At 32.1% G+C, this 144,179-nt stretch overlaps 17 protein-coding genes and 1 pseudogene across 28 annotated transcripts in view; 9 read left to right on the forward strand and 9 right to left on the reverse strand.

Moving 5' to 3' along the window:
• The first annotated feature begins 15,729 nt into the window (after positions 1-15,729).
• LOC114189801 (E3 ubiquitin-protein ligase PUB23-like) lies at positions 15,730-17,501 on the forward strand. Its single transcript, XM_028078499.1, has one exon. It carries the CDS (start codon positions 15,783-15,785, stop codon positions 17,016-17,018), a length of 1,236 nt encoding a protein of 411 aa, XP_027934300.1. The 5' UTR covers positions 15,730-15,782; the 3' UTR covers positions 17,019-17,501.
• A 6,902-nt stretch (positions 17,502-24,403) lies between these two features.
• Positions 24,404-25,593, reverse strand: LOC114189471 (dof zinc finger protein DOF3.5-like). Its single transcript, XM_028078034.1, has one exon. It carries the CDS (start codon positions 25,349-25,351, stop codon positions 24,431-24,433), a length of 921 nt encoding a protein of 306 aa, XP_027933835.1. The 5' UTR covers positions 25,352-25,593; the 3' UTR covers positions 24,404-24,430.
• A 5,874-nt stretch (positions 25,594-31,467) lies between these two features.
• LOC114191975 (protein virilizer homolog) lies at positions 31,468-50,919 on the reverse strand. Of its 2 annotated transcripts, XM_028081456.1 has the most exons (28): positions 50,688-50,919; positions 50,359-50,447; positions 48,604-48,727; positions 47,317-47,973; positions 46,793-47,161; positions 46,597-46,701; positions 46,252-46,434; positions 45,919-46,060; positions 45,649-45,830; positions 45,428-45,513; positions 45,297-45,345; positions 44,662-44,728; positions 44,082-44,560; positions 43,909-44,008; positions 43,508-43,641; positions 38,979-39,046; positions 38,683-38,899; positions 38,284-38,499; positions 38,022-38,177; positions 37,878-37,931; positions 37,571-37,779; positions 37,420-37,489; positions 36,938-37,263; positions 35,026-35,209; positions 33,577-34,938; positions 32,668-33,438; positions 32,466-32,537; positions 31,468-31,823 (listed from the first exon to the last, which is right to left on the reverse strand). In XM_028081456.1, the coding sequence occupies exons 1-28, from the start codon at positions 50,760-50,762 to the stop codon at positions 31,803-31,805; spliced, it is 6,567 nt and encodes a 2,188-aa protein (XP_027937257.1). In that variant the 5' UTR covers positions 50,763-50,919; the 3' UTR covers positions 31,468-31,802. The 2 variants fall into 2 exon arrangements, with proteins under 2 accessions (XP_027937257.1, XP_027937258.1); XM_028081457.1 differs by lacking the exons at positions 47,317-47,973; positions 48,604-48,727; positions 50,359-50,447; positions 50,688-50,919 and having other exon boundaries at positions 46,597-46,694; positions 46,793-46,993.
• A 2,544-nt stretch (positions 50,920-53,463) lies between these two features.
• On the reverse strand, positions 53,464-63,833 carry LOC114191075 (DExH-box ATP-dependent RNA helicase DExH1). 4 transcript variants are annotated; one of them, XM_028080234.1, is made up of 16 exons: positions 63,467-63,833; positions 62,698-62,843; positions 60,116-60,215; positions 59,830-60,042; positions 59,598-59,693; positions 59,027-59,302; positions 58,155-58,358; positions 57,898-58,053; positions 57,514-57,606; positions 56,670-56,884; positions 55,721-55,880; positions 55,248-55,521; positions 54,964-55,156; positions 54,666-54,852; positions 54,147-54,515; positions 53,464-53,896 (listed from the first exon to the last, which is right to left on the reverse strand). In XM_028080234.1, exons 1-16 carry the CDS (start codon positions 63,746-63,748, stop codon positions 53,768-53,770), a joined length of 3,093 nt encoding a protein of 1,030 aa, XP_027936035.1. In that variant the 5' UTR covers positions 63,749-63,833; the 3' UTR covers positions 53,464-53,767. The 4 variants fall into 4 exon arrangements, with proteins under 4 accessions (XP_027936035.1, XP_027936036.1, XP_027936037.1 ...); XM_028080235.1 differs by lacking the exon at positions 63,467-63,833 and having other exon boundaries at positions 53,560-53,896; positions 59,830-60,037; XM_028080236.1 differs by lacking the exon at positions 63,467-63,833 and having other exon boundaries at positions 53,560-53,896; positions 59,830-60,037; positions 60,116-60,219; positions 62,698-62,806.
• A 5,863-nt stretch (positions 63,834-69,696) lies between these two features.
• Positions 69,697-72,588, forward strand: LOC114189854 (syntaxin-121-like). Its single transcript, XM_028078571.1, has 2 exons — positions 69,697-70,407; positions 71,800-72,588. The coding sequence occupies exons 1-2, from the start codon at positions 69,843-69,845 to the stop codon at positions 72,225-72,227; spliced, it is 993 nt and encodes a 330-aa protein (XP_027934372.1). The 5' UTR covers positions 69,697-69,842; the 3' UTR covers positions 72,228-72,588.
• A 1,070-nt stretch (positions 72,589-73,658) lies between these two features.
• LOC114189855 (syntaxin-121-like) lies at positions 73,659-75,226 on the forward strand. Its single transcript, XM_028078572.1, has 2 exons — positions 73,659-74,331; positions 74,508-75,226. Exons 1-2 carry the CDS (start codon positions 73,779-73,781, stop codon positions 74,861-74,863), a joined length of 909 nt encoding a protein of 302 aa, XP_027934373.1. The 5' UTR covers positions 73,659-73,778; the 3' UTR covers positions 74,864-75,226.
• A 1,531-nt stretch (positions 75,227-76,757) lies between these two features.
• On the reverse strand, positions 76,758-79,711 carry LOC114190150 (33 kDa ribonucleoprotein, chloroplastic-like). Of its 4 annotated transcripts, none has more exons than XM_028078937.1 (6): positions 79,308-79,711; positions 79,047-79,148; positions 78,082-78,378; positions 77,850-77,977; positions 77,456-77,534; positions 76,758-77,360 (listed from the first exon to the last, which is right to left on the reverse strand). In XM_028078937.1, the coding sequence occupies exons 1-4, from the start codon at positions 79,689-79,691 to the stop codon at positions 77,933-77,935; spliced, it is 828 nt and encodes a 275-aa protein (XP_027934738.1). In that variant the 5' UTR covers positions 79,692-79,711; the 3' UTR covers positions 76,758-77,360; positions 77,456-77,534; positions 77,850-77,932. The 4 variants fall into 4 exon arrangements, with proteins under 4 accessions (XP_027934738.1, XP_027934736.1, XP_027934737.1 ...); XM_028078935.1 differs by having other exon boundaries at positions 76,758-77,379; XM_028078936.1 differs by having other exon boundaries at positions 76,758-77,387.
• A 2,664-nt stretch (positions 79,712-82,375) lies between these two features.
• Positions 82,376-83,001, forward strand: LOC114190173 (indole-3-acetic acid-induced protein ARG7-like). The gene has a single exon (XM_028078965.1). The coding sequence runs from the start codon at positions 82,594-82,596 to the stop codon at positions 82,870-82,872; it is 279 nt and encodes a 92-aa protein (XP_027934766.1). The 5' UTR covers positions 82,376-82,593; the 3' UTR covers positions 82,873-83,001.
• Positions 83,002-84,999: 1,998 nt separating this feature from the next.
• LOC114189929 (auxin-induced protein 6B-like) lies at positions 85,000-85,296 on the forward strand. Its single transcript, XM_028078657.1, has one exon. The coding sequence runs from the start codon at positions 85,000-85,002 to the stop codon at positions 85,294-85,296; it is 297 nt and encodes a 98-aa protein (XP_027934458.1).
• A 2,752-nt stretch (positions 85,297-88,048) lies between these two features.
• LOC114190174 (indole-3-acetic acid-induced protein ARG7-like) lies at positions 88,049-88,621 on the forward strand. Its single transcript, XM_028078966.1, has one exon. The coding sequence runs from the start codon at positions 88,178-88,180 to the stop codon at positions 88,451-88,453; it is 276 nt and encodes a 91-aa protein (XP_027934767.1). The 5' UTR covers positions 88,049-88,177; the 3' UTR covers positions 88,454-88,621.
• Positions 88,622-91,381: 2,760 nt separating this feature from the next.
• Positions 91,382-92,028, forward strand: LOC114190696 (indole-3-acetic acid-induced protein ARG7-like). The gene has a single exon (XM_028079678.1). It carries the CDS (start codon positions 91,563-91,565, stop codon positions 91,839-91,841), a length of 279 nt encoding a protein of 92 aa, XP_027935479.1. The 5' UTR covers positions 91,382-91,562; the 3' UTR covers positions 91,842-92,028.
• Positions 92,029-95,517: 3,489 nt separating this feature from the next.
• LOC114190695 (indole-3-acetic acid-induced protein ARG7) lies at positions 95,518-96,148 on the forward strand. Its single transcript, XM_028079677.1, has one exon. It carries the CDS (start codon positions 95,691-95,693, stop codon positions 95,967-95,969), a length of 279 nt encoding a protein of 92 aa, XP_027935478.1. The 5' UTR covers positions 95,518-95,690; the 3' UTR covers positions 95,970-96,148.
• A 4,125-nt stretch (positions 96,149-100,273) lies between these two features.
• Positions 100,274-100,836, forward strand: LOC114192526 (indole-3-acetic acid-induced protein ARG7-like). Its single transcript, XM_028082273.1, has one exon. The coding sequence runs from the start codon at positions 100,405-100,407 to the stop codon at positions 100,681-100,683; it is 279 nt and encodes a 92-aa protein (XP_027938074.1). The 5' UTR covers positions 100,274-100,404; the 3' UTR covers positions 100,684-100,836.
• Positions 100,837-110,450: 9,614 nt separating this feature from the next.
• LOC114190443 (indole-3-acetic acid-induced protein ARG7-like) lies at positions 110,451-111,096 on the reverse strand. The gene has a single exon (XM_028079328.1). It carries the CDS (start codon positions 110,914-110,916, stop codon positions 110,638-110,640), a length of 279 nt encoding a protein of 92 aa, XP_027935129.1. The 5' UTR covers positions 110,917-111,096; the 3' UTR covers positions 110,451-110,637.
• Positions 111,097-113,857: 2,761 nt separating this feature from the next.
• Positions 113,858-114,451, reverse strand: LOC114190442 (annotated as a pseudogene).
• A 2,731-nt stretch (positions 114,452-117,182) lies between these two features.
• On the reverse strand, positions 117,183-117,479 carry LOC114189956 (auxin-induced protein 6B-like). Its single transcript, XM_028078686.1, has one exon. The coding sequence runs from the start codon at positions 117,477-117,479 to the stop codon at positions 117,183-117,185; it is 297 nt and encodes a 98-aa protein (XP_027934487.1).
• An 8,366-nt stretch (positions 117,480-125,845) lies between these two features.
• Positions 125,846-130,220, reverse strand: LOC114190800 (nuclear transcription factor Y subunit A-10-like). Of its 5 annotated transcripts, none has more exons than XM_028079839.1 (7): positions 130,125-130,220; positions 129,572-129,674; positions 129,137-129,437; positions 127,480-127,592; positions 127,317-127,385; positions 126,763-126,903; positions 125,846-126,630 (listed from the first exon to the last, which is right to left on the reverse strand). In XM_028079839.1, the coding sequence occupies exons 3-7, from the start codon at positions 129,399-129,401 to the stop codon at positions 126,229-126,231; spliced, it is 990 nt and encodes a 329-aa protein (XP_027935640.1). In that variant the 5' UTR covers positions 129,402-129,437; positions 129,572-129,674; positions 130,125-130,220; the 3' UTR covers positions 125,846-126,228. The 5 variants fall into 5 exon arrangements, with proteins under 5 accessions (XP_027935640.1, XP_027935645.1, XP_027935644.1 ...); XM_028079844.1 differs by having other exon boundaries at positions 130,156-130,173; XM_028079843.1 differs by lacking the exon at positions 130,125-130,220 and adding an exon at positions 130,057-130,075.
• Positions 130,221-143,912: 13,692 nt separating this feature from the next.
• LOC114192197 overlaps positions 143,913-144,179 on the reverse strand; it is a 2,682-nt gene continuing 2,415 nt past the window's right edge. Inside the window, exon 3 of the mRNA XM_028081836.1 lies at positions 143,913-144,179. This exon is cut by the window's right edge and continues 405 nt beyond it. The gene's annotated coding sequence lies outside the window, so the exon portion shown is untranslated.

Below are 144,179 nucleotides of genomic sequence, written 5' to 3' on the forward strand. Positions count from 1 at the left end.
TTATTTCTATTCAAGATTGGGACTTTCAATGAATACTTAAATTCCTAACATTCTTGTCTATTTTGAACATTGGACTAGGTATTGAATTAATTAGAAATAGAGTTTAAAAGAGAATTCAAAAAAATAAATAAACTATAACATTTGTAAGAATTCTTAATTATAATTTATAGTCAAAAACCACATATGAAAAGTTTTAAATATGGAATGTTTTATTATCTCCTTATAGCTATTTCTTTATTCTAAAATTTGATACATACAATTAAGATGATACGTGCCTATAATTTAATGGTGTTATACATTCTATAAAAAAATTATTCATGATTATTGGTAGTATAGGGAATACAATTTTCTTTAATTTATTTAATTAAATAGATTTATCTTTTACAAAATTAAATTAATTTTATTATGTGTAAAATAGTAATCATACAATATTTTACTTATAACCCCTCAATTTAAAAATATTTAAGTAACCTATTAACCTTTATCTTAAAAAAATATTTTCTATATAATTTTAATTTATATTATTATAAAAGTATAGAACTCTTAAACAATTATTTTCAAAATTACTCTTAACTATATACCTTTTCTTATTCTTATATAAGATATATAATCGCTAATATTCCTGAATTTAACTTTCTTTTAAATTTTATGTATGTTAACTTCTTTGTATTTTTATTCAATTTTATTTTCTAGTGTGCTATATATTCAATCAATAGACGCTTTGAAATATATTTTATTGATTGATAAAGTCATGAAATTTTATGGGTCAAAATATCCTAATTATTAGTGTTTATCTTAATTTATATTTTTAATAGGAATGTATGAAACAGAATAAGAACTTCTGAAAAATTAATAATGAATTCTTTCGTAGAAACTACATTGCCTTATGTTAAAAGTTATTATCTTCCTTTACTTAGTACGAATATTTTATAAAATTTTCACTTTCAGCTTTTTAAGTAATGTTTAATACTATTATAAATTCTCATATTATATTACATAAGATTTTCTTTTACAAATTTATTAAAAAAATATAAAATAAAAGTTTTTTCTGTCATTTTTCTAAAAATTTTAATTAATTTTTTGGTGATTAATTATTTTCTATAAAATTATAAAATTTGTAAGTAATTTTTATAAAATTTATTGTAAAAAAGATTTTATATAAAATATTTTACACAAAAATTTGACAGCAATTTCTTGTAAACTTTTTTTAACAACAAAATTTATAAGTATTTTCTATAAAAAAAATTCAAAACAAAATTAACAAAAAATATAATTTTTTTTTAGTAGTACAAGAGTATTGGTCGATCTTCAAATAAAAGTGTTCCAAAATCACTGTATTCTAGTTCTTAAACATACTTTTCAACAAATATTTTAAATAAATAAAATACAATAAATGAATAGCATAAAATAAATTAAAGTCTTTACTGAGTTAACGTTATTTTATATTCTTTAGAAGTTTTCACATTTAAATTCTTCACAAATCAAACATAACCATTAACTTTAACTTGCATGATGAATTTAATTTTGTTGTACAAATAAAGTATGTAGATTAGATAGTAGGTACTACTTAAAGAATTCAGAGTTAATTGTATTTTTTCAGTATATATAATTTTAATTGTCTGGTTAATTATTTAATATTTACATAATACTAAGATCTATGCTTGGTTATCATCATTTTGATTACCATTTAAATTTGACTAAATCAATCTTCATACAGTTTTTAAAACCTTAATTTTGTTTGTTCTAATATTTTAGAACATAACTTTTTTTTATCTTAAGTTTTATATATATATATATATATATATATATATATATATATTCCTTGTCATTAGAGAGTCATAATAAATCCAACGATTTTTCATACATCAATCACAGAGATTTTTTTTTTCTTTCTAAAACAATTGTATCAATTAGCAGACTAAAATTTTCGAAGTCTCGTCAACAACGGTTTGCACAACAGGCTAAAAAAAATGAGAAAGCCCATTTCAATTTTATAGGCCCATCTGTAATTTGGGCCATCTTGATCCTGTTAAACTTGACGGATCCATTGAACCATATAAATTGGTTTTGGACTTCACTAATAGTTTTCTTTAGTGACTGTACTACATATAATGCAACTTCAATTTTTAATTTGTGTAATTTATCACATATAATATTTACTGTATATCACTTAACCATGCATCTATATTTCTTTTTGGTTATAAAATATAGTATTTCTTTTAGCATGAAATGTTTAATATACGCAAAAAACTATTGAATTATACCAAAAACCCTATGTTAACAGTTTAGTTTAATGGTAATATATTTCATCAATTAACTATCATTATTTTTTTTTATAAATTATTATTAATATTATTATTATTATTATTTAGTAGAACTGTCAAAACGGGTAATCCGGTCCGGCATGATTTGACCCACCACGGATTGATAACTTAGTGAGCCAATCCAACCTGGCTCACTTATTAGCGAGCCAAAAAAATTTGAACCCGATCTGATCACCACAGATTAGTAGGTTAATAATAGGGTTAAGTATGTTTTTAGTTCCTGAACTTTGACCCAAAATTGGAATTCGTCCCTGGTCGAAACTTTAATAAATTTTGGTCCTTAAACTTTAAAAATGAATGAATATAGTCCTTTTAACCCAATTTTATTTACTTTTTTCAACATGTGGAATGTGTTTCATGTTAATATTGGAGTTGTTTATACCGTTTGACACATTCTCGACTCAATATTTATTGAGAAATGCATTCGAAACCTAAACAAAAGTTAACAAAATTAGGTTAAAAGGACTATATTCATTCATTTTTAAAGTGTAGGGACCAAAATTTATCAAAGTTTCGACCAGGGACGAATTCCAATTTTGAGTCAAAGTTCAGGGACTAAAAACATACTTAACCCTTAATAATAATAATAACAATATTAAAAGTATTGCATCAAGTTATATGGAGAATACCAAGTCATTATATTTTATTATACGCTTCATTTGATTCTTTAATTAGTTCATAGATAACATCATAATTTAAACTTAATAAATAAAATTTAAGGCATGTGATTCTTTTACGCATTTAAAAGTTCACTGTCTTTTTGGGAAGAATTCACTCTAATGTTTTGTTATAACCAATGATGAAAATAAACTATAATAAAAATAGTCTAAACTGTAATAATCGAGCTACGCATATCATTTATAAAGGAGGCAAGATATTCATTTATCCAATATTTTCTTTAACTTATTCTCTACTATTAGGAAAAATCCATCATACAATTTATCCAAAAGTTTACAATTTACAATTGTGTTAAAAAGTAATAAAAATTATATCCAAAAGAAATATAATAAAATATTACTATAATTTCTATTGTATCAATGAAATGTTGGGACAAATTATTATTTATTTTGGATAAGGTGTGTTTGATATTTGATTAAGTGTAACTACCCTATATTGAGTATATATATATAATCATGTAAGTGACTCATTTATTTTGGTGCGTCGACGACTTTTAAAGCAAGTCAATGAAAAGAACAACCCATTAATGAAAACTTCAATTCGGCACGTGAATTTAATTTGGTAATGTTGAGATTTGGATGAGACGGTTGACCTGTTAAAACAATTTGTATTTGTGGGTCAACAAGTTGTATTCACAAAGCCTAGAGTTGGACAACGTATATTCATATTCATAATATAATATTATATGTTAGTTGGATTGTGGAACATTAACGGTAAAATAAAATAAAATATATAATATAGAATATAGAATACATTATATATAATGTTAGTTAATTATAAAAATGTTTCGTATATGACTTTATTTTGTCTATACTTTTTTAAGATTTATCTCCGAACAAATTAAAATATAACAAAAACGAGTTAAAATGATCAATCATGAATTTTAATAAAAAAATATTATGTGTTAGAAGTAAGCTTTAAGTTTAACTCAACCCCATAAAACCAACTTATAAGATAATGTTTGCACCTCAGTTATATATTATGAAATTGTCTTATTTCTGATCGATGTGGAACTTTCAACACTCTCATCACGTCGAGGTATATACATCTTGTGCGTAAATCTAAAAATATATGATCTATTATTAGCTCGCTAACGGATGGTACAGAATATTCAAAAAATTTCACTAAAATAAGTTTTTTAATCAAAGAATATGACGAGAGAAAAAATATAATATGACGAGAGAAAACGATGGTCAAATAATGGCCCTCGGCCGAATGATATGTTATGGGTGGCTGCACGTGGTGGATTATTACTTTTATGTATGTTCTTTTTTCTCTATTAAACCTAATTTTGCCTGCATAATTATGTGTTGTTTATAATTTTAGTTTAATCCAATTTATTGAGTCCACTCCTAGCATAAAGAAATAAAATGAAAAAAAAAGTTTCTGCTACTAAAAATAATTATATGAAATATGAAAAAATGTACCACATTACACATGCACGTTGAAAGAAAAAAAAAATTAAAACCTTCACTTAATGTTATCATATATAAATAAATAATAATTTTAAATTTTAGAAATTTAAACTACAAAATAAAATAGTTATTTATAATTTTCATATTGATTTGAATTTGTTTCATAGATATAAATATTAATGTATAAAGAATGAAAATATTTATAAAAGGACTATACTATTTTATTTCTTTATTTGTTAATAATTTCATCTCTAATATTTATGAAAATAAATTGGCTTTAATCATACGAAATAAGAAACATGGGTACACATACAAAAATTTAAAATAGTTCAGGATATAACCATAAGGAAAGGGAAGTAGGAATATATATGGTTAGAGAAAGGATTAATAAGACAATTAACTCAACAATGTTTAAGTGGTGGTAAGGTGAGGGTGATATCTTGTGATGGCTAAACAAATGCTTTGCAACACATATATAGCTCATTAGAAGGTGTAAAATGTTTTGTGACAATGAAATTCTCTCTAGTACAGTCATACATTAGGGCAGACAGTAGGAGATATTGTTATGTATTGGGATGAGGAGAGTTGGAGAGAGCAATTCTTTGTTTTCTGCAGGAATGAAGCATGCAAATGAGTGTTCTTTTTCTTTTTGCAGAGAGTTAAACAACAAGGATGTATTGTTCTTCACGTTTGCATGGACTAGGGGTAGCAGAACATTCATAATAGAATATATCGAATATACCAAATTGTTGTTTGGAATACACACGGAGATGAGATGAAGATGTGGCTGATATGTTTATTGCATCGGAGGAGTGTAGAGCAGTGTGAATGAGGGATTATTGCAGCTAAATCAAGGAGTTACACGGAACGCTGGAGTCTTTAAAATTAAGATGCTGCTAATGGTATGAAGCAAAAGGATTTTGGACTTGTGCTGATCATGCAGGAATATGTTAAACGTATACTTAGGGAGTCATACATACCGCTTTTACTCTTTGTCGGTGAATCACAATGATGGTTCATGTGGTTTTGATTTAGGTGGAATCTTTTGTTTTGGTAGAGTTAGGATGCTAAACTAGAACATCAATGTGTATAACAATGCTTTTGTATAAGAGTTAGAATACCTGTCAAATGCTCTTTTTAATTAAATTTATTCTTTGCTGATAAAGAAAAAATGTTCTTGCTACTCTTTTATCAATTCAGATTTCAAAGTTGTTTGTTCCTTTAAAGCGATTATCACTTAAAAGAAGGTGACAATGGATAAATTAAGATGTAAGCCAGTAGGGGACGAGGGCGTTGATAATATTGCTGCAACTATAGCAGTAGCACAAAGCGTGCAAGAAAATCTTGAATTCTAAACTCTAAAATTTCATGTAATGGAATTATGATTTCAATTATGTTGGATAATTAGTAAAATATAGAATCTGTAAAATCGAAATATGTGTAATTAATCCAAAAATAATACAAAACATCGGAAAGAATTAAATCTTTGTAAATGATAGATATAGATTTTCAGATATCTACATAGGTGAAATGTTAAAAGTTTACAGTGATGATTAATATTAAAAAGAATTAAATCTTACAAATATAAATATATCTTAAAAACCTTATTTTATGGGGTCAATAAAATTCAAAATATTTTGGCAGCCTTCACATTGAGAAAAATTATGGTATCTGGTTTGGCCCTTCTCTAGGGTGGTGGCTTTCACATGTGTCTCTTTCAGCATTGACTCCATCTGGGTCTTCACGAACACGTGATTCAGCATTTTCAGAGCCGACATTCATAAACTTGCATCACCATCATCATCATTATTACTTTTTCTATCGCTGGTTTTCTTCATGCTCAACGTAATATGAAATCTGTGTAAATGTTCAGAGTGTAACCCTGATGATCCACTGTGTCAGAATATTGGTATTCATTTTTCTTGTGCTTGTCTGCACATATAAACGTACGCGGAGAAAATAGATCGGAAGAAAAAATCAAGTTAAAAGAAAAAAAAAATGACAACATGTGAAGATAATATGTATTTTAAGGAGGAATACTAATACATCCCGTAAAATATTGTTAATTTATAACTTTTGAAATTGATTCAGAGTTGATGTTCACATTTTTTTATATAAGATTTGTCAGAAGTTTCAAACTCAGTATTCTTGGCCAGTTTGGCTTGTTATTTAAATAATTTGTTCCAGCTTGCATATGCTTAGGGTTTGATTGATTCTATTTAGTCATATAAAAAGAGTTTGAATGAAGAAACAAAATGATTCTTTTGTGCTTTAAATATGTATTTTAAAGGAATTTAACTTTTAGGCGTATACCAATAAAATGATAAATAGGGAGGTATGAATTTTAATTATAGAAATAATAAAGTTATCATAATGACAATTTCTATTTCAATTATAGTATAACGTTATTTATATTTTTGGTATATTTCTATTTAAATGATAGTATAAATAATATTAAAATTGTTCGCTTATAAAATATGCCTTCTCATTTTAAAAACTCAAAAACCCCTTTATCATCATTTTTGTCTTTCAATGTGTAAATGAATTACAATTTTGTTCTCGAAAAAACTTATTTAGTATGCATACGTGAAACTATTATAAATATTAAAATTATTTTTAAAGTATTAGGATATCATTTATTATTGAGATATCATTTTTAAAGATTAATTTGATACTAAATTATATTTGCGGATATTCACATATATCTACATGTTTTAAGAAACTCACAAATATCTTTTAAATGGGTATCTAACAAAATGAGTAATAGGTGAATATTTTTATTGCAAGTCGAGTAACGAATATGCACTATTTATGTCCGACTCGACCCGACCCATTATCATTTTTAAAGAAGAACATTCTAACTTATCAAATGCATCCCTAATTACTATACTCATTCCATTTTTATTTCACACTCGTTTACTCAAACTAAAAGTAACTAACCAATGAAATCCATATTCTATAAGATAAATCTATTTTTTACAAACCCATTACACAAAAATTATAATTTCGTACATTTTATGTATAAAATAGACAATTGAAATAACTTAATTCTTTCGCTAGCAAGAAAAAAAATATATAAAAATTGGAACAATTAGGGTACCTTAATTCATATAGAGCACTATTTACATTTACATAAGAGAAGACAAATTTTGTCCAAAACATGTAGCCTTGTTGTTTGATATTATTACAAGAAGTTCCGTATTTAATGACAAATTTTATTTAACAAAAATAAATTGGACGATAAATCCAATTTATCACCAGATTTTATTGATAAATTTTAGAATTTAAATTACCGATTGATACTTTTGTCAATAACGAATCTATCGATAAATTAGAATTTGTGTTGCTGATGAATATTTTTGTAGATAATATATCCAACGTTTAATTATATCGGTAAATTTTGTCTTAATTTGTGATTCTTGTTATCAACATATAATTTTGTCAATAAATTTATCGATAAAATGAGCAACAAAATGACAAGTCTTATGAAAATTTTTTGTATCTTAAAAAGAGATGGGTAAGAAGAATAAGAGAATGAGGAGAAAGAGGAAAAAGGAAAAGAAGAGAGGAGGAGACACAACACCAAGTTAGAAATAAAGGAAAACAAAGAAGAAAATGAGCCAAAGATAATAATAACTAACGACACAATAACGATAAAGAGGGAGTAGAAAGACAGAAAAAGGAGAAAAAAAAACAAAAAAAAAAAATAAAATCATAACATTTATAATTAGAATTTAGTTATAATTAAATTTTGTCGATAATTACATAAGAATATATATATCAAATAACTTGAAATTATCCATGATTTATTATAATTTTTTTATTATCGATAATTTATCAATGAACCAAAATTACTGAGGTTTTTTTTTATCATCAACAAATTATATCATAATTCGGGTGATATCTCATATAACAAAACCAACAATATGTCACATTAACTTTGGTGGCAATAAAAAAGAAAGTGAATCAAAGTTTAAATTCATAAAATAGGACTAAATTCTTAAAACTAAAAACGTAACAAAATGGAAAAAATTGGGACAATATGGGATGAAATGTAAAATGAATGAAATGTAAATTGAAGCCAAAGTAATTCGATGATAACCAATAAATATGATTTAACTAAATTTATAATGTGATAAAATATATTAGTATAATTTAATTTAATTAGAAAGTTACAAAATGATAAGATGACTAGCTTCTAATAAATATTTTAAACATACAAAATATTTTTTTAATTTATAGTTGAATTCCCAGTTAATTTTAATAATTGATAGTTAAAAATATATATTCAATTTTAATTTAGAAATAAAAATAAAAAGGTAAATTAAAAAAAATATTTTGAGTGATTAAAAAATATATGGATTAAAATAAAAGGGAGTAGTTTAAGATGGTTGGAAAATATATTTTTAAATGAATTGGGAAATAAAATTAAAATTAAAAAATACATTGAAAAACAATAAAACTAAATTAAATGTTTAATAAAAGATAATGATGGAACATGATGTGACAAGAGTGAGATCCACTCCCAGAAGCACCTTATTTAAGATTATCTTCTAAAACACGTTCATTAAAGAATAATTCATAAATGTACTTTCATTTAATAATAGTTTCTATACTTGTACTCGTTCAAAATCAAGTGATAGAAATCCAACCAACCTAAAGATTTTGTTTGATATCTCAGAATCTCGTAATTAATCAGATCAAAAACTAAAATAATTAAATCTGAGTGTTTTTCTTTGTTACATTTTTTTTTCTTTGTATTTATGTTTTCGTTAAATAATTTTGGTTCTATATAGACAACTTGCGAGTTTTTGTGCTTTAAACTTTGGGTTATAAGTATATTATAAAAAACAAGTTATCTTCATTTCCACTTGTTTTGAAGATAATCAAGCATATAATAATTAGACCATGAAAATTGAATTTAATATATATAATATCAAATGCTTGGTTATTAGGATGAGAGTTACTCCCAAGCCAAAAAATAGAAAATAAAAAAGTGAAAAATATATAAAAGAACGAACTAGTATATTCAATCACACTCAGTACCAACATATAATATGTAAAACATTGTGTGATTAAATTGAAAATGTTATACAATGGAAAAATTCAATTTAAACTTAATTTAAAATATATCATTATTAAAATACTAAATAATTTTTTCCAAAGCAAAAGATAAGATGCGGCTATTAAAAAAGAAAGTGAGTAAAAATTGACTTTTTGTTATATATCATTTATATTAATTGTTGAAGAAACAAATTATAGAGAAAATAGGTTTAGTTTTAGACATTTTCTTGCTCGTTTTTTTTTTTTGGGACTAAGTCAAAAACTGAGATTGCTTGCAATATACACACACCACACACGTAATATAGCCATAGTATATTTTATTTTTTAAGAAGACGTGCAGTGTTATTTCTTCCCTTATTTTGAAAAATACCTTATAAAAATAAGTTGGCTTAAATACTTTTTTGTCCTCATTTTTGTAGTGTTTGTTGCGGATGGTCCTCATTTTGACAAAATGTTTAAAATGGTCATCATTTTTACCAAATGTTTAAAATGGTCCTCATTTTCGCAATTCGTGTTTTATTTGGTCATTTTCTGTAATGTCGTTTAAATCAATAACAGAACAATGTACAGGTGGTACTGTTTGTATTACATTGCATTGGGGTGTGTTACGTGTACCTATACAATGTTCCGTTAATGATTTAAACGGCGTTACAAAAAAGGACCAAATAAAACACGATTTGTGAAATTGAGACTCATTTTAAACATTCGGTAAAAATGAGGACCATTTTAAACATTCTGTCAAAATGAGGATCATCCGCGACAAACACTACAAAAATGAGAATCAAAAAGGTATTTAAGCTAAATAAAAATAAGTTTATCATAAAATTAAACAGTGACATATCAACACCCAAGCATTGCTTGATTATTAAAGTATAACAATGAAATGTCTAACAACTAAAAGTCTGATTTTGTGTGCTTGATTCCAGCCTTGTACTATTTGTTATAATCTATGTACTTTTATAATGTGGTGTTTCTTTAAAAAATATTACCCAACAATATAATCATGTATCCATCTAAGTATGAACTATGCATGTTTGAATATGTTTAAAGAATAAATCTTATTTATGTATGTATATGTGTGTATTTTTGGATTTGCAATAAATTGAATTCATTCGAGGAAAAATGTCTCAAGATATTAGTTTTCAAGGAAACTAAGGAAAAATCTGTCGACGGGAAAAATATTTTTTCTTCATTAGCAATGGAATTAATAAAATTTTAATAATTTAAAAATTATATGTAAATTATTGTCAAAAACAATTTATATATATATATATATATATATATGAATTGTTTTGTCATTATTTTTTTTCTTGTAATTTCTTTATTACAGAAATGTATATTGTGATTTTTACTTATTTTCATTGTTAAATTTAAAACGTGGATTACTTAGATACAGTGGGATTAGTCTCTCTTGAATTTCTGTGTGCTAGATTCCACATTCACACCCATGAACATATTAATTAAATAGGTCAACTAATGTATTATATATATTTTTTAATTATATATATATATATATATATATATATATATATATATATATATATATATATAAAAGAATATATAAAGAGATTCTCTCTTTTGGGTCTACATCTTAAAATCTCAATTTAACCCTTTAAAATAAAATTATTTATTAAATTTTTAAAAATCGATCGTTATTTTTACAAGTTTTCTATAGAACGGTCTATCTCTGCTTTTTCTCTTTTTCTTTATTTATCTATGATTATTTTCTTATATTTTCTTATATATTTCACTTTATTTTTAATAAATATATTTCTATTTTATATATTAACTTAATAATATTATAATATCATCACCTACTAATATAATATCACACATGTTAAAAAATACGTACACACAAGCGCGATAGCGCCTGTGTTTAATTTAGTGTATGTAAATTAAATTCTAATTTTTGTTATATACGGTATACACACGTTGTTTATTAAATGCAAGGTGTCAACTAACAACATCTAACTATAGTGATAGTTATCATTATTAACAAAAACAAATAATTCAATCTTGTGTGAATGTGGAAAATAGGAGGACTGAGAATAATATAATTAGGTGGTGTGAATTGAGTAATTTTATCTGTATCAGACAGATGTTCAAGAAGAGGAAAATAGTGCTGAGAATCACATATTAATAAGAGATAATTGTTACAGTGAAAGTCTATTCACAAAAAAAAAAAAAAAATCAAATTTAATGACATTTCAAATTTTACATCTATCAACATTTACCAAAAGTATTTTATTATCGATATAATTTTTGTATAAGAAGAAAATGTTAAATCTTCTACTTAATTATCAAATTCTAATTTTATTATTTCATAGATTTATTATTTACCATAATTTTATTATTACTAACATAAATTTATTATTTCTACTTTTATTATTTTATAAATTTATTATTATTATATTATATAGTATAATTAATTATATTGTGTTACATAACTTAACATAATCATGTTATATATGTCTTGTAATTAAAAGTTTAAATATGTAATTTAATATACTCAAGAATATGTAAAATAGTATTTTAAAATTAATAGTGTTCTCAGAATAGTGTTTGAGACTTGATTATTTTAAAATTAAAACGTTTAAGTATAAATAAAAAGTTAATAAACAAATTTTATTATTTTAAAACATATTATTCTTCTATAAATCTATTTTTCTAGAGTTCTTTGTGTTCACTTGTTTGAAGATTATATGATTTTAAAAGCAAGCATGTAATATCTTTAATATAATTTATTATTTTAGTGAGTATTAATATCTTTATTCATTACTAAAAAATTCATATTTTATGTCAATTTTATTTTAATTTTTTTTTGTAGAAAATACTAATAAATTTTGTTGTGAAAAAAAAATTTGTCAGAAATTGCTACCAATTTTTTTATAAAATATTTTGTATAAAACACTTTTCGCAACAAATTTTGTAGAAAATATTTACAAATTTTATAATTTTGTAAGAAATAATTACCCACGAAAGAATTACCTACCAATTAAGATTTTTAGAAAAAATAACAGAAAAAAGTCTTTTTTTTGCAATTTTTTTTAACAAATTTGAAAGAAAAATCCCATGTAATATAAGAACTTTTAGTAGTGATTATCATTTATTACTCTAACGAGACAATTAGGTAAGATATTTGTCATAAAACATATTTTGATATTTTTTAATCAATATTTAAAAGTGATTTTATTTTATTTTATTTTAAAAGAAAGTGAATTGGAATAGATAACCAACTATTGGATAAAGAAACCATCATATTTTTTTGTTTTTTTATGATTGTTTGTATCCAAAACATGAATGTTATCTGTTGTGGCTAAAAAGGGACTTAGACTTTGGAAGGAACTTAATAGAAGATTTTTCCTTAGGACAAGGTTATTGTGTGAGTTGGTTATTTGGGGTAGGTTTAATTCATAGGAAGTAGCAACCAAATTCTATGATGTTCTATGTTGTTGTCATATACATAATGACTTAAGCATCAAGGTTCAAGTCATACCCTCTATTTAATCTCATTTAGGATAACATATTCATCACTATTTCATATTGTTTTATATGAATATCAATTCCTGCAACTTTAAAATATCATCAATTTACCTAGTAAAAAGATAACAAAAATACCTTAGTGACTGAATTGAAATATGACAGTAAAAAAAATTAAAAATCCGGAGGAATCATAGAGACAATAGCAATCTAGAAAAGTAACAGAAGATGGTTAATTCATGCTTTTTGTAAAATATTTTAGATTTTAGATTTAATCATATAAGTGATTTCCCTCTACTTTTCTTTTTTAAATAAAACTATTATTTTAAATATTTATATGGATGAGAGGAAAAAATAAAAAGAAAAATCAACACGTTCCTAGGTCAAAGAACTGTGACAACTGTAACTGTGTAAGTAAGAATGTGCTGAGTAATGGAAATTGAGTTTTAACAACGTGGATCAGTGTCCCACCATGTTTTCTTCGTTCCTAGTGTATGCACAAAGTCAAACCCCAACTTTTAATACTATTTCCAAAGCCTGCATGAGTTAGACCATGGAAAAAGTAACCAATGAACACAACCTTAAAAGAAAGTCAAAGGTGTAAATCATAAATGCTACAATAAACTCTAATGTCAATTTGTATGTATGTGCATATGACTTACTAATTTCATTCAACCCAACTCTTTTTTCCTATCTATTCCTTTAATTTGAAATTAGAAAATGTTTAAGGGTTTTCTCCCAATGTAATCTTCTTAATTAATGTAGTAATAGTAGTTAAGAAAAGTTCTTACAAGTAAATTTGGTTTAAAAGAACTACAATAACAAAGTCATTGAAATACCGATTCAGAATAATTTACAAAATTAAAAATTAACCGTTAGAATCGCTCTTAGAATAAGGTCTATTGAAAGCTTTTGTCTCTCATGGTTTTTTGAAAATACGTTTACTTGTTCCTAATGTTTATTTTTTTTTTTTTATAAAAAATAGAAGTTTAACTAATGTTTGATAAATAATATTAATCTATGAGAAGCAGTCAAATATATATATATATATATATATATATATATATATATATATATATATATATATATATATATATTTCTAAAATAAGCTTCTATCATTTTCTATTATAAAATGTACTTTTATCATTTTAATTTTTTCAATGATTAATAATATTTTTTTTTAAAACTATCAAATAATATTTGTCAAAGAAGGTATATCCTGGAATCAAGAATAATTTTGTTACTTAATTCCATTCATACAAAAATTTAATACATCTTGAACTTAGGTTAGAATACTTCAATAAAATAATAAAGTGTTCAAAGTGATTTAAAGATTAATATTGATACAGAAAAATATTAAAAATTATAAATAAGTAAATATATTAAAATACAAGCTGTGCTGTGTATTTACAATCACATTTATATTTTCATAAGATTGAGGTTAGATTGTTTTTGAAATGTTTACACTCTAGTGTAGTTTATGCATAATAGGTACTTTGTGACATACAAGAGAGATATATCTCATCATCGTAAATAATACATTTAAAAATATTAGGAAGAACATAAGTTAGGGATATGGTGAGTAAGATAAAATTCTTATTCTTATTTGAAGGAATTTAAAACTAAGAAAAGAAGTGTAATTATCAAGTTAAAGATAAACTTGATAAAACATCAATGTAGATTTTATCCAAAGTTAATTAAGATATCTTCAACTTTTTCTTTCTTTTTTTTAACCGAAGATATCTTTCTTTCCAAAAATTCATCAATGGCTAATTTATAGTATTTTCTCTCTAATTTTTTTGTTTTGTTTACGGTTGACATCAATGTTTCGATCCCAAATTTATCAAGTGATATCGTTAGGGTCAACTAACATGCATCCGATGTATTGTTCACTTTAAAGGTTATATTCGTCGTCTTTTTGTTCTTAAAAGAAGTTTCGGAGATGAAAGGAGAAAAGAATATTTAAATTACCTTATATTACACTCCTAAACAATGTGAAACTATTGTTGCTGGAGAAACATAACATGTATACAAATAAATTTTTCTATGAAAGAAATGATACATAATATATATATATATATATATATATATATATATATATATATATATATATATATATATATATATATATATATATATATATATATATATATATATATATATATATATATATAAAGAGTATACAGTGTACAAGTTAACCTTGTAAAGCTGGTTCGATATCTATAAGTACCGTAATGTTTAATATATAGAAATATGTTCAAACCAAATTTGATTATTTATACTAATAATCTATATCATCATCGTTTATGTATGCTATTAATTTATATTATTAGTAAAGGTAATTCCCCCTTTTGGTATACATTTTTTTAAACTTTTTTTTTCTAAATACAAATAATTATTCAAAAAAAAAACTTATCTATAAAAAAAACTATTTATTTTGTTTTTATTTTTTTTGTTTAATGGGACATTAAACCTTGAGTCAAATGGAGAGAAGACATAACGCAAAACCGCCAATAAAACGGCTGTAAATTTCCTTTTCTTAAATGCTTTAGGAGGTAGGACAACGTTAACATAAAAGCTTACTTGGTTGCTTGCAACTTGAACCTGAACCTAGTCTTTCTTGAGTTGCTCAAGTTGACGTTGGTGTTGGTGCAACCGTTGAGTTGAGCCCCATCCCAGAGTAATTGGAAAAGTCAGAAGCTGGCACATTTTTCCGTGTTTGACTTTCCCCAATTTGAACGCTATAAATATCCACCACCTCCTCTCTCTCATCTTCAACAACACAACACAAAACCATTCATTCATTCAGATTCAATCGGAAATGGACGAAATCGACGTGCCTCCCTTCTTCCTCTGCCCCATCTCCCTCGAACTCATGAAGGACCCCGTAACAGTCTCCACCGGAATCACCTACGACCGCCACAGCATCGAGAAATGGCTCTTCGCCTCCAACAACGACACGTGTCCCGTCACCAAGCAGCCTCTCCTCCCAGACCTCACTCCCAACCACACCCTCCGCCGTCTAATCCAGGCCTGGTGCACCGTCAACGCCTCCCACGGCATCCAACGAATCCCAACGCCCAAGCCCCCCGTCGACAAAACCATCATCCAAAACCTCCTCAAAGACGCTTCCGGCTCCCCCAACCTCCAGCTCCAGTGCCTCCGCACCCTCAAATCCATCGCTTCCGAGTCCCAAACCAACAAACGCTCCATCGAATCCGCAGGCGCGGTTAAATTCCTAGCTTCGGTTATAACCAACACTGTAAACTCCTGTTTAGACGATGACGTGGAGCTGGAGTTGAAAGCAAGCGTCGCGGATGAAGCATTGAGCTTGTTACACAACCTTCACTTATCCCAACCGGGTTTGAAGACTCTACTCAGTCACCCCGAGTTTGTAAACTCGCTAACCAAGGTTATGCAGAGAGGTATCTACGAGTCACGCGCTTACGCTGTTTTTCTACTGAAGTCGTTGTCAGAAGTGGCGGAACCTGTGCAGTTGAACAACCTGAAACCGGAACTGTTTGTCGAACTGGTTCAAGTCCTGAAGGACCAGATTTCGCAGAAGGGTTCCAAGGCCACGCTTCAGACGCTGATTCAGGTGTGTCCGTGGGGGAGGAACAGGGTGAAAGCGGTGGAGGCCGGGGCGGTGCCGGTCATCGTGGAGCTTCTTCTTGAATACAGGGAGAGGAAGCCCTGCGAGATGATGCTGGTTGTGTTGGAGATTCTGTGTCAGAGCGCGGACGGGCGCGCGGAGTTGCTGGCGCACGCGGCGGGGGTGGCGATCGTGGCCAAGAAGATTCTGAGGGTGTCGACGATGGCCAACGACAGGGCGGCGAAGATTCTGTTGGCCGTGTGTAGATTCTCGGCGACGCCCGGCGTGTTGCAGGACATGGTGCAGCTAGGGGTGGTTGCGAAGCTCTGCTTGGTGCTGCAGGTTGATAGTGGGAACAAGGCGAAGGAAAAAGCCAGGGAGATTCTCAAACTGCACGCTAAAGCATGGAAGAACTCACCTTGCATACCTGGGCACTTGCTTGCTTCGTATCCAACCAGTGCCTGAATTCAAGAAACGAATCATATACCAAGTTTCTTTTCTTTCACCGCTGATCAATCATATCATTCAAACAGTGTATCCATTGGTTTGAGATCAGAACAAGTCACACGACAAAGTTGTTTGATATCAGATCAAGTGAAAACCAGGCTCATGATTTATCCACCACAAACACAAGCCCCTTCAAGTCATTTCTGCATTATCTCATTTCAAAACGTGTTCAAAGACTGATCCTTTCTGCGATACCGGTGAAAGAAAACTGAAATGAAATCACAGTTTTGAGTTTTCCATTCCCTGCCTTCGGTCGATTCTTGTTTCTTGATTTTGGTGTCGTTTTTCGTTTTTTCGTGTACAGAATTGTTTGGAAACAAAGGATAGGTGTGGGCGTCAAATGTTGCCCGGAAGAAATTTAGAATTTATTTGAATTTCATTTAGTTGAAAATACTGAGACAGACTATTTCATCGTACTGATATATTTGTGATCTTCTTTTCCCTCCCTTTATCGTCCTCGGTTGTTTTTTAACATTTTGTGAGTATAGTTTTTTAACTTGGTTGTTTTAGAATTCTAAATTGGTATTTATGTATCTTTTTTCTCAAATATGTATACTTTTTAAATAGTATTTTAAAGTATACTGATGATTTTTTTTAAAGGCCAATTAGCAATATAATTTAGGTTGAATTTAATTTGCAATGAAAATAACTATTTTATAATTTTGTTTTATGAAACACTAATTAAAAATCGTATTGATTGTTTTATTTATAAGACTTTATTGTAATGTTTTATAGTATTAATTATATCAATTTTAGAGTAGAATGTTTATAATTCAAAGATAAACCTTGTAAAAGTAATAAATTAGAAGAGATGAGAATATTAAAAAGTAAGGTAAGGTAATTTTTCTTAATGTTAATTTAAAATAAGCTTATCACTATCAACTGAGTTAATCATAATAAATTAATTAAATATTATGAATAAGAACGACAAATTCGTATTATCTTATCAAGGTTGCATAAAAAGATCAAATGGAGGTTTATAGATTAATACAAACCAAAAAGTCTTATTGACTAAAAATAAATAAAAGGTTCTTATTTGAATAATGAAAATTGATAATCATGACAGAGGACATTATTATACCTTGCAATAAAAAAAATAAAAGTTTACTTTTGATTTTATTGTAATTTGCTACCTCTTTCTAATGCGATGGATGTGAATCCATTACAGATCATCAACGTGATTCCACCAAAAAATAAGCTCACAGTTCCGTTATTTATTTTTTCCACGTTTTGGATGCAACTACTTTGAAAACCAAAGACAAATATTTGAATAAGGAAGTGTTTTTCAAATAATTTTTTTTATATATTAAAATGTAAATTTTCTATTATTTATAATATATGTATTACATTTTCTGATACCAAAAATACCAATTGCTATTAATAAAATTGAAAATATAATAATACTTTAAGGCAATCGAAGATGTCAATTAGAGTGTCTTTGGAGTCACAAATATAGCTTATGAGAGAGAAATTAATTGAGTATCATTACACCGATTTAAATACTATAACACATTTTTATTTTTACATATTAATTACATTTCATAATTACATACAAATTAATAGTATGTTATTAAGTCATAAATGAGTATCGTTAATTTCATTACTAATTCAAACAAATATTAAAATTTTTAATCACTCTTCTTAAAAACTGATCCAAATGGGTTGGTGTATGTTTAGATATAAAATTAAAAGTGTTTTAAAAAGTTTCATATCAATAAACTATACTTTTAATAAAGAAGTTTTCAAAAGCACTTTTACTTTAACTTATATCCGATAGAAGATTAAAGTAAACTCATTCATGATCCTCCCACTGACTTTTTTTTTATTTATTTTTTTCATTGAAGATGATCGGATCTTACTTAAAGATAAATAAATTCCTACCAGTGAGCTAAAGTATCCATCAAACACATATTTTTCAACTATGTTAACTATTTTTTTTTAATTACACAAGGTTTATTCAAAGGCAATATAATGGATAATTCAGCAGATTCAAATTCCGGAAAAAAAGAAAAGTAAAACGAAGGTAACATCTGAAATCACAAGAAACTGAAATTATTCCAAATATCGGTGACCATTGGATAACATATTAATAAAAACCCTAGAGAGCCACAAAAAATTATTCGAATGATGCGACATACTAGTTGACTCTTCCATAAGTTAATACTTTACTTGTAACTTATTTCACACAATAACTATTCTTAAATTTTGCGAAAAGTCTAACTTATTTTTTTAAAGCTTTACATATATTATCATGTTTTGAAGTTTTTGGAATGAAAAGTAACGTAAGTTTAGAATAATAAGAAAATTAAGTCACCTATATATATATGCACATGGACCATGATCCTTTAATATGGTTTCTACCCTTAATTTGAAATGAAATCTTACCCTAGATTTTTTTTTCCATTTTGGTATGCGTGGAATACCTAGTTTCTGTATCGGAATGGGGAAAAAAAGTACACCCTAGAGGGAAAATAGAAAGTGTCAAAATCTGTGAATGGTAGTTGAACTTGAAGATGAAATCGTTGTATCTAGGGCACATATATTTTACTATATGTGAATGCCCTTTAATGGAGGACAGGTCCAACTTTATGGCTCCAACTACAAAAGTGAAAACAAAGTAGAATTCTTAAACAAAATAATGATTCCTTTGATTGCGGTTTAAACTTGATGAATTAGTCATTCTCATTTGCCCTATATATAGATTTTTTTATTTGTTGTATTTGACCTCACAAAACACACACATGTAAGTGTAATTATGATGTCTGTGCAAGTGATGTATATAAATAGCTTAATTTATGCACTATAAAGCAAAAAATACTTTTTTTTCTAATAATAATGGGAACGTGTCATTATTGGGAATGATTATAAGTTTGAGACTTGTTTAGAAAAAAATTGCAAAGATTTGTTCTGCTTGAAATTTTCACGGGATCTTGGTAATGTACAAAATTCTTGAATGAACGAAAAATTCAACACCTATAGAGCCCTTAGTTTAATTCTTCTTCTAAATGAATGTGTCTACATATTTTTCTTACACCTCATTTGAACTCACACTTGAAGAAAAGAAATATACTCATGTCTAGGACGTAAATGCCAACAATCATGTTTTTAAGGTTTTAGTCTCGAAGATGGATATTGTGGAAGCTTTGATGTAAAAGTCCTTGTTATTTTATCGAAAAATTCGTTTTGGTTGAATTTGCGATTGTTAATTTTTTGTTGAGTGTGGACCTTTATCCTTTCTTGTGTCTGTTGTTGTATTTTATTAGCATCTTCTTCTTTTTTCTTTTCCTTTTCTTTTTTTTTGTATAAGGGTTGGGGCAACCCTATTGTCCCCTTTTTTAATTCATATTTTTTATTGCTGATAAAAAAAATATAAATTCCTCAAAGTTGTAGATTTTGAGTGGCATAATATATAAAACGATACTTCTACGTACCAACATACACTTATATTTTTATAAATATATAGATAGAAAAAGAAAAGAAAGAATGAGATGATACTATATATAAGAAAACATATTTGAAAATAGCCAAACTTGGTTATTTGTTAATAAAGGTAATATTAGTGCTTAGAGAACAATTCATATAAAAATATTATCTATTTTATTTATATTTGTTGTTCTTGAAAAATCTTTTCCAACACAATGTTTTTTAGATACAAAAGGAATAAATATGTAATTGTCAAGGTGAATTTGAAAAAGTCTCCTACTTGATATGATGGATTCTTTTGGATACTAGATATATCATGTTTTTTTAGTGCATGGATTATGGGATGCTTAATATAATTTACAATTTCAATTTCAGTTATCGGTAGTTTAACTTGAAGTTCAATCAACCAAAAGGATTTAAACAAAGTAGCTTATTAGTTTAATTCTTATGTTTAATATCCAACTCCGAAGTTCAAGCCAACAACTTCATTTCAATTTTTAATAATTGTAGAAGGTGAATTTTGTTGAACGTTTCTCGTACACATCGAAGAAATATAACAGCTTTCTTTGTTAAGGAAATGTTCAATTTTTCGTCGCATTTCACAATTATATGTTTATATCAAACATATCAAGAGCATTCTTAAAGTTGATCCACACAAATAAACTTTTTGAAAAGGTGAAATGTCTAACCAACAATGTCTAAGAAGCTTTGTTTATGTTCTGGAAGCTGAGAATTGCACATGGAAATTCACCAAAATTCACACTTCATTGAGATTTGCGAGTTGTTATAGACTTTACGCATATCCAATATGTTTATCACGTCTATGTAACTCGTATGCAGAATTCTTTAATGCATCTATTTAAACAATAATTTTGTCAATTTAGATTTATAGAAGATATATTGTTCTATTAAATAAAAGCACTACCACGGGCTTAAAATTCAATCTACCGAGAGATCTTAAATTAAATAAAGGCTTATTATGTTTTGGTATCTTGATATTAAGATTAATATTATTTTGGTCTCACAAATTCAAACGATTATGATTTACTAATCCCCAAAATTACTATTTAGAGATTAAAGTGTTTAAAAAACGTTTTAGTTTCCCATTTAGGGACCACTTTTTTTTTTAATGTTAATAAATAAAATATTTTTTTAAAACTTCAGAAACCTTATATATAATTAAACTGATCTTTATATCATATGAATTAAAAGAAAGGGCCTTTGGGACTTTAGAATTGAAAAATAAAGTGGATATTTTCAAAATTATAACCCTTTTGCTTTTCGATAGTCCTAACGTAAAAAAAAAAACACTTCAAGAAAATTTTTAAATAATAATTAATTTTAATAATAAAAATTTATTAATCACTATAATAACCAATTTAGATACCAATTTATAAAATAAAAAATTATTAATTATTAAAATAGTCATTATTGAAAAAAGTAAAATTGATCACTAATTAATTAGAGACTAATTTATATATTAATTCTTTTGGTAGCTAAAATCTGGATAACTAATGTTTAGTGACCAATTTATTTGATAGTCAAGACCTTGGTAGTTAAATTTTAGAGATCAATTTAGAGATCAATTTTAATTTTTTATTTATAATAGTAATTATTTTAGCAACTAATAATTTTTATTTTGTAAATTGGTATCTAAATTGGTCACTACAATGACTAACAAATTTTATTCACTAAAACTAGTTGTTAATGGAGGATTTTCTTGTAGTGATATGAATCAAAAGTTGCATTGTTCTCGTTATTTTTTTATCAATAAAGGATGGAATTAAATTAAAGAGAACACTTAAGGGGTGTTCTAACCTTTATACAAAACAATCATGAACAGAAGGATGCTATGGCTTAGTTTCACGTTCCAACAAACAGAATTTTTAGTCAGAACCGAACTTACACGTAACAACTTTGTAATTGACACTTAAGGGGTGTTCTCGTAATTGATCTAAATCATTTGAATGTTGGTGCTTCCAAATCATTAGTCTAAATTTTAGCCTACATTTTTTATGGTTTAACTCACAATTATGTGTTGTTGCCTAAAACAAAAGTTGTAGTATTAAAGATCTTGTATCGACTATTATAACCGTCAAACTATGGTTTATACAATTTGATAAAATTTATCTCGTACAATGATTTCATTAGATTAAATTAGATTTAATCTTTTTAAGAAAAAAACTATAACTATTGTACAATAGAGTAAATATCTATTATTAATGGTAAGATTAATTACAACATATTCCGAATCAGTAATTTTGTGGAGCATGTTGTAAAATTAACGTTCATACAGAAAGCAACAGCTTGCACACGGTAAGGCCACCCGGCGGCGCCACCACCACTTCTCCACGACCATTTTAGGGCATCAACAAAAGTTAGCACTCTCATAATCAAAAGGAATGAGATATGAGAAAGGATCAAACCCTAAAAACGGAAAAACGACGATTGTTGAAGAAAATCTACAGTGAAATGTCGCAAATATGGTCCATGGAAGAATGGATCTTATGAATCGTGTAAATAAATTATTCATTATTTTTTTTATCAAATCGAAGTCGATTGTGGGGCCCACTTTATTGGATCATGGGCTTTTCTGGGATCGTGTGATTTGCACACAGTTTAAGGTCGGTGTACCCTATGGTCAAAATATTCAAGCTTTGAATATTTCTTATATACAACAAAAATAAAGGAAAAAACATAGTGGTTAAGTGTGTGGTTCATGAATTTCCCAATGAACCATGTTATCTCACCACAAAAATATGTCCAATTTGCCAATTTGTGCTCATTTAATGATGAAAGTCAAATTAAACACACACACACACACAAACATGGAAAAAAAAATCTATATTTAGGCATAATTTTTTGACCTAATTATGGGGAATGAGTGGCTCATGTTGAACTAGGTTAGGCCCAATCAGTTTATTCCGGTGATTTGGAGTTAATTGTGAACTGCATTAATTATTATATATGCCCTAGTGCTGACTTAGTACTTGTCAAAGTTGGTGATTCAATTCAACACAAGTTGTTGTTTAAACCCTAAAATGCTTTCGAGTAAAACCACGTTGGTCGACAACCAAGTTGTGAGTCAAAACTTAAAGTTCAAAACAGCAAAATTTTAAGGTTCAATTCAAGTGAATATACCTAATTAATTGGAGATACTTCTACCTAATGCAATTCATTATAAAACAAAATTGGAACCCTAAAGGGATCGATGTAGTTTATAGAAAGCACTTTGAGATGGATGGTGAATTATGTGAGTTACGAGAATGTTAAAGTTCCTAAGGGATTGTTTTCTTTATTACAAATGTAGTAGCAACCATTGCAAAGAATAAGAGAAAAAAAGTCTATGGTAATGAATTATCAGGATCAAATCTTTTACTTATCAATAAATAAAAATTAAAATTGATGTAAAATTTAATGTAATTTTTTTACAAAATACTGTGTTGTTTGTGATTATTAAATAATGACAATAATAGAAAATAATTCTACTTCATATATCAAATGCCATATTGACTTCACTTTATGAAAACTCTCATAAATAAGAGTATTTGTAAGATAATTTAAATTTATAAAAAAAATTCACTTGGTTTTATCTTTTTATTTATTTAAAAAAAATTAAAAGGTGGGCACAACAGTATCACTTTTTTTTCTCTTTTTGAACAGTATGACTCTGCCATGCAAGTTATGGAACATGAATTGTTTCTTCCGAGAAACTGTAACAGGAAGAAGAATTCAATTTTCTGACAACCAAATTGAAAACCACAAAACTGAACAACCAGATTGACGTCATCACAGAGGAGTGAGAGTTCATCAGTATATAAATTTAGTGTATATGTAGTGTTATGTTTAGACTAAATAGAGACTTAATTTGTGTTTACATTTATAGATTTTATTAAACATAACAAGCAAGCAATGAAAAATGAACAGAATAATTTTTCTTAAACATCTCAAGGCAAATCAAAGGGGCTCCAATTACCTATTAACAAGTCTGCATCATGAACTTCAGGTCCAAGAACTGGTTGCGTGGCTTCAAATGTCATCATCTCAGAATTTGACCACATCATATGATGATGATGATGATGATCATGTGAGGCTTCCACTTCACCCGGTAATGGTGGCAGCTCAAAATTCACAGCACCACCATGACTACTACACTGCTCAATCCCTTGTTTTTGAATAGTCTGCATAGTGTTGAACTCACCATAGCATATTTGGCCACAATTATTAGCCTCAGCAGAATGTGTGGATGGTTGTTCTGGAAGATTCAAACACCCAGTAACATCTGTGTTTGATAGCCTTGAATTATTCTCAAGAGAAGGATCAAAAGCTGTTGGAACTTGATCTGGGTTACTCCTGCTCTCAATCCCAGATTCAGAGCTGGGTTTTTGGTTGAGGAAATTTGCATAAACCAGTGCAAGATCAATATTTGGACCATCACTGAGCACTGAGGAGGAACCAGAAGCTGCAGAAGTTCTTATTCTGGGATCATAAGAATGCTCAACAGGGTTGTTGTTGTTGTTATTATGATCTGTGGCATTGGCAGAAGGTGGTGGTGATGATGAAGTTTTGAAAGTGAAACCATCAATGGATTGTCTCAACAAATTCTTGTTACCTCTTCTGTTCTTCCTGCAGCCACCACCAACAGGAACATTCCGCAGAGACCCTCCTTTGGTCCAGTATCTTCTGCAACCTTTGCAAAAGTACCTCGGTTGAGTTAAGCTGTAGTTATTGTAGTAGCAGAACTTGGTGTTGGAAGAACCACACCTTGGACAATTTGGTGATATCTCAACCTCACCCTTCAATCCACTCTCCATCGTCACAAAAACCTTGATGTTACTACTAAGGTTGTACTGTGGTCGCAGACACATAAAAAAAAACCTTGATATTACTGTCAAAATCACAACAAAAAACCTTGGTATTACTACTAAAGTTGTACTATGGTCGCAGACACATAAAAAAAACCCTTCATATTAGTCAAAATCATAATTGCAGACTTTTTCTGAAACCTTGTTTCATACAAAAACATGTATATATAGAAATTCAAGAGAAGGTGGTGATGGTAATTTGGTACAGAGAAGAGTTATATGAGGTTCTCAGTGAGGCTTGAACTCCCAAAGCACATTGAGAGTTGGGGTGAAGTTTGTTTTGATGCACATGATATGATGGATATTATGATCTTGGGAATGTGTATGCACCATGCATTCACATGAGGATGCATGGGGTAGGTAGGCCTGGTGGTGTAGCACAATCCCGTAGGATAGTAAAAAGTGTCGGTGGTGAGTACACGTGGCATGATGGGAGTGGTGGTGATGAGGGTGAGTGGGGAAGCAAAGGCATCGATAGCATGATTTCAGGTTTCTTTCGACAGCAGACAGAAACACATTTCCACAAAAGGGTAAGCATCCCAACCACTCACACTCGTTCAAAGCAGAAAGTAGAAGGAAAATGATATTTGAATTATTAAATTTTTGTAATTTTTTTTTTATAATATGAGATGTTAAGTGATTTTAAAATATTAAAAGTAAAAAAATAAAAAAATAAAAAATCACTTAAAAAATGATACGTAAGATTATAAAATAAACTTGTCAAAATGTAGTAATGAAAAAAATCATTTTTCAAAGTGAAAACTCACAATTTCACACCAATCCAAGAGTTGTGAAATGAAGAATTTACAACACAACTCCTTCATAAATCGTGCTTCGTGATGCTTAGGAATTGAGGCTGTGAATGAGTTACAAACTTTTTTTTCAATAGTGATGTTATTAGATTCCTTACATGAAGAATTATATTCTTGACTTTACATATTGTTAAGTACAATGAATTAGTTAGTTTATATTTAATTATGATATCTTTAATTTCTTTGTTTTAATTCTTTTTTGTGTTTCATTACAATTTAACTGTTCATATTCAATATTGGTTTATTGATTACAATTTAATTGTGATGTCTTTAATTACAATTTATTCATAATATTTTATTCCCACATTTCTATTGGGTCCGATTCAAATTCATTATTCATTTTTGTAAAAGCTTTTATTAATTTATTAATGTATTACATCTATTTCAATCGTGTAATATCAGAATTCGTGAAAGTAAATGGAGTAAAGAGAATTAATCACCGTATAGAAGTAATTTTTAATAATTCATGACATACTTAAAAAATGATTAAATATGTTTTTCTGTCCTTCAACTATAGTAAAAATTATAATTATTTTCTCTGAGAAATCTTGAATCAATCTAGTCCCTTATATTTAGAGAAGTATAGATTTAGTCCTTTAAACCATTTTTTTTAAGTTTATTTGACATTTTAAACACGTTTCTTAGCTAACATTGAAGCAAAATGTGTCAAACGGTGTAAAAAAATTAAAATACTATAATGAAATATGTTTAAAACGTCAAATAAACTTAATAAAATTTGGTTAGAAGAACTAAATCCACGCATTTATAAAGTTGAAAGACTAAATTTGCTCAAAATTTTTAAGAATGATTAATTCCAATATTCACTGAAAGTTGAAGGATAAAAAATATATTTTAACCCTTAATTTAATTTATAGATATGATTTTTCATTAAATTTATTATATAATTAAAATTAACAGTGTTTAATAAAATTCTATATAAATAAAACATAAAAGAAGAATAATATATATATATATATATATATAATACTTTCTATTTACTTAATAAAATAAAGGTTTAATTACTCATTTGGTGTCTGTTTTTGTCCAAAAATTTCAAGTTGGTCTTCCAATTTTTTTTGTTACAATTAGGTCCTAATTTGTTAAAATGAATGCAATTTGGTCATTATTTGTGAAAATTTGATGTAATTTGATCATTTTTGTTAAATTTCTTGAAAGGAATCAAGAATTTTTCATTAAAATTTGAGTTGTTAATAAATATAATTTGTTTTGTTAGTATAATTAATATAATCCTAGTATTAAATTTGATGAAAAATCATTGATTTGATTCAAAAAATTTCGAGACCAAATTTAGAATAAGAAAAGTTGAAGAACCGACTTAACATTTTTAACCTAACACATGGATCAAATGAATAATTAAACCTAAAATAAACAACTAATTTTTTTATTGTAATATTTTAATTTTTATCAACTACCTTACATAATTTTTTAATGTTATTTTAAATGAATAAATACATTTTATAGTATTAGAAAGTAAAATTTAAATTTAATTTATTAAATAATATATACTACTTTATAATATGAAAATATCAAAATTATTTTCATACAATAAAATAAGAATATTTTAGAGAATAATTAGTCAAAATATTTTTTTATTTAATTGTTATATGTTAATATATATATATATATATATATATATATATATATATATATATATATATATATTAATGTTCATTAAGTGAAGGTCTATTAGGATTGAGTGTAACATCTGCACATTCATTATGTGTATTTGTTCTTTGCTCTCTTTTGAATTGTATTTATGTTCATTGTTGATTCACTCTGTAAGTGAAGGTCTAGGTGCAATTGTGTAGAGACATTGCATCTAGGGTGAGTTCTTCATTTGTAGATTAAGCTCCTTAATTAGTCTTTAGGGTCTTGAATTATATAGATGTTCTTATAATTCTTGTAACTCTATTGATTTAGTAGAATCATCCTAAGCTCGGGTTGCCTAGGAGAAGATTGGACATAGATTCATTTTGAGTCAAACTAGTATAAAAATTGTTGTATTCTTTTGTTTCTTTCATCTACTATGCCTTCCTAATTTCCTAAATCAGACCATTAACTACAGATTTTGAAAACTGGTGATTGAGATTTTAAAAATTAAAGATAATGATCAAGATTCCCTTAAATTCATTGAAAAACTAAAATAACCAATTCATCCCTCTTGGTTGGGTTATATTAGACACATCCATTTTAACAATTTTTTTTTTTTTGGTAAAGCTCAATTTATGATAAAAGTAATATGATGAAAGAAGTAGAGAACCTGTAGGATTAGTATGACTATAAATAATAAACTTAAAATTGCAGAATTAGAAAATGGATATTATAATCTATAGCACCCAACTACAAAGAAAAATAATACAAAGATTACAAACAATTTTATTTAATATACCTTAAAAATAACCACAAGAAATAAATAAATAAATAAATACATATATATATATATATATATATATAAATAAATAAAAGATCATAATTATAAACCTTAAAATAGTGATGGTACTTGTGTTTTATACATAAATTATGTTCTCAACAATTTGGAGATCTAGCTGTGAGTTATGCAAAAAAAGGCACATGGAAGCTAAGTATATTACCATTTTCTGAACAAAGAATGTCTCTTTCAAGATGGAATGAATTTATAGTTGACTCTAATGTCTTGGATCATGGGCTTCTCGGATCATGGAACTCAAGATCTTCATCAATTTTCCCATAATACTATTTTTTATTTTTATTTTTAAAAATGTTAAATAATTTACTTGTTTTTGTTTATTTATTAAATTTTCCCACATATAAAGCGTATGACAAGAAATGTTTAGTCAGACAGTGAACAACAGCTTCCAAGAAGCATTTTCCACGTAAGAATGTAAAATTCTCAAATATATGTTGAAAATTTAGAAAATAATATTTTAATTACCACAACATATCATGATGTTTAAAGAGCATTTTATGACTTAAAATATAGAATTTCAAATGTCATATACTTAAATGAGATTATAAAATTTCAAATGATAAAGGGCTTAAAGGGGAAAAAAATTAGAGAGAAATTGGTGAGTTACTCCAGTGAGGATTTTACCTAAATGAACCAACAATTCAAATGAATAATTTTGCTTTTAACAATTTAGTGTTTCACATCTAAATTTCTTCAAACAAAAGTTGTTTGAAGAATGAAAATGAGTAGTTTCTCTATATATCTTATATTTTTAAAAATTTCATCGGTAGTCAAATTATTCGTTTACAAGTTACCAACTAAAAGTATATTTTAAAGATAAAATAAATAAAAATTTAGTCTTAAAATATAAGTCAGATTAAGTTGCTCTAAAAAATAATAGTACTAATAATCTTTCAAAAAACACCAAAGTATAAGTTGCCCTTCAAAATATAAGATTAAATATTTCTATAAAATAATATTACTTGCATAAATCTAAATACAGTCAAACTCTAATATAATTTTTCAGTTATTGATGATTTTCTCGTCACGATTTAAATTTTCATATTGTAACTCAATAAAAGGTATTATTTTGACTTAAAGATATTATTATCCAAATTGAAATGAACATTTAAAACTAAAATTTTATAAATTAATGTAGAAAATAATTTATATATTTACTTCATTAATAAGTAGATAATTAAAATGTTTACACTAACTTAAAAAGTATAAGGATAAAATCAAAGTGTATTTTTTCTTCAAAAATAATAGTTTGAAAATTGTTAAAATATAACTCAAAAAAACATTTATTCTAAGATGTACATGTGGAGATCAAATTTTTTATAAGAAACAAACAAATTATTCTATTCGTCATAATTTTTTTACAAAAGGGGTGGTGTCTTAATTTATATTTTATAAATTTTATTGTACTAATTAAGTTTTAGGCCTTATAACTTTAACTTCAATACAACAGTTTTTTGGACCTTGATCAACTTTTTTATTCTATTGTTACCAGAAAAGTATGCATTTAAAATAAAATCAAAAATTAATCTTATGACTCGGTTTTTAATTTAATCTCATGCATAATTCGATGGAAAAAATCTTATAACCTTGGATATGATTCCTATAATGAAAATGCCCTAAGAGTAATTGACACTCATGAACTCAAGCCAAACCATGAATCTTATTCATCACAAACCTATTAATTAGATTTTTTTTAACAAGTCTTCACTTGTTGCTTGTCCTATATGGCTTAAAACAGTTATCTTGAGCATGGTACAGTTGCAGTGAAAGATATTTTCCAAGTAATGGATTTGCAAAAGGTGAGGGGAATGATGATTCGATTTATACAAGGAATGATGATGGAGTTCAAGAAATCAATGAAGTTGAAATTTGGTATGAATGACAGAAAAAACAAAGTTCTTTCTCGATCTCAAAACAAGACAAAAAATTGATGGCATTTTTGTGTTCAAAAGATGTATATGATAGATCTTCTAGATATATTTGGAAATGAGCAATTCAAGATTTCTTCACAATTTGATGGTTTCTCAGAAGAAAATTAGACAAAAATGAAGATGGAAAGGGAGTTGACAAAACTTTACAAAATAGTTTGGAATTCAATGTATGCAACTTCAACATAAGCAAATATCAAGTTATGTCTAGTGGAGTAATAAAGTGACTTGATTCATGAAAAATAAGGAAATTCATTTAGAGACACTAAAGCGAATCTTACACTATCTCAATGGTGTTAGAAAAAATTCACACACATTAAAAGAATATGCAACATAATTTAATGTGATGTTTTTTATTAATGGAGAAAAGACTATTATAAAATCACTTACAAACCAAATATTAATAAACTAAACTAAATTAAATCTTAATTTAATCTAATCTTATCTAATATATATATATATATTATCAAACTAAATCTTAGATACTTCAACTAATTAAAATAACAACTAACTTAAGTTTAATTCACCGTATAAAATACCCTATCACTTTGCTAAATAAAAATAACTCTTAATCTAAAACGTAATCTAAATATTATTAAAAAAAATTGATGATTATCCAATAAAAGGTACTTGTGAATTAAGATGGTTCCATTAGAAAAATATGGAAGAAAACATTTTACTGGTTATACATATAATGATTATGATTATGCTTATGATGTTCAAGATAGAAAAAGTACACCAGACTAAGTATTTATGATGAATAAGGTTGTTAGAGTTTTAAAAAGCAACTAGTATCAGTTTATCAACAACTGAAGCAAAATTTATATCAAAAAACTCAAATTACAGTATAATATTTGTTGATTCCTATGGGAAATCAATGCAAGTATTAACCTAGATTTTGAAGCTTAAGAATTAATAGTACATGTTAGTGATCATCTTATTTACTGAATGTGAACTTGGCACCGAAGAGAAGACCTGTACATTACATACAACATGGCATGATAATACATCAGTGTATGTAAGCATCTCCTTAGCTCACCATGAGCCACATTCCAACCATTATATTGGGAATTGATAATGTGCTCATTTAAATGAATTAAAAACAAATCCATACAAGTACATATTAACAAAATTTCAGTGCCTGAGGCATATGCTTCAGCGCAACTCGTCATATAGATAACGAATGTACATTTACAGACACATTTGGTAAGTCATGATTCTACAGTTTTACTTGGTCATCAATGAGGCTATAGTTGGCCCAATTTGTCCTGCATGAAACCAAGAAACCATTTTAAACCACAGCTTCAGAACATGAAATAAACAAATAACATAATAAAGAAACCATTGCCTTTTTTGTGAAAGGAATTTATAAAGATCTAAGTTATGCCAAATTATTTTATTATTAAATACGAAGAATGCTAGGAAGTGAAATAGCATTACATAACTATCAGACCTTAACCCACCAAATATGCACAACTACACCAAGAATAACCCCGTGTGGAAAATAAACTAGAGATAGTGTCAAAAATTATGGGGGAGTAGTCCTCACCTTAAAACCCAATTTTGTAAAACTAAGTTAAACTAAACCCATTTTATAAGATGATATCAAATTCCATCCCAGATCCGTTAAAAGGGTCACTCATCATGTTATACACATTCATTTCAAAATCAATAATGTTAGAATGACGAGGTGTAAGATAAACCCCGAGTCCCACACTGCCAGAGATAGTATAAACAATAAAGTACGAGTGAGAACAGTCCCCGCTTTAATAACCAAATTTGTATGGTTGGGTTTAAACTGATTTTCTAAGATAATCAATAGGGATAAAAGAAAACCATTAGTGTGACCCCACACTCTGTTAGTAAACAACCACAAGACCTGTGAAATAAATAGTTCCTAAAAAAACAACCTGAAGCATCTGCATTAATTTTGGATGCTGCTCCAAAAGTTGGCAAAGTTTGTCCCGATCTCTCAATAAAGACTGCCATGTCAGAGGAGTAAAATGATAAGATTTAAAACAGTGCAAAATCAAATTGTACGTACGTTTGGTTAAAACAGAAATTAAGCATGTCATGTAGCCTCCTATTAATGCCATTACAATTGAAAGATACCTGGATTGCCTCCGGAGACTTAAAATACTCGTGTAATGACATTCCTGCATCTGCTTGCTGCTGTGATTGACCATCCCCAGGCTGTTGAGTGTATTCAACATGTGGCTGTGGCTGCAGCTGGTCGTGTGAAAACTGTTGCTGCTGGGTTTGGTAGTATGTCTGCATTGAAGGAACCTGAGACTGCTGCAGCATATTTATTTGATGCACTTGAACATTGCTTTGCACAGCCATCCCTTGCTCCAACTGCTGTAAAGCTTGAACAGGTGGCCTGAGCTGAGGTGGTTGTGGTGGACGTGTAAGCTGGGGTGGCTGCAAGGGCTGCAACTGAGTAACTGTGTGCATTGACTGATAGGAAGATGGAGGAACAGAGACATTTTGTAAGATATTTGGCTGGTTCTCAGTCTGTTGCTGATTGGGCACATTTCCAAACATAGTCAATGGCATGGAAGCTGGCCTACTAAACCCCATCGGGGGATTAGGGTATGATGACAATCTGGCTCCTGAAGATGCAATGGAGGCCTGGGAAAGTTCGGTGGTCCCCATACTTGTCTGATTATACATAGAAGGTTGGGAGCCAGAAGTTTTAATAGATGATAAATTATACTGACTAGATACGAAAGGAGGTGGGGTCGGAGGAAGGGGAGGAGCAACTCTATTAGGTCCCCCAGGAGAAGACACAGATGTCCTGGAGTATTTTGAATCTGGCATGGGAATAGAAGATGCTAATGCTGTTGAACCATTGTTGAAGGGAGATGGATAGTCCAATTGAACCTGCATTGAAAAATTATAAATGTCCTAAGCACTTATCCAGATGAAAAAGGAAGGCAAGAGAAAAAGATTCATACGAATGTAGCAGTAACCAAAAAAGGAGGAAATAACTAACAAGAACATGGAGGGAAAGTTTCTCACTTGGAATGCCACTGGGCGCTGTGTGCCTGCTTGAGAATTAACAAATGAAGTTGACTGACTAGGAACAGAATCGGTAGCATGAGATATTATTGGTGAGACTGTCGGTGGAGGTGGCATGGGTGGTAAGGGAGGTTGGTTGGGCAAGAACCTTTGGTCGTACAGTCCTTGAGAACCAGAAGCAATACCACCATGTTGAGGACTGTTCTTTAATAAGTAATTTTGGGAAACCATCCTTGAATCAGCTGGTAATTGCATAGACGAAGATGGATTATTATAAAGAGACATAGGAAATGAAGTATTTGATGCTGTAGAATCATATCTACCAGAAGGCTTAACTTGAACATTTTTCAAGTCATCAGCCTGCTCAACATACTTCCTGTCTGAAGAGACACTTGATTCACGAGTTAATGACATATCAGGACGTGAACCAGATATCTTCGAAGAAAATTCACTTTGGGCATTTTCATCGATGTTAGATCGCAATGGAGTACCCACCTGTGAAAATTGACCACTATCTACAACATCACTTCCTGTCTCTTCAACAATTGAATGAGGAGAACTTTGCTCAACAATAACTGGAGCTGGCTGCTGTAAGTTATCATCCAGCTGAGGGAATAGCAACTTGTCATCAGGGTCAGACTCCTCTCCATCAAAAACTATATCAATTCCTTGAAGATCATCATCAAGATCCGTTTTCAATTGCTTAGATTTGTTTAACTTCTCCATATCTGAAGGTTTCACAGGAGAAGCATTTTTAAGGTGTCCCACAGCCTCTCCCACAACAGTTGCTGAAGGGTTCTGCCGCTCCCTCTGTCTTGCCATAAATTCATCAACATGAATGGATGGAGGTCTCCCACCAGTAGATCCTGCTCGTGGAACTGATATTACATTAGTAACCCCTTCAACAATTCTCTCTCTTGCAACATAATCATCCACATGCATAGATGGTGGTCTGCTGGTATTTGGTTTGCGATGTCGGAAAGCATCCCTTCGTGTAGTACCAGAAGAAACAGTAGACTGTGCTGCACCCCGTGAAAAAGCATTTTGTGAGGAGATATCACCCTGAAAATTTTCTCCTCTAGCTCGCCTAACCGGACCATCCATTGATGGAAGCTTCCTCTTGGCAGCAAGATTTGTCTGCGTCAATCTATCCGGTAATATTTCTGGACATTCCCAGAGGAATTTGTCCCCAAGCCCTCCAGCATAAAGATGATCATCAATCTTTTCAACACTGTTTTCAAGCAACTGATGCGTATTTGAAAAACCTAGAACTTCATATTGAGGTAAAACAGCATCCTCAAACTTCATGGAACCAGCAGGACTTTCCAATATTAATGACAATGACTTAACAGACTCGGAAACCTTACATAAAAAATGAGCAGCAGAAGTTACAGAGTAATACGGGTAAAAAATACTAAAGAAAGAGGCTATATTCAAATGGCTATAAACCTGATGCAATGGGATTTGTGAGTAAGCGGTAACCAAACAGTCATCCATAGCAGCTTTGGAACTTAACAGAGCACTTAATTGTAGTATGTAATTTATATTTTCCTCAGGAAAGCCGACTGATGTTGTCGTATCATCCAAAATCCCAAAGAGGTACTTCAACGCAACCACTCTGTCGGAATTCAAACTAACCAACAAAAGAAACTGTAAGTTATCCTGCCATAGGATCAAAAATAATAACAGCAAGACAAAGTACGCAGAAATTTCCATATACATCAATCAAACCCTCCTTTTCAATGCTCTAAGAAACTTAGGATATCAACGTATAAAATCAAGATTTCAGATATCTACTTGATGTAATATAATCTGTTTGTTGCACTTCTTCACGTATATAGATAATATAAAGTCGAAATTTCAAATTGTTGTTTCTCCTTAAGAACGTATGAAAATAACCTACAAAAAGATTTTTTTCACTAAAATTGAAACAATATTGATACAACCAACAATTGAATAGTCTAAATTAGTTACGTTGAGAACTAATGCAGTAAGTATATAGTAATTCGTATATTTCAAAAGCATGACTCTGACCAAATATTAAAGTAATATCTTTCACTATCCTTTAGGATTATACATAGTTATCAATCCCAAATAATTGTACATAGTACCAATCCCTGAAAACATTAAATGACCACTTCACTGAGTTTTGAAATGGACTAAATAGTTTACTATACACAAAAATAAAATAAGACAAACAGTAAAAAGATAACTACTAAAAGCGAGAAAAGAACGAGAGCAGAAAATTGAGGCATGCAAGGCATGAAACTGAAAAAAAAAAAGCAAGCACGGCTGGTGAACCCAAGGGCCTGGCCAGACTTTGGTGAGAAGTGGGCCCAATCCAATCAAAAAGCTGAAAAGTATGTGAGACGGTGCCTAATAGATACGGAAGTGATGATTGGTCAAAAATTGACCATTATAATTTAACCAAGAGTCATGTTGGACAATCCCGTGATTCAAAGTCATGTCAAAAATAGCTTAACATGTGAAACGTGTCATTCTATTTTAAGGTTTTAAACTTTAAATTTCAAGTTATTGTTTATGTCTTATATTTTTCTTCCTTGGATATATTTTAGAATATTTTATCTAGATAGTAAAATAAAAAGTTAATAAGTATTACAGAACATTTAATTACATATTAAGTTAAAAAAAAAACATTTATATATACATACATACTTTGATAAAGGAATTGTTTCATAATATGAGCTTTTCCAGTTTACATGAATAACAAAAACCAAACATAGATATAGAGGCATGCACACAAAATTTATGCTAAAGAACAATGATAATAATAAACTGGTTGTAAATAAAATATGATAATATTAATATTACTTTATGTAATTCATAATAATAATAATAATAATAATAAATAACAATAATAATAATTATTATTATTATAAAATATATGGGCAGTAAAAAGATATTTTATTAATATTTTTAATAATTCCATATTTTTATTGACTACAGTAATTATTAGTTATTGTATAATAATATAAAATATAGATATAACTTTATCACAGCATAATTAATAATAGTAACACTAATCGTGTGTGTGTGTGTGTGAAATTAAAATATAACATAACATAACATAATATAATATAATATACAATTAATTATTTTGTTTTTGTATATATAATATTCTCCCGTCAGTTTTAATAAAAAATTATTTATTGCATAAGCAACGATTTCTTCCGTGAATCCTCACCACAAAAATTGTCTTAAATCTAAAAGCAAAGCAATTACATGGAGATCTGAGTACACGACTATGACTAAATGATTTTTTTTTTGAAAACATGTTATCATAAGCACATGTGCAGGTTATTCAGCAGCAGTAATCCAGATATAAAATACGAAAACTTACCTATTACCATTCATGCAAAACTGTATGGACCCAACAGATAACGCATAGACAGCCTCAATTGCATAAGTTGACAAACCCTCCTTTGTATCATCCATAGATTTCAACAACTTCATCCAACAGCTGAGTAAAGGGGGGCATTTTCTCCATTCAGCTACACTGGAGACACTATAATTCATATTCCTATCACCTTTCTGAGGATCGAGTTCATAAGAAAGAGAGTGGATACCCAAATGAGTAGTTCCAAATGCCATTTGGCCTTCACCACAAGATGCTAATTCTTTGAAAGCTGTAAGACAAGCCAGTAACTCTTTTCCAACAGGCAGGACCTTGAAACAACAGAATTCTTAGTTTACAACTATACAGTGACTAGTAAGACAACTGAATTTTGGCACCCCTTTTCCCAAGGACAAGTAAAGACAAATCATTATCAACAAAAAATCTAATTAGATCTACAAGTACATACAGAAAGTATTGAGAGTCACCTGACAACCCTTCAAAATATATCGTAAAATTAGGGCACAATCTTCATCACTCATTTTTTCAAAATTTTTACTGCCAGAACACCAAAAAAATCATCACTGAGTTGTAAAACTTGAATAAAACATAATATTTACAGGAATGTAAACTGCTCACAAGTCATGTCTTTGAGGGTAATGTTCAGAAGTTTCAGAATGAAAAAGGAGCATGATAAACTTGAATATTGGGAGACACCAATTATAAATATTAAAGCTGCATCTTGCAGAACTTCTATCCGGAGTCTGCTTTCCATCATCAATAATAACAAAACATCTATCCAGTAGTTTAGTTAGGATCTGAAGAGTGCCCTCCCTCAACAATAGGGCCTGACAGAGAGAAAGTGTACCAGCTTTAAAACTGCATCGGTAATTATAATCATATCAAAAGTAAGAGACAAGAACAAATGGAAAAGCAGATAAATCACCTTTCCAAGTGGATGCTCCAACAGGCTTACAAGAAAATCAAGAAGCCTCAAAATCTAAAAATAAAGAAACAAAATTCCTCAAAATGTCAAAGTAAAAAGAAAGAAATACAAGATACAAATTTTAGGGGCAGAAAGGAATCTTACCTTGTATGCATCTGTATCTGATGGAGATGATGATTCCGAAACATGATGAATAATTGAGGACAACACTGGTTTTATAAGCATGGATGCATACTTAGGATTTTGGCAGGAGATTCGAATAACGAAAACCCGCAGAAGATCTTGAATGACCCCTAATGCCTGCCAAAAAATGAGAGCAACAAAAAATCATTCACGCAAGCTCCACCAATGATGCCTACTCTGTATTAGAAATTTGGAAGTTCATATTTAGGAATAAACTACATACAGAAATTGCATAATGTTCTATAATCTCAGCAATTTTGTCAAGATGTGGCCCCAGCTGACCAACCAGTTTCTCAAGGTGTCCAGATTCCAAATACCAGTTGACATGTCTCTCCTTCTGAGGCCCTAATATGGTTCCAATACCCAACATTCTTCGTGCAGTTAACAACGGCATTCCACTAGTCCAAAGCCATATATCTTCTTCAGGAAATAAATCACTCTTGAAATAGAAAACAAGACCAGAGGAGTTAATCATACAAACAGTCCAGTAATCTTATTGTACACAGCCTAAAAATAAAAACATAAATTTAAGAATGGAAAAGCACCAAGCAATGTATAGTTTTGATGAAAACCATCAACAACACAACCTTGCATAGTAAAACTTCAAATGGAATGGACATACCAAAAGATAGAGTAAACTGCAAGTTTCTTTTGGACCTAGAGTCAACAGTGAAGAACTCTGAACACTGGCAAGAAGGGTGTTAAAAAGACCTGGACTCCATCCATGCACTGGCCAGAAAGCAAGTGCTGATGCAATAAGATGACAGACAGCTCCATAACCAACAGCATAATCAGGATATGGAGATACTAAATCTGCTGCACATGCAGCTAGCTTGGGGCTACAATTACCAGGATTTGATCAGTGTAAAGAAGTAAGATTCTCTAACAAGATGCAAAGCAAAAGGAACTAAGAGATACCTTATTTCCCTGTGCAATCGTAAAAGAGCATTCATTAATTTTGTATTTCTGTGTTGCTCCTTTGCTTCCTAAAATGCAATCAAAACAATCTTAGTTTTTTACCTTGTGTTGCAGAAGGTACTGTACCTCTAATAGAAGAATTTCAGTCTTTTACCAAAAAGAAATTGAAGATAAAAGAAGGGTAAATATAACACAAATAGCCAGAAAAGAAACCTAAGCTAAAGATAACACAAATAATATAACACTTAAGTCCTATGGATACTCCTCAAATAGCATCATACGTGCTCATTAGTTAAAAACCATAAGATGTTAAAATGTAAATTCATCAGTGCTATCGATATAGATAACAGAAAATATTGGTGACCCAAAAAAAAATCATTTATGAAAAATATTGAAAGTAATTACTGGTAATGCAGAACCATTGCAGACAAAAAAGAAAATCAACACATGCATATAGTTAATTTACAACTTCAGAAATAAATTGTAATACTAAAATTATCAAAAGAAAACCAAATAAGTAATAATAACATAACCACAAACTCAAATAACAATAAAACCAAATTAAAACACCACCAAATTCATGTTATAGACCTAAAATAACAACTAAATATAAGATAATGTCCGAAATTTCTAATTATATAATGGATGTTCTTGAACTAACATGTTCAGATGCCGTTCAAGTTGCTGTAAAATAGGTGACCAAACGTTTCAGATATTCAGAGAATAATTATTGAGAAGAAAAAAAGAATTTAGGGAGGGTCGGAGGCACTGAACAAAGAGGAAATATAAAGAAAAATGAAAATAAAAGAGCACTTGCAGTGGAACTAGAGGTGCTGCAGCAGCAGGAGGACGACAGCAGGAAGGCAGTGATGTGACAGCACCAGTGTTGTATTGGGACAGCTGCACTGGAAACAGAGCAGGATGCATAGGCATGGAGTGTGTGAACCATAGGAGCTGCAGGTGGGGTGCTTAAGGATGGGGTGGGCTGTGTTAAGTTTATTTTCTGATGTAGATGTTTGGGTTTGGGTGGGGTTGTTTACCCCAAACCCTCTGCTTTAAAAAGAAAGGCTATTGGGCTGACCCAACATGCATTACTCCGAACATAGAAATATAAGAGAAAAAAATTAAGGCTCCAAGCGCCTTGGGTCAGATCCCATTGACCCAAGGCTTCTTCTTTATTTATGCAGATGATGGCCTCGTTGTTCAAGATTTCCCCCATTGCCACACCCAATTGCACTTTGGATGCAAGGGGCCACTATGAGCCGCCATGAAAAACCTGATTTGTCACCACCATGTTGTTGCAGCCAACAGAAAGTTGGCCACCAAAACCGTGGCTATTTTTCAAAAACACTGATTCTTTAAGGAACAATATATTTCTTGAGTATTGATAACGATTCAAAAAGATTAACTAATTACCACAATCTGAAGTTAAAATCTATAGGCTAGACAGCAACAATGGGTAAAAAGAAATCTTAGACAGAAGGAGTAAAAGAATGTATCTAAATCTCCATCTAGTTCCTTGGACATAATCCACTATCTTCGGCAAAGAGTCATCTGGGCGTGAGTTAATTCTGCCATCACATCTTCCTTCAACCCATTCAAGACCTCATGCATATTTGCTTTAACCCAGTACCATTTCATACAGGTTTTGCATCGCCTAGGACTGGAACCTCCAATCACAGCATCAAAAAAATCAGTCCAGGATAGGTTTTGTAAGTAATCCTCCCACCATTGGAATGGCATTGACAAAACCAGTCCAAGGATGTACACTAGTTAATGTGGGATCTCATAAAGAAACCATAGTAGCACTAAACTTCTAGCAAATCAATAGCCTCCATGCCACACCCTTCCCCAATCAGTCACTCTTTTGAGTTCAAAATATAATTGAACCTAATTGACCCATTCATCCAACCATAAGCATCATCTCTAAGGAATAGGGTAATCTCCCAATTCCTGAATCATACTTCAACCCATCCAGTTCTTGCTCCTCCTTTCACCATTTCCAACATTTCTAGCACCTTTAATGTTGTTTCCACCCAAAAGATTCACCAGGTTCTTCTGCTCTTTACATGTTGAAGTTGACCCTTAAGGTAGATCTTCCAGTTTCTTTATCCTCGTTAGTCAATCTTTAAGTTGAAACTTCATCCCTCCCTGTTTCCTGCCAATCACCTCTCCATTACTTATCCAAGATTCAAAGCCTCTCTCCAAGAACTCTAAAGTAGCCTCTAATTACCAATTTCAAACTAACTATCCCAACTAAGCACCTGTTTGGTTTTTGAAGCAATATAGCCTAACATACATTTGAACAAGCACACAAAAATATTGCTATCACGTTTTATGTGCCTCATAGCATTTGCAACAAATCCCACATGAGTAACAAATCACCCATACTCAGTATATATTACATCATTTAAAAAAGGCTTAGTTAAGTTTTAAATTCTTGATAAATTGGGGAACTTTTAATTAAGTCCCTATTAAATTTTTATGGCCTATTGGGTTTTCAACAAAATTAGATTTTCAATTGGGTTTCTACTGTTTAACTTTTCTGTCAAGTGGGTCATGTGAGTTTTATCTTATACATCACCTTGAGTTAGGAGACTGCGGAACAAGGGTGGTGGTGTTGGAGTTGTGCATAAAGGTCGTGTAGGACATCTGATAGAAAGTTTTGGATCACAGAAACAACATCGTATAGGGGAGATAATGGTCCCATGAGGTAAACTTGCCAAACACTTTCACTTTTTGAGAACTGTAATGAGCTAATTTTTCTTATAGTCATACCAATGAAGTGAAAGTGTTTATTCTGAATGCTAAGGTGAATGCTAATGTGAAGCATGACAAGGTAGAAGAAAACACAGATTTTTTTTTATAAAGAACTAAGGAGGATTTTATTTGCAGCCAGAAAAGAGGAAAGAGTTGGTGGAGAATTATAAAATTATAAAATAACAAAATTATAATATTATAAAATAACATGTGATGACAACTAAGCAAGGTGACGGAACAAGATAACCGCCACCCATGTCACTCAGTTAATGGTCACAACATCCGGTTAACAATAAAAATTAAGTAGTGGGGACTCAATTGAAAAATATAATTCATTTGAGTACCTAATAGACCATACAAATTTAATAAGAACTCAATTGAAAATTTTCAAATCTATCATGGACTTGAAACTTAAGCCTTTAAAAGGGGTTTTCATGGCAACCAAAGAAACCCAAAACTTAATTAAGCCTTTAAAATGGGTTTCATGGCAACCAAAGAAACCCAATCACATATGTTTAAAATTGAGTTAGGCTTGTCACATTTTAATATGGTATTGAAGTCTATACCCAATATGAACATTGAACCACACATATATGTCCAGTCCAAGGCATGAGAGAAGAGTTAATGTTCCACAAAAGCTAGTCTTATCTCAACCTCACCAACAGGTTTGTAAGATGAGAATTACATCCCTCTTATATATAGTATAATTCAGCTTTATTCCTAGTCGATTTGAGGTTTCTAACACACCCACACGTGTCGAGGAATGAACATCACAAGTGTGAGATTAGATAACTATGAATGGTCTAACAAGAGCCCGATAACGGTGGTATAATGGCCCCAAAGAACTAGACTGATAGGCTTTGATACCATTTCAAATTTTGAGAGAACAATATATCTCTTCTATATTTCAATAATTAAGCCATTGGACCAGTAAATACGTGTGCCTGCTGGTTACTTTAGGAAATATAGAGAGATAATTTTAAGGAAACAAATCCATGTAACTATGGGATTGTTTTTAAATACATAATTCTAGTATTAAAAGCAAGATACACCTATAATAAAGAATAAAATTATGGCATGGATAAGACACAAAAAAAATCCTAACACACATAATGAACAACACAGTTTTGACATTAGAAAGTAAGTTTAAATCTAACTCATCTTCACTAAATTGGCTTGTAAGGTGACTATTGCACCCCACTTATGTATTATAATCCGGTCTTATTTGTAGTTGATGTGGGATCTTCAACAGCTAGCTTTTAAAGTTATGTTATGCTCAATATTTTTCTAATAGAGACTTCAAATTAAATTTCACAGAAACTTCAATTAAAGGAAAAATTAAAAGCAAACCAACTGAAGTAATAAAGACTCCTTTATTAACTGGTTTCCATAGTTATCTAGAACACATAATAGCGTGGCACATCTCCATAATAGGAAAGGCCAAAGATCCTTTGCTCAATGATAGACATCATATCATGCTTCATCAAGTGGGCCTCAGTTAGTGGCCGTCAGATGCAAGGGTGACTTTTTTAGCTCAGACATAATGTAAACCCAAACAAAACTACAAATGTACAAATTTTTAAGGTTTGAGATGTAATTACCAATCAAAATGTAATAATCAATTCCAACTCTATAAACTGTTCAAACTCTTTATAAACTATTTTTTTTGTTAGTAGGATATGTGCTCACATTTCAGATGTAGATTGTTCCGAAATTCCAATATAATCAAACCATCACATAAAAACACCAATATTCTATTAAGGACAGACCTGTAATTTCTGCAGTAATGTAATAAGTAGCACCAGTGATGGAACCAAGAGATCAACTATGTTCAGCTCACGATTACGTTCTAGGAGTAAATCTGAAGTAGTATTGCATTCTGTACCCTCGTCTACAAGATAATCTGTTCAAAGATATGGAACATTACATTTTGCAAACCTATAGAGAAGTAACTAATCTAATTGCATAAATTTAGTAGCCTACCCTAACCAGATACCAGAATTAACAATTAAATGTATGATTATGAAAAAATTTAAGACAATATAACATGTCTGTCAAACAGCAATTTTCTTGAAAAGTGTTTGTAGCATTAACTAACTAATCTGATACATAATGCATATCAAATATTATGAAGAGAAGGCAACCTATTCTAAATTTGTAATGAACTTACCATAATTGTTCGTGGACCTCTCAAGCATGAATCTGCAGTTCACCAAAATGGCATAAATAACTATTACAGCACCTTCATCATAGAGTGTCGCAGCAACAATCTGCATTGGTTAAAAGTGTCATAAGAAAGGACATAATTTTAAATGGAATTATTCTAAATAGATTATTACATACTGGGTTCTCAGAAATAAAAGACAAAATCCTTATTGCTGTTGTCAACTGTGCCAAAGAAGAATCACGAAGAGTGACACCATCAAAGGACTTTTCAGATATAAATTTTCCAAGATTCTCCATAACATTAATATCAGAGCCACTAGAAGGGTCTCCAACAACATTTTCCACATCGGTCAGATCTGAAACTAAGATGCTAGTCGAAGTTAATTGGGCATCCCCTCCTGAAGCCAATACAGCAGCATAACGCAGGAGACCAATTCCCCCATGTTTGTGGTATACTACGCCAGCATCAATCCATTCCAACAACCGCGAGGGAGCATCTTTTCTATTGGACCCTGGAGAAGAGAAATGCAAAGCCCTATGTAGTTCCATGGCATGTCCAATCCATGAACCCAAAGAAGAAGATGTGGAATCTGTAACAATGGCTTCAATGATCTCAGCAACTGAGTGAAATATTGTAAGATTTACCGCTGAAGATCCTGAATACAGTAGAGTTAGAACTAGCAGTTTAGACCACTAAAGAAGAAATCATGTCAATACCATGTCTGTGTATAAGAAAGAGATAGAGTGACTTGAGTACCACTGTTTTTCCCAAGAGATTCAGATTCCTTGAATGAACACAGTGCTTCAATTAAGATGGAAACAGCCTACAGAAAAGAAAATAATCATACTATAAAAGAGCGACAAATAAGCAATTTATTACGTACTAAAATGTCTAATACCACAAATAATAACTCCATTCTGGAACCCAAACTACCTTTGTAGCATTTACATCTAATTTCTGTAACTGCAGATTAGCACTGAATTTATTATGGACAAAAGAATGAAATTTCACAATACGCTAGGAGGCATTTGTAAGAGTTTCCATAGATATTATGTGGGTTTCTACCCTTATAAGCACCTTTTAGCTTATTTAAATAAGCTTCTTGGCACACAAATTATTTCTAACTTCTTTAATTGGTTTTACGGTCAAATTTGAGATAATCTCTAATGTGATAAGAGCTACCCTAGTGCTTAATAAAGTTGTTCACTCAAACTCCTCAGACATTGAAGAGTTCTGCCGGGAAAATTCACAGCTAACATATATGAGCATATTACTTAATAATAATCCAGCCACCCAAGTGAGTAAAAGCCAACAGACAATACAAACAAATACAATCATATAGCATAAGCCTCCTTATGCAGTATTATTGAAGCTAATATTTCAGTGCATACCTCAGGAAAATTTCCCAAAGCTAATAATGCCTGGCGCCCACAATCAGATCTACAAATCATCCGCAAGTTTAATTTAGAACTTAAACTGTATAAGAATATTTAAGATTCAATTCAAATAAGGCAATTGGCACCGTAAAAGCATAGAGAGTTCCCAGACAATCCATAGGAACTCTTCTGACTGTGGATTCGATGAAAGCAGACTGTCAGTGACATTGGCCTAGGCAATCACAGAAATCATCTCAATTAGATACAAACCAAAAACAAAGTTAAAACTCCAGGGAAAAACCAGCAGAAAGAGCAGTAACAAAGCAAAACAGTGGGCGTGAAATTATATTTTTGTTGCACAACTAACCATTTTTAAATGCATCTCAATTATCATCCCTATCTCCAGTGGACTACAAAAGAAACCCTTTGAAATCAAAATGGAAGCATATTGAAGAGGAATACAATTTTCCTTATTGCCTCGGTGACCACCCCTAAGAGCAAGGATTAATGTACTCGAAAGTTCAGCATCCTGCAAAAGGAATATCAAGCCTACAACGGTAGAGAGTTAATCAAATTACTTGACATCTCACCTGCATAATAATTGATGAAACTGATGAGAGTGTTATTTGTAACCAACCTGAACGACTAAAAAGGAAAGACAGGATCACAGCCTCAACTGATGATGTGACATCCATGAAGAGTCCCAAGGCATGGCCCCTCTCCGAGCGCAAAAAAGATGATGACAACAATGCGGTTGATAATGAAAGAAAACCCTTCTCCTGCAAAATGAAAATAGTCTCCAGCTCTCACATTCCAATACCATCTCCTTTATTAATTTACAGATACAGAAAAAATTACAGATTTTACTTGAGGCAGACACATGATGTTTAAGTTAGACAAGATGCATCTCAAACAACAGCAGGCAACATTTCTGAAAAAAAAAAAAAAAAACATTGACAAAACGGTATACCTTCAAAAGCCCCAATAAATGTGAATCAATATCACAATCTGAAAAGCAACAACTTGAAGAGCTTATCAAGCTGGAAGTTGTTTTATATGACAACAATCCATCTGTTTGACCAGTAATCAGTGATCTGCTTGCACAAGCTATGGGAGAAGGATCTTCAATTGGACCACGCGAATTTATCAATTTCTGCATTAGTACTTGTTAACAAACATTAACAATAAACTTTTTTAAAGTTAAAATTGAAAAAAACAAGTAAAAAAAAAACATAGTGGGGAAATATAAAATAGAATTCTGCATATTACTACTTTATAATACTGCTAAGCCATAATTGATCAAATTAAAACTGACCAGGAGCTTTCTGAGCAAAATTTCAGCTGAGCTGAGCATATTCAGTGTGACATCTGTAATCCTGCCAACAGTACTGACATTTTCCAGCACAGAAAGAACTGCTGACTGGCAAAAATTAAATTATTACAAGATAAAGATGGAGTTTAGAAATGCAAAGAAACATTTATATCAAGCACAATCATTGGAAAAAAAATACCTCATATCTAGAAGCAATTTCATAAAATCGTAAGCGATGAAGCAAATAGGTTGCAAGAGAAGCAACATCGTGACGAGGTTTTGACAATATCAGCTTCACCAAATGGCTGTAACCTTCACTGATACCAGAGGGAATACTTTCATCTTCCCGAGGCCACCAACCTAAAAAGGCTTCACATCCCACAGAATACCTAGTAGCCCGCTCTATAACACCAAGAAGCAGTAGCATGATAGTAGTAGAATTTTGCCCATCCTTGGAAAAGAACATCCTCAGGTGCTCCATTCCCCCACCACTAACAAACTGAAAACAACTCTCTCTAGCAGAACATAGCAAATAAGACATGCTCAATCCTAATAAGGCATGCTCCTTCTGCAATTAAGCAAGCAGATACATTAGCGAGGGGGGGAAGATGAACAGAAAACACACGCAAATAAGCAATATAGGGAGAAATGCAATTTGATTCTAACTTTCTCAACTAATAGGAAGATGCTAGTAGAAGAATTGACAAAAAAACAATTTATTACCTGGGAAAGGCAGTTATCCCCTATACATGAAGAGTGTATTTGGAAATGAAAGTACCGGTTAAACATATCCACTAACATTTTGGAATCCAACATTTCAGCTTCCATTTCAAGATAATTGCCCTCTGATGAACACTCAGAAGATTCACTCCTAGATTTCTTATGAAGAACCTTATAAACCTCAAGAAGCTCTTTTCTTGCCTCATTAATAGCACTGTGCAGCTCTTCCAAATTCTCAGACCCCTTCCACATCTGATATCTCCCACTGATTGATTCACATATGTCACTGGAAATGTAAGAAGAAATTGCAGACACTACTGTATTTACAATTTTATGTCCAGCATCCCCAAGATCTGAAAACTCCAAAATTTTTAGCATCAACTGTAGAAAAATATTGACTTCAAGAGAAATATTTGTTGCAGGAACTGGAATAGACAACACGTTCAGAGAAGAACGTGAATCACGAATTGTAAAATTAGTAGAGTGTAATGCAGGCGGCAGGTCTTCAAGCTTCCCCTCAGTAGAATCAACAAGATCAGTCAATGCATTGTCATCAATATCAATGTTAAACTGACCCAGATCTTCTGCTGTGTTGCCATATATAACCAAACTCAGACTGCGATAGCTGCCCCTTACAACTAAATGACTTGTAACAACAGCCTGAGAAAGAGAAAGGAGTAAACACCAAAACGGTACAAATCTTTTGATAGAAATCTTTTTTTAAATAATCATTTTCTTAATCTCCCTTGGGACATTAGCAAAATAAGACAGTATTCCTTCAAAATAAACAACCAGAACACAACCTTAGGAAATAAGGTGAAATAACGAGGACAATGCATCCACCAAACATCTTTGGCAAATTAATAGTATACATTACTCTTGTAAAAACATATATGATAAGCAAACAAGATCATACCTATTCGGAATTTCAATAATATCCTTTTCACTAGTATCAGTCACCAAACAAATTATATTAGATCAAATCATGTGAAAAAATAATATTTACTTAACTATTCTATGATAAAAAGAAAAGAACTTAGAAACTAAGTTTGACATACAAATTACTTCTCATGAAATACATATTTTACATCTATTTGTTAAAAAAACAAAAGTTAAATAACTACACCATACAATTAGTAGATCAAACAGAAAATACAACAATATTAATACACCTTTGAACAAATCCAAACGGAATATAGAAGCAAATTAATATTAAAAACAGTTTGAGTAAAAAAAACCAGACACTTAATAATAGCCAGATTAGAAAATTATCTAAAATTTCATAAATACCTCTACTTCTAGTACATTTGATGAAGATTGTGAATAGAGAAAGGGCTGACAAAGTCTTCTAAACCTCGTCTCTCCCTCACAATGAACAAAAACCTCTATTGCAAATGATGGAGGTGAAGTCGCCCTGAAAATGTCACCAGCAATGAACTAAACTATTATAAAAACTTCAAAAGTCATCCAAAACCACAAATGCAAAGTGCATCGAGTAAACATGAACCCTAAGGCCCAATTAAACATGAGCAACATGGCAGAGTGCATCAAGTTAAAAACTTAATTCAGCACTTACTTTAAGCTTATCTATAAGTGCATATATCACAAGCTTACCATGAAGCTTACAGAAATAATCTAAAAAAAAAAAAACTTATTTTAATAACTTTCAGCAATTACCATGAAACCTATTGCAATAAGATTAAAAGAACTTATAACAAGGTCATAAGCCACTTTAATAAGGATAAATAAGTGGGTGCTTGGAAGACCATCTCACGTAATTTTTCACATTTAATGTGAAAAACTAGTGCAAATAGCTTCAAAAATTCATGTATCATTTGCACAATAAATGAGTTCAACACAACAAAACAGAGTATAAACTTCTAACCACAATCATAAATGCAAAATAATCCTAAGGACAAATGAAACATGAGCAACACCAAGCCAGAGTGCACTAAGTAAACAACTTAACTCAACTTCTTTTTAGCTTATCATAGACATGCTGATATCATAAGCTGATCATAAATGCAAAATAATCCTAAGGACGATATAAACATGAGCAACACCAACAAAGCCAGAGTGCATCCAGCAAACAACTTAATTCACCCCTTTTATTCAGCTTAACATGCATGCTTATACTATACGCTTCACCATGATGCTTACAGAAATAAACTAAGAAAAATAACTTATATTGATTTGTTCACAAATTACCATGACACCATCAGATCTATTGGAATAAGATTAAAAAAAAAAAAAAACTTACACCGAGGTCATGAGCCATTTCCATAGGAACAAATAACCAGGTGCTCTGAAGCCCATCCCACTAAATTTTCACGTTTAATGTGAATGCTAGTACAAATAGATTTAAAAATTCATGTATCATACACACGAAAAATGAGTTGGACACCATAAAACATAAACTTCCAACCAAAAACAGAAGCAAAACAATCCTGAGGATAAATTAAACATGAGCAACACCAAGCCAGAGTGTACCCAATAAACAACTTAATTCAGCACTTACATTCAGCTTATCACGCGTGTGCGTGCTTATTCCATAAGCTTAACCATGAAGCTTACAGAAATAAAAAAAATATATATATATTTTAATCCTTTCACCAATCACCACTATCACAAAAAGATTAAAAAAATCTGATAAGGTACAAGCCTTTTTCATTAGCACAAGTAAGTAGGCGCTTGTGAAGCCAATCCCACGTAATTTTCACAATTAATGTGAAAAGTAGTACAGATAGCTTTAAAAGTAATGTATCATACATTAAAAAAAAAAATGGGTTGGACACGCAACTAAACAGCATAAAATTACTACAAACTCTTCCAACCAATTCCGAAGGATATAAAGTGTTCTTCTACATTACATTACACAATGTGGTCATCTAAAGCAAGCAAGAACAACCACAAACTACATCACACTTTGAAACAAGAAAACAATCCAACTCTCAATACCACCAAGCAAGAAAGTATCCCCACTATTCAGTCCACCCTTCTATCACTCCAAACAAATTTCAAAAACCCAACACAAAAATAACATACCCAATGAGTGCCACTGCTTGAGCAACTGATGACGCACTCTGTTCAAGAAACTCACACGCGGTGATAACAATGGGCTCTGCGAAAATCACCTGCAAGAAAGGACTCTCAGTTACTACACCCAACCACAAGAAACCCACCAAACCCACTGAAACACATTCCAAACTTCACAGTCGCTAATACCACACAACTACGATGAGGAAGAGTAGCGAGTAGCCAACACCAACCACGCTCAAAGCTTACCCAAAAGAGTTCATTAAATTCCCACTCGGCAATGCGATTGAAAGAAAGAATCGCGTTGAGAGATAGAGAGAAGCGAAAGATGACGTTACCTCGTCGACGTACTCATCGAGGTGTGGATGAACGAAGGTTTGGGAGAAGAGTACACATGGCTCTGGTCGACCCATGAGAAAATTGAGATCAAGAAGAAAGACACATGAAAATTTAAATTCTAGGGTTTATGAAAGTGCCTCTCTCTCCTGGGTGGAACGCAGATTTGGTTTTATGGGTTCCGCGCTCGTGGCCGACCTCTGAAGACGAGAGAGAGTGGTGCTTAAGGAGAGAGGGAAAGGGAATTCTTAGTTTTTTATTTTCATTTTCATTTTCATTTTCATTTTCATTTTCGCGAGTTTGGGTGAATTACAAATAATGCTATTCTTCATCTTTTTCCTAAATCATTGGATGTCAAATCTAAACAATTAACCTTTAACTATGTTAAGCGTAGCTACATATCTATTCATTAATGAATAAAATTATTATATTTATAATTATTTTTTCAATTAAAATAAAATTTTACTATTTTTTAACTTTTTTATATACACTTTTTTATTATTTTTCTCTTCTAAACTTAAATAATTGTGTATAATGAAAAAAGAAATTGCCTACAGTAAAATTTATTTAGTTTGATAATTATTTTTATGGAAATTTTTATAATTTTATTCTAAATTTTGGTAACATTTTTAATTTAATAATTACTCTAATTTTTTTTGTTATCATAAAAAACCGGGCCCTTTTGCATTTTCCACGAGTTACTATGAGCAAATTTAGGAAAATTAAAAATTATTAGTTCTAAATTTTAAAATATGAAAATTTATATGTCAAGAAATAAATGCTTTTATTCATGTTTTTTTTTTTAATTCTTAAACAATCGTGTCTTTTTTTACATAAAAAAAGTTGTGAAACAAAACTAAAGTAAGAAAGAGTGCGAGAAAATAAGCGATCTAAGAAAATTTAGATTTACTGAAAAACCCTTATTCCAATAGAGTTGCTAACAAAAATTACGTATTGATTCATAAAAACTCTTATACATTAAAAACTCTTTGTACCACTTGATAAAGAAAGAAGAATACATTAACTCCAAGTTTTAAACCAAATAAATCAAAGAAAATATATATGGAATATAAATTTGCACAAATGTAAACAAAGAACCAACAAATGTTAAATTTAAAAACATAAGAGGAGATTATAAATGGAGAAACACGCTACCTTTATCTTGGAGTAGAATGATAAAACTTGCTACTTTAAAATTTTCAAGTTAAGAATCAAACTTATATAATCACGAATAGTGTAGAAGAACCTGAGTATAATATATATAATTTTTAGGTTTGTCCAAAATCTCATAGCAATTGCATATAATAATATATTTGTATGATCTAAAATGCAACATTGATCCATTAAAATATATGTCAAAACTCAGAATACAGTAATTATCAAAACTAAATAACATGAGAGTCAAATCCTAACCCACCAATTTGTGGTGGATTACTCCTAACCAACATTTTAACACATCATAAATAAGTTGAGTTAAATTAACCTATTTATTAAGTGGTGTGCTTTTACATATTTGTTTTTAATTTGATGTCTTAATCCTTAACAAAATCATTAATAATTAAAAATCATGCATAGTATTCAAATGTGTTTGCTTATCAATAGAGTCATTTGTTCATGTCTTAAATTAGGTTTTTATGATGATGATTCACTCATTTGAAAAAAAAAATGCATTGGTAAATGGGATGTTATTATGGTTATATTAAATTAGCCATCTTAGAACAAGATCATATTAAGTAGGAATGACAAAACGGACTGACCCGACTCGATTTTGGCCTTGCTGAAAACAGGTCGAGTCGGGTTAGAAGGTTGAACTTATCTCGTTTATTGGGGGCCTGACGGGTTGGCTCGCGCCATTTTTTTTTTCTTCCTCAGTTTACGTATCCCCTTGTATCCCTTTCCATCAAATTCATCCATAGACAAATCCCTAATTCATGCATCCCCTCTCGTTAAATTCGTCTAGAAAAGTCCCTAATTCATGTTGGAAATCATCTCATTTCACAATCACAACCAAAAATTAACAATTCGAAATCGTAACAAACAAATCCACAACATCATTACAAGGTTTACAACAAGAAACAAACAACAGAAAACTTGATGCAAAGAATAGTAATGAAGAAATCCAAAATCAAACAAGTTTGTCATTGTGCCGCCACAAAGACTCCCCCTAGTTGCCGCCATGAAGAACAACTTTAGGAACCCTAAATCATAAAATGAGGAAAAAGAATTGAATCAATGTCGCTGTGAGTATCGTCGTTATAGGTGAGGTCGCTACTAAGAAAAGTGTTCAGAGTCGCACTTGTACTGAGAGAGTCGTCGGAGTCGTGCTCTACGTCTACGATGTGGGTTTCACCGTAGGTGATGCCGCCATGAGTGAAGTCATCGTGGATCAGGATGTCGTCATGGTGAGGTCACTGTCGGTGCTACTGGAGTCGCACTCCGTGAATACATTGGAGAAGAACCTATAGAGCTTGAAGAATGAACACAGCTCAACAAAGATTGACGAAGAAAGATTAGGACAAAAATAAAAATTACGGATCAGTTGAGTTAGCCAGTCTTATGGCCCTACGAGCAAAGTTCTTACGAATTAATGGGTTCAAATATGTAACCCGACTTGCCTTTTCCAGTTGAGTTGAACCCGATTTGACATCCCTAATATTGAGAATTGGTGTAACCCTACTAAAATTGAACCAATATCATTTAACACTTTCTTTTTTAAGTATTAAATATGTTCATCTATAAATAAAATCACGGCAATAAATTTATTTAAAGATATTCTGATAGTTTTTTCTAAAATAAAGTGTTATTATAATACATAAGTTACACAAGCAGTCATATTTAAATCTGTACTTTGAAATTTTAAAAAGGCCAAACCTATTTAAACAAAACCTTGGTTGGGTAAACTCATTCCCATTGCTATCTTCCTTTTAACCAAGGAAATCAGATATTGCACATAAATATTCTAGATAAATACTAATGCTAGCAATCAATAAAAACTTTACCAAAATCGCAAAATTTTATGCTAAATATACTATTTAATGAATGGCAGGACTTAGAACAGCATGATTGAGCCCTGGAAAATAAATTATCTAATGACTTGACTGTGCAGTAACTCAACAGCAGCGGCAACCACACCCCTTCCTTCTGAAGAAACGTCAAATCCAGGTTCTTCAATTTTTCTGTTCAGAAGCTTGTCAAGCTCCCCACGTAATTTCTGCATTATTCCATTACCGAGAGATTGTTATGCTCAAGTATAGGTAAAATAGGATTAGGATCCTCTAAAGCGAGGAGTGCACTTTAGAGGATAAAATCCAATGATAGCACTTGGTTAGAAATTGAATGAACTACAGATTTTACTATATATACATTTGCTTTTGTAACAAATAATCATTGTGAGATCTTTTCTTTAAGTTATAAAGCCAAAACATAAGAGATTTGCTGGGAAAAGTCAGGGGGAACATTACCCTTATTAAGTCGATAACACTTTTTGAAGCAGAGAAATGAAGGTAACCTTCAAGCATGTCAATGCCCTCACCACTTTTGCTGGGGACTAAATTACCACCAAATAGAAGTAGGGCATAATCTGAAATATTCGTAGAGTCTCTAATATAGATGCTGGTTGTTTTCACCTTTTCACTATACACAATGTAGGGCAGAGGAAAGAGATGAACCCCAGCATTAACAGAAGCAGGATGGATGTCAACCTTCCCTACTTCTTTAGTGTAGAATGCTGTCCTTTTTCCTCTTCTTTTGCACTGCACAACATTGGGGTACAGCCCGGCACAAAGAATTGCACAAACCATCTCCAAATCGTGACTGTACTGGTTGTAAGCCTGCAAAGACATCATTGTGCTTGATAACCCTTTTCCTAATACTTGTTCAGAATTTAGCCATACATTCGAAAGAGAGGGAAACTAAACTGGGGGAAACATGGGTATAAGTATTTTATTTGAAAAGAAAAGCAATAGAGACTATTGGCTTACATTAGGTCCCCTGGACTTGTCAACAAATCCAATGTCAGATAATAAATTAAGAAACTGCATCCTCATATCATCAATCAACCTCAAGGTTACAGGGGACAGGAAATTATCCCAACAAAACTGCTTCTCATTCCCACTTCGCTTTGCATCCTTCCACCCTTCAAAAGCTTTGAGAAGGGCTATGTGATCACTGAGTCAAAATTATATTTATATTATAATTGAGCACTAGCGTGATATGCAGTAAAATTTGAATGAGCACCACTAAAAGGAACAATTTTCCAGCACAATATGATGGACTTACCTGCAAGAATCACCAGCAAAAGATTGTTTTGCCGCATCAGCTTCCTCTTTTCTGTTTATGGGTAAGACAAACGGGTTGCGGTAAGCAAGAGCAGCAGCAATAGTTAAGGCAGGATTGAGGCACTGGAAGATAGAGCCCATGAGAAGCATCTTTCCTATATTTGGGTCCAAAGGTATGTTACAAAGATGGCGACCTGTAAGTATCAAATTAGCTAAGCCTCAGATAACATCCCAAGTCTAGACTCTATATAGCTTAAGGAGACAAACTTATTCAGCATAATATACCCAGTGGAGTGAGCTCCTCGTGTTCATCTAATGCCCCAACTGTTTTAAGAAGTTCAATAGCATTCTTAACAGCTAAAGGATCTGGTGGTTGAAGTGCCTTTTCTAAAAATGATCCCACAGTTCCAAGCCGCAAACTTTTAATATGAAGGCACAACTCTTGCAAAGGTGTTCGGAGGATTTCAGCTAACTGGTATTGAGGCATTGCTTCATGGATCAGTTTTGGATACAACCTATAACAAACTCCAGGTTGCACTCGACCAGCACGTCCACGTCTCTGAAAAAGTCTACCAATTAGTAAAAGTAAAACATTGCATGTTTCTCCGTCTTTTATCTTTGGAAATGGCAAAGGGAGGGGAGCAGGGGGATTAGAGTCAAATACAATGTTTAACAACTAAGGGGCTCAGCCTGAAGAGTCACATGTTCAATGAAAGCAATAAATATGCTGTGAAAAATATATTGAACAACTTCAATACCTGATGAGCTGAAGCCTTTGAAATCCACGATGGCAACAAGCAGGCAAGCTTATTTAGAGCATCATAGCTGGTCTCCTTTGCTTTGCCACAGTCTATGACATACACAACGTCATCTATGGTGATGCTACTCTCAGCAATATTTGTTGCTAGAACAATTTTCCTACAACAGCAAAAATAACAATCAAATGTCAAGAAAACAAAATATACAAGAGAGAAAAATACCTCACATCTTAAAAGATCATTTGATGGATATTCAGTAAAGCAAAAAGCCAATTACAGTATCAATACATAAAATCACAAAACAAAGCAGAAAACAATATCAATGCAAGAAGTTAGGTTTTCCAAGAGTTTAGACTATGCAATTAATGAATGGTTATTCAATAGGTACCTAATTTCCCATGGTTATTTCAAGTTAATGAACAGCCACACCTTATAACAATATTATTTCCCGGAAACAATCTTCCTCTAGCAATTAACATGTTTCATTATATCATACATCAATTGTTAAATTCCGCAAATTGACACTAATGCACAATAATATTCAGTTTCAAGTATATTATTATTAATCTGCTGAAACTTTTGCAGCCTTTCTCCAAATTATTATATTTTGAGGACAACTTAAGTTTCTTGCCAACCTAAGCTTTTCTTATGAATAAAAACAAAGTACTTTCTCCTGGAATCTATCTTAAGCTACTTCTGAATTTGGTGAGTTAGCAATAGTACAGTTTATACAGGGAAAATCCCTGAAAATTAAACAAAGGAAACTAGATCAACCAGTCTACATTCACCAGATCCCCCCATTCAAGTCCAATATGTAGTTTGGCTTCTGGCTTGATCTTTACCCCACTTATCTATAGAGCATGTTAACTTTCTACCCATGAACTTCTCCAAGCATATTTCTAAAATGGAAGACGATATACAATGAAATTGACAAAAGAAACATGCTTGCCTCTTGTTTGGAGGAGGACGATCAAATATTTCACATTGGTTGACAGTTGGCATTGAGCCATGTAAAGGAAGGATCAAAAACTTGTGAGGGTCTCCAAGTAAGTTATTTCCTTTAAGTTTGTCAAGTAGTTTAGAGATTTCATCCCAGCCAGTGAGAAATACAAGAATTGCTCCACTACCTTCATTCCGACATATATATTCGATTGTAGACTCTACCTGAAACATTATAGTAATAGAATGACACAGGCACACTTTAAAAAGGATGCCACAACATGAGAAAAAAAAAGGAATAGGGTAAACAATATGCTACCTTACTAAAAATGCAAGATGAAATTTCAATGGATGTGTACAGCCACATACGTGACAAAAACAGTAAGAAACAGAGCAATAGTAGCAACAAAGGATACTGTCACTGAATGCACGATTCAATGCAAGAGGAAAATTAAGTAGAGGATTGTTGGAATACTTATCTAGGTTCGTTAGCAAATGTTAGAATATTAGTCAACTATAGCATATCATACTACCGTAGTTAATAGCTGTAAATTATCCCTGAAGTTAGTCCTTCCAAACTGATACAACACAATTGTTGAAATAATTATACGTAAGATGAACTCGTTCTATATATAAGATGAAGTATACAACACAATTCTCCCAAACACATTGTTTCAAAGGACTTTAACTCCATATGCAGCAAAAAAGTTCAAACATCTGATGCATCTTGACCAGATAAATTCATACAAAGTTTCTAAGACAAAAGAGAAAGATGAAAGAGATTTACCCAACTGCTGGCAAATTAAATTCATAAAACACAGATTGATCTGACAAAATAAAGTGAACACACGTACCAATCCCAAATCAATCTGCACACCCGACCAAGCTTCAAGAGATTTTCTTACACCCAAGCTGTAATCTTTGTAATTAGTATCTACATCTATATCCTGAAATAACGAGATGTGTGAGCATCTTACGTACATTTATTCATACTGTGATTACAGGAGAGGTGAATCAATTAGTAACAGAAACAGGCAACACATAAGGAGAAAATCACAATGAACAAGAAATAGAATAAATAACTTATTCATAGAAAAGATTAGTAAATACTTTAAGTTTCTAGAAAGTTCATACCAAAAATGTTCATCAACCTTAAGTCTCTTTTATTTATCAAAACAGGACATTATATTTATTATGAAGATTGTAAATACATAGATTGATAGTTCAAATATACATGCCTCAAACATTTCAGTCAAGGGATCCTTCTTTGAATCCTGTTGTTTCCTTCTCCTCCTTGAATTCCCCTCATAATTGTCAAAATCTGACTTGATGCTGTATCGAGTTTTCTCCAACACATCTTCTAAGAAGTATTCTGACACAGGATAAGTAAATCCCTGGCACATATGCCCAAAGAAAATAAAAGGGGATATTTAATTTGTATTGAAATAAAAAATAAAAAAAACCTTCATAATATGAAATAAAAAATAATGCATACCGGTATGTGTATTGTTGGGGCATTTGCAAAGTATTTAGAGAACAAATCAGCATTAATAGTGGCGCTCATCAAAATGAGACGCAAATCTGGACGTCGTGGAAGAAGGTCACGTAAAATTATAATTAAAAAGTCTTCATTCATGCCTCTTTCATGAATTTCATCCACCAGCAAATGACTAACACCTTTCAAGTCTGGGTCTTGTACCTATTAAACACAAATACAGTAAAGACAAGTCAAAGCCACTAGTTGCATGGAAGAATATAACAACATCCCATGATATAGCTGCAAATTTCTGAACAGTATATTTACCTCTTTCCAATTGAGTTTCAGACCAGTCTAGATCACCTAACTATTCTAGCCTTTATTCATAAAATGAATTTTACTTTTTGATCTATACAAGCACCACTTCATAATTTGCAATAAAAAACTGTCCCAAAAATTTCAACTAAAAGGTGAAGGATCATGATTAGTTTTACAAATTTATATTTAACTTCTTAGATGAGCTTTTATGACTAAGATCACAAACAAACCTATTGCTGAAATTCATTTTTCTTTTATTTGGAATAATGGTGACAGCAGGAAACAAATTTCTGACCATTATACAAAATCATCACCAACTCTCACATAAGTCAAAAGCTTGCCCTATTAGAAGGCGGCCTATAAAATGGGTTTATAGCTACTATAAGTAAGTGACATCCAACCTCCCCACCCTTGCCAAAGAAAAATGTAGGGTAAATAGCATAAGGAACATCAAAACCTCGGGCAACTACCAATTAGAGGCAATAGAAGAAAGACCTATACATAAACTAGTTTGGAAAGGAATTGGAATCTTAAAACAGGATACTTTCAGTTTTAGAGGAATCAAATATTACCAACTGCCGAAGTAAAACACCGGTGGTGCAGAAAAGCAGGCGCGTATCTGCAGAACGTTTTGATTCAAGACGGATTTGATATCCAATTGTTTCTCCAATACTCTCACCTCTCTCAGAAGATATTCGAGTTGCAACAGATATAGCAGACACCCGACGAGGCTGAGTGCAAATTATGTTGCAATCAGCTCCACGCAAGCACGATATTTCTTCTTCTAGAATGAATTGTGGCAACTGTGTTGTTTTACCACAACCTGTCTCTCCTGAAACTACTAATACCTGTGCAAACACAAGCCAGATTTTATGATGTTGCAGAGCCAAAGCAATAATGACTTCAACTGATCATAAGTCAGGATCAGCAATAAACAAAGAAGGAAAAAGAAGTCCAAACAGACGATGTATCATTAGTATTCACAATTTACTCGACCCACAAATCTAGTATTGAAGTTTGACCCTCATTATTTCCATTAAGATCTATAGATATTATTTCCTACAGACTTACTAAATGAATCAAGTCAATAAACTATGGTAAATAAGCCATTTTTGTCACGATAGATAAGAAATATCTGCTAACCTGATTTTCTTGAACGGCTTTTAGAAACTCAGACTTCATTTTAAATGCAGGAAGCTTCTCCCTAAATGATTTCATTTCCTTCAAGCTATCACTTGCCTGTATATAAATAATATCCAATCCTCATATAAGTTTAAAATAGAACATAAAGCAGTCAAGTAATTGGCACAATAGATGCAAATTGCAAACAAATGATATTGGATTCTGATCAAATTACTCCCAAATGCTTATCTACCTGTACAAGTTCTTGCTTTTCTTTGAGCTCAACACTAAGTTTCTCCTTTGAAGTATCAGTCTGTTGTGAAGAAACAGTTTTTATAGTGATTGCAGATTGTTTAGGTCCAAGGTCAGTTGACACAGAGCGCGAACTAGAGGGCGCTGCACCCATTGAATGTGAACTATTCAAAAGGTTTCCTACTTTCCTCTCAATGTCAGTGGACATTCTAATCTGCCAAAAACTTAACATAGTTAGTACAATTCTACATGCAGAAAGAAGTAGAAATAGGACTGGTACACTCCACCTCCTTCTGTGTTGATCCATGACGCTCATCAAGATCTGCACGATAATCAGGCAATGGAACTTTGCTAACAACGAGAATCTTCCCTTTACTGTAAGCATGGCTTTCTTTGCCCAAAGTACAAGTCAAGCCATTAAGATGTTAGTTAAAATAGAAAAATCAGATTAAGCTCGCATGTTCACAACAAGTACCATTAAATCTATGTTCAGTATGTAGCATATTCTATGCCAGAAATGTTATTTCCACAAATTTAATCATAATTAGGAATTTAAACATTTATGTAACATGTTATATTATAGTTGCCTAGCCCACACTTTTAGATACCAACATAATATTGTTAGTGTAAGTACCATAGTAATCAATACTGGATAGCAGCAGCTGGGTGGGATGACCACTATTATCATCTTTTAGACTTTTACACATATATAGTTTGCATTACATAACAATATATGTATTGTTTAATAGTTTTCATATTCTTTTTACACATTAAGCTATTATATATATTTCGTATTATTACATTATTTGAATTTTTTATTATTTTGCCTATTCTATTATATTGTGTTTTATTTAGTTTATTATATTTTAGTTACTTTTTATTAATTTATCTATTATGTTTTATTTAGTTCATTATTGTTATAATTCAGTTACTACATTTATTATACTAATTCTATTTAATTACTACAATTTTTATTTATATATTAACTGAGCTGACAAGCGTATGAATGAAGTCAAAGCAGTGGGGAAGAAATGGACACAGCTCAACTTCACTTGGTATATATTGTATCTCTATTATATAATATTTTTAACATAAAATTATGGGTTAATGTTTAAGTGTTCTTAAATATTAGAGTATCCTACAGTCTAATAATAACATACTATAAGATTGATGAAAAGGCAAAACATAAAATCATAGTCTGTTTAGGGTAGAGGTGGGCTTTTATGCTCATGCCTAAGGCTCACCGACCCCAAAAGCCTAAGAAACCAAATAAGTTTCTCCCATCCCATTCTTTCAGAGAAATAGATCACCCAAGAAAAGAAGCTGCAGGTACTCTCGACAGGCTATACAATGAAAGGAGATTGACAAGCGGAAAGGCTAAGACTTAATAAATGTTTCTACTAGTTGTCACCCCCTATAAATTATAATAACACTTGTTTCACGGTATTTTTACATTCAATTTAACGAAAAAACCCACTTCTGGTTGCAACTTTCTGAAATATCAACAGCAAATGGTAGCATGACAGCTGCTACAACAAGCCGGTCTGCAAAAAAATCCTCAAGAGCAGGGGTTGGCCACTCCGCCATCCCATGATAGTGCATGAGACAACCATGATAAGTACAATATGCACCCTAAGGAAGCCCAAAAACTGGCTGGACCAAGTACAGCACTAAAACAAATTCAAACCAAACAACGTTGGCAGTACCATTTGGTTCAGTGCTCATTACAAATTTACAATTAAAAAAAATGTCCAGACCACAGTTACGAGGGAAAATTAAGCCAATAATTTATGCTTCAATTTTAAATTTAAATATACTACGTTTACAAAGTGATAGTGGCACCTAAGTCTTGTTGTGGACTGCTTGATTCCAGCGTCAAATCCCAAAATGGCCACCATTACATGCAGTTTAGCCTACCATGAACATTCACAATTTTCAACACAAGGTCATTTCACTTATCTTGTTTCTAACAAAATAATCCCATAATAGGACCGTTGTTTAAAATGAGTTGCTTCCCTGTTACAGCTGAAAATCTATACAATAAGTCTGCAAGTTGTTAAACTGAAAATTTATGTCCACATTGCATCTGCTGCTCAGTGACCTACTTTTATGGTACACAGCCTTGTTCAATTCATCAGAAATCAGAGTGGGCTTGTGAATTTCACAGAATATGCAGTATGGTTTGGTAGTCTAATCCTCAAACAGAACCCAAACTTGGAACATTCCTAATTCACAAAACAACATTAATGTAACATCAAACCAAACTACAACCAAACACCAAAGTGGAGTCAAACATTAGCCAGAAAAAAGGGAAACTATCATGAGAAATAAGTTAAATACTTCAATTCATGTGATATTAGAATGAAAAGAAAACATCATTATAGGACAAACAAATTTGCTCCATAATGAGGAGTCCATTTCACAAAGAAAACCAGGAGTGTCAATAAACTACAAAAACCTTCTCCCACAAGGCACGCATATAAATAACAACCAAGTAGAGTCCCAGACACAGTTTGTTTTACATATGCCTGTATGCCATCAATCCCAATCAAGCATTGATTTTCTCATGAGGAATGATACATAAACACCTACAACAGCAGTCTATGCACCTAGTTGACACTCTCATTTTCTCTCTATCTCTCTTCTAGTCACTATTACCCATTATCTCTTTTCTCTCTTCTATCTCTATCTCTCTCTCTAGGTGTATAACAGGATTCAGGTGCCATTGTCCATGCTCATTTTCTTTTTCTTATCAACAACTGTACCTCTTCAGTCATAGTAAAACATCATAAATACAAAATTGAAATCAAAGTTCCAGTTAACTATCACGATAAATGATGAAGCAATTAAAAGTATCTAGTAAACATACAAGTAGAGTTCATGCTGATAGGCCATATCAGCTAGGGTTTTCTGATCTGCAATACTAAAGTTACGCTTAATCACCATCTCCTGCTCCCCTCCTCGTTTCATTTTCTCTATCTTATCCAACCACTCATTCTCGTCTAGCACCTCCTTCTGCAAAAAAAAAAAAAACGAAAAATATTCATACAAAAACTAAACAAAAAATATTAATCAAAAGCACTACGGAACTTGCAGTGCCCATTATCAAACACAACAGAAAAGAAAAAAAAAAAACTTAAATACAGCTCCATACGAACTGTCTATACAGTACTGCTGCATTCAAGATCAGAGAGACTTACTTAGATAATCTGCATAATAGAGGTTTGTTTAAAAGGATTTCCCAGATTATCAAGGTGAAACTTGTTTTAATCAGACAACGCAAATAGCACCTAAAGAACTGTATCGAAACATTATTTTTCCACAAAAGCAACTACCACTGATACTCATAGTAATAATAAACTTCATGCATTGACAAAACAGCATTAAAGGAGGGTTCAGGTTTAGGGTTTAGGAAAAAGGATGTGTAGATGACAGAGGTGAAACTTGCAACTTCACTCATAATCCAACAACAGCACAGACAGCTAAAGAACTATATCTAACAGTTTTTTTCCACAATAGATACTACAACAACAACTACTACTAATCATGATAATATAATATAATAATCATAGTAATAAACTTGGAACATTGACAACAGTTAAAATTATTAATTAGCTTAAACTTTAATTCGAATTCACCTCGGCTTGTTGTTGTCTGAGGCGCTCGGCGCGCCAAACAGGGTCCCACCACCTTTGCTCGCCGCGTCCGCCGCGTCCTCCACCACCTCCACGGCGGCCGCCTCCTCGACCGGCTGCGGAGGATCCTCCCCTGCGGCCGCCGCCTTGGTAGTTGGGGCGGTAGGCCATGACGGAGGAGGAAATCGGAAGGTTGGCGAGGAAAGATTTGGGTGAGGGCAGGTGCAGGAAAGCGAGGCTACGATGGGATATGTTGAAAGTAGGGCGCAAAAGGTTGCTACGCATTTATATGAGAGACAGTTGAGAGTGGAACATTGGCCTTAAACGTTTGCTTTTGGGAACACTCTGAAATGCGAAATGCTACGTGTTGGGCACACACAGTGAGCTAACGGTTTCACGGCATGGGCTTGCAAATAAATATGAACAAGATAAATTACTTTTTCTTACGAAAATTAAGATTTACCTTAGATTTTATAAATCATTGTAGTAAAAGAATGAGTTAGATATATTTTTGATCTTTTATTTTTTTTTAAATATGAATTATTTTTTTAATTTTTTTTTAAATTTAGTCTCTTAATTTTAGAAATGTGTGAATTTAATCTTATTAACCAAATTATGTTAAGTTTATTTAACATTTCAAACAAACATGTTTAACAATACATTTGGATTTTTTATACGGTTTGACATATTTCTACTTTAATGTTAGTTGACAAACGTGTTTGAAACGTTAAATAAACTTAACAAAATTTGATTAAATTGGTCTAACGTTTCAAATAAATATTAATTTCAATCCAATGAAAGTTAAGGGATCAAAAACATATTTAATATCAATTGTTGGATTGAGTGTTTACCACTAGACCAAAAGCTAGCTATTAGTCAAGGCACAAACAATCTCAACAATTGTTCCACTAGGAATCTCATTATTAGATTGTAATTTGACCCACCTATCATTTGCGATTATGCAACCCGCAACAGTCTCCCCCTTAACAATTGTCCATCGAGAATCAAACTTGTAACCACTAGGAATCCCACTCTTGGATTGTAATTCAGTCCACTTGACCTCTGCCACATGATAATTGTGCAACTCAGAACAATCTTTCCCTTAGCAATTGTCCACCTTGTAACCTGGATATGATACCACTTGTTGGAAAAAAACGCATCATCAATTAAGAACATCATTGTCTTTAACCCCAAGAATCATCATTTTAACAAATAAATAAGGTTAACACAAACAATATAACGTGGAAACCCTTAGACCGAAGACAAACCACGACAATTGTCTAATAACAACTAGAGAATAACACTATGTAAAAATTTGTACAACATGTAGACTACCCTCCCATGCCCTTTAGTCCCAAGTACACCCATATTTTCCAAAACAATAATTTAACCAAATCTTACGACACTCTACTACAAGAGTATAAGAAAAGTCAAATACAAGCTTAAAATGCTTTTAAGTGGAGCAAGAAACATCATGGACTTAAAGTCTATTATATAGTCAATAATACCTACTTCCTAGCTTATCCTAAGTGATGTGAGACTTTCCAAGACATATTATTTTCATTAGTCTGACAATGTACATCGGATTAAAATAAACACATCTTCATTGCTTATACCAACAGTCATACTTCACCATAAAGAGTATACTTAGTTGGAATTAAACCATCCCGATAATTTCCTGCATCAATGTTAATCCTAATATACCTTGCATCAATGTTAGTCAATGCTCATGCATAAACATCATACACTCTACATTAATATTAATCAATGTCCGTGTATAATCTCCATACACCTTGCATCAATATTAGTCAATGCCCATGTATAAAAATATCGCTAGAAAAACCCATCCTAACACTGACAATATTCCTAATTAAGAGTTGTCACATGTCATAGTCCTCCACTATCAAATATGACCAATTAGGAAATGCCACGTGTCACAATCATCCACTATCAAATCTGACCAACCAGGAGTTGCCACGTAATTTCCTTCTTCCTCAAGCAAATCTACAAGACAACCAACATTCTTAATCGCACAACCACCATCGGCCCTCTACGCAATCACCACAACAACCAAACCAACACCATTCGTTGGAAGCCACCGTCGCCACTAGAGATCTCAAGCTCCACCCTTACCACGCAGATCCAACATTACTAAACACCACAGTCTACCGCACAAACAACCAGAGTAGTATATGTAAACTACAAAAAGCTTCATCCATGCACATGCCGCAAATCGCAAAACACAATTGACAATGACCCTTCCATCAAAATTCTCATTACAAACACAAATTAAGCTGCAACCACAAAGTATACTAAGAGATACAACACCAATGAGACCTAAGTCAAATCACATAAGGATTTACATCACCCTCAACCCAAAACCTTAAGACAATGATGTTATGGGTTTTCATCCTTATATATGGTGCTTCATTTTCTCATCTTTATCCAATGTGAAACTTAGACTTACACTTGTATTCCCAACACATAATTAAAAATAATCCAATGTTGCATAAATTTAGTTCAATGCTCAACAATACCATATATAGCCAAAATCAGAAAATACACATGTTTCCATAACCTTAAATCATTCCATTCAACTAACCAATAGTGGAACTTATTCGACAATCCAATTTTCACTTAAATTAAGGGACAAAAAATATATTTAAACCTACAATAATTGGTATGGTTTGCAAATGAGTCTACAACCTATTTTTACGATAAATAGGAATGTATTAAATTAATTAAAATAAATAAATAGTAAAATAAGGGTTAAAGATGTTTTTAGTTCATAAGCTTTGACGTGAAATTGAAATTTATGTATGTCTAAAACTTTAAAAGACCACATCTCTTATTGTACATGACAATATGTTATGTAAAATAGTAGATGAATAAAGATGGATAAACAAATTTCACCACTATATAAATGAGTAGACTATTAAGTTACACTAAATGACATTTAATGCGTGATGATGGTTTTATTTTTGTTCACATTAACAAGTAGGCTATGTCATGTAAGCAGGGCTCAAGATGGAGTGTCAACCAAGCAAGTGTTAGTTTGTGTTTGGTTCATCTGATGTACTATAGTTGAAGAAGGAAGAGCAAGGCGTGTTTAGTTTAGATCAAGTGATTTGAATGAAAATGAAAGCATGGATTTGCAAGATTTAAAGGAATAAGTGCTCTCACTCAAGTGAGGAGAAGAAGGGAGACAACCAGCTCACCCCATACTAAATTACACATTTGGCCCTTCATTTTTTCACTTGAACTTTCACCCCTTATTTTATTTTGAATCAGAATCAATCCTCCTCTCGCCAATAATCAATTCTCTTCACCCCATTTTCACCCATAATAAATTGTCCTTTACCTCCCCCCCCTTTCAAAATCAATTCTCTTTTCTCCCAAAATCGATTCTCCTATTTATATGTTTACTCACAATCAATTCCCTATATATTTATTTTTCTCAAAATTGATTATTCGGTCGTTCACATCCTTCTTAAAATGAGTCATATACTGCCTCACTTTGTCGCCACGACTTCATCGAACACAACTCCTCCATCGTGCACCTTTCCATGTATCACTAAAAGTCGATGTCTTCACAACTTATCTTTCCTTATAACATTAGAAGCTAACATCACAAGATACATGGATAACAACAACAATAATAATAATCTCATTTTATTTTAGTATAATTTCATCAATTAAAACTTTTTATTTTAAATAATAACTCACAATTCATTTCAACATATATTTTTCACTAACAACAATTTATCTTAAAATACCTTTTAAACATAAGGGTAAAATTGTTATCTTACAATTTTATCAATTAAAATATTTCTTTTAATCTATCAAACCAATCACATTACTCACAGACTTTCCTCTCGTTTTTTTTCATTTCACACAATTTTTTTTAATTTAAATAATTTCACTTTCACATCCTTTTTCCTTCAAATCCACTCATATTGGCTCATCTAAATTCATTTTCAAATTCAAACATAGACTTAATGTCTCTTAGTAACTAGTTTCTAGACTTTAAATGTATAAGAGAGTAACTAAAGAAAAAAAAAAAAAAAAGAACCACCCACAATGGATCTTTATGTCTTGGGAGAACAACAACCTTTTGTAAATACAAAATACTCCAAAGATTAAAGATTGTTTGTGCCTCTTGTAATATATTTAATAATGTGTCTTAGATTTACTCTTCATATGTGAGATTACGTGCTCATCCTCACTAAAAAGTGACGAAGAAAGAAAAAAAAAAAAGAATTAGAAACAACTTATCCATTACCTACCAAGATAATATTTCTTTTGGTTGAACAATTAGAAGTGTGAACCTATGTTCTAAGCATTTGAAATATTTGATATAACTTAGTGTTTTTGGAAATTGAGAAGCTTTATTAGAAAAATTGAAAAGAATTAAAGAATAGGAAACATTCCCTAATCATGACTTGAACTTTCTCTGAAGATTATTATTCCCATGGGATCTCTTGAATACACTTATTCTCTTGATTTGCATCTTAATATTGGAAGTTTGGGGAATTAATTTTTCTTCAAAATGATATCCATATAATTTTACTATGTATTAAATTTCTCCACACATAAATCTAGCCATAATACTTATACATTATCACAAGACTTCTCTTTTCAAGATTGATAAATTTAACCATGTGCCGCACATCCTAAAATAATAATATATAAAAATCAATAAGAAGTTTACCTAAAAAACGCATTCATTTTTACTTTGTAAGAACAAATTAACCCAAAATAATATTAAAAGACCATGTTCCACTCCTCCAAAAATAATATATATTAAATTAGTAAGAAGTTTGCTTAAAAATGCATTTTTATTTTGTAGAACTAATTAGCCCAAAATAATACTAAAACAGCTTTATAGAATTGCAACGAGAAGCAAAAAAGGTCGATTAGGTCATGCTCACCAAGGTATTTGGGTTGGTGGGAAATAAATAGCAAGAAAAAAAATTCTTATCTATGTGCTTTATGAGAAACAAAGACCTTTCACCTATGATGTAGATGATGAACAATAAAGGACAAGAATATATATATATATATATATATATATATATATATATATATATATATATATATATATATATATATATATATATATATATATATATATTACTAGAAGAAAAACTAAAAATTTGTATGGATTATTCTAATATCACCCGTTAATTTGTTTTTTTTTTTAAATCAAAGTGTGAAAGTGAGATTTATTAACATTATTTGATATGTTCGTTTAATCATGGAAGGGGATTATTCACTCTAGTGTCATAAATATAATATTGCCAAAAAAGAAGGTTCCCCTTCTTTTCATGTCAATGTGTGCATTTCTTTCAAGAATAAAGAAAAATAAATAAAATTTCTTAGTTTTAAAGTTAATGAATTTCATTATTGTTTTTCATTATCTTGGAATAGGACTAGCGATAATCATGGTATAGAATTTTGGTAAAATTGATTTTCAGAAAATTAAGTTATATTTAAAAGTGGCAGATGTAGCGTTGATTAACAAACTAGAACAACCTTTATAATTTAAATAAGATACATATTATAAATTCTATACTAGTTAAATTTACTTAAAGGAAAAAGTATTTTTCCAATAATGAATTTTGTTCTCTAGAATTAATTTTCTCCGGCGGAAAAAAAAATCTAAATATGTTACCATGCTCTCAAAATCGATTTTAAATTTTAATACTCCTGAAATTGATTTTTCTCTATTTATTTATAGAGTAGGTAAGATTTTTTTCTCTTATGCTTAATTTTCACCCTTTTAAATAATAAACTAATCATAGATAATTAATGCAAAATACAACCTCATAGGCCTTTCTGTTTACGCTGACTGCTAGGGTTGAAAACTGAAACGAAATACAAATTATCTTACCGTAAAAGTGCTCTTTCCGCTCTTAACCCATTCTAAACGCGCTTTCTCTTTAAGCTTAAGCAAAAGAGAAAATGATTTTTAGTACGAAATTAATGATTATTTTCTAATTTTACCATATATGTTTGGGAATTACCCCATTGCATTTATTTCGAATATGTTTTATTATTCGAAAATTTTGAGTGATTTAGTTTAAAAAATTATTTTACGATGAGATTAGAAAACGTGAAAAGAAGAATGTGATTATGTGACGCGCTTCTATTGTTCACCAGTTCAACTCTTTCCCTCTCATCCACGTCATCTTAAACCCCACGTTGACTTCTCTTTTCTTCTCACGACGCGGTAGTTGTTGAATCAAATTGAAAAATCCAGAACCATAATAAGCCTTCCTCACAAAGATCTGATTCTCATATTTCACAGTTTCACAATTTCACAATTTCACAAACACCTTCGATTCATTGTTCAGTCCCAGAAAACAAGGTAGCAACCATGAACGACTTGATCTCCAGTTCCTTCTCTCGCTTCCGCAGCGACCAGGCCTCCCCGGACCGCCACCACGTCATCGAGATGTCCAGCGCCGGTGACGGGAACGCCGGCGGGAAAGTGAACCTCGACAAGTTCTTTGAGGACGTGGAGGGCGTGAAGGAGGAGCTGAAGGAGTTGGAGGGACTGGCGCAGAGTCTGAGGAGCAGCCACGAGCAGAGCAAGACGCTGCACAACGCCAACGCCGTTAGGGACCTCCGTTCGCGCATGGACGGTGACGTTTCGGTGGCTCTCAAGAAGGCCAAGCTCATCAAGCTCAAGCTCGAGGCTCTCGACCGCTCCAACGCCGCCAACCGGAACCTGCCAGGCTGCGGACCCGGTTCCTCCTCGGACCGGACCCGGACCTCCGTGGTCAACGGGCTGAAGAAGAAGCTGAGGGACTCCATGGAGAACTTCAACGATATTCGTCAGCTCGTATCGTCGGAGTACCGGGAGACCGTGCAGCGCCGCTACTTCACCGTCACCGGCGAGAATCCCGATGATAACACGCTCGATCGCTTGATCTCCACTGGTAAGGTTTTGTTTCGGATTTATTTGTATGTTATCGTTACTGAGTAACCACCCTCCGTTAGAAGGTGGCTTTTCAGCTTTAGTGGGGTCTAAGCTCTCATTCCATTCAATAGATTCAAACCCAATAACCTGTTTAAGGGATCACATGGAACAGCGTAATGATGATGTGTTTATCTTAATTTGATCTAATTTAGCGAATTTTGTTGGTTATCGTTACAGAGACACGAAGAAATTATAGTATATAAGGGAGTTTAAAACTCACCTTAACTTCATTTCTTAGTCAATTTTAATGATAACATAGTCTATTTTAGTAGAGTTTGTTAGGTCTACTGTGTTGCCTGAAATTGGACTGCTATAGAATTATCCACAAAATATCTAATCATATGTTCAAGCCATTAAATTCTCGACAATGGATGTTGTGCAGTATGCAGTTTTGTGAGATTGAACTAAATTCAAAGTACATTTTTTAAGAAAATTTATTTGTATTTAATTTTATTTCATCAAGTCATAGTCGTGGCGTTGCCTGCCTTCTTGTCCATGTGACAGCCAGCTCATTTCTTTTCATACACTCTTCTAATGTTAAATGGTCCATTTACCACAAATCGCGTGGACCATGATTCTAGCTTAATAAATAGTCTTGAGTTTGAATACTAGTTATGTATCTAATACTTAGGATGCGAGATTTTTTGATGTGTGGAGTTGAGTTGAATAAGATTGTCTTATGTGGATATAAACTAGGTGTGGTTTCTTGATCATTGTTTGAAGGGAAATTATACTTGGACGTTATTTTATACAACAAAGAGAGATACAAGGAGGTAGATATGAAAAGAGGAGTTTGAGATATGATTAATGAAGTGAGAGAAAGAGATAAATAAAAAAAAGAAAGCAATAATGTTGGAGAGAAGTGTTGTGAATAATCTAATCGTTCTCTTATTCTCTAAGATGTTAAATCAAGTAGGAATTCGATAACCAAGGATTTTGGTTTCTCAAGGAAGTTCTTAGTTTAGACTCTTCAGTAGTATGGTGCTCGATTCATTTTTAGTTGGGACTCAGTGGATTTTGGATTGTATATTAAAAAAGTTGAAAAAAAAATAGTAAATCTACTAAAAAGAGACAAAAGTTTAATAGCAGGAAATTTGGGGCTTCAATTCTAATCTACTAGAACAAAGTCATGATTAGGTTCTCATTATCTCCATCATTGCTTCAAGTGAGGAGTAAATAAAACTTGATGAAATTAGTGGATAATTTATTGGACTTCTAAGTGGTCTTCCAAATTCCAGTTTGTGAAGCATTATTTCGTCCTCGTGATTAGGTTTGGGTTCAATTTTGTCTAAATCTGATTTGATGCAAGTTTTGGAGGTCCTATAGTAATATGTTTCTCACTTTTATGCAGGTGAGAGTGAGACTTTCCTTCAGAAGGCCATTCAAGAGCAAGGCAGGGGTAGGATTCTGGACACCATCAATGAGATTCAAGAGAGACATGATGCTGTCAAAGAGTTGGAGAAGAGTCTGAAGGAGTTGCACCAAGTATTCCTTGACATGACCGTGTTGGTGCAACATCAAGGTGAACAATTGGATGATATTGAGAGCCATGTGGCAAGAGCTCAATCGTTTGTGCACACTGGAACTGAGAATTTGCAGACTGCACGAAAGCACCAGAAAAACACCAGGAAATGGACCTGTTATTGTATCATACTTCTTCTGGTGATCATCTTGTTTGTGGTGCTCTTCACTGTGAGGCCATGGGAAAAGAGCAGTAGTGGCGGCAATGGTGGTAATCAGTCTACACCAACAACACCTTCGCCTCCACCTCCTGCTTAGCCTTAGGGATTAGGATCTATAATTCACGAAACATACTTGTTTCATTTACTTTGATTTGAAGATTGAGCTTTATATTTTGGGATCTAGCATGGTTGAGGGAAACATGGATTGGGTTGTGCATTCAAAGAAAATCTGTTGGGGGTGAACAACAGTTTTATTACAATCCATGGAACGGTTGGATGGTTAATCTGGGAAGGAAATGGTTGGTTGTTCTGTTGAGGTAGATTTTTGGAGATCATTATTTTGAGCATCATATTCTTTTTCTGTAAGTATTTTATGAGTTTGAACACTTGTATTGCTGACTGATGGTTTATATATTTATATATATAAAGGGATCTTTCCCTAAATATGATGTACAGTATCTTACTCTCCCTCATACTATCTTATATTCATCATACACTTCTCTTTCTGAGGGTCCAATAGGCAGAGCTATATCGCAATTATTCCAATTGATTAGTATACTAAGTATCTACTTTAAAAACTGTATCTGCAGTTGCCATTATTAGACAGAAACTTAACTCAGTTTCAACTGAATCTGTTGATATTATAATCATACACAAGTTTACATTGTCCACTGATCTATTACTTTTGCAACTTAAGATATTATTGAACTCGACAAATTATGAGGGGCATCTCAATGTACATCTCCATAATTGTCTTCGGTGGTGCAAGTGAAAAATGGGAATGGAAAATGACAATGGAGGTAAAGGGGATTTACGTGTAGGGTTTTATTTTTATAAATCACTTTAGACAAACGAGCAGTAAATTCTTGTTTCTAATGTCCTTTAGGTTAATTTTTTAAGAGGAAAGCGGGGAAACGAACCTGTGAATATGTAGCAGCATTATAGACTTCAACAGTGTAATTCTGTTTTGCTTTTGTTCTATCATGGTTAGGCTACAGTGATGAAACTTCTATATGTTAAAATTCTTCATTGACTTGCTGATTTTTGAACCATTTGATTGGGGTCCATTCCTAGGATCGTTAACAGTTGGGACTGCTTGTAACAAAATACTAGCATTAGTTTCTGCTAAACCAAAATCTCCTTTTTTTTTCAATTTTTTTCTATCTTTTGAGCCTTCTATTTCTGCAGTATTCCACCATTGCCCTTTCCTTGGCTCCCAAATTTCAAGACTGATTATACTTTTCCACTTCACACGAAATTTCCCACAAACCCATTTCTCCAGTCCCAACCTCCTTTGACCCGTTATCACCTTCTCTGTCTGCTACCTTTCCACACACATTCTTATTTTTCTCACATATTGTAAAGCCACCATTTGTGCATGACCCATCAACTTTGCATATAATAAAACCGTGTTTTTCTCATTATTTCTTACCCAATTAAAAATTACAAACCATGTTGCAATTTGAACCAGTCTTCCCCACTTTCACCAAAATATTATTCTTATTAAAGAAAATTTCAAACCCTTCGTTCCAAAGCCTCTGCCATTTATACACCCATATACAAATTTTCTCAATACTTTCATTGGGATAATTTTCTCTCATCTTATAATTCCTTTCACTTCTCTTCCTCCATACACCAGAACCTTAAAATGAACGACTTGTTCTCGGGCTCCTTCACCCGCAACGGCGACCAAGCCTCGCCGGACCACCACCACCACCACGTGGTCGAGATGGCGGCGGTGGAGGGCGGCGTGAACCTGGAGAAGTTCTTTGAGGAAGTTGAGCCGGTAAAAGCAGAGTTGAAAGAGCTAGAGCGTCTCCATGAGAACTTGCGCGGTTCCCACGAAAAAAGCAAGACACTTCACAGTGCTAACGCTGTGAAAGAGCTTCGCTCGCGCATGGACGCTGACGTATCACTGGCTTTAAAGAAAGCCAAGCTCATCAAGGTCCGGCTCGAAGCGCTGGACAAGTCCAACCAGACAAACCGAAACCTGCCCGGTTCTGGACCGGGTTCTTCCTCGGACCGAACCAGAACATCTGTGGTGAACGGATTGAGGAAGAATCTGAAAGACTCCATGGACAACTTCAATAACCTTAGACAACTGATATCGACGGAGTACAGAGAAACCGTGCAGCGGAGGTATTATACTGTTACCGGAGAGAACCCCGATGACAAAACCATCGACCTTCTCATTTCTACAGGTGTGTATCAATTTTCAAAATTTTGTTTCATATTTTTGTGCGTGTTTGGTTTATCATCCTTTAGATATAGGATATGTTTGACTTTGTTAGGAAACACAGATTATTCATAATCGAAAACATGGTACGAGATTTGAAAGACGAAACGAAACATGAAGTTAAGTGTTATGTTGGAACAGGTGAGAGTGAAACATTTTTGCAGAAAGCGATTCAGCAGCAAGGTAGAGCGAGCGTGATGGAGACGATTCAAGAGATTCAAGAGAGGCACGACACGGTGAAAGAGATAGAGCGAAACCTGAAGGAGCTGCACCAGGTGTTCCTAGACATGGCTGTGTTGGTGCAGTCCCAGGGAGAGCAATTGGACGACATAGAGAGCCATGTAGCACGTGCCAACTCGTACGTGAGAGGTGGGGTCCAGCAACTCCAAGTAGCAAGGAAGCACCAGAAAAACACCCGAAAGTGGACCTGCTACGCCATCATTCTGCTCATTATTATCATCTTGATCATAGTTCTCCCCATAGTTTTAAGAAATTGATTAATATTATTTATTATTATTCCTCCTTCCAGTGGTGGCTGCCAAGAACGTGGACTGGTTCAAACATCATTGTTGTTATGTTATTATAGTCAAGTCTTGTGTAATGTTTTTGGTCATTTTTTCTAAATTTTCCACGTTGGACCGGTACCTGTTTGAAGAAGTTTTGGTTCGGTTTCTAGAAGGCAGGAAGAGAATTCGCAGAAGCAGTTTTATGGAGGTGGTATATTCTTTTGCATGCATGTATAAATTACCTGGTTATTTGTAAATTTAGGTAGCTTCATATGAGTGAAGTACTATAGTGATTGTTTTGTTTGTTTATTTGTACATAAGAGTTGTACCATTATTCATATCATCTTTCTATCTTGTTCGGATAATCGGGTACGGATATGGACACGAAGATACAACTAAATTGAAAAAATATAGGACACGAGACATGACGTGTATATACATGTTAAGTTTGACAGTGTCAACTAATCCATTGTTAACTAACATAAAATGAATCTAATCTATCTATCTAATATCCAATATGCAAAATATAAGATTTGTTCCTTATTTTAATTGTTAAAATCATGTGAAAGATAAAAAAATATCTTTCAAATTGAATACAGTGTGTCTTACAAGTATCGTACAAGTGTATGTATCTGATACATATCAGATACAGAACACACCATTTATGAGACGTGTCGAAACATCATAGATTGAACCATCTGATTGGTTGGTAGATTCATGGATTTGGTTAACATCTTTGACGAACTCTATTGTCGAAGATGGTTTAACTTCTCTTTCTTTCTTACCCACATCAATAACTCATCCATTAACATTTTCACTCAACGTTGTACATGTTACATACAGAAATGTGAAATTCCTTTATCATACAAAACATAAAGTTTTGTGAGTTTAGTATGAAATAAAAAATATTATATTAAGCATGGAATATTTGAATCTTATATCTATCCGAGCCAAATAATTTTCTTTTTAAAATAATCATTTCGTTATTATAAAAATCTATTGAATATTAGTTTATTAAGTCCATTACAAAAAAAACATAAATTTAATTTTCAAATATTAATATCAGTTAATTACAACCGTTAAAAACAGTTTAATCAACTCTAACATGACTCAAAAGATTAGTCTTTTTAAATATATAAAAATCATTTTAAATCTTTTTTAATAAATAAATATTTAGATTAGAGTCAGATTTACGTTAATTGAAGTAATCCTAATAAAATAAAATTCGCTTAATATTAGACACTAATATAATTGAATTAAAATTAAACCAATATCATGAACCACTTAACATATAGATTAATGTAAAAACTAATGTTTAAAGTGTACAATTTCTTTAAGAAGGAACTGCCTATTTGGGACCATCTATAGGAAAAAAGAAGTAAAAGTCAATAATACAATTGTTGCATCACAGTAATATATGCACACAATAAATATAAATATGTATTATGTAATCATTGAAAAAAAGTACATCGTTATAATGCACTTAAGTAATTCCAAATGTCCTCAATAGCGACGTATCTATTGAATTATGTCTAGAAGAAGTGGTGGAGAATTTTCAAATATTCGCAACAATTATTAAAAGCAAGTTAAACTTAAACGTAATAGAAAGAAAGTTGTCCAAAACTTGTCATTAATAATTTGTATCATGACTTATGATTATACTCTACGTCTCACCTAGTAAACGAATTTATAACCACCTTATTGTTTATCACACTCCATTAAAATTAACAATAACTCTACGTTACACAATATCTGGATATGAAGTATTGAATAATGATTATAATTATCTTTGAGAAGATTCAATTTATAATTACATTAGTAAATGTTCAATTTATTGTGATGTCTACCCGATTTATCCATTCATAACACTAAAGACAAACATTAATTAATAGTTACCGACACGTTGGCATAAATATAAAACATAATTAATGTAAATATATAAGATCCAAGCACCCAAAACTAACCAAGAAAGCTTCCAAGATTCATTGAAGGGTTAAATATATTTTTGGTCTCTTCACTTTCAATGAATTTTGAAATTAGTCCATCTCGAAACTTTGGACCAATTTAGTCATTTTAATCAAATTTTATTGAATTTATTTGATATTTCAAGCACGTTTCATAATAATATTTGACTTAACAATAAAGTAAAAATGTGTCAAACAATATATACAATTCAAATACAATACTGAAATGCATACGAAACATCAAATAAACCTAACAAAATCTAATTAAAAGGACTAAATCCACCTATTTTGAAAGATGAATGACTAAATTGGTCCAAAAGTTTCGAAATTGACTAATTCCAAAATTCACTAAGAGTTCAGGGACCAAAAACATATTTAACTCTTCATTTAATAATCAACAAAGAAACATCCTACAAGCCTAACCAAGCAAATGCAAGTCATTGGTCATATATTCTTTGATTGGAGCTAAACACTATCGGTTCTTGTTCAAGGGCGACCTTCCAAGATTTTCTTCCAAGACTCATCTAGTAAGAACAACTTCAACTGTTTCACTAAACAATAAGGATACGTGAACATATATGCAAATTTTGAGTGACAATTCTTCTAAATATAACGTTACCTTGGCGATTTCTATGAATGTAAGGTTGCCTTGAATGTCCTGTATATTTGTTAGCATCAGTAAGGATGCTCTAGATAGGCTGTAACATGAAAATAAAAAAATTAATGAGAACCAGAAATAATAGTAGTCGACAAAACTCATAGAAGAAAACATAGAAACAAAAACGATTTGTTCATTCCAAATTAGTAACCATGAAAAATGCTCATAGCTGAATGAATTTTCAGTGTATTACTTATGATTGCTTTAGTACTATTATTAAATACATTTCTTCTACAACCAATGGGATAAATATGATTGATTTCCAGCAAATGACAGGAAATGAGAGGAAGATCACATTACACAGATTTAGATGAACATAAGCAACTTTTTGGGTAAAAAATGATCAATCACATACCTCAGATGCTGACCCTAAACACCAATTCAATGCTACCAACATTACTTGTGTTCTGATGAATTATGAGATGAGATAAAGTCCCCTCATCCTGCAGCTAGATTCAGACGTAAGGGCCTGCCTTGAACTTCCTAGAACAGTGTGTTACACATACAAAGAAAGTGGTTGCACAGTTAAATTGACATCATAAGATGAACTCAAACTATCAAAACAAATCAACCAAAATTGTCCATACCACTCCATTCATAGAATTCAAAGCAGCCTCTACATCCTCAGCAGTTTCAAAAGAGACAAACCCGTATCCCTGAGACTTCCCACTGTTCCTTTCATAGATGACTTTGGCACTCAGGAAGCCTGGCTGCTCAACAAAGGCATCTCTAAGACACTGTGAAGTCACACCCCAACCAAGGTTTCCAGCATAAATCTTGTGAGGGCTGTCTACAAAGCCTCTGTAGTTTGAACCCATTACTCTCCATTTTCCTTTTCTGGGTATTTCTGTGAAGTTTACCTTAATAATCCTACCTCCAATTTCCTGTTCATCATCATCACAGCCATTACCATCAGATGAATTCTGTTCACTTGTATAGCACAGCAAACAACTGAATTATGATGACAACTCCTCACAGAAAACTGTGTTGGCATGAAAGGCTTTTCTTGGCCCAGCAGTGGCCTTTGTGGCCTTTCATATTTCCTAAATCAAGACCCAACATCATAAAAAAAGATGATATATATTTCGTAGATAATGATAACAAGACATGGAAAACTGAACTGTTATCAAACTATTTCATAACCAGGCCTTGATTATGCACCAAGTTATAACTCTAGTCCCTATGTCCGCTTCCATCTTCACCATCTACAAAAGATAACTGAATTACCACCAATATGGCATAACAAGACAAAATAAACTCAAACTCTAATTCCAAAATAGCCAAGTTCTGATATCTCATCCTGCTAATTAGGACGTGTACAGCTTCAAAAACATGTGGTATTTATCACATTCCTTTGATTTTCCAATCAAAGGTTACAATCCGATATTTACCTTCACTTAACTAAACAAACTCAATCTCAAACTACATACAAATAGAATAGCGTAGACAGTAGCAAAAGGAAAAAGAACCCTACTTTGACATCTGAACTACTTCATTTTCAACGAATCACCCATCTGAAAATCTTCGACACTAGAGTATGAGCAAGACTTACAGAGCCATCAAACATTCGAGTTGCACATTCAGCTTCCTCCACGCTCCCCATTGTAACAAACGCAAACCCTCTACTTCTATCCGTAATGTCATCATACACAATCTACATATTCAACCGCAAAAATGAAAAAAGAGTCACAAACACAATCTAAACTATTATAACCAACACACCCCAGAAACCAAAAACCTCAAATCTACGTATGAAACAACCGAAATCGAAAAGGGTTTCAAGAAAAAGAAAAAAACTAAAAAATTCACAAACCTCAGAGGATACAACATTGCCAGCCTCTTCAAACCGCTGAGCTAACTGAGAAGAGGGCAACGAATAAGGCAAGTTTCCCACAAAGAGTCTCGCTGAATGGTTTAAGCGTGAGGCATTTGGCTCTGATTTTTGCAGGGTTTCATGCTGTAGTGGGTTTTGAGCGTCTTGGAAGGAAACCAAAGACAGGGGAAGATGGTAAAGTGAGATCGCAGAAGAAAAGGGAAATTGTGGCTTGAGGTTTTGAGGTTTGAAGGATATGACCGTGTGTGAGAAGTTAAAGGAGAGTGAACTGTTGAAGATTAGGGAAGAAGCAGCCATGGAAAACAAATTTACAGCATGAATGTTTCTCTGAATGTTTCTGGTTTGGAAAAAATAAGGAACCATTTGTAGTTGTAACAACGTGGACCTTGGATTGGAATGGATATGTTCCTTAGAATTCGCTTTTGTAATAAACATTTAGTTTGGAATAAAATAAACATTTATTTTATATAATTAAAATTTATAATAGATAAATAATCTTAATAATGTATATGACTTATATTATAATTAAAATTTATTGTGAGCGAATATTTTTTAATATGCAAATTATATTTTATGTTTATGATAGATTATTTTATGTAATGATATTTTTTTTCATTGTCGATAATTTTATTAAAATAATATTATCTCTTCTTTAATTAATTATTAAGGGTCATTTTGTAAATAATTAATTTTTTTTATGTAATATTAATATATTTTTTGTCCCTATACATTTTTTTAATGGATTTTTTTTGCTATATTTTCCAAAATTTTAGTTGTAAATATTGGCTTACCTCTTCATTAAAAAGAATTTTATCTGATCTTTTGGTTAACTTTTTTCAGTTAGATCCTAATTTAATATTATTTATAATTTAGTTCTAACTTTCGTAAATTTTATTTAATTAATTTTTTTAAAATTTTTTTCTTTAATTTTATGTAAATAGTTTAGTTTACGTAATAATGTCCAGTGTGATTATTTTTGTGACGACACGTGACGCGTTATTTTATTTTGTTACTCTTTTTAATTTTAATGCACTTTTAGGGATCGATTAAAGATTGAGATTTCTGTAAATCGAATATGTGAGAAGATTGTGCGTTCACTTCCTTATTGTTCTGTGTGAGAGATTGTTGCGTTCCGTTGAATGCTTGTTTATATGCTTAGTCACCACTTCTTCTCATGAAATCAAACCCCTTCTGTCTCGAGTCACTGTTTCTACTGTTTTTTTATCTTGTGCGTTGATTTCTAATAATAGGGTTAGTCGTGAAAGGGAAAAGAATGAAATTGCTTTGGATTTTGGAGTCTCTAGTTTCATGTTTGCTTCTAAACTATAGCTTGTCAGTTTTCTTTAGTAGCTTTTCATGGGTGCGGGTACAGGTTTCAACTTACAAAAATTCAAGAACGAGTCTTGCGAATTCACGGGGTTGGAGAAAGAAAGGGAAAGTTTTGATCTTTTTGGGTGCAGATAAACAATTTTTGGCGTTACCCATTTAAGTTGAAAGTCTTAATTCACTTCAATTGGCGTTTATGAGTGATAAAAAAGTGAAAAAAAGATTGATTTTTTGATAACGTCTCAACACCTTTGTTGTTTCTACAGTTGGTTTCTCCAAATTTGTGGCCAATGGAACACGGTTTGAAAAGAAATTCTCCAGAAAATGGAGACTATTCACACTTGAACGTTTTTTTCTCTGGATGACCTTTATGAAGATCTCTTAGAGAGAGTCCTTTCATGGCTACCAACTTCCTCCTTCTTTCGCCTTACTTTTGTCTGCAAGAGATGGAAATCAGCTGCTGCTTCTGTGAGTTTGAAGCTAGGAAAGAGTTTGGAAATAATCACTTCTTTTTTTTTTTTGAAGCGAAAAAAGTTTACTGCATTAAACATTGAAACTTTCCTATTTCTGATCAGACACCTTTCTTCTTCATATAATTGTAAAATGTCAGGTGATGTAGAAAATCCTAAAGCAACAAAAATGTTTATGGAAATGCATAGTCCTAACGTTCTCATTCAAGTAAGAATTTCCAACTTGGATTATACAGGGATGAAAAATTTGGAAAATAATTGCAAAAAAAAATAAATGAAATTTCCTTCTGTACAAAATTGCCTCAAGTAATCTATCCTAGTTTCTATCAAAGCTTGATTTACAGCAGCTCATTCAAGCGAGAAGTGAGGCTTAGAAACTCATCCTCATCGCATGGAATTGTGAGGCCACCCGTTGGATGATCATATCCAAACTCTTGTTCAGCTTTGCTTAGTAAATCTTGAAATGAAGATTGGTTCACGTATGATATTGGAATCACAAATCGTCTCATGTTAACTCCAACATAGACTGCGAGATAGCCTTTGGGGACTTCAAGTCCCTTGCGAGTTGCTTTGGATGCTGAAAATGATCCCTGTCTAACAATACCTGGCATGCGAAAACCCATTCTTTTTGTTGCTCTCTCACAAAGAAATAATATGCTGAGTGTATATATTGAAATATTGGAATTCTGATGCTTCAGAATGCAAATGAATTAGGTTGCTTGAGGACGCAAAACAATAATGTATATATAGTCTGTAATGAGAACTCTGTGAATGATTTTTGGCAAGGCCATGATGGGGTCCAAGGAGAGACAGATGATCACATGGTATTGTCTTTGAGACCTCATTCATTGATTAATGAGAGTTCATGCCATACCCCACATTCTACCTTCTAAGAATGTGCCAGTCCACATGAAGTTAGATACATCACCAAAGCTGAAACCTAATTCTTGTTCACTGATTTGGCTCTAGCTACATCATTAATAGATGTACCAACTAATAATACAAGGGTGGCATAAGCAACCTGTAAATGTTGAGGATTGAGATGACTCTGAAGCAGTGGCGACCAACATTGAATGTGTGATGAGACACTATGAGCCACAACTTCTGTGGACCCCAAAGTCTAACAACAAACCGTGAAATTTGCACACTGCCCTTAATAAGTGTAACATACTAAACACGATACATCTCTCTCTTGTAGAGAGATACATGTTATTAATCGAAGACAACACCATATTGCTTGTCTCTAATTGGGCCCCATTATTCCAATCTCATATCCCTCCTCAATCAATAATTCATCTATTAAGTGGTTTCTCAGATAGCCTTTTATCTCTATATATAATTCATGGCTGCACTCGTTTAGGACCAACACAATTCATTCACATCCTAAAACGTTCAAAATTCAAAAACTTAGTTTCAAGAATTTCTCAAAACCCTTTTGTTCTCATATTTCTCACACGGTCAATACAACAATGGGCTTTCGTTTGCCTGGTATCAGAAAGACTTTATCTGCCAGAAATCAAGCATCTTCAAAAGGGTTGGATGCACCAAAGGGCTACCTTGCAGTGTATGTGGGAGAGGATATGAAACGATTTGTGATTCCTGTATCACACTTGAACCAACCTCTATTCCAAGACTTGTTGAGTAAAGCAGAGGAAGAGTTTGGATATGATCATCCCATGGGTGGCCTCACAATTCCTTGCACCGAAGATGTCTTCGAACATATAATTTCTTGTTTGAGTGCACAATAAATCTCAATTTTTTAGGCTGACATAGATTATAGTAGTAACAATTTTGTAAAATAGGAATATTCGCAACTTGTAAAGTTATCTCTTTCTTGAGAATTTGGGAAATGAAATATCATCGGATTGACGAAATCAGAGTCTGTCATTTTTTTTTTTCTGCAATGAGAATGAACTCAACTGCTCAAGCATCTCCTTTTTAGTTTTTTGGTTGTTAGTTACAGTGCTCCATTAGTTACAGTGTTCTATGGAGGAAGGAAAGTTAATGCTAGAAACTACAGAAGCGTGATAACAATTTATTTTACCTCATTAATTTAAGGTAGGTCTGATATCATGCTTGCAAGAAGTTTACTATTTCCATTCACGAGTGATCCAAGTGATATCCATCTAGGTGCAGCAAGAAGAGTGGTAAGATTCATTCTGGTACTTTGAGCTATGAAATAAAGTACGTCAAGAAGACTGAACCAATGTTAGTTGGCTTCTGTGATAGTTATTGGGCAAAATGCATGAATGGTATGAAAAAATCTTCTGGATATATTCTTTCACCCGACTTAGGTGTATCTCAAACTTCTACAAAGGTTGGATATATTTCAGCTAGCTTAACATCCCAACAAACAATAGCAATTTATTGAACAGAATACTTGAAAATTTTGGTGAAAACGAGATGTTGTAACTATCAGCTGTATTGACAAAACAGCCATTGGTACGGGCAAGAAACTACCATGGAAGAACAAAACACATAACGGTTAAACACCATTTTATTCGTGAAATAGTTAAAGAGGTAAACTTTGAGTTTTGCAAGTCCAATGATCAACTTGCTGATATTTTTATCAAGGACTTCACCTTCAAAAAATAAGAGAAGCTTACAGAGTTTAAGAAGAACACATTAATTGGAGAATGTTGAATAGTGTGGTATCATAAATGCTTAGTGGAGATTGAGTGTTTATTAAATCGCTTTTAAGAGTATTTAGTAGTATTTATGTAATTCTTATTAACTTATAGCATTAAGAGTTACTTTTCAATATTTAAAATGTTTTGATTGTAGTAAAGAAAGTAAGAAACAAAAATAAACAAAAGAGAAAACAATTTAGCCCCAAATTATATTCCTCGTTTTAAATTTTCTACACAACTTCAAGTAGCTATATTTCATCATAAAACTTAGTTCCTTGAGTGTTTGAAAATCAGCATCGTCTCTGGAATACTATAAACAGATTTCAAGGCCATTGTGAGTTGCTTTGGCACCAGAAAATGATGTCCGTCTCATAATACATGGAATGCAAAACCCATTGTTTCTGGTTGCTCCATAAACAAATATGTTGATTGCTGTCAAAGGAGTTGCGAGAGAAAGAAATATTTGAATTGTTATGCTTCACTATGGCAATGACTTGTTTTGCTTGAGGATGCAAGAAATAGTGTTTGTACACTTGCTAATGGGAACACAGGAACTGCCATTTATTTATACAATGAGTGATTTTTTACAAGACCATGATGGGTCTATGGAAGTATACGAGATCACATGGTATTGTTTTGGAGACCTCTTTTATGGATGACTGGGAGTGCAGACATTAAACACATCATCGAAGGTGAAAGCTAATTCGTGTTCATTTATTGTGATCTAGCTACATCAATGACAGACAAGAGTAGGCACGCCTAAGACATCGTCACATGTTTCTTTGAATAAGACTATAATGTTCATACACTTCTACCACGTACCAACTAATATCAGTAGAGGCTTAAGAAGAGAACCACATTTTTTTGCTACGTGCCAAATTCTAAGCAACAGAACATGAAATTAGAAAAAATGAAGTTTCCGTTCCCCACCACTATCAATAAGTGGCATACAAGATGTTCCCATTAACTTTCCTTTCCATAAATACATGTAACATTGATTATTAAGATAAGTTCTTGAAGACAACACCATATGCCATGTCTTTCATCTGCTCCCATTAGTCCAATCTCATATCCTTCGCTAACCAATAATTTATGTATCAGCGAGTTTCTTATCCTTTTATCTATATATATATACATGGCTTCAAGCATATAGGCCAACACAAACCATTCTGAATTACACAGCTTATATTCAAGAGTTCTCTCAAACTATTCTCTTCTCAAGTTTGTAACAGAATCAATACAACAATGGGTTTTCGTTTACCTGGAAGCAAGAAAACAATATTTGCAGTCAGTGAAGCGTCTTCAAAAGCAGTGAATGCACCAAAAGGCTACCTAGCGGTGTATGTTGGAGAGAAAATGAAGAGGTTGATGATCCCTGTATCATACTTGAACCAACCCTCATTCCAAGACTTGTTGAGTCGAGCTGAAGAAGAGTTTGGATATGAGCCTCACAATTCCTTGCAGCGAAGATCTCTTCAACCATATAATTTCTTGCTTGAATGGATGATAAGTCTCACATTTCAGGAGATTGACTTAGAGTAGAAGTGACATTTTTGTACACTAGGAATCTTCTCCACTTGTAAAGAACTCCCTTTCTCAAGAAATAGGGAACAGATTGAAAAAATCACAGTATTTTGTGCAATGAGAAAAAATTCATTTAATCAAGCTTTTTCTCTGTCTTTCATGTTTATTAGTTACAATTTTTCCTTCTTTTTGTGTGAACACCGTTGATAGCCATATGAAAAAATAGCTAGATTTTACTTTTATTAATTTAAAAACTGTTAGAAATAATCCAAGTATGAGTCAAAATCTTACATAGGTGAAAATATTATATAAGATGATGAAAGACTTATAAGACATATAAGTCCATTGCATTGAGAGTTAAAATGCAGGTTTTCGTGTAACCATATGCATTGAAAAGACTAAAATATAATCAAGTAGAATGTGTTGTTGTTCTCATAATGAAATGTCGGGTGATCTTTATTTACATAATACAATTAATTATCTTTGGTACAGAGTTTTTAGAATATAATTAATTTTTATAAAAATATGAAATATTTTAGGTTGACCAGAATCATTTCCATTCAATAGATATTGGTACAAAATCTAATCATTTAATTTGATTTAGATTCAATATATTCCTAGTTAAAAGTTGTTCAAGAGAATGACACTCTCTAAACGAATAAAATGAAATTTTTCTCTAAGAATGAATACCCTAAATTGTTCATCATGTTAATCCAACTTTTAAAATAAAACTATCTGTTTTCTTCACGTCTTTGATATTCATCTCTCTATTTCATTTTCTGGTTGTAACTAGCTTACAAAGCTTTGATCACCCTTCGTTCTTTATACATAGCTTACTTACTCTCCATGAACTTTACTTACTGAGGATGTCTGAAACGCTAATCCACGGTAACATGATCATAAGTATTTTTTTCTTTCTTTTAATTTTTGGATTGAGAAAGTTTACTGCATTCAACACTGAAAATTTCCCAAGTTTGATCACACAATTATTCCTCATATGATTGTAAAATGTTTGTAGATATAGAAAATCCTAAAACAAATTAATCACCGCAATCAACACTTCTATTGATAGGGTTTAATCAACCTATGGAAAAACTTCTCACAAAACTAGCCTTTTGTTATTTTATTACATAATATAAAATGCTTTGTGACGCTTTCGTGGACTCTTCTCTTCTTTTGGAATCCAAATCAAAGTTCCCTCATTACCTTAACTAGTTCTGAATCTACATAAATTTCGGTTTTATTTATGTATAGTGTATTCGAACATAAGACATGAATAAATACAGACGACCATGAATTCATAATCAAGTGGATTATGGACTTTGTTGTTTGTGTTTATATTTATATGTCAGTGTAGATGTACATAACCATGTGTCCCAAAAACCACAACAGAGCATAAAAGAAATACAAAAAGGAGCAAAACTGTCTGGTCTGAAAAGGATAATGTGGTATAAGAATTCGTTGAGATTTGGCAAAGAGCAATAAAAAGTGTTTACGGAAATGTCATCTTCATTCATATCAGAATTTCCAGCTTTTCTTGCATTATACAGGGATGAAAAACATGGAAAATTTTCATGAAAAAAGAATGTTCCTTCTGTACAATTTTGCCTCAAGTAATCTATCCTAGTTTCTATCAGAGCTTCAATTACAGCAGCTCATTCAAGCGAGAAGTGAGGCTTAGAAACTCATCCTCATCGCATGGAATTGTGAGGCCACCCGTTGGATGATCATATCCAAACTCTTGTTCAGCTTTGCTTAGTAAATCTTGAAATGAAGATTGGTTCAAGTATGATATTGGAATCACAAACCGTCTCATGTTAACTCCAACATAGACTGCAAGATAGCCTTTTGGGACTTCAACTCCCTTGCGAGTTGCTTTGGATGATGAAAATGATCCCTGTCTAACAATACCTGGCAAGCGGAAACCCATTGTTTTTGTTTCTCTCTCACAAACAAATAATCTGCTGAGTGATGTAAAACTTGTGTGAGGATGAAATATTTGAATTCTGATGCTTCAGAATGCAAATGACTTGGATTGCTTCGGGAAGGAAAACATTAGGATATATATAGTCCCTGATGAGAACTCTGAATGATTTTTCACAAGGCCATGATGGGGTCCAGGAAGGGGTATGTGATCACATGGTATTGTCTTACAGACATTATTCATGGATAAATGGGAGTGCGTGTCATAATACCCCACATTCTTACCTCATAAGAAAATGTCCAACAGATTTTTCTACACGAAGTCAGCAAAGGTGAAACCTAATTCTTGTTCACATATGGACTTTGGCTACATCAACAATAGACATGTTGTAGACATACCGTAGACATCTCACATGTTTCTTTAAATAAGACTAATGTTATTGATATATGCCTATCATGCACCAACTAATATCATGGTGGCATAAGCAACCTGTCAATTTTGAGAATTCAGATAGCTCTGAAACAGTGGCTATAAGTGAAGCAACATTGAATGTGTGATTATGACCCACAACTTTTTGTGGATGCCAAACTCGAACAACAAAGTAAGAGATTTGCATAAGTGAAGATTCTGGCCCACATTGCCCTTAATAAGTGTAGCATACTAACATGATCTAACTTTCTCTTGTAGAGATTCACGTTAAGCCTATTCATAAAATAAGTCCTTGAAGACAACTCCATATAACTTGTCTCTGATTTGGCTCCATTACTCCAATGTCATGTCCCCTCTTGAACCAATAATTCATCTATCAAGTGGTTTCTCCGATAGCCTTTTATCTCTATATATAATTCATGGCTGCACGCGTTTAGGACCAACACAATTCATTCACATCCTAAAACGTTCAAAATTCAAAAACTTAGTTTCAAGAATTTCTCAAAACCCTTTTGTTCTCATATTTCTCACACGGTCAATACAACAATGGGCTTTCGTTTGCCTGGTATCAGAAAGACTTTATCTGCCAGAAATCAAGCATCTTCAAAAGTGTTGGATGCACCAAAGGGCTACCTTGCAGTGTATGTGGGAGAGGATATGAAACGATTTGTGATTCCTGTATCACACTTGAACCAACCTCTATTCCAAGACTTGTTGAGTAAAGCAGAGGAAGAGTTTGGATATGATCATCCCATGGGTGGCCTCACAATTCCTTGCACCGAAGATGTCTTCCAACATATAACTTCTTGCTTGAATGGATGATAAATCTCACATTTCAGGAGATTGACTTAGAGTAGAAGTGACATTTTTGTACACTAGGAATCTTCTCAACTTGTAAACAACTCCCTTTCTCAAGAAATAGGGAAAAGATTGAAAAAATCACAGTATTGTTTTTTATGTGCAATGAGAAAAAATACAATTGATCAAGCATTTTCTGTGTTTCATGTTTGTTAGTTACAATGTTTCCTTCTCCTTGAGCGAACACCGTTGATAGCAGCAAGAAAAAATAGATAGACCTCACTTTTATCAATTTAAAAACAAGAACTGAAACACGCCATTTCCTAACAAGCGTAGATACATGCTCTGTACTTATGGTCTATGCTCCACCTTCAATTACATAAGTAGTATTTCTTGAGACAGAATTTGGTGACAAATTACATTCAGCTATGTATATGCCCTAATCATACCATAATTTACTGTATGTATTTTGTTGAGTTCTCACTGTATATACAGATTCTGATCCTTAAGACCATCTAAAACTTTATATCCAAATTCCTTAAGAATGCCATTAGAAATTATTCACAGGGCCAACTTTAGATTGAACAAGGCAGAAAATAATGATTATGGTTACAGCAAATTGCAAAATGATTTTTAAATTGTAAATCATCAAGCAATTCAGTTCTTCTCTAATTTGGTATCATCTAATGTAATTAAAAATATCCCTTTCCAAATGGGTTTCAAATAATGTAATTAAAAAGGCCAAGTTGACATATTTAGTGTTTAGGTGACAATCACTTTGACACATACAGATAAAAATGTCTCTTTCCATGCTATATGATCTGTTAACTAATAACATCGAAAACTTTTCGAAAATACTTCTTTCCTGATGTAGTTATTTTTTGTTTAGATTGGTAGTGTTCTGCTAGGTGAGAGTTTCTTCAGATTTTAGAAAATTTCTAAAACTAATGACAGTGGGAAAATATAATCAAGTAGAATGTTTTGTTGTTCCTAATTTCATAAGGACGAAATATTGGGTGATCTTTATTTAGATGATACAATTATAAATTACTGAGGAAGTCTGAGACACTAATCCACGGTAAAATGATCATAAGTATATTTTCTTTCTTTCAATTTTTGGAATTGAGAACGTTACTGCATTCAACATTGAAAATTTCCTGTTGTGTATCACACATTTATTCTTCATATGATTGTCAAATGTCAGGATATATAGAAAATCCTAAAACAAATTACTCACTGCAGTCAACACTTGCTACTGATAGGGTTTAATCAACCTATGTTAAAAAACTACCCTTTTGTCATTTTAGTATTTTATTTCTGCTGGACATGACATAAAATGTTTTGTGACGCTTTCGTTCTTAGAGATATGTCCAAAATATCCTTGTGTCAATATGGGCTCTTCTCTTCTTATGGCATCCAAATCAGAGTTTCCTCTTTACCTCAACTAGTTCTGAATTTAAATAAATTTAGGTTTTATTTAGGTATAGGGTATTCAAACATGAGGGACAGAAATAAATACAGAGGAATATCCATCCAACTTTTTGTGAAACTTACATAGCCTATAATTAAGTGGATTGTGGAGTTTGTTGTTAGTGTTTATATTTATATGTCTGTGTAGATGAACATATATCATGTGTGCCAAAACCCACAACAGAGCATAAAAGAGATAAAAGAAAGGAGCAAAAGAGTCTGGTCTGAACATGGTAATGTGGTATATATTAGAATTCATTGAGATTTGGCAAAAGAAAAGAAGTGTCTATGGAAATGTGTAGTCCTAAAATCTTCATTCGTATAGAATTCACAGCTTTTCTAGGATTATACAGGGATGAAAAACATGGAAAATATTCATAAAAAAAGAATGTTCCTTCTGTACAGAATTGCCTCAAGTAATCTATCCTAGTTTCTATGAAAGCTTGATTTACAGCAGCTCATTCAAGCGAGAAGTGAGGCTTAGAAACTCATCCTCGTTGCATGGAATTCTGAGGCCACCCGTTGGATGATCATATCCAAACTCTTCTTCAACTTTGCTTAGTAAATGTTGAAATGAGGGTTGGTTCAAGTGTGATAATGCAATCACAAACCGTCTCATGTTAACTCCAACATAGACTGCAAGATAGCCTTTAGGGACTTCAAGTCCCTTGCGAGTTGCTTTGGATGCTGAAAATGATCCCTGTCTAACAATACCTGGGATGCGGAAACCCATTGCTTTTGTCGCTCTCACAAACAAATAATATGCTGAGAGATGTCAAACTTGTGTGAAATATTGGAATTCTGATGCTTCAGAATGCAAATGAGTTGGGTTGCTTGATGATTCAAAACAATAGTGTATATATAGTCCCTAAAGAGAACTCTGAATAATTTTTAGCAAGGCCATGATGGAGTCCAAGGTGGGACAGATGATCACATGGTATTGTCTAGAAACCTCATTCATGGATTAATGAGGGTGCAGGCCATACCCCACATTCTACCTTCTAAAAAAAATACAATCCACATGAAGTTAGATACATCACCACCAAAGGTGAAACCTAATTCTTGTTCACTTATTGGAGCTCCAACTTCACCAATAGTAGACATCTTGTATACATATTGTAGACATCTCACATGTTTATTTAAATAAGACTATAGTGTTATTGATATGTACCTATCAGGGTGAAATAAGCAACCTGTAAATGTTGAGGTTTCAGATAACTATGAAACAGTGGCTATAAGGGAAGCAACATTGAATGTGTGATCATGAGAGACTATTAAAACCCACAACTCTTTTGTGGACACTAAACTTGAACAACAAAGCATGAAATTTGCATAAATGAAGATTCTGGCCCACATTGCCCTTAATAAGTGTAACATACTAACATGTTAAGCTTATTCTTAAAATAAGTCCTTGAAGACAACACCATATAACTTGTCGCTGATTTGGCCCCACTATTCCAATCCCATACCCCTCCTGAACCAATAATTTATCTATCAAGTTCTTTCTCACATATCCTTTCATCTCTATATATAATTCATGGCTGCACACGTTTAGGACCAACACAGATCATTCACATCGTAAAGCTTTGAAAATTAAAAAGCTTATTTTCAAGAATTTCTCAAACCCTTTCGTTCTCATATTTCTCACACGGTCAATACAACAATGGGATTTCGTTTACCTGGTATCAGAAAGGCACCATCTGCAGCAAATCAAGCATCTTCAAAAGTGGTGGATGCACCAAAGGGATACCTTGCAGTCTATGTTGGAGAGAAAATGAAACGATTTGTGATCCCTATATCACACTTGAACCAACCTTCATTCCAGGACTTGCTGAGTCAAGCTGAGGAAGAGTTTGGATATGATCATCCCATGGGAGGGCTCACAATTCCTTGCAGTGAAGATGTCTTCCAACATATAACTTCTTCTTTGAGTGCACAATAAATCTCATCTTTTTAGGCTGACATACATTAGTAGTAACATTTTTGTAAAATAGGAACATTCTCAACTTGTAAAGCTGTTTCTTTCTTGAGAATATAGAAAATGAAAAACCATCGGATTGACAAAATCAGAGTCTGTCATTTATTTCAGCAAGAGAATGAAGTCAATAACTTCTTTCTGACTTACCCACATCAATAACTCATATCCATTAATTTTTTTCACCCAATGTTGTACATGTTACATACATTAATGTATGGTTCAGACTAATTCCTTTATCACACTCCAACAAATTTATAACCACCTTATTGTTTATCACACTCTAACAAAATTAACAATAACTCTACAAGACACAATATGTGAATATGAAGTATTGAATAACGATTATAATTAAGGTAGCGATGATCCAATTTATAATTACATTAATGAAGGTTCAGTTTGTTATAATGTTTACCCAATTTATCCATTCATAACACTAAAGACTAATATTAATTAATAGTTACTGACACATTGCTATAAATATAAAACATAATTAATGTAAATATATAAGATCCAACCAAGATCTTGATCCTTTTCTTCCCGAAAGCTTCCACATCTTTTGCACCAAAAGCCAACCAAGAAAGCTTCCAAGATTCATTCAATAATCAACAAAGAAACATACTACAAGCCTAACCAAGCAGGTGCAAGTCATTGGTCATAGATTCTTTGCCTGGAGCTTAAGACTATCGGTTCTTGTTCAAGGGCAACCTTCCAAGATTTTCTTCCAAGACTCGTCCAGCAAGTAAAACATCAACTTTGCAGAAGAAATGGAAACTTGTGGCTTGAGGTTTTGAGGTTTGAAGGATATGATAGTGTGTGAAAAGTTAAAGGAGAGATAACTGATGAAGATAAGGGAAGAAGCAGCCATGGAAAACCACTTTGCAGCATGAAAGTTTTCTGTGTTACAGGTTTGAAAAATCACTGATAATACTTTCACACAAATTATTATCTTTTTAACTATCCTTCCTTCACTGTCATTATTTTTTATAAACTTTTTATGACAATATCAAATAAATATAATGTATGTCAAAGCATCATTGAAAAAAAAAAAGAATAATAAAGAAACATTAAAAATGTGAGCCTTGGCATTGAAAAAAAAAATAAAGAATCATTTGTGAGGGTAACAATGTGAACTTGCGGTATACGAGAATGAACAAATAATTTGTTTTATTAAAATTATTATTGAACATATGAAAATATTTTATTTTACCCCTTTAATTTTATATAATTATCACCTCAACATATTGTTCCACTCACTTAGGATCTAGATATTGAACTTAGATTAGAATGAACACTTTGATAGAATTTGATTTACTAATAAACATTTAGCTTGGAATAAACTAAACATTTACTTTGTATAATCAAAATTTGTAATAGATAAATAATCTTAATTATACATGACTTATATTATAATTGAAATTTGTTATAAAAAAATATTTTTGAATATAAAAAAAAAAATTATTTTATAGATAGTATGGTTGCAGATTAAGTAATAATAATCTCTTTGTAATTGTGAAGATAGAAAATGTTATAAAACTGATTTGATCTATGAGAGACTAAGGTTTCGAATCATACTTCAGCGATAAAAGAACTTTATTGTGAATAATACTCATTTTTAATTGCCTTTCGATTCACTTTGAGTTTAAATTTTAAAATTAACTCAATCTAATATAACCGATTTTTAAGATAAAATTATACTCATTATTTACTGTAAATTGATTTTATGTGGAGTTCCACCATCTCTTTAGGTCGAAGCATATAAACTCCTTATATAACAATGGGTTTCAATATCCGAAGAGCACAACCAAGCATATTTAAAAGGAATTTTTGTAATCTATGTTGGAGAGAAAAGTAAGAGGCTTTTGATTCTTGTAATCTATGTAATCAAGAGTCGTTGAGTCAAGCCAGGGATGAGTTTTTGAAGAGAAAAAAGTTTACTGCATTAAGCATTGAAACTTTCCTATTTCTTCTTCATATAACTAACTGTAAAATCCCAAACCAAACTTATCTTTGCAATAATAGTGAGATTCTTTGTCATTTGAGTATTCTAAGTCTATTGGACATAATATCAAATGTTTGGCACGCTTTCCTTTCTACAGATATATATGTATATGCTCTTCTCAGTTTATGGACCCCAAATTTAGGTTTCCTCTTTACCTTAACTAGTTTTGAGTCTATAAAACTTTCGGTTTTATCTATGTATATATATTTAAACAAGAGAAAGCAAAAAAAAAAAAAAAAACAATACAGACAGCATTTTTTTGTGATTGTGAAAACTTACACAGTCTTCAATCAAGCGGTTTGTATACCTTAGAAAATGGGTGCTAAAAAACATAAATGAGCATAAAAGAGATAGGAGAAAAGGAGTAAAACTATCCAAGCTTAACATAAAATGATAATGTTGTATGTATTAAAATTGGTTGAGATTTGGCTAAAGCAACAAACAATGTCTATTGAAATGCCTAGTCCTAATGTTCTCATCCAAGTCAGAATTTCCAACTTTACTTGGATTATACAGGGATGAAAAAATGGAAAATATTCACAAAAAAATGAAAGTTCCTTCTGTACAAATTGCCTCAAGTAATCTATCCTAGTTTCTATCAAAGCTTGATTTACAACAGCTCCTTCAAGCGAGAAGTGAGGTTTAGAAACTCATCCTCATTGCATAGAATAGTGAGGCCACCCGTTGGATGATCATATCCAAACTCTTGTTCAGCTTTGCTTAGTAAATCTTGAAATGATGATTGGTTCAAGTATGATATTGGAATCACAAACCGTCTCATGTTAACTCCAACATAGACTGCAAGATAGCCTTTTGGGACTTCAAGTCCCTTGCAAGTTGCTTTGGATGCTGAAAATGATCCCTGTCTAACAATACCTGGCATGCGGAAACCCATTGTTTTTGTTGCTCTCACAAACAAAATAATATGCTGAGTGATGATAGACTTGTGTGAGGATGAAATATTGGATTCTGATGCTTCTGAATGCAAATGACTTGGTTGCTTAGGGACGCAAAACAATAGTGTATATATAGTTTCTAATGAGAACTCTGTGAAGGATTTTTGGCAAGGCCATGATGGGGTCCAAGGAGGGACAGATGATCACATGGTATTGTCTTTGAGACCTCATTCATGGATTAATGAGAGTTCATGCCATACCCCACATTCTACCTTCTAAGAATGTGTCAGTCCACATGAAGTTAGATACATCACCAAAGCTGAAACCTAATTCTTGTTCACTGATTTGGCTCTAGCTACATCATTAATAGACATGTAGTAGACATCTCACATGTTTCTTTAATTAAGACTTTAATGTTGTTGATATATACCTATTATGTACCAACTAATAGCAGGGTGAAATAAGCAACCTGTAAATGTTGAGGTCTCAGACAGATCTGAAACAGTGGTGGCGACCAACATTGAATGTGTGATGAGACACTGTGAGCCAAAACTTCTGTGGACGCCAAAGTCTAACAACAAACCATGAAATTTGCACACTGCCCTTAATAAGTGTAACATACTAAACACAATACATCTTTCTCTTCTAGAGACATATGTTATAGTTCGAAGACAACACCATATGACTTGTCTATGATTTGGCCCCATTATTCCAATCTCACATCCCTCTTGAGCCAATAATTCATCTATCGAGTTGATTCTCAGATATCCTTTTATCTCTATATATAATTCATGACTGCACACGTTTAGAACCAACTCAGATCATTCACATCCTAAAGCATTCAAAATTCAAAACCTTAGTTTCAAGAATTTCTTAAAACCCTTTTGTTCTCATATTTCTCACACGGTTAATACAACGATGGGTTTCCGTTTACCAGGTATCAGAAAGACTTTATCCGCCAGAAATCAAGCATCTTCAAAAGTGGTGGACGCGCCAAAGGGCTATCTTGCAGTATATGTGGGAGAGAATATGAAACGGTTTGTGATTCCTGTATCACACTTAAACCAGCCTCTATTCCAAGACCTGCTGTGTCAAGCAGAGGAAGAGTTTGGATATGATCATCCCATGGGTGGCCTCACAATTCCTTGCAGCGAAGATGTCTTCCAACATATAACTTCTTGTTTGAATGCACAATAAATCTCATATTTTTGAGGCTGACATAGATTATAGTAGTAACAATTTTGTAAAATAGGAATATTCTCAACTTGTAAAGTTGTCTCTTTCTTGAGAATTTGGAAAATGAAAAACCATCAGATCATCAAAATCAGAGTCTGTCATTTTTTTTTTCTGCAATGAGAATGAACTCAACTGCTCAAGCATCTCCTTTTTAGTTTTTGGTTTGTTAATTACAGTGCTCCATTAGTCACAGTGTTCAAGTGTTAAAGAAGAGGTAAACTTTGAGTTTTGCAAGTCCAGTGATCAACTTACTGATATTTTCATCAAAGATTTCACCTTCAAACTTACAGAGTTTAAGAAGAACACATTAATGGGAGAATGTTGAATAATGTGGCATCGTAAATGCTTAGTGGAGATTGAGTGTTTATTAAATCGCTTTTAAGAGTATTTAGTAGTATTCATGTAATTCTTATTGACTTATAGCATTCTAAGAGTTACTTTTCAATATTTAAAATGTTTTGAATGTAGTAAAGGAAGTAAGAAACAAAAATAATATAAAGAGAAAACAATTTAGCCCCAAAGTATATTCCTCGTTTTAAATTTTCTACACAATTTGCAGTAGCTATGTTTCATCATAAAACTTAGTTCCTAGAGTGTTTCAAAATCAGCATCGTCTCTGGAATACTATGAACAGATTTCAAGGCCATTGTGAGTTGCTTTGGCAGCAGAAAAGGATTGCTTCTCATAATACATGGAATGCAAAACGTTTCTTGTTGCTCCAGAAACAAACATGTTGAGTGATGTCAAAGGAGTTTTGAGAGAAAGAAATATTTGAATTGTTATGTTTCACTATGGCAATGACTTGTTTTGCTTGAGGATGCAAGAAATAGTGTTTGTACACTCGCTAATGGGAACACATGAACTTCAATTTATTTATACAATGAGTGATTTTTTACAAGACCATGATGGGTCTGTGGAAGTATACGAGATCACATGGTACTATTTTGGAGACCTCTTTTATGGATGACTGGGAGTGCAGACATTAAACACATCGTCGAAGGTGAAAGCTAATTCGTGTTCATTTATTGTGATCTAGCTACATCAATGACAGACAAGAGTAGGCATGCTAGGACATCCTCACATGTTTCTTTAAATAAGAATACAATGTTGATATACATCTACCACGTACCAACTAATATCAGTAGAGGCTTAAGAAGAGAACCACATTTTTTTGCTACGTGCCAAATTCTAAGCAACAGAACATGAAATTAGAAAAAATGAAGTTTCCGTTCCCCACCACTATCAATAAGTGGCATACAAGATGTTCCCATTAACTTTCCTTTCCATAAATACATGTAACATTGATTATTAAGATAAGTTCTTGAAGACAACACCATATGCCATGTCTTTCATCTGCTCCCATTAGTCCAATCTCATATCCTTCGCTAACCAATAATTTATGTATGAGGAGGTTTCTTATCCTTTTATCTATATATATATACATGGCTGCAAGCATATAGGCCAACACAAACCATTTAGAATTACACAGCTTATATTCAAGAGTTCTCTCAATCTATTCTCTTCCCAAGTCTCGAACAGAGTCAACACAACAATGGGTTTTCGTTTACCTGGTAGCAAGAAAACAATATTTGCAGTCAGTGAAGCGTCTTCAAAAGCAGTGAATGCACCAAAAGGCTACCTAGCGGTGTATGTTGGAGAGAAAATGAAGAGGTTGATGATCCCTGTATCATACTTGAACCAACCCTCATTCCAAGACTTGTTGAGTCAAGCTGAAGAAGAGTTTGGATATGAGCACTCCATGGGTGGTCTCACAATTCCTTGCAGGGAAGATCTCTTCAACCATATAATTTCTTGCTTGAATGGATGATAAATCTCACATTTCAGGAGATTGACTTAGCGTAGAACTGACATTTTTGTACACTAGGAATCTTCTCGACCTGTAAAGAACTCCCTTTCTCAAGAAATAGGGAACAGATTGAAAAAATCACAGTATTGTTTTTTTTTTTTTGTGCAATGAGAAAAAAATCATTTGATCTCAAGCATTTTCTCTGTGCTTCATGTTTATTAGTTACAATTTTTCCTTTCCGCGTGTGAACACCGTTGATAGCCATATGAAAAAATATATAAACCCATCAAAAACAAGAACACAACATGTCATTCATAACAAGGGTAGATTCATAACAAGGGAATCGCTTCACATGAAGTAACTTGTTGCGTTCATGATGAATTGAAATAAAAATAAGAGGAGAGAAAGAACGGGCCTAACACCTATTTCTATTTGCTATTAATATTCCTCAGAATTTATCTTGCGGATTTTGATACACCACTATGTTTGGATATTTTCTCCCATATGTTACTCTTGCATAATTATAAATGTCACCTTACCTAATTTATACCTGGCTTGCTTACTTTCCATGAAATTTACTTGCTGAGGATGTCTGAAACGCTAATTTTTGGATTGAGAAAGTTTAGTGCATTCAACACTGAAAATTTCCTAATTTTGATCACAGAATTATTCCTCATATGATTCTAAAATGTTCGGAGATATAGAAAATCCTAAAACAAATTAATCACTGCAATCAATACTTGCTACGGGTAGGGTTTAATCAACCTATGGAAAAACTTCTCAAAAAACTACCCCATTGTGATTTTAGTACATAATATAAAACGTTTTGTGACGCTTTTGTGGGCTCTTCTCTTCTTATGGAATCCAAATTAGAGTTTCCTCTTTACCTTAACTAGTTATGAATCTACATAAATTTCGGTTTTATTTATGTATAGTGCATTCAAACACAAGACATGAATAAATACAGACGACCATAATCAAGTGGATTCTAGACTTTGTTGTTTGTGTTTATATTTATATGTCTGTGTAGATGTACATAACCATGTATCCCAAAAACCACAACAGAGCATAAAAGAGATACAAAAAAGGAACAAAACTGTCTGGTCTGAACAAGATAATGTGGTATAAGAATTCGTTGAGATTTGGCAAAGAGCAATAAAAAGTGTTTAAGGAAATGTCTAGACCTAAAATCTTCATTCATATCAGAATTTCCAGCTTTTCTTGCATTATACAGGGATGAAAAACATGGAAAATTTTCATAAAAAAAAGAATGTTCCTTCTGTACAAATTTGCCTCAAGTAATCTATCCTAGTTTCTATCAGAGCTTGAATTACAGCAGCTCATTTAAGCGAGAAGTGAGGCTTAGAAACTCATCCTCATCGCATGGAATTGTGAGGCCACCCGTTGGATGATCATATCCAAACTCTTGTTCAGCTTTGCTTAGTAAATCTTGAAATGAAGATTGGTTCAAGTATGATATTGGAATCACAAACCGTCTCATGTTAAATCCAACATAGACTGCAAGATAGCCTTTTGGGACTTCAACTCCCTTGCGAGTTGCTTTGGATGATGAAAATGATCCCTGTCTAACAATACCTGGCAAGCGGAAACCCATTGTTTTTGTTGCTCTCTCACAAACAAATAATCTGCTGACTGATGTAAAACTTGTGTGAGGATGAAATATTTGAATTCTGAAGCTTCAGAATGCAAATGACTTGGATTGCTTCGGTAAGGAAAACATTAGGATATATATAGTCCCTGATGAGAACTCTGAATGATTTTTCACAAGGCCATGATGGGGTCCAGGAAGGGGTATGTGATCACATGGTATTGTCTTACAGACATTATTCATGGATAAATGGGAGTGCGTGTCATAATACCCCACATTCTTACCTCATAAGAAAATGTCCAACAGATTTTTCTACACGAAGTCAGCAAAGGTGAAACCTAATTCTTGTTCACATATGGACTTTGGCTACATCAACAATAGACATGTTGTAGACATACCGTAGACATCTCACATGTTTCTTTAAATAAGACTAATGTTATTGATATATGCCTATCATGCACCAACTAATATCATGGTGGCATAAGCAACCTGTCAATTTTGAGAATTCAGATAGCTCTGAAACAGTGGCTATAAGTGAAGCAACATTGAATGTGTGATTATGACCCACAACTTTTTGTGGATGCCAAACTCGAACAACAAAGTAAGAGATTTGCATAAGTGAAGATTCTGGCCCACATTGCCCTTAATAAGTGTAGCATACTAACATGATCTAACTTTCTCTTGTAGATATTCACGTTAAGCCTATTCATAAAATAAGTCCTTGAAGACAACTCCATATAACTTGTCTCTGATTTGGCCCCATTACTCCAATGTCATGTCCCTCTTGAACCAATAATTCATCTATCGAGTTGATTCTCAGATATCCTTATCTCTATATCTCTATATATAATTCATGGCTGCACACATTTAGAACCAACACAGATCATTCACATCCTAAAGCTTTCAAAATTCAAAAGCTTAGTTTCAAGAATTTCTCAAAACCCTTTTGTTCTCATATTTCTCACACGGTCAATACAACAATGGGCTTTCGTTTACCTGGTATCAGAAAGGCAGCATCTACCAGAAATCAAGCATCTTCAAAAGTGTTGGATGCACCAAAGGGCTACCTAGCAGTGTATGTGGGAGAGGATATGAAACGTTTTGTGATTCCTGTATCACACCTGAACCAACCTTTGTTTCAAGACTTGTTGAGTAAAGCAGAGGAAGAGTTTGGATATGATCATCCCATGGGTGGCCTCACAATTCCTTGCACCGAAGATGTCTTCCAACATATAACTTCTTGTTTGAGTGCACAATAAATCTCATCTTTTTTGAGGCTGGCATAGATTAGTAGTAACATTTTTGTAAAATAGGAACATTCTCAACTTGTAAAGTTGTCTGTTTATTGAGAATTTAGGAAATGAAAAACCATCGGATTGAGAAAATCAGAGCCTGTCAATTCTTTCAGTAATGAGAATGAAGTCAACTGCTCAACCATCTCTTCTGATTTTTTTTATTGGTTACAGTTTTACAGTACAGTACTATGTTTTAAAAACTTGAAAGTAGGAAAAAAACACCTGATTCTAAACAAGGGTAGAGCAAAGTCTTTTTCTAGGACCAAAGAGAAAGACAAATTTATTTGGGACATATTTAAAGTGAGTTATATTAATAAGAACACATTAGAAATTAAAAATTTTAGGTTCCTCGCCAGAAATCCCAATGGAGGGACCTTCCCTGCCACTGCTAGCTGGTCCACAATGGACTTAAAATCAAGGTTTACATTTTTCCTACAATAACAGTGGCCTACATTAGCACAATCTCTCTTATACATGCCACTGACGTATGATATGGCTCATTATCTTTTAACTCCATACATTTATAGCACAATCTCTCTTACACTGCAATAAGCAGAGGTTTAAGGCATATACATAGTAGAATGCAATTTGTCACCAATTTCTGTCTCTAGAAATTCTACTTGTGCGTATGAGGGGGGAACATAGACCATAAGTAGAGAGCATGGATCTACTTTTGTCATGAATGATGCGTTCTATTCTTGTTTTTAAATTAATAAAAGTATAGTCTAGCTATTTTTATCTTTCTCTTGGGTCCAAGAAAGACACTCTGTTCTACCCTTGTTTAGAATCAAGTGTTTTGTTGCTACTTTCAATTGTTTTAAAACGGAGTCTAGTATTTTACTGCATTGGACCTTGTTTATATAAGGACAGTGAAACACTGTAACTAATAAACAAAAAACTCAAAAAGATATGCTTGAGCAGTTGAATTCATTCTCATTGTAGAAAAAAAAAAAGCTACTTTGTCAATTGGATGGTCTTTGATTTCCCAAATTCTCGAGAAAGAGACAACTTTACAATTTGAGAACATTCCTATTTTACAAAAATGTTACTACTAGTCTATGTCAGCCTAAAAATGAGATTTATTATGCATTTAAACATAAATTTATATGTTGGAAGACATCTTCGGTGCAAGGAATTGTGAGGCCACCCATGGGATGATCATATCCAAACTCTTCCTCTGCTTTACTCAACAAGTCTTGAAACAAAGGTTGGTTCAGGTGTGATACAGGAATCACAAAACGTTTCATATCCTCTCCCACATACACTGCTAGGTAGCCCTTTGGTGCATCCAACACTTTTGAAGATGCTTGATTTCTGGTAGATGCTGCCTTTCTGATACCAGGTAAACGAAAGCCCATTGTTGTATTGACCGTGTGAGAAATATGAGAACAAAAGGGTTTTGAGAAATTCTTGAAACTAAGCTTTTGAATTTTGAAAGCTTTAGGATGTGAATGATCTGTGTTGGTTCTAAATGTGTGCAGCCATGAATTATATATAGAGATATAGAGATAAGGATATCTGAGAATCAACTCGATAGATGAATTATTGGTTCAAGAGGGACATGACATTGGAGTAATGGGGCCAAATCAGAGACAAGTTATATGGAGTTGTCTTCAAGGACTTATTTTATGAATAGGCTTAACGTGAATATCTACAAGAGAAAGTTAGATCATGTTAGTATGCTACACTTATTAAGGGCAATGTGGGCCAGAATCTTCACTTATGCAAATCTCTTACTTTGTTGTTCGAGTTTGGCATCCACAAAAAGTTGTGGGTCATAATCACACATTCAATGTTGCTTCACTTATAGCCACTGTTTCAGAGCTATCTGAATTCTCAAAATTGACAGGTTGCTTATGCCACCATGATATTAGTTGGTGCATGATAGGCATATATCAATAACATTAGTCTTATTTAAAGAAACATGTGAGATGTCTACGGTATGTCTACAACATGTCTATTGTTGATGTAGCCAAAGTCCATATGTGAACAAGAATTAGGTTTCACCTTTGCTGACTTCGTGTAGAAAAATCTGTTGGACATTTTCTTATGAGGTAAGAATGTGGGGTATTATGACACGCACTCCCATTTATCCATGAATAATGTCTGTAAGACAATACCATGTGATCACATACCCCTTCCTGGACCCCATCATGGCCTTGTGAAAAATCATTCAGAGTTCTCATCAGGGACTATATATATCCTAATGTTTTCCTTACCGAAGCAATCCAAGTCATTTGCATTCTGAAGCTTCAGAATTCAAATATTTCATCCTCACACAAGTTTTACATCAGTCAGCAGATTATTTGTTTGTGAGAGAGCAACAAAAACAATGGGTTTCCGCTTGCCAGGTATTGTTAGACAGGGATCATTTTCATCATCCAAAGCAACTCGCAAGGGAGTTGAAGTCCCAAAAGGCTATCTTGCAGTCTATGTTGGATTTAACATGAGACGGTTTGTGATTCCAATATCATACTTGAACCAATCTTCATTTCAAGATTTACTAAGCAAAGCTGAACAAGAGTTTGGATATGATCATCCAACGGGTGGCCTCACAATTCCATGCGATGAGGATGAGTTTCTAAGCCTCACTTCTCGCTTAAATGAGCTGCTGTAATTCAAGCTCTGATAGAAACTAGGATAGATTACTTGAGGCAAATTTGTACAGAAGGAACATTCTTTTTTTTATGAAAATTTTCCATGTTTTTCATCCCTGTATAATGCAAGAAAAGCTGGAAATTCTGATATGAATGAAGATTTTAGGTCTAGACATTTCCTTAAACACTTTTTATTGCTCTTTGCCAAATCTCAACGAATTCTTATACCACATTATCTTGTTCAGACCAGACAGTTTTGTTCCTTTTTTGTATCTCTTTTATGCTCTGTTGTGGTTTTTGGGATACATGGTTATGTACATCTACACAGACATATAAATATAAACACAAACAACAAAGTCTAGAATCCACTTGATTATGGTCGTCTGTATTTATTCATGTCTTGTGTTTGAATGCACTATACATAAATAAAACCGAAATTTATGTAGATTCATAACTAGTTAAGGTAAAGAGGAAACTCTAATTTGGATTCCATAAGAAGAGAAGAGCCCACAAAAGCGTCACAAAACGTTTTATATTATGTACTAAAATCACAATGGGGTAGTTTTTTGAGAAGTTTTTCCATAGGTTGATTAAACCCTACCCGTAGCAAGTATTGATTGCAGTGATTAATTTGTTTTAGGATTTTCTATATCTCCGAACATTTTAGAATCATATGAGGAATAATTCTGTGATCAAAATTAGGAAATTTTCAGTGTTGAATGCACTAAACTTTCTCAATCCAAAAATTAGCGTTTCAGACATCCTCAGCAAGTAAATTTCATGGAAAGTAAGCAAGCCAGGTATAAATTAGGTAAGGTGACATTTATAATTATGCAAGAGTAACATATGGGAGAAAATATCCAAACATAGTGGTGTATCAAAATCCGCAAGATAAATTCTGAGGAATATTAATAGCAAATAGAAATAGGTGTTAGGCCCGTTCTTTCTCTCCTCTTATTTTTATTTCAATTCATCATGAACGCAACAAGTTACTTCATGTGAAGCGATTCCCTTGTTATGAATCTACCCTTGTTATGAATGACATGTTGTGTTCTTGTTTTTGATGGGTTTATATATTTTTTCATATGGCTATCAACGGTGTTCACACGCGGAAAGGAAAAATTGTAACTAATAAACATGAAGCACAGAGAAAATGCTTGAGATCAAATGATTTTTTCTCATTGCACAAAAAAAAAAAAACAATACTGTGATTTTTTCAATCTGTTCCCTATTTCTTGAGAAAGGGAGTTCTTTACAGGTCGAGAAGATTCCTAGTGTACAAAAATGTCAGTTCTACGCTAAGTCAATCTCCTGAAATGTGAGATTTATCATCCATTCAAGCAAGAAATTATATGGTTGAAGAGATCTTCCCTGCAAGGAATTGTGAGACCACCCATGGAGTGCTCATATCCAAACTCTTCTTCAGCTTGACTCAACAAGTCTTGGAATGAGGGTTGGTTCAAGTATGATACAGGGATCATCAACCTCTTCATTTTCTCTCCAACATACACCGCTAGGTAGCCTTTTGGTGCATTCACTGCTTTTGAAGACGCTTCACTGACTGCAAATATTGTTTTCTTGCTACCAGGTAAACGAAAACCCATTGTTGTGTTGACTCTGTTCGAGACTTGGGAAGAGAATAGATTGAGAGAACTCTTGAATATAAGCTGTGTAATTCTAAATGGTTTGTGTTGGCCTATATGCTTGCAGCCATGTATATATATATAGATAAAAGGATAAGAAACCTCCTCATACATAAATTATTGGTTAGCGAAGGATATGAGATTGGACTAATGGGAGCAGATGAAAGACATGGCATATGGTGTTGTCTTCAAGAACTTATCTTAATAATCAATGTTACATGTATTTATGGAAAGGAAAGTTAATGGGAACATCTTGTATGCCACTTATTGATAGTGGTGGGGAACGGAAACTTCATTTTTTCTAATTTCATGTTCTGTTGCTTAGAATTTGGCACGTAGCAAAAAAATGTGGTTCTCTTCTTAAGCCTCTACTGATATTAGTTGGTACGTGGTAGATGTATATCAACATTGTATTCTTATTTAAAGAAACATGTGAGGATGTCCTAGCATGCCTACTCTTGTCTGTCATTGATGTAGCTAGATCACAATAAATGAACACGAATTAGCTTTCACCTTCGACGATGTGTTTAATGTCTGCACTCCCAGTCATCCATAAAAGAGGTCTCCAAAATAGTACCATGTGATCTCGTATACTTCCACAGACCCATCATGGTCTTGTAAAAAATCACTCATTGTATAAATAAATTGAAGTTCATGTGTTCCCATTAGCGAGTGTACAAACACTATTTCTTGCATCCTCAAGCAAAACAAGTCATTGCCATAGTGAAACATAACAATTCAAATATTTCTTTCTCTCAAAACTCCTTTGACATCACTCAACATGTTTGTTTCTGGAGCAACAAGAAACGTTTTGCATTCCATGTATTATGAGAAGCAATCCTTTTCTGCTGCCAAAGCAACTCACAATGGCCTTGAAATCTGTTCATAGTATTCCAGAGACGATGCTGATTTTGAAACACTCTAGGAACTAAGTTTTATGATGAAACATAGCTACTGCAAATTGTGTAGAAAATTTAAAACGAGGAATATACTTTGGGGCTAAATTGTTTTCTCTTTATATTATTTTTGTTTCTTACTTCCTTTACTACATTCAAAACATTTTAAATATTGAAAAGTAACTCTTAGAATGCTATAAGTCAATAAGAATTACATGAATACTACTAAATACTCTTAAAAGCGATTTAATAAACACTCAATCTCCACTAAGCATTTACGATGCCACATTATTCAACATTCTCCCATTAATGTGTTCTTCTTAAACTCTGTAAGTTTGAAGGTGAAATCTTTGATGAAAATATCAGTAAGTTGATCACTGGACTTGCAAAACTCAAAGTTTACCTCTTCTTTAACACTTGAACACTGTGACTAATGGAGCACTGTAATTAACAAACCAAAAACTAAAAAGGAGATGCTTGAGCAGTTGAGTTCATTCTCATTGCAGAAAAAAAAAATGACAGACTCTGATTTTGATGATCTGATGGTTTTTCATTTTCCAAATTCTCAAGAAAGAGACAACTTTACAAGTTGAGAATATTCCTATTTTACAAAATTGTTACTACTATAATCTATGTCAGCCTCAAAAATATGAGATTTATTGTGCATTCAAACAAGAAGTTATATGTTGGAAGACATCTTCGCTGCAAGGAATTGTGAGGCCACCCATGGGATGATCATATCCAAACTCTTCCTCTGCTTGACACAGCAGGTCTTGGAATAGAGGCTGGTTTAAGTGTGATACAGGAATCACAAACCGTTTCATATTCTCTCCCACATATACTGCAAGATAGCCCTTTGGCGCGTCCACCACTTTTGAAGATGCTTGATTTCTGGCGGATAAAGTCTTTCTGATACCTGGTAAACGGAAACCCATCGTTGTATTAACCGTGTGAGAAATATGAGAACAAAAGGGTTTTAAGAAATTCTTGAAACTAAGGTTTTGAATTTTGAATGCTTTAGGATGTGAATGATCTGAGTTGGTTCTAAACGTGTGCAGTCATGAATTATATATAGAGATAAAAGGATATCTGAGAATCAACTCGATAGATGAATTATTGGCTCAAGAGGGATGTGAGATTGGAATAATGGGGCCAAATCATAGACAAGTCATATGGTGTTGTCTTCGAACTATAACATATGTCTCTAGAAGAGAAAGATGTATTGTGTTTAGTATGTTACACTTATTAAGGGCAGTGTGCAAATTTCATGGTTTGTTGTTAGACTTTGGCGTCCACAGAAGTTTTGGCTCACAGTGTCTCATCACACATTCAATGTTGGTCGCCACCACTGTTTCAGATCTGTCTGAGACCTCAACATTTACAGGTTGCTTATTTCACCCTGCTATTAGTTGGTACATAATAGGTATATATCAACAACATTAAAGTCTTAATTAAAGAAACATGTGAGATGTCTACTACATGTCTATTAATGATGTAGCTAGAGCCAAATCAGTGAACAAGAATTAGGTTTCAGCTTTGGTGATGTATCTAACTTCATGTGGACTGACACATTCTTAGAAGGTAGAATGTGGGGTATGGCATGAACTCTCATTAATCCATGAATGAGGTCTCAAAGACAATACCATGTGATCATCTGTCCCTCCTTGGACCCCATCATGGCCTTGCCAAAAATCCTTCACAGAGTTCTCATTAGAAACTATATATACACTATTGTTTTGCGTCCCTAAGCAACCAAGTCATTTGCATTCAGAAGCATCAGAATCCAATATTTCATCCTCACACAAGTCTATCATCACTCAGCATATTATTTTGTTTGTGAGAGCAACAAAAACAATGGGTTTCCGCATGCCAGGTATTGTTAGACAGGGATCATTTTCAGCATCCAAAGCAACTTGCAAGGGACTTGAAGTCCCAAAAGGCTATCTTGCAGTCTATGTTGGAGTTAACATGAGACGGTTTGTGATTCCAATATCATACTTGAACCAATCATCATTTCAAGATTTACTAAGCAAAGCTGAACAAGAGTTTGGATATGATCATCCAACGGGTGGCCTCACTATTCTATGCAATGAGGATGAGTTTCTAAACCTCACTTCTCGCTTGAAGGAGCTGTTGTAAATCAAGCTTTGATAGAAACTAGGATAGATTACTTGAGGCAATTTGTACAGAAGGAACTTTCATTTTTTTGTGAATATTTTCCATTTTTCATCCCTGTATAATCCAAGTAAAGTTGGAAATTCTGACTTGGATGAGAACATTAGGACTAGGCATTTCAATAGACATTGTTTGTTGCTTTAGCCAAATCTCAACCAATTTTAATACATACAACATTATCATTTTATGTTAAGCTTGGATAGTTTTACTCCTTTTCTCCTATCTCTTTTATGCTCATTTATGTTTTTTAGCACCCATTTTCTAAGGTATACAAACCGCTTGATTGAAGACTGTGTAAGTTTTCACAATCACAAAAAAATGCTGTCTGTATTGTTTTTTTTTTTTTTTTTGCTTTCTCTTGTTTAAATATATATACATAGATAAAACCGAAAGTTTTATAGACTCAAAACTAGTTAAGGTAAAGAGGAAACCTAAATTTGGGGTCCATAAACTGAGAAGAGCATATACATATATATCTGTAGAAAGGAAAGCGTGCCAAACATTTGATATTATGTCCAATAGACTTAGAATACTCAAATGACAAAGAATCTCACTATTATTGCAAAGATAAGTTTGGTTTGGGATTTTACAGTTAGTTATATGAAGAAGAAATAGGAAAGTTTCAATGCTTAATGCAGTAAACTTTTTTCTCTTCAAAAACTCATCCCTGGCTTGACTCAACGACTCTTGATTACATAGATTACAAGAATCAAAAGCCTCTTACTTTTCTCTCCAACATAGATTACAAAAATTCCTTTTAAATATGCTTGGTTGTGCTCTTCGGATATTGAAACCCATTGTTATATAAGGAGTTTATATGCTTCGACCTAAAGAGATGGTGGAACTCCACATAAAATCAATTTACAGTAAATAATGAGTATAATTTTATCTTAAAAATCGGTTATATTAGATTGAGTTAATTTTAAAATTTAAACTCAAAGTGAATCGAAAGGCAATTAAAAATGAGTATTATTCACAATAAAGTTCTTTTATCGCTGAAGTATGATTCGAAACCTTAGTCTCTCATAGATCAAATCAGTTTTATAACATTTTCTATCTTCACAATTACAAAGAGATTATTATTACTTAATCTGCAACCATACTATCTATAAAATAATTTTTTTTTTATATTCAAAAATATTTTTTATAACAAATTTCAATTATAATATAAGTCATGTATAATTAAGATTATTTATCTATTACAAATTTTGATTATACAAAGTAAATGTTTAGTTTATTCCAAGCTAAATGTTTATTAGTAAATCAAATTCTATCAAAGTGTTCATTCTAATCTAAGTTCAATATCTAGATCCTAAGTGAGTGGAACAATATGTTGAGGTGATAATTATATAAAATTAAAGGGGTAAAATAAAATATTTTCATATGTTCAATAATAATTTTAATAAAACAAATTATTTGTTCATTCTCGTATACCGCAAGTTCACATTGTTACCCTCACAAATGATTCTTTATTTTTTTTTTCAATGCCAAGGCTCACATTTTTAATGTTTCTTTATTATTCTTTTTTTTTTTCAATGATGCTTTGACATACATTATATTTATTTGATATTGTCATAAAAAGTTTATAAAAAAATAATGACAGTGAAGGAAGGATAGTTAAAAAGATAATAATTTGTGTGAAAGTATTATCAGTGATTTTTCAAACCTGTAACACAGAAAACTTTCATGCTGCAAAGTGGTTTTCCATGGCTGCTTCTTCCCTTATCTTCATCAGTTATCTCTCCTTTAACTTTTCACACACTATCATATCCTTCAAACCTCAAAACCTCAAGCCACAAGTTTCCATTTCTTCTGCAAAGTTGATGTTTTACTTGCTGGACGAGTCTTGGAAGAAAATCTTGGAAGGTTGCCCTTGAACAAGAACCGATAGTCTTAAGCTCCAGGCAAAGAATCTATGACCAATGACTTGCACCTGCTTGGTTAGGCTTGTAGTATGTTTCTTTGTTGATTATTGAATGAATCTTGGAAGCTTTCTTGGTTGGCTTTTGGTGCAAAAGATGTGGAAGCTTTCGGGAAGAAAAGGATCAAGATCTTGGTTGGATCTTATATATTTACATTAATTATGTTTTATATTTATAGCAATGTGTCAGTAACTATTAATTAATATTAGTCTTTAGTGTTATGAATGGATAAATTGGGTAAACATTATAACAAACTGAACCTTCATTAATGTAATTATAAATTGGATCATCGCTACCTTAATTATAATCGTTATTCAATACTTCATATTCACATATTGTGTCTTGTAGAGTTATTGTTAATTTTGTTAGAGTGTGATAAACAATAAGGTGGTTATAAATTTGTTGGAGTGTGATAAAGGAATTAGTCTGAACCATACATTAATGTATGTAACATGTACAACATTGGGTGAAAAAAATTAATGGATATGAGTTATTGATGTGGGTAAGTCAGAAAGAAGTTATTGACTTCATTCTCTTGCTGAAATAAATGACAGACTCTGATTTTGTCAATCCGATGGTTTTTCATTTTCTATATTCTCAAGAAAGAAACAGCTTTACAAGTTGAGAATGTTCCTATTTTACAAAAATGTTACTACTAATGTATGTCAGCCTAAAAAGATGAGATTTATTGTGCACTCAAAGAAGAAGTTATATGTTGGAAGACATCTTCACTGCAAGGAATTGTGAGCCCTCCCATGGGATGATCATATCCAAACTCTTCCTCAGCTTGACTCAGCAAGTCCTGGAATGAAGGTTGGTTCAAGTGTGATATAGGGATCACAAATCGTTTCATTTTCTCTCCAACATAGACTGCAAGGTATCCCTTTGGTGCATCCACCACTTTTGAAGATGCTTGATTTGCTGCAGATGGTGCCTTTCTGATACCAGGTAAACGAAATCCCATTGTTGTATTGACCGTGTGAGAAATATGAGAACGAAAGGGTTTGAGAAATTCTTGAAAATAAGCTTTTTAATTTTCAAAGCTTTACGATGTGAATGATCTGTGTTGGTCCTAAACGTGTGCAGCCATGAATTATATATAGAGATGAAAGGATATGTGAGAAAGAACTTGATAGATAAATTATTGGTTCAGGAGGGGTATGGGATTGGAATAGTGGGGCCAAATCAGCGACAAGTTATATGGTGTTGTCTTCAAGGACTTATTTTAAGAATAAGCTTAACATGTTAGTATGTTACACTTATTAAGGGCAATGTGGGCCAGAATCTTCATTTATGCAAATTTCATGCTTTGTTGTTCAAGTTTAGTGTCCACAAAAGAGTTGTGGGTTTTAATAGTCTCTCATGATCACACATTCAATGTTGCTTCCCTTATAGCCACTGTTTCATAGTTATCTGAAACCTCAACATTTACAGGTTGCTTATTTCACCCTGATAGGTACATATCAATAACACTATAGTCTTATTTAAATAAACATGTGAGATGTCTACAATATGTATACAAGATGTCTACTATTGGTGAAGTTGGAGCTCCAATAAGTGAACAAGAATTAGGTTTCACCTTTGGTGGTGATGTATCTAACTTCATGTGGATTGTATTTTTTTTAGAAGGTAGAATGTGGGGTATGGCCTGCACCCTCATTAATCCATGAATGAGGTTTCTAGACAATACCATGTGATCATCTGTCCCACCTTGGACTCCATCATGGCCTTGCTAAAAATTATTCAGAGTTCTCTTTAGGGACTATATATACACTATTGTTTTGAATCATCAAGCAACCCAACTCATTTGCATTCTGAAGCATCAGAATTCCAATATTTCACACAAGTTTGACATCTCTCAGCATATTATTTGTTTGTGAGAGCGACAAAAGCAATGGGTTTCCGCATCCCAGGTATTGTTAGACAGGGATCATTTTCAGCATCCAAAGCAACTCGCAAGGGACTTGAAGTCCCTAAAGGCTATCTTGCAGTCTATGTTGGAGTTAACATGAGACGGTTTGTGATTGCATTATCACACTTGAACCAACCCTCATTTCAACATTTACTAAGCAAAGTTGAAGAAGAGTTTGGATATGATCATCCAACGGGTGGCCTCAGAATTCCATGCAACGAGGATGAGTTTCTAAGCCTCACTTCTCGCTTGAATGAGCTGCTGTAAATCAAGCTTTCATAGAAACTAGGATAGATTACTTGAGGCAATTCTGTACAGAAGGAACATTCTTTTTTTATGAATATTTTCCATGTTTTTCATCCCTGTATAATCCTAGAAAAGCTGTGAATTCTATACGAATGAAGATTTTAGGACTACACATTTCCATAGACACTTCTTTTCTTTTGCCAAATCTCAATGAATTCTAATATATACCACATTACCATGTTCAGACCAGACTCTTTTGCTCCTTTCTTTTATCTCTTTTATGCTCTGTTGTGGGTTTTGGCACACATGATATATGTTCATCTACACAGACATATAAATATAAACACTAACAACAAACTCCACAATCCACTTAATTATAGGCTATGTAAGTTTCACAAAAAGTTGGATGGATATTCCTCTGTATTTATTTCTGTCCCTCATGTTTGAATACCCTATACCTAAATAAAACCTAAATTTATTTAAATTCAGAACTAGTTGAGGTAAAGAGGAAACTCTGATTTGGATGCCATAAGAAGAGAAGAGCCCATATTGACACAAGGATATTTTGGACATATCTCTAAGAACGAAAGCGTCACAAAACATTTTATGTCATGTCCAGCAGAAATAAAATACTAAAATGACAAAAGGGTAGTTTTTTAACATAGGTTGATTAAACCCTATCAGTAGCAAGTGTTGACTGCAGTGAGTAATTTGTTTTAGGATTTTCTATATATCCTGACATTTGACAATCATATGAAGAATAAATGTGTGATACACAACAGGAAATTTTCAATGTTGAATGCAGTAACGTTCTCAATTCCAAAAATTGAAAGAAAGAAAATATACTTATGATCATTTTACCGTGGATTAGTGTCTCAGACTTCCTCAGTAATTTATAATTGTATCATCTAAATAAAGATCACCCAATATTTCGTCCTTATGAAATTAGGAACAACAAAACATTCTACTTGATTATATTTTCCCACTGTCATTAGTTTTAGAAATTTTCTAAAATCTGAAGAAACTCTCACCTAGCAGAACACTACCAATCTAAACAAAAAATAACTACATCAGGAAAGAAGTATTTTCGAAAAGTTTTCGATGTTATTAGTTAACAGATCATATAGCATGGAAAGAGACATTTTTATCTGTATGTGTCAAAGTGATTGTCACCTAAACACTAAATATGTCAACTTGGCCTTTTTAATTACATTATTTGAAACCCATTTGGAAAGGGATATTTTTAATTACATTAGATGATACCAAATTAGAGAAGAACTGAATTGCTTGATGATTTACAATTTAAAAATCATTTTGCAATTTGCTGTAACCATAATCATTATTTTCTGCCTTGTTCAATCTAAAGTTGGCCCTGTGAATAATTTCTAATGGCATTCTTAAGGAATTTGGATATAAAGTTTTAGATGGTCTTAAGGATCAGAATCTGTATATACAGTGAGAACTCAACAAAATACATACAGTAAATTATGGTATGATTAGGGCATATACATAGCTGAATGTAATTTGTCACCAAATTCTGTCTCAAGAAATACTACTTATGTAATTGAAGGTGGAGCATAGACCATAAGTACAGAGCATGTATCTACGCTTGTTAGGAAATGGCGTGTTTCAGTTCTTGTTTTTAAATTGATAAAAGTGAGGTCTATCTATTTTTTCTTGCTGCTATCAACGGTGTTCGCTCAAGGAGAAGGAAACATTGTAACTAACAAACATGAAACACAGAAAATGCTTGATCAATTGTATTTTTTCTCATTGCACATAAAAAACAATACTGTGATTTTTTCAATCTTTTCCCTATTTCTTGAGAAAGGGAGTTGTTTACAAGTTGAGAAGATTCCTAGTGTACAAAAATGTCACTTCTACTCTAAGTCAATCTCCTGAAATGTGAGATTTATCATCCATTCAAGCAAGAAGTTATATGTTGGAAGACATCTTCGGTGCAAGGAATTGTGAGGCCACCCATGGGATGATCATATCCAAACTCTTCCTCTGCTTTACTCAACAAGTCTTGGAATAGAGGTTGGTTCAAGTGTGATACAGGAATCACAAATCGTTTCATATCCTCTCCCACATACACTGCAAGGTAGCCCTTTGGTGCATCCAACACTTTTGAAGATGCTTGATTTCTGGCAGATAAAGTCTTTCTGATACCAGGCAAACGAAAGCCCATTGTTGTATTGACCGTGTGAGAAATATGAGAACAAAAGGGTTTTGAGAAATTCTTGAAACTAAGTTTTTGAATTTTGAACGTTTTAGGATGTGAATGAATTGTGTTGGTCCTAAACGCGTGCAGCCATGAATTATATATAGAGATAAAAGGCTATCGGAGAAACCACTTGATAGATGAATTATTGGTTCAAGAGGGGACATGACATTGGAGTAATGGAGCCAAATCAGAGACAAGTTATATGGAGTTGTCTTCAAGGACTTATTTTATGAATAGGCTTAACGTGAATCTCTACAAGAGAAAGTTAGATCATGTTAGTATGCTACACTTATTAAGGGCAATGTGGGCCAGAATCTTCACTTATGCAAATCTCTTACTTTGTTGTTCGAGTTTGGCATCCACAAAAAGTTGTGGGTCATAATCACACATTCAATGTTGCTTCACTTATAGCCACTGTTTCAGAGCTATCTGAATTCTCAAAATTGACAGGTTGCTTATGCCACCATGATATTAGTTGGTGCATGATAGGCATATATCAATAACATTAGTCTTATTTAAAGAAACATGTGAGATGTCTACGGTATGTCTACAACATGTCTATTGTTGATGTAGCCAAAGTCCATATGTGAACAAGAATTAGGTTTCACCTTTGCTGACTTCGTGTAGAAAAATCTGTTGGACATTTTCTTATGAGGTAAGAATGTGGGGTATTATGACACGCACTCCCATTTATCCATGAATAATGTCTGTAAGACAATACCATGTGATCACATACCCCTTCCTGGACCCCATCATGGCCTTGTGAAAAATCATTCAGAGTTCTCATCAGGGACTATATATATCCTAATGTTTTCCTTCCCGAAGCAATCCAAGTCATTTGCATTCTGAAGCATCAGAATTCAAATATTTCATCCTCACACAAGTTTTACATCACTCAGCAGATTATTTGTTTGTGAGAGAGAAACAAAAACAATGGGTTTCCGCTTGCCAGGTATTGTTAGACAGGGATCATTTTCATCATCCAAAGCAACTCGCAAGGGAGTTGAAGTCCCAAAAGGCTATCTTGCAGTCTATGTTGGAGTTAACATGAGACGGTTTGTGATTCCAATATCATACTTGAACCAATCTTCATTTCAAGATTTACTAAGCAAAGCTGAACAAGAGTTTGGATATGATCATCCAACGGGTGGCCTCACAATTCCATGCGATGAGGATGAGTTTCTAAGCCTCACTTCTCGCTTGAATGAGCTGCTGTAATTGAAGCTCTGATAGAAACTAGGATAGATTACTTGAGGCAAAATTGTACAGAAGGAACATTCTTTTTTCATGAAAATTTTCCATGTTTTTCATCCCTGTATAATGCAAGAAAAGCTGGAAATTCTGATATGAATGAAGATGACATTTCCGTAAACACTTTTTATTGCTCTTTGCCAAATCTCAACGAATTCTTATACCACATTATCCTTTTCAGACCAGACAGTTTTGCTCCTTTTTGTATTTCTTTTATGCTCTGTTGTGGTTTTTGGGACACATGGTTATGTACATCTACACTGACATATAAATATAAACACAAACAACAAAGTCCATAATCCACTTGATTATGAATTCATGGTCGTCTGTATTTATTCATGTCTTATGTTCGAATACACTATACATAAATAAAACCGAAATTTATGTAGATTCAGAACTAGTTAAGGTAATGAGGGAACTTTGATTTGGATTCCAAAAGAAGAGAAGAGTCCACGAAAGCGTCACAAAGCATTTTATATTATGTAATAAAATAACAAAAGGCTAGTTTTGTGAGAAGTTTTTCCATAGGTTGATTAAACCCTATCAATAGAAGTGTTGATTGCGGTGATTAATTTGTTTTAGGATTTTCTATATCTACAAACATTTTACAATCATATGAGGAATAATTGTGTGATCAAACTTGGGAAATTTTCAGTGTTGAATGCAGTAAACTTTCTCAATCCAAAAATTAAAAGAAAGAAAAAAATACTTATGATCATGTTACCGTGGATTAGCGTTTCAGACATCCTCAGTAAGTAAAGTTCATGGAGAGTAAGTAAGCTATGTATAAAGAACGAAGGGTGATCAAAGCTTTGTAAGCTAGTTACAACCAGAAAATGAAATAGAGAGATGAATATCAAAGACGTGAAGAAAACAGATAGTTTTATTTTAAAAGTTGGATTAACATGATGAACAATTTAGGGTATTCATTCTTAGAGAAAAATTTCATTTTATTCGTTTAGAGAGTGTCATTCTCTTGAACAACTTTTAACTAGGAATATATTGAATCTAAATCAAATTAAATGATTAGATTTTGTACCAATATCTATTGAATGGAAATGATTCTGGTCAACCTAAAATATTTCATATTTTTATAAAAATTAATTATATTCTAAAAACTCTGTACCAAAGATAATTAATTGTATTATGTAAATAAAGATCACCCGACATTTCATTATGAGAACAACAACACATTCTACTTGATTATATTTTAGTCTTTTCAATGCATATGGTTACACGAAAACCTGCATTTTAACTCTCAATGCAATGGACTTATATGTCTTATAAGTCTTTCATCATCTTATATAATATTTTCACCTATGTAAGATTTTGACTCATACTTGGATTATTTCTAACAGTTTTTAAATTAATAAAAGTAAAATCTAGCTATTTTTTCATATGGCTATCAACGGTGTTCACACAAAAAGAAGGAAAAATTGTAACTAATAAACATGAAAGACAGAGAAAAAGCTTGATTAAATGAATTTTTTCTCATTGCACAAAATACTGTGATTTTTTCAATCTGTTCCCTATTTCTTGAGAAAGGGAGTTCTTTACAAGTGGAGAAGATTCCTAGTGTACAAAAATGTCACTTCTACTCTAAGTCAATCTCCTGAAATGTGAGACTTATCATCCATTCAAGCAAGAAATTATATGGTTGAAGAGATCTTCGCTGCAAGGAATTGTGAGGCTCATATCCAAACTCTTCTTCAGCTCGACTCAACAAGTCTTGGAATGAGGGTTGGTTCAAGTATGATACAGGGATCATCAACCTCTTCATTTTCTCTCCAACATACACCGCTAGGTAGCCTTTTGGTGCATTCACTGCTTTTGAAGACGCTTCACTGACTGCAAATATTGTTTTCTTGCTTCCAGGTAAACGAAAACCCATTGTTGTATTGATTCTGTTACAAACTTGAGAAGAGAATAGTTTGAGAGAACTCTTGAATATAAGCTGTGTAATTCAGAATGGTTTGTGTTGGCCTATATGCTTGAAGCCATGTATATATATATAGATAAAAGGATAAGAAACTCGCTGATACATAAATTATTGGTTAGCGAAGGATATGAGATTGGACTAATGGGAGCAGATGAAAGACATGGCATATGGTGTTGTCTTCAAGAACTTATCTTAATAATCAATGTTACATGTATTTATGGAAAGGAAAGTTAATGGGAACATCTTGTATGCCACTTATTGATAGTGGTGGGGAACGGAAACTTCATTTTTTCTAATTTCATGTTCTGTTGCTTAGAATTTGGCACGTAGCAAAAAAATGTGGTTCTCTTCTTAAGCCTCTACTGATATTAGTTGGTACGTGGTAGAAGTGTATGAACATTATAGTCTTATTCAAAGAAACATGTGACGATGTCTTAGGCGTGCCTACTCTTGTCTGTCATTGATGTAGCTAGATCACAATAAATGAACACGAATTAGCTTTCACCTTCGATGATGTGTTTAATGTCTGCACTCCCAGTCATCCATAAAAGAGGTCTCCAAAACAATACCATGTGATCTCGTATACTTCCATAGACCCATCATGGTCTTGTAAAAAATCACTCATTGTATAAATAAATGGCAGTTCCTGTGTTCCCATTAGCAAGTGTACAAACACTATTTCTTGCATCCTCAAGCAAAACAAGTCATTGCCATAGTGAAGCATAACAATTCAAATATTTCTTTCTCTCGCAACTCCTTTGACAGCAATCAACATATTTGTTTATGGAGCAACCAGAAACAATGGGTTTTGCATTCCATGTATTATGAGACGGACATCATTTTCTGGTGCCAAAGCAACTCACAATGGCCTTGAAATCTGTTTATAGTATTCCAGAGACGATGCTGATTTTCAAACACTCAAGGAACTAAGTTTTATGATGAAATATAGCTACTTGAAGTTGTGTAGAAAATTTAAAACGAGGAATATAATTTGGGGCTAAATTGTTTTCTCTTTTGTTTATTTTTGTTTCTTACTTTCTTTACTACAATCAAAACATTTTAAATATTGAAAAGTAACTCTTAATGCTATAAGTTAATAAGAATTACATAAATACTACTAAATACTCTTAAAAGCGATTTAATAAACACTCAATCTCCACTAAGCATTTATGATACCACACTATTCAACATTCTCCAATTAATGTGTTCTTCTTAAACTCTGTAAGCTTCTCTTATTTTTTGAAGGTGAAGTCCTTGATAAAAATATCAGCAAGTTGATCATTGGACTTGCAAAACTCAAAGTTTACCTCTTTAACTATTTCACGAATAAAATGGTGTTTAACCGTTATGTGTTTTGTTCTTCCATGGTAGTTTCTTGCCCGTACCAATGGCTGTTTTGTCAATACAGCTGATAGTTACAACATCTCGTTTTCACCAAAATTTTCAAGTATTCTGTTCAATAAATTGCTATTGTTTGTTGGGATGTTAAGCTAGCTGAAATATATCCAACCTTTGTAGAAGTTTGAGATACACCTAAGTCGGGTGAAAGAATATATCCAGAAGATTTTTTCATACCATTCATGCATTTTGCCCAATAACTATCACAGAAGCCAACTAACATTGGTTCAGTCTTCTTGACGTACTTTATTTCATAGCTCAAAGTACCAGAATGAATCTTACCACTCTTCTTGCTGCACCTAGATGGATATCACTTGGATCACTCGTGAATGGAAATAGTAAACTTCTTGCAAGCATGATATCAGACCTACCTTAAATTAATGAGGTAAAATAAATTGTTATCACGCTTCTGTAGTTTCTAGCATTAACTTTCCTTCCTCCATAGAACACTGTAACTAATGGAGCACTGTAACTAACAACCAAAAAACTAAAAAGGAGATGCTTGAGCAGTTGAGTTCATTCTCATTGCAGAAAAAAAAAAATGACAGACTCTGATTTCGTCAATCCGATGATATTTCATTTCCCAAATTCTCAAGAAAGAGATAACTTTACAAGTTGCGAATATTCCTATTTTACAAAATTGTTACTACTATAATCTATGTCAGCCTAAAAAATTGAGATTTATTGTGCACTCAAACAAGAAATTATATGTTCGAAGACATCTTCGGTGCAAGGAATTGTGAGGCCACCCATGGGATGATCATATCCAAACTCTTCCTCTGCTTTACTCAACAAGTCTTGGAATAGAGGTTGGTTCAAGTGTGATACAGGAATCACAAATCGTTTCATATCCTCTCCCACATACACTGCAAGGTAGCCCTTTGGTGCATCCAACCCTTTTGAAGATGCTTGATTTCTGGCAGATAAAGTCTTTCTGATACCAGGCAAACGAAAGCCCATTGTTGTATTGACCGTGTGAGAAATATGAGAACAAAAGGGTTTTGAGAAATTCTTGAAACTAAGTTTTTGAATTTTGAACGTTTTAGGATGTGAATGAATTGTGTTGGTCCTAAACGAGTGCAGCCATGAATTATATATAGAGATAAAAGGCTATCTGAGAAACCACTTAATAGATGAATTATTGATTGAGGAGGGATATGAGATTGGAATAATGGGGCCCAATTAGAGACAAGCAATATGGTGTTGTCTTCGATTAATAACATGTATCTCTCTACAAGAGAGAGATGTATCGTGTTTAGTATGTTACACTTATTAAGGGCAGTGTGCAAATTTCACGGTTTGTTGTTAGACTTTGGGGTCCACAGAAGTTGTGGCTCATAGTGTCTCATCACACATTCAATGTTGGTCGCCACTGCTTCAGAGTCATCTCAATCCTCAACATTTACAGGTTGCTTATGCCACCCTTGTATTATTAGACGGTACATGAAAGGTGCATACATCAACATTATAGTCTTATTCAAAGAAACATGATAGATGTCTACAATATGTCTACTATTGATGAAGTTAGAGCTCCAATAAGTGAACAAGAATTAGGTTTCAGCTTTGGTGATGTATCTAACTTAATAATGTGGATTCGCAGTTTCTTAGAAGGTAGAATGTGGGGTAGGGCATGCACTCTCATTAATCGATGAATGAGGTCTCAAAGACAATACCATGTGATCATCTGTCCCTCCTTGGACCCCATCATGGCCTTGCCAAAAATCATTCACAGAGTTCTCATTACAGACTATATATACACTATTGTTTTGCGTCCTCAAGCAACCCAGTTCATTTGCATTCTGAAGCATCAGAATTCCAATATTTCAATATATACACTCAGCATATTATTTCTTTGTGAGAGCAACAAAAAGAATGGGTTTTCGCATGCCAGGTATTGTTAGACAGGGATCATTTTCAGCATCCAAAGCAACTCGCAAGGGACTTGAAGTCCCCAAAGGCTATCTTGCAGTCTATGTTGGAGTTAACATGAGACGGTTTGTGATTCCAATATCATACTTGAACCAATCTTCATTTCAAGATTTACTAAGCAAAGCTGAAGAAGAATTTGGATATGATCATCCAACGGGTGGCCTCACAATTCCATGCAATGAGGATGAGTTTCTAAATCTCACCTCTCGCTTGAATGAGCTGCTGTAAATCAAGCTTTGATAGAAACTAGGATAGATTACTTGAGGCAAATTTGTGCAGAAGAAACTTTCATTTTTTGTGTGAATATTCTGACTTGAATGTGAACGTGAGGACTAGACATTTCCATGAACATTTTTTGGTGTTTGCGAAATCTCAACCAATTCTAACATGTACAACAATATCGTTTTATGCTAATGATAGACAGTTTTACTCCTTTCCTTATATCTCTTTTATGCTGATTTTTGTTTTTAAGCACACATGATTTGTTCATCTAAGGTACACAGACAATAAACTAAACATAGTAACAACACAACACAATCCGCTTGATTAATACAGTCGTCTATGTGAGTTTCACAACCATAAAGAAGATGGATTGGTAGTTGTCTCATGTTTAAACACAGTATACAAAGATGAAACCGAAAATTTTATAGAATTAAAACTAGTTAAGGTAAAAGGGAATTCGCTGGTCCATAAGCTGAAAAGATCCCATAGAATTGATACATATCTCTCTAGAAAGCAAAGCGTGCCAAACATTTTATATTATGTTCAATAGAGATAAAATATTCAAATGAGAAAGAGTTAGTTTTAGCATTGGCTTATTAAACCCTATCTCGAAACATTGTGGGCTCTGAGCAAGTGTTGGACTGCAGAGATAAGTTTGCTTTTAACATTCGGGGGCTTCTCCGTGCTGCCCGACCTTTCTCCTGTATCTCCAATAATTACATTTTTGTCTCTCAGAAAATTGTGTTGTAGATATCGATATCTGTTTCGTAATTTTTCTTCTTTTTTTTGTATTACGGATGTTGACATCCGTTTTAGAAAATTGTGTTGCGGATGTCGACATCTGTTTCGTAATTTTTTTTTTTTGTATTACGGATGTTGACATCCGCTTCAGAAAATTGTGTTGCAGATGTCGACATCCGTTTCGTAATTTTTTTTTGTTTTATGTATTACGAATGTCGACATCCATTTAAGAAAATTGTGTTGCGGATGTCGACATCCGTTTCATAATTATTATATTTTTTTGTATTACAGATGTCGACATCCGCTTTAGAAAATTGTGTTACGGATGTCGACATTCGTTTCGTAATTTTTTTTTTTGTTTTTTTTATTACAGATGTCGACATCCACTTCAGAAAATTGTATTGCGGATGTCGATATCCGTTTCGTAATTTTTTTTGTTTTTTCTTATTACGGATGTCAACATCCGTTTCATAACTTTTGTTTTTTTTGTTTTTTTTTTCTACACAAAATTATTGAGCATGAATTAGGGTGTTCAGATTGAAGACTATGCAAAATTTGGTTCTCTTCTTTTATATGAATTAGGGTGTTCAGATTGAAGACTAAAACCAATGTTTACAAGGTTTGACAAGAGAAAGCTGGCTCTTTTTTTCTTGGGGAAGTAGCACTAACTTATGTAATCATCTTACACAGACAACCACCAGAGACTACTATTTCTCCACTATAAAGAAACTTCTCTTGTACTCGACAAGGATTGTCCACGTGGCCAAACTATTCGTATGTAAAGATTCTTAAAGAACAAAATAAAAATAGGAAACAGATGTCGACATCCGCAATTCAAATTTGCGAAGCAAATGTCGACATCCGCAGTGACAAAAAAAATGAAACGGATGTCGACATCCGCAATTCAAATTCGCAAAGCGGATGTCGACATCCGTAATGACAAAAAAAGACAAAACGGATATTAATATCCGCAATTCAAATTTGTAAAATGGATGTCGACATCTGCAATAGTAAGAAAAAAATGGATATCAACATCCGTAACTCAAAAGGTATAGGGTCTCTGTATTAATTTGGGATGTAAAAGGTAGGTAGGTATTCTTTGGGGATGCACGAGTTAGGGGTTGCAGAAGGTGGGTGGATTATTTTACTGTTTTTTCTTTTAATTTTGCTGGAAGCAAAAACGGAATTTAAAAGAGTTTTGGGGGTATTGGAAAATGTTTTCCCGGTACAGGGAGAAGCCCCTTAACATTTTCAATGACATTTTACTATTATATCAAGAAGAAAGGTCTGATCAGCAAATGAAAATGAAAGTTTTGTTTTTTAATGCAGTAAACTTTTTCGCTTCAAAAAATTGAAAGAAAAAAAACTAATAGTTTAATTATTTATAAAGATAAAAATACATTTTTTAAGGAGAACTTTTTTACACAAAATAAACACTTTGAAATTTCTAAGATATTTATTAAAATGTAAGAAAAAATATCTCTCTAACACTTGAAATGAAAGTTTGAAATGTGAAGACTTGAAATGCTTGAAAGATATAATTTTTAATTTTTGTAAAAAAAATATCTTTTTAAAATTTCTAACAACATTAAAATATAGTTATTTTATTATTTAATTATTTTTTTTTAATTTTTAGATATTTAACACTATTTTTTTCTTAATTTTTTTAATTATATTTTAATTTTAATTTTATTATTTTTTAATATTAAATAAGATATTAAAAATAATTGTACAATACTTATAGACATTTTTGTTCTCTAAATTTAAAAAAATGTACTAATGATTATTAAGTTAAAATTTTATTTAATATCATAGTTAATTATAAACTTTTATAAAATTTGATGTTTATTAATTACTCTTTACCATTGTTCCAAGACACACCGTTAACATGACTCCTAAATATATCATTTAAGGTATTATTTATTATTGATAAAACTTATACATGAAACTTTATTCTTTATTAATACATTAGTATATGGGGAATTTCCACTTATTAAGATATAATTAATGATCATTCATTTTATTATATTTATGTTAAAATTAAAATAATTATATTCACTAATTAAATAACGTATTGTTTAAGGTATAATTAATGATATTTGATATCATTACATTTATGTTGAGCTCCAGAACAATTAACTTGATCGATTAAAATAATATAAATTTATATAACACATTTTTTTAAAAGCAAAAATAATCTATTTGTCCTTTTTTTTCTACATTCGTGTTCTAAACACTTTACAATTTTTAATGTCTCTGCCAAAAATACTAATAAAAAATATTTCTTTAATACTTGAAGACCGTCTTTTTAGTGAAAATTTAAAAGGTGAAGCATTGAAACTTTTGAAATGTACGATTTTTAATTTTTGGAAAAAAAAAATCTTTGGAATTTTTAATCTTTTTCAAATTCTCCTTTCTTTATGTTGCTTTTTGTCACTTTTCCAAATTAACTTTTTATTTTTTATTTGAATATGCGTAAATGATAAATAGATGATAATTTTTTGTATTTTAGTTATTAATTATAACACTATAACACTTATGATATTTTGACATTTTTATCTTTTAAATAAAATAAAATTTCATTGAAGTAAAAAATTATTTAATTTCATAATTAATTATGAACTCTTGTAAGACACTAATTACATGTATGGAAAAACTTCTTTTACTATGTACATTTATTTTACACAAAAAAATAATAATATAAAACAAGTGTATATTTTCTTTAATCATCAATTATATTCAGCTTTTAACTTTGCTCTCAGATAAAAAATTTTAAAAATAATGAATTTGGTGGCAAGATTAGAAACTAATACTACTCTCACCAAGCTCCAGTGTTTTTATCGGTTAGGAGCCATACTGCACAGGAATGGTTGGAGAGAAACAATTAATGAAATAATGAAAACACCAAAGCTAAACTAAAAATAAGAGAGTGACTCAAGACATTTAAAATCTGGCTCCACAATACACAAATTTTTAAAGTAGATTTTGTTTTCAAAACTATATTTAAAAACAGAAGCCAAAACTTTTTTTTTATCAGCAAAGAGTAAATATAAATTAAAGACATGGTTATTTTATTTTAACAAAACAGCTTCAAATTTTGAGTTTGCCTTAGTTAATTTTGGCATTGACTCATTTAACCATCTATAATTTGGTTCTCTTTTTTCATTTATGATTTTTGTACAGATATTTTGTGTTTATTTATTTAGTATTTTATATACTAGAACATGAAATAAAATAGTAGTAAATATAACTTGTATTAATTAAGATTCAATATCTTTAGGAGAAATAAAAAATAAAATTTAAGAATGAAAATGACAAATTTTCTTTTATATATATATATATATATATATATATATATATATATATATATATATATATATATATATATATATATATATATATATTTTGCTATTATTATTATCTATTTATCTATGTATATAATACATACAATTTGCAATCAATATAATGCTCTGAATTCCATAAAATCTATGTTTGTCTTATTTAACTAATAGAGTTCAATCTTTAAACTTGAACTAATTCATCAAATAAGTGTATAACATGGTTCACAAGATACTTGTAGGAAAGAATTTTAAGGTTGAACACATTATTGGAGATGAGACAAGAACTTAAGCATGACCAAAAAATTCAGTCTGATATTCAACCTAAAAAACCAAAACATATGCAGGAATACTTTGAGATCCCGTGGGAGAATCAAAACCCTAATCACACTAGTAAAAAAGTTGAACATTTTTTTTTTAAAAAAGAACTCAATCAAGAATATAATAATCTTGGACCTAGTTCATCTACTTTGTTAACTCTTGTCAAAACTGGTTGGGAGCAAGAACATGGCTACTTCATTTCCTACATTACTATGGGTTTCTACCAGCTAAAAATTTGGCCTAAACAACTTCAAAACTACACAGTTCAGAAATATTTGAAAAGCACACACAAAAACCTATAATAATTCTTAGGCTTAAACTAACCACAATCCATGTGAAAATGATTACCAATAGCATGTGACACCATTTTTTTAAGCAGCCCCTTCTAGGCTTAGCCTCCGAAATCAATGTTTTATTTTTCCAACTATGTCACAATTTAGAGTTCTAAGATGCACATTACATAGTCAGAAATTCAGAACCAAACGACAAACCTAACATACCTTAAAAAGCTCTCACTCACTCAGAATTGAAGTTATTTAGCACAGACATCACGTAGAATGAGCTTCCCAAGCTTAGCCAATAATGGTTTTGCCTAAATCAGATAGAACCAAGTTTTTTTTTCAGAACTAAATTTGTCACAACAAACACTAGAAAATGCAAGACAATTTCTTCATCTGGTCTTTTTCCAAGGGACGTGTTCGGTGCAACATCACACCAAACCCACTACTTCTCCTCGCAAATCAAACACATTCTTAAGCCCATCTATTGGGCATGCTAACACCATTTCCACTACCTATCATGTTCTTTATCGAACGCACAGAAGATCCCAGAGGATACACAGAAGCTCCAAGAGCATTCACAGGAAACCCCTCGAAACCTTCCCTCGAATACATGCTATTCACTTCTGAGCTAGACATGTTTGGACTGCAATCATCTGTCTCCATAGGTGAGTTTATTCCAACATCAGATTGCAGCATTTCAGAGCTCTGAGAGGCACTGGACAGAAATTGTAGACCACCCATTTTATTCGCTTCATTATCAGCATCATTTCCACCATTATTTCCATTGTTGGAGTTTCTTGTGTTCAAGAACCGACCACCATTTCCTCTTGGTCGCCTCATTGCATGCAGATGGCGAGATTCATGCATGTAGGGCTGCAAAGACAAACACAGATCGTATTAATGAAAAGAAAAACTCTTTCACATGTATTCAAACATTATCAAACGTTGTCTTTTGTGTATCATCGTATGACAAAAATGTTTTGATGCCCATGCATGTGATCATACCTTGCGACGTTTGATGAATTTGTTCTCAAGAACAGCCTTGGCACGTGACTGCCTGCGTCTGATGATTCCATGGTACTGCTTAGCATTCACGTAGGTTGGTGCATCATCAGAGGCCATGTTATGCGGAAGCATTATACGTCCCTGGTTTATTAAAAATGGATGCATATATATGAATTAATAAACAAACAAAATGATAACTTCTTTTGTTAAAACAATAGTGCTGATGCATCATCAACTATGCTGGAACGATTCTTAATTTTTTGAGTTCTCTCTTTCTTCTTTCTGGAAGAGGAAGCTTAATCACCTTGCCCTTTGTTTAGAACCTAATGTATATATCTAGGGTACACAGACATATATATAAAGCCAGTAACACATTCCACAATTCACTTTATTAAAAGACTATGTAAGACTGTCATAAACATGGATATAGGTAGTTGTAGGAATAGATTTGTTGCTTTTTCATGTGTTCATACGGTGCAGAGATAAAATAATTCCCATTTAAGCATGTTAAAAGCACTATAATTGATAGGAAACTAATTTAGGTAAAGACAAACCGAAATTTGAGGTGCATAAGCTGAGACGAGCCCACAATATTGATCCGTGCAGGGATATGGTGCACACATCTAGGAAGGAAAAGGTGCCAAATATTTTAAATTATACCCAGCAGAAATAAAATAGTAGTAAAATGACAAAAAGGGTAGTTTTTAGAGGTTTTACCATAGGTTGTTGATTAAACCCTATGTCGAAATTGTTGGTGGGCTCAGCAAGTGGTGGCTGCAGTGCCAAGTTTGCCTGAGAACTTTGAGCTTCGCCTAACATTTTACATTCATCTGAGAAGAAATGCATGATTAGAGACATAGGAAAATTCCAACGTTGAATTCAACAAAATTTCTCACTAACAAAAATTTAAAAAGAAAGATACTTCAGATAAATAGAAAATGTTCCTGGTGGTGGGAGAAAAACGTTAGGGAAAGCCTTAAAAAGCATAATCTCATTTTTGTGAGCAGGTTAAATGAGAGTGATGTAACTTGTGTTTTTCTTTTTTTTTTCTGATACTAGTTTTATCAGCACTTTTTAAGATTAAAGCTGTTTAGGTAACTTTGGAAACAGTACAAAAAGAGGGGGGGGGGAAGAAACCACTGTGCCAGAATTTGGCTCAACGTTCAAAAAATGGTCTTCACTCTGAAGAAGTCATAAGTGCAATTTTCCTTGCTTTCTCTGATTCTGCTACAGTGAGTTAAAAGTCTGAGTGAATGCATCGCATTAATGCTGCCTCAGTCCTAATGATTATTAACTAATAGCAACCCTCAACTTAAACTCATCTTTAGGATGTAAACCCTGTAATATAATACCATTATACAACAAATTAGTTTCAAGCTTCAACTAATGCTAGGTCAAACAACATCATCTGATTGGCCATGCAAGAGGTTCTCCAGAGGGTAGTGGATATTTTTTTGAAAATTACTTTCCCATTTATTGTCTTTCTCTAAAAGTATATTAATTAGAGAATGAGGCTCATAAGGCAGAGAAGAAACCCCATAAGAGTGAGTAACTGTGGAAAAAGGTTGCCCTCAAAATTTTAAAAAAACCAACTAGATCTGCAGTTATTTTTCTTAAAATATATATATATATATATATATATATATATATATATATATATTTATTTATTTATTAAAATTGAATATGTAGTGTAGGAGTGTGGAAGCCATGCAGAAAGCAAAGAGGGGGAGACCAGGGATTTCTCCATTTTTTGTCATGTCTCAGAGCTGATAACCAAAGACTGATATGTGCTCGCGAGTCATGACTTTCACCGGAAAAACCTTATATTTTAGTTCGGTGGAAATCAATCTCAGTAGCTGCAAGTTCAAAGCTTTTTAAGCCGGTTAGAGCCAGAAATTCAATATCAAACACTTGAGATAACACAGAAACTGAATGAATATCAAAGACTTGAGATAACATAGGCTTTTTTGTTTAAAATATCAGAAACTCCGTAGTGACATTGCAAAAATTTGGTACTAATTTCAGTGCCAACAGGAATCAAACTCTTGATCTCCCATTACACACATACTGTAACTCAAATACATACATGCAAAGCTGAAAATAGTGCATGCAAACCAAGATTTCTTGAAAAAAAGGTAGACCACCCAAATCTGCAGCTTCCCTTGTTTCAGATTTCTTCAAAACAGGCATTTCTGTGTTGTAAGAGACACCAGTTGCATGTTGCTCCATCTTTTATGAATTGTTATGGATAGTTTCAACCATCATAACAATATACATACCAATTCACAAGCATTGCAATTTGGTATAAACAACAGAAGCAAATCATGCAATGATGCAACTCTGGTAGAAATGCATCCAAAAGAAAGTTTAATACCTGGAAAGATGGAAAACTGGGTTGCATGTCCTCTATCGATCACTGGCTCAGCTCCTCGAACTACTTGCTTACCAGCAGCATATGGGTCGACGTAGTTCGAAAACTCCAACGAAAAGGGCTTGTTCTGGGCACAATAATCTCCATAAACTGGTTGAGATCCTGAGCCATTCCACCATGGAGCTGAAGTAGCAGATGATGACAACTGTCCGACAGAATTGTGAACAATTCCTTCGTGTTCTTTCAGGTAAGCAGTCTGCATCGCCATTTTTAGCCTCCAAACGTTGATGATGTAGACTGCTTCCTGTAAGAAAAGATTCAAAAACAGTTAGAAAAAAAAAAAAAAAAAAAAAAGAACAAGTACGAAGAAGGTGTTAAAAAAGAGAACAATTTTGCAACAAAGGGAAACAAATAACAAGGTGGCATGTCTATGTCTACCTCTAGCTTTCAAGATTCTTTTAGCTCCACGAGGTTTCTAAAAACCACTATTCTGCCTCAGATTTCTCCACTCGTAAACGCCAGCGTCAAGCGAAAAGGAGAGCTGAAATATAAAAAAAGACAAAAAAGTATAAATTATATAAAAGAAAACAAGTTTTTGTTCCTGAGATCCTGAACCGTAAGTCTCAAAACACAACCTTAATGCTTCCGATAAAAATACACAGATATACAATATATAGCAGTTGGAGTTAAAGTAAAGTTTAACAGATTGAGCTGCGAAGACGCATTGTTGGAACGAGGAGGAGCAAAGGAAGAAAGGGATAACACTCACTTCTCAGAGTGAGTAGTAAAAGTAGAAGAAGAAGAAGAAGAATAAGTAGCAGCATCGATTTCTACGAAGTAGAAGTAGTAGATGAATCAACACCCCAACAGGTTGGAGTCATGTCGGTACTTAATGAAGCAAAACACACACATAGTACACTTACACTTACACACACACACAAGAGAGAAGAAGGAGCAAAGTGAGAGAGAAAGGGGCAAAAAGAATTCGTACATGTGATGTAGAAGTGGAAATCAAATCACACCTATGTTCTTTGGTATTGATGGGTCGAAAGGATGTGCCTCCTTTTAGTACTATGTTTTTCCGCTTTTTATTCATTTATTTCATTTTTATAATATTTTATAACAATTTAATATATTAATAAAAATATGAAACACGGTTTCGCATTTCAATGCACTCCCCAAGTTTAAAGTTTTACAATGATGATTTCTTTTCAAAGGGAGACATTGCAGGTCCCAGTTTTTATCAGTTGTTATTATTTTTTTTTTTTTGTAAGAATGTGTTTTTACAAGTTTGAACTCCCAAAATCTCACATTAGTGGTTAACTTTTTCAAAATAAGAATCTCAAGTCGTTTATCTCGTTAAATATACATTAGTACTAAAGTTATAAAAGCAATGCCGGAAGTGATAAGACTGGTTCACACTATATATGAGAGTTGTGGTTTGAGCCTAGCAAGATTTGTTTATTGTTGAACTTAGTGTTTTACTCATACCTGATCATCTAATAATATTTAATCTCTCCTGTATACATCTCAACATGAGAAAATAGATTGAAAATTTCACTTTTAACTAGTGTTAAGACGATTTTAGAGTATTAAAATTTAAAAATATACAAAAGTAATATATATATATATATATATATATATATATTAATATTATATATTAGGATATATTTTGATCTACTTTTAACCCACCACTCCGACCACCTTTAAATCATCATATCACACCACTATAAATCAAAATAAATAATTGAGGATGATCCGAGAGATAGATTAAAAGTGGATTAAAATATTATTATCCAATTGCATAAGATATCTATATTGGAATATGCTGACATTGTACAAAATTTAAATTTTAGATTATAAGAATAAAATAAAATTTCTGTCTTGAAAACATTATCAATCAAATATGACACTCACTAAAGTGTAAAGTAAATTAAGACATCATATTATAATTCTTAACTCTTATAATGAAGATGGCTAAAGAGTCTTTAACATGAAGTTTTAATTTACTTTTTCTTAGATCCTCCTAGATATTGTAAGTTTTATGTTGATACAAGAGTTCAGTAAGACCCCACTTTACTAATATGTTTGTTTAATATTCTTGAGAGAAGAGCTGCTTTAAAGAAAACATTTTTTGCTAAATCTCAAATTTTATATCATATTAATCAATTGTATAAAATTAAAATTTGATAGATACCCTTGCAAACAAAAATTGATGTTGATCCAAGCCTTTTTATTTATGTTGAAGTTTCTGGGAATGTATGCATAGAGAAGAAGGTGAAAGGAAATATTTGAACAGGTGTTAGTGGTGAATTAAGAAGCGTTTAGTGTTATATTATATACTGTGATGCGAGCAAGTTGAGGGGTTGTTCGTATTCGAAAAGTGGTCCCAAAAATTTGCATAGTTACTGAGTCATACGGTGCATTAGATGAGTCTCTGTGGCCCATCATCTCGTGACGAGGTGCGCAGCATTAGGCTCATTTTTCTATTCAAAATTTTCGATATTCAAGAATCTCGTCGTTGCTTTCAAGGTGATCGTGATCGTGTTGTCATAATAGTCTAATACATATTGTTGCTTTCATCACCTCAAACCGATCATGCCTCTGCCTGACAACTACATTTGACGTAGCCAATTCATTCTTGTAGGCTTATGTAATTACAAAGGTTGTTTCAGTAGATAGATAGATTCAAACTTTCTCTTTCTTCTCTTTCTCTTTCTCTCCGCGTCTTTTAATTCCATAACCTCACTCTACTCTGCTTCGTATTAATCATCATTAATCATCACTAAAAAAACATTAAACTAACCTTGGTTCATCAAACCAACAACTTTGTCCAAACATATACTTTATCAAAATTTCACACCTAATCCATATGTATCTATCACTAAAAGTTATGCAAAAAGATATGCGTGTTCACAAGGAACCCTAATTAACTAAAATGTGGTTGAGTGACTGTACTTTTTTTTTTTCAGACAAAGTATGTGGAAAGAGTGAAAGAGGTAGTACCCTACTGCCCCATAAGTAAGTACCATATAACATGGTTAAAGTAATTTTAACTTCTGTGACCACATGATATAGTCAACTGTACTAACAAGAAACAAGTAGAAAGTACACCAGATCTCTGTGCCCTTTTTCAGCTTATGAATTAACTCATCCATGCATGTTCCACAACTAGCACTTAAACCCGACATAATTGCATTACATACGGAGAATGTTACCTATGTTAATCACCAAAAGGCAAATTCGAAAGTTAAGGTAAGGTAATTTTTTAGGATATATGAAACCTTGAAGCTGGTGCGTACTAGTTAACTAGTTATGTCACGGTCATCATCATCCTAGCAGTTGCTACAGTGGTTAAATTGGACATTTTCAACAAAATTTAACCCAAAATTCATCATAAGTCAATTTTAGCCCTTTGCTGTATAGTAACTACACTGTACCAAGGTCTCAATACCTTCAGGCTGAGATTGGGCTGTTTTTCTCTGCCGTCCATCATGAACATTTTTTATTTAAATGTATTAAAAGAAACCTGATTAATTAGTAAAAAAAATGGTTTATATATATATATATATACAAGATTTGGCTCTACAATGAAATGAAATCAATTAGATTCTGTTTTTAGATTCATCATTTTAATTACATTAAGAAACAGCATTTCCCGTTTAAGTTATAAAAAAAGAAAATCAATCTCACTTATAGCAACTCTTTTGTTGCATTATATGTCTCCTTCTAAGTGATACTTTCTTGCTTTGTTCCTCTTTTAAGAACTTCTTTGTTAATCCTTGTCACTAACTAAAAGAGGAAAAATTACTTATTGTTCTATTAACACTTAATTTACCACTAGGGGAAAAAAGGAGAGAGAACGAATATGAAAAGGAGAGAGAGAGATCGATAGAGGGGAACAGAGGACCACATGTTAATGTCAATGGGGTTGTGGTTGTCGGTTCTTTTTTATGTTCCCAAGATGGTAATGTGGTATTGAATGAATTACCTCTCTTGTTAATCTTGTTCGTGTGTTGTTAATTGTTATGAGATAAATAAATAAACATGAATACCTTCTTCTTTGGTAGATGTGATCTTCATATTATATAAATTATTTTGTGAGATTTCTCTTACTGTTTCACTTTTTCTTCTTAGGATAAGTATGAAGTTGGTAATTAAAAAAATAATGTCAAATCTTCATGCTATGTTCCCCCTAACTTACTAAGAAAAATCTGGATACTATATTATAAGACACATTTTAATAAAAGAAATTTAGTGAAGATTTTTGTAATATGGTATTTATCTTAATGAATATACTAATAGTGTTTATGTTGATCTAGCTATAGAAGAGTAGAAAGAAAGATATATTGTTTTATATTCTCCGATGTGTTTCTTTCATAACTGGAAAGGTCTTTTACTTTTCTTTTTTCTTTTTTTTAAAGAGTTATAAAAGCGAAGAATCCTATGCGGATCCATCGAAGAGAGCCGTATTCATCTTCAAATTCTACTATTTAAGGTTCATATCGGCATTCACCCCAACATAATAAATGTCCAACTACTAAAAAAAAGTCAAAGTTACAAATTTTTTAATTAAAAGATTATTGAGAAGGAAAATTTCATTGAAAATGATTACCAAGTGTTCTTCTCCAACGTTTGATCATATCATCTATAAAATCAATAGACATTTTATATTACTAAAATGATTATCCAAACAATATAAAGGGTTTAAAATTTTATTTTAGTTCAAATGTTGTGATTGTTTAAACACTCTAAAATGGTTTGATTCTTAATCCAAATGCAAATTATTCAAATGATGGTTTGTATAGAACAATTTTGAATTCGATTGGTTTTGGAAAACTCTTAATAAATGGTTTTCAAGGTTCAACATGATGACAAATAATTTGATTTTGATTTGGATTAATCATAATAAATACTAAATAAGTCAAGAAATTCAAATAAAAAAGGGTTAATTTTAATTTTATTAAATGTGCAGTTCAGTGCAATTTTATAGGATCTGATGTTGACAAGTTTTTCTTTTCAAAAACCTAATATTGTAATATATCATATATGAATTATCTGCCAACAATAAAAGTGCTATGTCGGATTGTTAGCATAAATTTGCAATGTATTGTAATTTGTCCAGCCTTCAAAGCGTAACAAAAAAACATATATTACTCAGGATTGAAACATGAAAACAACATAAAGTAAAGAAGGTTCATTCTTTTGCACTTCCATTCATGCAAAAGTTATTTTCAGCACTTATTATTGGATCTCTGGTGGAAATATAAATTACTGCTAAAATGTATTCATTCAATAAATCTATTTATTTGTTATTATAAAATATTTTTACAATACTAATGTTTATTTGTCTGGCTTTTACACCAAGTGACATTTATCCAGATTGATGATCACTTGTACTTACCGAGGCGTCAACCAACTCATTTAAATAGGGTATATATACACTTTTTTTGTGTAGACTTAATATTTGTCTTTACATTCCAATTTAATACCCCTTTGAGGATTTATCAATCAAAAGATGATGAGTCCTTTTCTACCTTTTAATTAAAGTGAAGATCATTTCATAATAAAGAAAATTATCATTTCAGGTATATGGGATGATGTATGCAGATTTAGTTCTATGTTACTATGTTCCTCATAATGTATCATATTATAATTTCTGATATTCTTTTATCAGCAAAAAGTTATATAATTATATTATAATATTTGGGATGTTTTAACCTATTTATAAAGTATTTGTCTACATTATTTTTCATTATTTATATCATATATGTAATATTTTTATCAAAAATCCAATAGCATGATACTTGATATCATACTCAAAATCTCTATTGGTTGATAGATAAGAAATATGAAAAAACAAATCTGTTATATGTTTTTCAAACAACCGGCTAACTGCTTAATGTTTTCCTTTTTTTCACAAACATTGACGCTCCCATTGTGTACGACATGTCTTGGATCTGTGATGCTGATGATGAGGTATGATGTGGTTTCCAGGTCAATATTGTACGAAACCTACTTTTTCAGATGTTCTTTTCAAATCTTAATTTCTTCGTATTGTTTTGTCTCTATAACTCCTCTTTCAATATTGTTTCGTATCTTGCAGCTTAGTTCTGACCTCGTAGTTCCTAGGTACGGACATAAAAGTTAGACCAGAAATCTAACATATATGTTATACATGTTCATCCTTTGCAACTTGATTATCCTAGTTCTTGATTGGGTTTTGTCAACTCTTTGGCTAGTTTATTGTTATTATTTTTTCGTAAATATTTCATAATTTCCATAATTAATTGTAGTGCATGAGAATAATCATCATTGTTCTTATATTCTTTAGAATCACATATGTACCACAATTTTATTTTATTTATTGAAGTTAAGACTTGTGGTTAAGTATTTTTTTTTTAGATTAAATATCTTTAAAAATATCTAACCTCACTTTAGAAATATATCATCAATTTTATTTTTTATTAGCAAGAAAGAATATTATATATCAATGTTGAAATATTTGGAATACTCTAACCTACAGAGAAACTAATTTCAGAAGAAAAGAGGAGATAAAAGAACATAGATAAGAGGGAAAAGAACATGTATTCTTTCTCATGGGTTTGTAATAAAATGAAGGCTAAGAAAATATTTTCATTTTTGTTTTTTCAATTATATATATGGTAAGAAATTATATACATAATGTTTTCGATTATAAGAGAAACATTTTTTTTTCCTATTGCATCCATATGTACTTCTTTAATTAGGCTTAGGTACGTCCTCATTTGTGACCTTCTGGTCTTGTTATTTAAGCCTTGATCTATTTTTCAAGTCTAGGACAAAGTTATAATTCATCAAGAGTCTAAATAAACAACTAAGTTTTCTAGATTATAAGATTTGAATATGGTCACTTTTAATCCTATCACGCAATGAGAGAGGTTTGAAGATGTGATAAAATTAATAGTAGTAGAATAACAAGCTCAATAAGTTATAATTTTATTTATGGTTGCTTATTTATTATACTAAAAAAACAAATTTATTAACAAATAAAATCTATTGATAATCACATAAATCCGCCAACAAATCAAATTTATTAACGGATAAAAAAAATCTATTAATATTTTTTTATGGTCAAAATTCATCAATAATTTTTCATCAATTAATTTTACATTTAATTTAATTTTTCTTGTTTCTCTTCCTCTTTCTATGTCTCCTCTCTTGTTATTTCTGGCTAATTTTCATCTTTCCCTCCTCCTCCTTCTTCTTTTTTCACTTTCCAATTAATATTTATAACAAATATTTGGTTCAATTTAACGAAAAAATTGATGTCCATTTTATTGATAAATTTCTTGACATGATTGTTAAAAAAAATTTCAAAATCACTATCGGTGAATTTACTGATGAATGTTCAAAATATTCAAATACCAACAGATTAAAAAATTTATTACTAACGTATTTTACCAACAAATTTGTTACCGAAGAATAAAAAATTCTAAAATTTGAAAGTAAATTTTATTTTACCAAATCCATCAATAATTTAATATTATCTTATAGTGTTAATTTATGATCGATATAATTTATCCCTATAATTTAGGATCAATAATTGTTGCCGGTAAATAATTCTCCTAATTTTCAACCAAAAAGAATATTATATATAATTGAAATATTTGGAATATTCTAATCAATATACAAAAACAAAACTAGTTTTAGAAGAGAAATAAAAAATAAAGGAAACATAAATAAAAGGGAAAACATGCGTGCTTTCCAACAATGTTCATAGCTGGACTTCTAATACTTCAGATTTGTTGCAAAATGAAGGCAGAAGACAATATAGATTCCAATAATATATAAATATGTTTAGAAATTATATACCTCTTGTTACTCTATTTTGATATACCAAATATAAAAGATATTTTGTTACATGTTGTTAGATTACATGTTCCCAAAAATATATCAGTAATGCAAAAAAGAGTTTTGATAACGATTATTTTTTATATTAGACTTTCTTTTTTAAATATACTAACGAGATAAAAAATGGTGTCCTTCTAACCTCGATTATAAACTAAAGCATAACGTTTAACATTATGCTTTGGTTCTACTAATAACTAGAACCTAATACCTATAAAAAATAAATAAAATTTTAAATCAAAAAGGTATTAGGCCTCGGTTAGTACCAGAATTAAGGCCAAATATACTATTAAAAAATTAAGTTTTATTTTAAATCAGAAAGGGTATTTGACATCGGTTATTATCAAAATTGAGATGAAATACATTTTTTATGCTTCAATTTTGGTCTTAACTGAGACATAAAGTATGTGTTTCTTTTAAATACATTATTTATTCAGAAAGGGTATTTTGGCAGCGGTTATTTTTGTTATTTTGTCTCGATTTCATAATCAAGGCATATAAGGTTGAGACAAAAAAGAATCAATTTTTGGCCTCGGGTGTTACCCGAGGTAGAAACCCACCTTTCTGCTTCGGTTCTAATGACAACCGAGGTCATATACTCCCCCTTTCTGTCTCAGTTCTAATAAGAACCGAGATCGTATGTCCTGTTAACTTTTTAAATAAAATTTTTGTTTTCTGTTATTCCCACATTTTTTAACCTACATATTTTTCCAGAAAACCAGACCAAACCAGAAACAAAACTATAGATTTTATGAAACATAACATCATCAATAATCCAAATACATTTAAAAGTGTCTTGTAACAACAAGTCAATATCCTAATCAATACTATTATACAACTAAATTATCAATTTCCCACATGATATCCTACCAAACTTTATGGACTTTGCGAGAATTGGTGCATTACTCTTGAATGTCCGCGAAATACGACATTAACTTAAGCAAATAATTAATCACATACACAAACAATAAAACTAATACACAATAGACTACAAATTCATAAACTCATATTACAAAAATAAGAACCTGGGAATGTGAAAAGAGAAACGAATGACAATAGGAGGATGCAACGGTACTCACGTTTCCAAAAGCTACACAGTCCCACCACAATGCAACAATACTTGATAAAGAACAAAACCATAAAAAACACAAGGAACAATCAAAAATAGGAGAAAAAAATTAGAAACCAAGAAAATCCTAACGAAACCCCAACAAAATGAAAAACAACAACCCAAATTGTAAAAATAATTATATAAAACGCGAAATAAAAAAAGGGAATCACGTAATTTTTCAAATTTCAACTAACCACCACACACAGGGAGAATGTGGTGGAGCGCGACGGTGGCTTGCCGGAACGAGAGCAATGATGGTGCGAGAGACTAACAGACAATGGAGAAGCTTTGTTTGGAGAAAACAAAGAGTTATTGACGACATAGAATGGTGGCGCGAAGGAGGCTGGCGTGGTGGCTACGTGGGACAAACCAGCATCTATTGTGGAACCCCAATGACCGCAGCAGTGTGGAAGGAGGCTCGACGGTGGCTGACGGCGCGAATGGAGACTGGACGACGATGGTTGTGGATAGAGGAGGCGCGATAGAGGAGAGAAAACGCGAATGATGTGTTGTGAAAGACGAAGAACAATGCATTTACATTTTAAATCCCTAATTTGGTATTGACTTCGGTTCAATTTTTAACCGAGGTAAAATAGTAATTTTTAGCCTTGGTTCAATTTTAACCGAGGCCAAATGTCCCTCTCCCAATTAATTTTTTGCTTCAGGTTAGTGAAATCGAAGCCTAAAAGAATTTATGGTAGTGGCTCTACTGCAACCGAGACAGAAAAATATATTCTGTTTTAGGTATTGAGGGAATCGAGACAGAAAAATTAGCAGGAATTGCAAAAATGTCACCGCGCCATTATATGCTTCGTTAAATAGTTAAAAGTGCACTAATGTGTGAAAGGTAAATATAGAAACATTCTCGAAATTTGATTTTTTACGACAAAGTTCATCCATCCACTTCATTCTTTTACACTGTATATTTAAAGTAAATGACAAAATTTAAATAAACGCTAGTGGATTAATATTCTAAATATTTTTCATTTGACCTACTGGGGTGATTCATATGATTTGGTTGTTAAATTGTGTAAAAGAATTACTCTTTTAGAATCTTCTTGTAGTTTTTAAAATGTGAAGATTCTTCTGTCTTGGAATCTACTCTTTTTATAATGACCTCCTCAATTTATTCACCAATAAAAAAGTGAGTGGGGAGGTACGTCATGGTGTTTTTACATGATATTACATGATAATACCAATAATTATTTAGTACTAATTTTATATTTTTGTGGGTTAGGCAAGCTACATGATGAGATATAAGTAGATGATTTTGTTTGTCTCAGAAAAGCTATTTAAAATACATTTTGGGAGATTAAACTAGTGGATCTTTTATAGTGTGCAATAAAAAAAAGAGAGAATTCGAATTTAAAAAATAATGAGAGAAGATTTCTTATGGTGAAATATTTGCTCTGAAATATTTTATAAAATAAAATAATTTTTATTTATAAACTAATTTTAGTTTATAAGAAAACTTACTTCATTTTTTTTCTTTTAAAAGTGTTCGTCTAAAGTTTATTTAAACAATATTCATTTATTTACACAAATTTTAGCCATAATTTTTATGATACAAAATGTACTTGCTAATGTATTGGAGGACCTTGGATTCCATGCGGAAAACTATCTCACCGTAAATTTTAACTGTATTTATTTGGTAAGAATTTAATTGAAATATGTTCATTAATTATATAATTTTTTTATATTGTTAACCGATATTAAATTTTCACCAATCGAAAATTATTAAATTTTATAATAATTTTGAAATGAAATAGTTTAATTAATTAGTTAGTATTATTAAATTCATTTTTCAAAACAAAAAATATAAATAAATTCAATAATTCTCAGGTATGTTAAATTAATTAAGCGAAGGTATAGATTATATGAATGTCTAGTAGATTGTATGAATATACAACTGACAACCTCATTTTATCAATAAAAAAATTCATTACAATGAAATCAAGGAAATAAAAACTCTTTATAATAAATATAGTTGGATTTTTGTTTGAAGTGTCTTCTTATGAAAGAATTCAGAGTTGACATCAGCTTTTGAAGATAAAAATACACTATTTATAGTTTAAACCACACTAAATTAGACAATAATTAAATAAATGTAACCTAAATATATAATAAACAATATTTTATAAATATTGTATAAATATCATGAAAGTCCATGATTATATAATTGTTGCTTTAAATTATGTGTGCAAAAATAGTAAAAATGTGGTACAAAAATATAGGTAAGGTCTAAAATCAACTTGAAAAATTGTTGTCTATTGTGAGAATTTTAAGCAACAGTTGTAAGAATATTGTCGTACTAAAAATCATTGTCTATTACTTATAACTACACTCCCCTATACCACACTTAAAAAATTGTGGTCTAATATTTAGACCACAATTTTTATAATTTAGATCACAATTTTATGTTATTGTCTAAAATGATTTTTGTTGTAGTAATATTACTGTTGGGATAATTTATATTTCATGCCTTCCATTCGTTCTTTAGATAATAAGTTATTTAACCATACTTTATTTGGATGCTCTCTATCTATACGTTACAACTCTTACAAAATCTCTTTTCATCTTAATTTTTCGAAACTATATTATATATATAAGTTAAACTTAATTTATATAAAACATTCATCCATTTTGTCTTTCTTATTTTTCTTTTATAAATATTTATGAAGTAATTCATCTTCTAATTGAATTGAAAGATGAATTACCATTCATATATTAAGAGTTTAAAAGCTTCTATTTCTTGTAAAAAAAATTAAGGTAATTTACTATATTACGATTCAAAAGTTTTACATTACTCCCATCTTGGGAAAAGTCTACATTAATTAAAAAAAACATTATTAATGGTAGAAATGAAATAAGTTAGGTTGTAAACACCTTAGTTATCTCATTTCTTAAATATAAGGTGCCAAATATAATCTTTTCAGCAAGGCTAACTTAAAAACCTATTTAGAAACTGACTTAAAATTTATATAACTGGATATCAAATTCTTTTAGTAAGTCAGATCTAGCTTTTTATAAAAGCTTATTTGGTTGAAAATATCTAGCTTTAGGTCATTAAATGGTAGACCTCATAAATCTGTGTAAATAATAATTTTTGTCAATATTATTATATTAAATTTGTTACTGTGAATCAAAATCATATATTTCTTTACCTTTATTAATTATTAAACAAGTTAATGTATGTGAAAAAGGTCAAATAAGATTGTTTACAGATAAATGTATATTTTATTTGATGGTATAATAAAAGAATAGATTTTTAAATAACAAATTTATTCTGTTATTTTATACATATCTAATTAATTATAAATAGCTTGAAGTATAATGTATTCCCTTTATATTTATTATTATATTTAGTTTGATTGTTTATCTTTTTAAATTTTCCATTTAGCTTTTTAAGCAAAGTGAATCAAAATTTTGAGAAGTGGTGAAGTAAAGGAAGAGAAAGGGTGGGGTGAGCAAGGTCGGAGTGGCCTCTGGTGGAAAGAGGGAGAATAAAGAAATATGAATTTTAATACTAGAACGTGTAATTTTCAAACTACCCTTCTTTAAAATTATAATAAAAATTTAGGTTAAATATGTTTTTGTTCCTTATTTCAAGTGAATTTTGAAATTAATCCATTTCAAAACTTTGGATTAATTTAGTCTTTCATTTTTCGAAATGCGTGGATTTAATCTTTTTTAATCAAATTTTATTAAATTTATTTGACATTTCAAGTGTGTTTCATAATAATATTTGACTTAACATTAAAGTAAAAATGTGTCAGCAATATAAACAACTCAAATATAATCCTGAAATGCGTACGAAATATTAACTAAACCTAACAAAATTTGATTAAAAGGGCTAAATTCACGTATTTGAAAAGATGAATAATTAAATTAGTCTAAAGTTTCAAAATAGACTAATTCCAAAATTGACTGAAAATTAATGGATCAAAAGCATATTTAACCCTAAAAATTTCTACACATTTTGTTAATATCTTTTGGATTGAATATTTCGAAAAGTATTTTGAATCTAAAAATATATTCAAAACATTCAATCTATAAGATATTCTTAAAATGAGTCTTTTAGATCCAAAAATACCTTTAGATAGAGTATTTTAGAATCTAAAAAATACACACCCAGCCTCTTCTCTTCTTGCACCCTTTTTCTTCTTCCCCATATTTTCTTCTCTTCCACCATTCATCATACAAATTTATTTATTTGCATGTTATGTCTAATTTAACTTCTTGATGAAATTTTCAACAACACAGAAAATGAAAGGAGGTGCAAGAGGTAGAGTGAGGAAGGTAGGTGCGATGCAAGGGTAAATGGGAAGGAAAATTAAGGTTAGAGTTTTTATTATTAACTAAGGGTAAAATAGGCATTTTCTAAATTAGGAGTGTGCAGGAAGAAAACAATGTGGTGGAGGAAGTAGGAGCCTTGATGATTGAAAACAGCTTGCATGTATAATGAAATATTTTTCTAAGAAAAGTGTTTTGGGTGGTTTTATATAGTCAATACGGTTAAGTTATTAAAGTAATAGGTCTAAATTTATGAAAGAATTAAAGTCTAAATTTTATAGTCAATAAGGTTTTTATTGTTTTAAAATATAAAGGACTAAATTAAATATTTAAAAGATAAAAAGTAAACTGAAAATAAGTGAAAGGATAAAGACCTGTATGTATAATGTAACCTATAATAATATATACACAATACATATATTACACAATAATATAAGAAAATTGTAATTATTAATAAGTTTATTTAAATTAATAATATAATACGTTTATTGGTCTTTTAAAGGTATTATATAATTAAAGGCAGTTTAAACTGGTATGTCAGAACAAAATATACCATTCATTCCGAATCTTTGAGAAAAAAACCTATAACAGATAAAGACTTCATGGTTTTAACAAATGCCATATTCATGCTTTAATTTCTAGAGGAATGAACGGAGAAATAATGCAATTTTTTTTTTCTAAACACATAAAAAGATTTATACATATATAGTGTAATTTTGTATAATAAATAAATTTTTAATTACAATTAAACTTTCATCAAACAGTAAATAAAATAAAATATGATACATTAGTAACAATTACATATTGTTTTAAAAAATACTTTAGAAATGTATAAAATAAAAACTAGAACAAAAATTGAGCAACAAAAATATATCCTGTAAGTTATGATAGTAAAGTTTTATAGTTACAGGTCCAAAATTAAAACTTTAAGTTAAATTTAATATTTAAATAATGCATCCATGAACAAACGAAAATTTTAGTTATTATGATTTAGACATTTATAAAAGTGACTACAATAAGCACTGGTAAGAACAATAGATTGAGACGAAATAAGGTTTAGAAAAGAAATCTGAGGTAAACAAATAAACAATATTTTTATAAGTTGTGTTTTTAATACGAGGATTTTGTTGTAATATTTAAATGGTTTTGAATGACATGAATAGTATAGTAGATATTTATGTCCAATCAAAATTAGTTCGCGAACCCATTAAAGGTCAAAACTTCATACTTCATACATAGAAGATTTCTTTCAGATCCAAAGTTGCTAAAAATACCAAGGAAACAATATCTAGATCAACAATCTTGAACCCTGCTTCTAATTTTCCTTCTTCTTTGATGAATCCCTGCATCTTTATAAGAACAATACTTAAGATTCAATTTATTTACCATGAGATTCCTTGGAGCACTTGTAAGGCACTCAAGAGAAGACCATTTGAATAATTCATCATCCATGGCAATAGGCAAATAGCTAACTGCACCTCAGAATAATATTATGAACTGCCCACTTGCTAAATAATGAACATGTATCAGTTTATCACACATCTCACACACTAGAAGGACTTTTCATGCTAGTTTGGTCGAAGTTTGGACAGACTACATTCTTCAATCACACTATTTGGAATCTTCAAGTCCAACACAGTTTACTTCGGTCAATGACAAATTCATATGTTTTGTACTCCTTCCACCATAATAAAATAACTTTGGTATACAATATACAAGCCAATTCTGGATTCTCACAAATATATTGATAAG

The sequence above is a fragment of the Vigna unguiculata genome, chromosome 7 (assembly GCF_004118075.2).
Source record: "Vigna unguiculata cultivar IT97K-499-35 chromosome 7, ASM411807v1, whole genome shotgun sequence".
Classification (NCBI taxonomy): Eukaryota; Viridiplantae; Streptophyta; class Magnoliopsida; order Fabales; family Fabaceae; genus Vigna; species Vigna unguiculata.

Bases quoted from the DNA above. Each gene is read 5' to 3' on its own strand.
- LOC114189956 (XM_028078686.1), bottom strand. From the start codon at position 117,479: ATGGGTTTTCGTTTACCTGGAAGCAAGAAAACAATATTTGCAGTCAGT.
- LOC114189855 (XM_028078572.1), top strand. From the start codon at position 73,779: ATGAACGACTTGTTCTCGGGCTCCTTCACCCGCAACGGCGACCAAGCC. The intron at 74,332-74,507 runs GTGTGTATCAAT...ATGTTGGAACAG, and splicing joins CGACCTTCTCATTTCTACAG to GTGAGAGTGAAACATTTTTG.
- LOC114189801 (XM_028078499.1), top strand. From the start codon at position 15,783: ATGGACGAAATCGACGTGCCTCCCTTCTTCCTCTGCCCCATCTCCCTC.
- LOC114189854 (XM_028078571.1), top strand. From the start codon at position 69,843: ATGAACGACTTGATCTCCAGTTCCTTCTCTCGCTTCCGCAGCGACCAG. The intron at 70,408-71,799 runs GTAAGGTTTTGT...ACTTTTATGCAG, and splicing joins CGATCGCTTGATCTCCACTG to GTGAGAGTGAGACTTTCCTT.
- LOC114190695 (XM_028079677.1), top strand. From the start codon at position 95,691: ATGGGTTTCCGTTTACCAGGTATCAGAAAGACTTTATCCGCCAGAAAT.
- LOC114190800 (XM_028079839.1), bottom strand. From the start codon at position 129,401: ATGGCGATGCAGACTGCTTACCTGAAAGAACACGAAGGAATTGTTCAC. The intron at 127,593-129,136 runs GTATTAAACTTT...ATTTCTTCTCAG, and splicing joins CCAGTTTTCCATCTTTCCAG to ATGAATGTAAAATGTTAGGC. The intron at 126,631-126,762 runs GTATGATCACAT...TTGTCTTTGCAG, and splicing joins AATTCATCAAACGTCGCAAG to CCCTACATGCATGAATCTCG.
- LOC114190150 (XM_028078937.1), bottom strand. From the start codon at position 79,691: ATGGTTCCTTATTTTTTCCAAACCAGAAACATTCAGAGAAACATTCAT. The intron at 78,379-79,046 runs GTAAGTCTTGCT...GATGATGAACAG, and splicing joins CTCGAATGTTTGATGGCTCT to GAAATTGGAGGTAGGATTAT. The intron at 77,978-78,081 runs GTATGGACAATT...ACACTGTTCTAG, and splicing joins TGAATTCTATGAATGGAGTG to GAAGTTCAAGGCAGGCCCTT.
- LOC114189471 (XM_028078034.1), bottom strand. From the start codon at position 25,351: ATGTGTCTGCGACCACAGTACAACCTTAGTAGTAACATCAAGGTTTTT.
- LOC114190696 (XM_028079678.1), top strand. From the start codon at position 91,563: ATGGGATTTCGTTTACCTGGTATCAGAAAGGCACCATCTGCAGCAAAT.
- LOC114189929 (XM_028078657.1), top strand. From the start codon at position 85,000: ATGGGTTTTCGTTTACCTGGAAGCAAGAAAACAATATTTGCAGTCAGT.
- LOC114191975 (XM_028081456.1), bottom strand. From the start codon at position 50,762: ATGGGTCGACCAGAGCCATGTGTACTCTTCTCCCAAACCTTCGTTCAT. The intron at 45,831-45,918 runs GTTGGTTACAAA...CTACCGTTGTAG, and splicing joins TTTCCTTTTTAGTCGTTCAG to GCTTGATATTCCTTTTGCAG. The intron at 34,939-35,025 runs GTTTATAGCCAT...TTTTTATGTAAG, and splicing joins CACAAATCCCATTGCATCAG to GTTTCCGAGTCTGTTAAGTC.
- LOC114192526 (XM_028082273.1), top strand. From the start codon at position 100,405: ATGGGCTTTCGTTTACCTGGTATCAGAAAGGCAGCATCTACCAGAAAT.
- LOC114190173 (XM_028078965.1), top strand. From the start codon at position 82,594: ATGGGCTTTCGTTTGCCTGGTATCAGAAAGACTTTATCTGCCAGAAAT.
- LOC114190443 (XM_028079328.1), bottom strand. From the start codon at position 110,916: ATGGGATTTCGTTTACCTGGTATCAGAAAGGCACCATCTGCAGCAAAT.
- LOC114191075 (XM_028080234.1), bottom strand. From the start codon at position 63,748: ATGCGTAGCAACCTTTTGCGCCCTACTTTCAACATATCCCATCGTAGC. The intron at 55,522-55,720 runs GTATTGAAGTTG...AGACTTTTTCAG, and splicing joins CAAAGGCTTCAGCTCATCAG to AGACGTGGACGTGCTGGTCG. The intron at 55,157-55,247 runs GTATATTATGCT...TGATACTTACAG, and splicing joins CGAGGAGCTCACTCCACTGG to GTCGCCATCTTTGTAACATA.
- LOC114190174 (XM_028078966.1), top strand. From the start codon at position 88,178: ATGGGCTTTCGTTTGCCTGGTATCAGAAAGACTTTATCTGCCAGAAAT.